Source organism: Ascidiella aspersa, chromosome 1, assembly GCF_963924565.1.
Source record: "Ascidiella aspersa chromosome 1, kaAscAspe10.2, whole genome shotgun sequence".
NCBI lineage: Eukaryota > Metazoa > Chordata > Ascidiacea > Phlebobranchia > Ascidiidae > Ascidiella > Ascidiella aspersa.
Genome location: NC_139447.1, coordinates 410,859 through 555,037, shown reverse-complemented (window position 1 = coordinate 555,037; position 144,179 = coordinate 410,859). Strand labels below are relative to the sequence as shown.

The 144,179-nt window shown below is 35.3% G+C and overlaps 9 protein-coding genes and 1 pseudogene across 9 annotated transcripts; 5 read left to right on the top strand and 5 right to left on the bottom strand.

Moving 5' to 3' along the window:
- Window positions 1-36,259: 36,259 nt before the first annotated feature.
- On the top strand, window positions 36,260-46,619 carry LOC146166401 (calcium/calmodulin-dependent protein kinase type IV-like). Its single transcript, XM_083384479.1, has 10 exons — window positions 36,260-36,382; window positions 37,490-37,568; window positions 38,319-38,381; window positions 38,614-38,696; window positions 38,908-38,980; window positions 41,857-41,943; window positions 42,343-42,494; window positions 43,153-43,279; window positions 45,121-45,273; window positions 45,776-46,619. The coding sequence occupies exons 1-10, from the start codon at window positions 36,297-36,299 to the stop codon at window positions 45,863-45,865; spliced, it is 993 nt and encodes a 330-aa protein (XP_083240605.1). The 5' UTR covers window positions 36,260-36,296; the 3' UTR covers window positions 45,866-46,619.
- A 903-nt stretch (window positions 46,620-47,522) lies between these two features.
- Window positions 47,523-52,113, top strand: LOC146166400 (uncharacterized). The gene is made up of 9 exons (XM_083390729.1): window positions 47,523-47,588; window positions 48,194-48,356; window positions 48,461-48,497; window positions 48,658-48,822; window positions 49,231-49,344; window positions 49,715-49,925; window positions 50,368-50,552; window positions 51,431-51,545; window positions 51,931-52,113. The coding sequence occupies exons 1-9, from the start codon at window positions 47,523-47,525 to the stop codon at window positions 52,111-52,113; spliced, it is 1,239 nt and encodes a 412-aa protein (XP_083246855.1).
- An 803-nt stretch (window positions 52,114-52,916) lies between these two features.
- LOC146166399 (delta(3,5)-Delta(2,4)-dienoyl-CoA isomerase, mitochondrial-like) lies at window positions 52,917-58,611 on the bottom strand. The gene is made up of 7 exons (XM_083388803.1): window positions 58,492-58,611; window positions 57,051-57,178; window positions 56,530-56,654; window positions 55,832-55,945; window positions 55,173-55,315; window positions 54,405-54,555; window positions 52,917-53,063 (listed from the first exon to the last, which is right to left on the bottom strand). The coding sequence occupies exons 1-7, from the start codon at window positions 58,590-58,592 to the stop codon at window positions 52,959-52,961; spliced, it is 867 nt and encodes a 288-aa protein (XP_083244929.1). The 5' UTR covers window positions 58,593-58,611; the 3' UTR covers window positions 52,917-52,958.
- A 2,577-nt stretch (window positions 58,612-61,188) lies between these two features.
- On the bottom strand, window positions 61,189-73,400 carry LOC146166398 (nuclear RNA export factor 1-like). The gene is made up of 16 exons (XM_083383300.1): window positions 72,418-73,400; window positions 71,912-72,008; window positions 71,434-71,517; window positions 70,770-70,877; window positions 70,369-70,434; window positions 68,767-68,925; window positions 68,115-68,222; window positions 67,388-67,497; window positions 67,179-67,215; window positions 66,677-66,795; window positions 66,244-66,398; window positions 65,528-65,689; window positions 64,837-64,900; window positions 64,189-64,330; window positions 63,497-63,637; window positions 61,189-62,726 (listed from the first exon to the last, which is right to left on the bottom strand). The coding sequence occupies exons 1-16, from the start codon at window positions 72,447-72,449 to the stop codon at window positions 62,688-62,690; spliced, it is 1,623 nt and encodes a 540-aa protein (XP_083239426.1). The 5' UTR covers window positions 72,450-73,400; the 3' UTR covers window positions 61,189-62,687.
- Window positions 73,401-75,182: 1,782 nt separating this feature from the next.
- Window positions 75,183-75,620, bottom strand: LOC146166397 (NPC intracellular cholesterol transporter 2 pseudogene; annotated as a pseudogene).
- Window positions 75,621-80,122: 4,502 nt separating this feature from the next.
- LOC146166396 (phosphoserine phosphatase-like) lies at window positions 80,123-84,241 on the top strand. The gene is made up of 6 exons (XM_083382122.1): window positions 80,123-80,315; window positions 81,192-81,326; window positions 81,734-81,879; window positions 82,237-82,333; window positions 82,727-82,778; window positions 83,166-84,241. The coding sequence occupies exons 1-6, from the start codon at window positions 80,176-80,178 to the stop codon at window positions 83,268-83,270; spliced, it is 675 nt and encodes a 224-aa protein (XP_083238248.1). The 5' UTR covers window positions 80,123-80,175; the 3' UTR covers window positions 83,271-84,241.
- Window positions 83,990-91,575, bottom strand: LOC146166395 (uncharacterized). Its single transcript, XM_083382099.1, has 11 exons — window positions 91,460-91,575; window positions 90,841-90,995; window positions 90,313-90,411; window positions 89,917-90,037; window positions 89,248-89,402; window positions 88,542-88,755; window positions 88,057-88,182; window positions 87,554-87,667; window positions 86,515-86,599; window positions 86,013-86,140; window positions 83,990-85,682 (listed from the first exon to the last, which is right to left on the bottom strand). Exons 1-11 carry the CDS (start codon window positions 91,489-91,491, stop codon window positions 85,460-85,462), a joined length of 1,452 nt encoding a protein of 483 aa, XP_083238225.1. The 5' UTR covers window positions 91,492-91,575; the 3' UTR covers window positions 83,990-85,459.
- Window positions 91,576-91,806: 231 nt separating this feature from the next.
- LOC146166394 (uncharacterized) lies at window positions 91,807-94,731 on the bottom strand. Its single transcript, XM_083382110.1, has 6 exons — window positions 94,623-94,731; window positions 94,139-94,364; window positions 93,724-93,888; window positions 93,209-93,329; window positions 92,758-92,912; window positions 91,807-91,949 (listed from the first exon to the last, which is right to left on the bottom strand). The coding sequence occupies exons 1-6, from the start codon at window positions 94,677-94,679 to the stop codon at window positions 91,831-91,833; spliced, it is 843 nt and encodes a 280-aa protein (XP_083238236.1). The 5' UTR covers window positions 94,680-94,731; the 3' UTR covers window positions 91,807-91,830.
- Window positions 94,732-104,933: 10,202 nt separating this feature from the next.
- Window positions 104,934-125,536, top strand: LOC146166393 (sperm-specific sodium:proton exchanger-like). Its single transcript, XM_083392223.1, has 30 exons — window positions 104,934-105,096; window positions 105,559-105,698; window positions 106,595-106,707; window positions 106,947-107,143; window positions 108,199-108,327; window positions 108,976-109,145; window positions 109,522-109,613; window positions 110,042-110,182; window positions 110,590-110,733; window positions 110,999-111,069; window positions 111,159-111,187; window positions 111,301-111,382; window positions 111,926-112,146; window positions 116,024-116,098; window positions 116,338-116,435; window positions 116,998-117,117; window positions 117,414-117,570; window positions 118,070-118,120; window positions 118,446-118,591; window positions 118,968-119,099; window positions 119,426-119,577; window positions 120,252-120,359; window positions 120,782-120,919; window positions 121,573-121,700; window positions 121,908-121,999; window positions 122,110-122,221; window positions 123,164-123,292; window positions 124,264-124,452; window positions 124,858-124,957; window positions 125,439-125,536. Exons 1-30 carry the CDS (start codon window positions 104,934-104,936, stop codon window positions 125,534-125,536), a joined length of 3,717 nt encoding a protein of 1,238 aa, XP_083248349.1.
- Window positions 125,537-126,286: 750 nt separating this feature from the next.
- On the top strand, window positions 126,287-130,065 carry LOC146166392 (uncharacterized). Its single transcript, XM_083389385.1, has 6 exons — window positions 126,287-126,684; window positions 127,020-127,245; window positions 127,518-127,681; window positions 128,137-128,259; window positions 128,766-129,010; window positions 129,840-130,065. The coding sequence occupies exons 1-6, from the start codon at window positions 126,399-126,401 to the stop codon at window positions 129,927-129,929; spliced, it is 1,134 nt and encodes a 377-aa protein (XP_083245511.1). The 5' UTR covers window positions 126,287-126,398; the 3' UTR covers window positions 129,930-130,065.
- The last annotated feature ends 14,114 nt before the right edge of the window (window positions 130,066-144,179 follow it).

Sequence of the window (144,179 nt, the reverse complement as noted above, 5' to 3'; positions counted from 1 at the left end):
ATTACATGAAAAAATACATTGATAGAGAAATGGTGTAAGGAACCAATATCCAGAATAATAATTGGATATTAAAGTAGTTGGTCGTCTTAATAAAGTTTCCTTTGATATTGAATCAAACAAATATGGATAAACAGGGTCTTTGCAAATAAGGAAAACATAGCAAACGTTCACCTGCTGTTTTTTTTGGAGCATAATGGTTGGAGGTTGCAAAGCCCACACAGAAGTAGGTATCATTTTGAACGTTTCGAATAACTCTTTATTCATTTTCAACATCTGATGAGATGTTCTTCTGTATGGGCTTTGATTTTCTTATATGCTGTTTCATTGTTTTGAAACAGCAGGACAAAGCGGAAAGCAATTGAACCCAGACCTTAAGTAAGTGTCCTTAAGAAAATGTGACTGAAATATATAACCAACTTTAAACAAATGTTCCAAGCACCAAAATTCTCTGGTCGGTGCCGACTTTTCGCTGGGCGCAATAAGCAATGGTATAGACCAGTGGCGGGAAACATATGGACCACTGGTCAAATCCAGCCGCCAACGCAAATCATCCGACCCGCGACTTAATTTACAAACTGCGTACCAGGCTCTTCCTCATATTTTTTTGGCTATTTCAACTATGAAAAGTAAATATATGCGCTTTGCGTAAACCTTGTTCCTCCGATCAGTGTAACATGTAATAGTTAAAATTCCATTACCAAGCGATTTTACGGCACTTAGTCTCTGACGTGACATTGTTTTGTGTGACGTCACTGTAATCATTGTATGACGTCATTGCGTACGTGGCATTGAAACATGTTCCAGATTGGAACGTGTCATTGGAACATGTGCCAGATGCTGTTTTGTTACTTATTAACCTTGCTTAAGGATGCGAATGTGGTTTGCGATGTGAGAGGTTAACTCGCTCAGTAAGGACGATATAACAAATAGCTGCTTATAAAAAATATATGAAAATACCATTTACAAGCTTAACAGAGTATTTTAAATCAATGTATATTCACTAATGGGTGTGGGTGTCCTGGTTAATAAACAGATTAGTAAATAAATTGTAAAAATGTGCAAAATGTGGAAATTAAGTTCAACAATACAATTAGGACTAAACCTAAATCTTGCAATGTTTTAAGAATTCTATGAAAGAACAACTCAATGTATAATCACTACTGGGTGTATGTGTATACGAGGGATCCGGGTAAATTGCGTCTCTATATTATATTTGAATAATTAACTAGGAAAATTTCTCGCCAGTTGATGCTGTTTAAAGCTAAATAAGTATTTATTATATCTAGTTTTTCATTTTTCATTTTTTTGTTCACATAATATTTCAATTATGTTCCTATTTACCTTCGTTAATCTTTACAAAAGTTCAACTATTTTTTGTAATATGTTTGTCAACATCCCTTATATTTTGTGTTTCACCAACATTATTGCTCTTTCCCAAACCGTTCCGCTTAATTGCCTTTATCATTTGATCGTTTCTTCATATCCTGTATGTTTTCTCCTGTGGGTCCAAAAGAATTTGACAAGTTTAATTGTTTTTATTTTTTTTTACTTGTTTATTTTTCTAATTTTCAATTTTGTTGCCAAATCTTATTTTTTCTCGTTTATCCGCCGAAACACTCGGCGACACCGCCCACAAATCCGACCAATCACTATCCAGCAATCACGATGACGTATTTAGAACAGTTTGAACTTTGGCGCTCTCTAGCAGAATCGGAAAAGGTTTTGTAAAAAATCCAAATGTTATGTTCATTCGTTCATATTTTTATCTGGTTAATTTATTACAAAGAATAATAAAGAAGCCAGACATGATGAGATTGATTTAAAAGTTAAACATCAGATATCGGCCACAATGCGATCATACACTTACATTCTTACAATTATAAACAAAGTAATAATATTAATTAAATCAATAATTCCATAAATCTGGTCTGATTAATTCAAACAACAACAATTCAATTATGACGTCACTGCTTCTTTGTTCCAACAATGACCTGCTTGATTTCGAGGTCCCCTTTTATTTCCAAATATTTGACCTTGAAGAGAGGAACGCGATGCTCGAACTCGGCGCAAGGTCGATCGTTGAACGCCAGCTGTCCAGTGTGACGTCATAAACAAAGTTTAAATTAAAATTGATAACTCAGTTCGGAGCAAAACCAAAATAGGATTAATAACTAATAATCGTAATAACGTACAAAATCGGAATTCGACCTGAATGGTCAGAATCAGGCTTAAACAGCATTTTACCTAACCCCGAACCCCACCCCTAAGTATATTACTAACTCCCTCAGTAATTTCAACACTAACCCATTTTCTAACCCCACTAATTACCCACCAAAAATCCCAAACAGGACCAAATTCCGGTTCCAAAACAGCGGCGCCCTAACAGCGCCATTCAGACTACAGCGTCCAAACGTAGTCACCAAAAGAGCCGATCGTCCCATACCCTCCACCCACAGGTTCGGGTGTTATTTTGGCCATTACGATATTTCTAGCAGGTTTATGTTTTATGCTAACGATTATAGATCTTATTCCTCCGTAGATATTACCGCGAGTTTGGTTTTAATTTGTCGTTAATCTTAAAACCATGGTATTAAATATAGTTCTGGTTTAGATAATATTGCTTTGTGGTTTTATTGTGCTGCCTGCTGAACCAGCACTGCGGGAAAACATCGGAGGTCGGTGAAAGTTAATGAAAAGAGTCGCCGACTTGAAAGGTTTGGAAGCCTCAGGCACCCGCTAGTGCCAGCCAGTATAACATTTAATGACGTCACTTGGTATTGGATCGCGATACTTTTGACGATATTATCGGATATCGATATTTGGTTGAAACGACAAGTATTGGAGATCCTGAGTTGGGTTCAACCTTCAAATGCAAGTTGGATTCTTACAGCTGTTCGTTCAACCCAACATATAAACCTGGTGCTTTACCGCTGAGCATTTATCGTGTAAGCCAGTTGTTGTTAACCTTTCATGAGTCGTAGCCTCCTACACGGGCTTTTAACACTTTGTGTCCCCTTGCTCACGAATTAAAGAAAAAATGCTTCACATGACTTAACAAGGGTGGTATTTAAAGTTAAAAACTATAAATTGCAGTTAAATATCTAAAAAATTAAATAAAATATGCTTGTGGCCCCTAATAATTTCAACCCTAACCTAACTTACTGGTCGATCACCCCTGAATTATTACAAGGAATGTACAAAAGTTTTGTGAATAACTTGCTCACCCCTGTAATATTATAACGAATGCACAAGAGTTGTTTGAATAACTTGCTAACCTCAAACTTGTCATATTTGACGATAAAACTCGCCCTGAAGGGGATTCCCCGCTGGATCGGCATCCCTGATGACGTCACTCTTTCCTCATTGTTCCATCGACCGGAAATGCAGTTGTTACGAACAATAGCTTTCTCGTCGATTCGAATACCGGTGTGGAAGGCCACGTCATCATTTGGATTAGGGCCAAGTTTGAAATTGACGTTGAACCTGAGTTTTGGTTTGAAACAAATCTTGATAAACGAAACAACAAAAAGCACCAGAAACATTAGAATGCGTGAAATATTGAAAAAAAAAACTAGAAAGTATAACGAAAAAACGTTTTGGCCATATTTAAAGATTCGGAAAAATGTGTATTTCGTAAAATATTCGTGTCATTTAGCGACAACAGTGGCCTGAATATTACGATATGATCTCCAGTGTATACTGTTAACGTGTTGGTTACAACCTCATAAAAATCGGCCGCCATTTTGTGTTTTAGGTCAACCTACGTTAGCTAATGTCAACCAAAAAATTAAAATTAAAAATGCTTTGTTTTTATCTAATTAGCCTTTTCAGCAACCGCTTATACTGATGCTTAGCATAACGAACTTAATTATAAGCTAGTATTCAAAACTTTTCCCAATTTTTAAACCCAACAATTTGTGCAACTATCAAAATTGTGGATGTTTAAAGCAGGGCTGCGGATTCGGACTTGGGACTCGAGTAAGACCACTTAAAACTACCCGGGGCCGACGTGCGCATGCGCAGTAAATTTTAAAACTGATATGGCCGCCAACTGTAAATTGTAAAGGTGCAATAGCATATGGTTGAATATTTTCTAACAAATTGTTGTGGACGGATGAAATATATGACAACCCTTTTAGCGGATATCCACTGTATTTAGTTTCGAAAAGGTGAAATATAGGCTGTAGTCTAACCAGGACTCGGAAGTTGGACTCTGGTTATTTTTAACCGACTTGGCAGCCATGGTTTAAAGCAGCGTTTCTTAACCTTTTTTAGAACTCGTACCCTTTGAGTTGTCATGCAATTTTCTCGTACCCTGTCTACAATGGTCGACGAAACTAAATAAAATTGTTATAACCGGAATTAAATTCAATGTATTTATAACTTACGTGTTGAATTCATGCATTAAAACAGTCTTGTAAGTTCAACAATATTTACAACACACAAACAATCAGTCAATTTACTAATGGCGTTTGTGTTGTTGCTTTTTGTAAATTACGTATTCTTCACAAATATGCCTAAATAGCGCATGATTTCACACTGCATGTCGTACCCCCTGCTTTAGCGCTTCGTACCACCAAGGGGTTCATGTACCCCTGGTTAAGAACCCTTGGTTTAAAGAAGCATCAACTCACCTGTTTCCAGTCGCCGTCCCGACTATGGTGATCATCATTCCTGGTGAAAAGTTTTTTAAGCCCATCTCGAACGGACAAACCTTAAACAAGATCACACAAAGCACTCGAACCTTTCGCATAGTACTATTCGCAAGTATACGCATATAAAAAACATGTAGCCTTTTAAATGAGTTATTACAGCGCTTTCAAAAAATGTCAAGTCTTTTTTTTAGTTGTGTTTTAGTTTTTATTGTTTTTTATTTCACCATAAAGTTAGCTTTTTATAATTAGTGGATCTAATTAATAAAAAACGTTTTACGAACATGACAGTTAATATTAAAGTGTTAAAAAGAATAAATAGTAAAAAACGTGAAATTTGTGCCAGTAACTAGGTCCAGTATGCGCACATCTCAATGCATAAGGAGTTTAAAGCCTAAAAGGTCTAGTAAATCCAAATCAACTTGATAAATAGGTTTTACTTGTATCATGATAAAGTAATGCGTTGCCAGTCATAAAACTATCACCAGTATATGTCGATATTAATAAGATTTTTACCAGACAAAAAATCAGTAAAACGTAGATGCTTACCAAGTTCTTGAGTTCTTGAGCCATTTGGTTGAGTTAATATTCACTGAAAAAATAAATCAATTCTTATACTAAAAATATTTAACCCTGCATAAACAAGCATATTTATAAAAGTAATAAAGTATTATATTTTATGGATATCAAAAAGTAATTATTCATAAACTAGCTAAACAGATCATACCAAAACGTTCAGGTATTTATTCTGGATATTAGGCCAAAATCTGCGTTATCTTGAGTAGTTACGTTAGCTCGTGTCGTTACCTCACTAGTTTTTCATAAATTTTCATTTTGAGGCAGAAGTAACTACGTTGGAAATTATGGCTGAAATTCCTATGTTCCAAAGATTTGGTCGTCTAAAGATATTTTAGAAAGACTCTAAAATCAGATGATAAACGAATGTAAAACGTCAAACTTTCGTCGCCTTCGGTGCGTTTAATAAAACGGACATTTTTGAAAGGACAGTTTGGAATATTTCTTTTCTTGTTTATTGTCGGTCATATATTTTCGCAGGTGTGCCGCCAAATTATTTTAGCTCTGTTGGTGTGCCGCAAGTGAAAAAAGGTTGCGGAGCACTGGTATAGACCAGTGGCGGGCAACATATGGCCCGCTGGCCAAATCCGGCCGCCAACGCAAATCATCCGACCCGCGACCTAATTTACAAACTGTGCACGAGGCAATTCCTCATATTTTTTTAAATCTTGTTCCTCCACACAGTGTAACATGTAATAGTTAAAATACCATTACCAAGGGATTTTACAGCACTTAGTCTCTGACGTGGCATTGCGTACGTGACATTGGAACGGGAGTGCCATGTGCTATTTTGTTACTTATTAACTGTGCTTTAGGATGCGAATGTGGTTTGCGATGTGAGCGGTTAACTCGCTTAGTAAGGAGATATAACAAATGGCTACTTATAAAAATATATGAAAATACCATTTACAAGCTTAACAAAGTATTTTAAATCAATGTATATTCACTAATGGGTGTGGGTGTCCCGGTTAATAAATAGATTAGGAAATAAATTGTAAAAATAATGCAAAATGTGGAAATTAAGTTGAACAATACAATTAGAACTAAACTTTAATCTTGCAATGTTTTAAGAATTCTATGAAAGAACAACTCAATGTATAATCACTACTGGGTGTATGTGTACCCGAGCGACCCGGGTAAATTGCGTTTGTATATTATATTTAAAAAATGAATTTGGAAAATTTCTCGCCAGGTGAGGCTGTTAAAAGACCAATAAATAATCATTATCATATAAAGTCGGGTTGTTGCGAAAACCGACAGTATTATAAACATTGCGATTTAAAGTTTGAATAAACAAACAAATGCGGGGATATCTTGATGTCAAACATGACGTCAACATTTGGTTTATCTAAGTTGTCCACAAGTGCTGCTAAAGTAAACTTACTGAGCCAACTTGCTCGTAACCCTCGTTTGTTAAACATTAAAGCGAAAGTTTATTGCTACTTTTCTGATACATTCCGGGTCATAATTTCACTTGCTTTGAAGTAAAATATTTGCCAGCTTTCGCACAATCGTGATTCATTAAATAAAAATACATTCTTGAAGTATATTTATAGATTGTAGAAATGCGGCGAGTTATTAAAATGTGAAAATCTTTGGTAGTTGTTACCCCCAAAAATTTTACACCTTATAAAACAAAGAAATTGGCAAAAAACACAATCTTCGAATCAAACAAATAAAGAAGCCTGATAAACTAAAACTCGTTATCACAAATCGCAAACAAAGTAAAACATAGAAAAGGATCTAAACCGAAAATCGCGCTACAAACGTTTAACAAGGAACACCTTTCCAAACGTGAAGTATGTTGCAGCACGAAGTCAAGATTTAATACTAAAAATGCTTTAAAACCCTAAAACGAAGCTAACATAAAACTTTTTAAGCGCCCAACAAAAAGGACAAATAGCTTAAATCACCTTTATACCAGTCACAAAAACCAAAAAACAAGAAACAACCTAAAAAAATAAAAAAATAAAAACTTTAAACCACTAAAAATAAGCTTAAAACACCAAAATATCCCCAAACTTCCCAGAACCCTAAAAACGCTATGAACCACTTAACAAGCAGCAATTCTAAGCTCTACTGCACGAATTCACATCTGGCGTCAACCCCCCCAAACCTCCACAGCGATACTCTACTCTCCCCTCGTCACACATTAACCCTTCGTAAACCGCGACGCCACTCGAAAACGACAATGTAGGTTTTGTGACGTCACTGTGATTAGATGTGACGGAACAATCTAAAATGTTGCTGGAAAAGTGGAGGGAATTTAGAAAAGCAAGCTTTAAAAAGTAAAAATTAACATTTCAACAGAACGTCGTTTAAATTTATTTCCTGAATAGTTCTGCGCTAAAATATCAAACCTTTTATTTCAATCAAATAATTCTTGCTTTCTAAAAAAAAGGCTATGGTACTAAAGTTAGCAATTGTATTAAACTTAAAATTGCAAATTTTATCTTGGTGCGTTTTCTAAACTTTATAAGTTTTGTCGAACATTCCAAAGATTCTCTTTATTTTAAAGCAAGAATAAAAAAAAACGACAATTTTATTAATTATTTGATCGCATTCAAATGCACGAGAACAAATTTGCAAGTTAATTGTTATCAGACAATAAACTCATTAAACAACAATCGCGTGTTTGTGAGCTGAAAACACTTTTGTGACATCACAATGTACCGCACAACACAGCGGCGTAGCCAGCCCAAAATGTTTTTTTTTTGCGGGGGTCAAAAAGTTGGAATTTTTTGTTTAGCCCTCGTCATTGTACATTGTATTAACTGCCGTAACGAACACAAATAACAATGTTAGCAACTGACTGAGTTTTAGCGCAATACTCAAAAAACAGTCAAAGAGTAAAACTGTCTAAAAGTAGTAAAACTACATTATTGTATAGCCCGTAAAATATTAACTCAATCGTTTGTGACGTAACAGTACATGACAATTGAAGGTGTGGCATGCCGTAATCGACTGTTGTGGTACTGCTCATAAATGCTAAAAAATCAAATTATTAAGAGTAAAATATTTCTAAATATCGTGATTAAAATTTTATTCCAATTACTCCATATTTTGGTTTTAAGCCAGTTCTCTTCAACTGGGACCACGGTGCACTTTGCGAAACATATGCTTTTGAACCATTAATGCACAAATAATTTTCAAAGTTTAACTTAGATTCTACTCACTGTAAAGAGCGCTGCGTGTACCAAAAGTAACAGGAAAGGTGCAATTAAACAAATTGCGAAGGCCAAAGGTATTAAACCTATTAAAACTACTTTACCGCGAATCAAACAGTAATCTAACATGATAAAATGATAAAACAAGTAGTACAATAGTTTCCGAACAATGACCGGTTTGGTTCTGGTTCGGCATGGGTAATGAGTTGTTTAGGAAAATATAATCACAAACAGAACTCCATGACGACACGAATGGGCTTTCCCACTCAACATGCGACAAAAAAATCATTAAAGGTGATATATTTCGATTTTTTAATTTTTAGTAATTTTGTAGTTTATTAAAATCTGACCAAGATGGATTCCTTATGGCTTTTTACCTAGGTTTAAAATAAACAGGGTGCATGAGTTCAGCACAGCATCTTTAGAGGTGCACCAGGGCAAAAAAGTTGAAGAACACTGGTTTAAATTATTTTAACTTTTTTTTTAACAAATCCGGCGCAAACCAGTTTGAAGTAAAACCAGGACGGATTTTCCTACGGAAAGGACACTTTTTAATCTTTTTTCGATTAAATATTACATCATTAAAAGCTCAAAAAGCAGCAAACTTCATTCACTAATGTTTTGATTCATAATTTCACAATTTTCCAGAAATGCGAAATTTTGTCATAATCTTTGTTGCTGAGTAATTTTCCTTATAAGTGATACTCCCATGTGTTTAATTTCTGTTAATAGGGAATTATTTTGATCCATTTTAAAAGCACCAATAAAATTGTTTAACTTTGAATATTCTCAGTTTACTGAACTGGTAATTTTTAAATATTGTAAAATTTAAATAGAACAATCATAGAACCTCTTCAATAAATACAAAGCACTTAAGCTTATTTACTTTATACATTCATTTATTTACAACTATAGCAACTCCAACGAAACGCTAAATGTACACAAGGGTCAGCAAATCAAACTCAGCAAGAACTGACAAGCCGCAACAAACTTACAATGTGTTATAAAAACGTTTGCAATTTATTATAATAATTCTAATTCAGTGACTAATAAAAGTCTAACTATATTCAAGAAGGGAAAATCTTCGTTAAACGGGGTGAATGAGTTTGTTTGGATTCAATTGGCAAAAAACTTAAATTTAAAAGGGGACGTGACGTATTAGGTTCACAAAAATGTGAACATTGCTCTATAAAGTGGTTTTAATCTTGAAATACGATTTTGGCAAAACAAAAATGTGTGACGTCAATTGCCCCAGCACATATTTATGGCTGCACAGAAATCATGTAAAAATGTTAAATTGGAAGGTTACGTTACAATATTCATATATTGTCATTTTGTAAAGACGTTAAAATTACATTTTTGTAAATTTTCACAACACAATGATCCATGGCCACAAAAAAAACGATGTAAAAATATTTGTTAACCAAAACATATGTACATTGGTTCGTGCGCTCTACTCAAACAAACAACGTAAGCGTTTCACAAACTACATAACAGTAGGTGATTGTGCGCAAACAAACAACCCATTGATGACGCACAATAGAAGGGAGTTCCCACCCAGGACATCCCCTCCCGCTTTGGTTGAATTTGACTGAATTTGGTGAAATTAAAAACAAGAAAGTCGTTACGCCATTTTGCCCCGAAACTGTGGCTATCCGAAACCAAATGACGTCATTGCTTAAACAAGCAAAATATATAAAACTAAAGTTTCAAACGTGTTTGTTTAGGTTATTATTCCAAAATTTTGGCCGAAAGTTTAGTTACATCCAGTTGTTTCACTGTTTTCTTGGAAATTTACCTTTTAAGGAAAAATACGCTCTGTTAACCGAAAAAAAGCCACAGAGGTAAGTTTTTTAAACTCCTATTTTACCGCAAATATTAATCGAAAATATTTCACAAATCGAAATATTTCATGCCAATAAAACCATAACACATAATAAAAAGATAAAACATTAAAAAGAACGAAGAGAACTTGCAACAAAATGGCGGATTGAACATTCACGCGAAACTAGTTTTCGTTCCAAACACAAACCAATATAAAGATACTTGTGTGGAACGCGAGCAACGTTTGTGCGCCAACAAAGTGTTGAGAAAAGGCCTTTGTGACGTCACTAAACATAGGGTTTCTCGCCGTCTATCAACTTACCATTGTTTTGTCATGTGGGAAGGTTTAGGCGTTTCCCAAAAGTACATTTTAAAAATACAGGAGTAAAGATGTACAATAAAGAACTCATTGATTAAAAACATCAAATAATAACAAAAACGTAATCATTGAAATTTACAAAAACGATTATTATCAATAAAAAGTTGTATGTTATAAAACAAAATTATAGAAACAAAAAACAACAATAAACTTTAATTTAAAGCAGACACAAAATTTTTAGTGGAAGGTTCTAGGACTGGAAAGATAAACAAAGCGACAAACAATGAGCGGAAGATTAAAAAAAACATTTATAGATTCGTAGAAATATTATTACATATTAAAACATGATTTGTTGAAGGTTTTGAGCAAGTTTGCTAAAGAAAGCAAATTTATTAATTATGAATCCAAATTTTAATGCTAACAGCAACCGTTGTTGGTATTCAACACATTTATGAACTATATGTAACGACAGTAATTGTTTTACTTATACACATTGGTGAGGTTTGTTATGCATATCTCAATAACGTTTGATCGTAGTTCAGCGCTTGGAAAGTCAGTAGCTTGTTTCAAGGCTTCGATGGCAAGCTCGAAATATTTAGCAGCTACTTTATTAGATGACATATTGCGATATATCCCTCCGATGCTATTCAATATGAAGCCATACACCCAATATTTGGCAACATCTTTGCCGTAAGTTTTCTCCATAAGGTCACGAGCTTTGGATGATGTCAACAAGCTGGAATCGTATTCTTCAACCAATTTGTAACTAACCCCGATATAATGCAAACACCACGATTGTTGGTTAATTTGTTCTTTCGCTTCAATTTTGTTCATGTTTTGAACCAATTGTAGCAAGTCACGCATCACTGGGATTACGTAATCGCATGTGATTGGTTTAATCACAGCTTCGTTTTTTACAGACAAAGCTCCCAATGATGCGTAAATGCCAAACATACATTTATTTATTCCTTCGGCAGCATTAAGTGAATTTTCACGCGAGTAAAAAATGGCGGAAATTTCGTAAAACAAAATGGCCTCGTATTTATTTCCCTTGGCAAAAATTTTGTCAGCGAGTAATTTAATGTCGCCTCCTGACGCCACAAAATTGTTTTCGATTAATTTAAGCATTTTGTTTTTAACAACACCGACTTGATCAAACTTGTGAATTTTCATGTAAAGTTTGTAATACTGAAAGTAGCCCATCATTAACATCAGTGTTTCGTCCAAAACTAGATCCAATGAAGTTTTCTTGATGTGGTCAGTTTTCACGATTTCCAAAAAATCTAAAAGAATAATAAAACTAAATAAAATAATTTTTATACCAAAAATAATGAGCTTGCACCGCTGTTGAAAATATTGGTAAAAAATAGTATTTTGTGTAAAGTTTGGATTAGGGGATCGCTAAGTTTCAAAATAACCAATAAACCTATTTTTTGATAAAACTAATGCCGAGCTGTAGCAATTGAAGATTTTGTTTAATGTTCCTTAAAATAAGGAAGTCGAACCGGAACTTTATGAACCGGTTTTAAGTCATTTTTTTTTCGAACGTGACTGAACGACGAGAACCGTTTTTTTGTAAGATTTTAAGGAGCCGAACCAGAACTGAACCAAATAATTTAAAAAAACGTGAACCTTAACCGAACCCGAACCTGTAAACAAAAGCGGTTTACTTGACAAATTTTATGTTGACTAATTTTAGTACAAAAACATGAATATTGTTTAAATAAAACGTTGACCTTTATTTTGCAGATATTTCAATAATAAGTTGCTGTTTTTTTTAATACGTCAAGTAACTTAAATCATTAAATGACAGTTCAAAGATTATTCTTTACATTTATTGACTCACACCTGTAGATTGAACGCAACTTATTATATTGTGTCCGAACCGTAACTTATGAACATGAACCGGAAAAGTCATACGGTTCGACTCCCTGCTTAAATTACAGTTTATGAAGGGCTTGGTTCTCCGACTGACGTGTAGTTTATGCGATATTAATATGATTCGCAGTCTAACCCATTACGGCTCTATGTATTTTTTGAGTATTTTTAAGGTGTTGAATATTTTGTAATGCATAAAATTTTTACAATATTGTAAATTTATATTACTAATTTACGTCAAGCACTTACTTTCAATGGTTTCAAAAACATTTAAGTAAAAACTTCCACTCACCATAAACTGATTCGATGTCTTTAATTTCCTGTTTTCTCTTTTCTACAAAAATAAGTTTTTATGTGATTTTATTGTTTCATTAACTACAGTAACTTAAGCTCTAATAAAAATATGAAAAACTTTTGATGACAATGTGAGAAGCAAATAATGTAACAACATTTAGAGACCCGCGTACTCCAGTCAATGCTTTAATGCCTTTAATATTAATTAGTTGTGGACTTGACTGTTGAGGCACTGAGGTTGTGCAAGTAACACTCATGCGAAACATTCGCGAAAAGCTTGTTGTGTCATTTGAATTTTTACTGCTTAGTTTTCCGGCCTTCTTAATTTCCGCTCAGCGGTTTAACTTATTAATGTTGCGACTCTTTTTGGTAGAAGTTGTAAAACCGCACAACTTTAAACTTTCTGGATTCAAATATGACGAAGTACATTCTTTGAAATCACTTCCTTTCAATGTTGATTTTACGGATTAAACCAACAATCTTGACTATTTAAAATTATTTGTGCGATTCCAGCTTTCCTTCTTTACTCATTAGCTATTGAACCAGTTCATCGTAATAATTTCTAGCGCTTAACAACCTATATTGATGCTTTAAACCAGTGATTCTTAACCTTTTTTCTACCGCACCCCCTTTGGCAATTGCCCTGTTACTTGCGCCCCCTTAAATCTTTATAATTTGTCTTTTTTCGATAACTTATCAGTGAGGCAACATTAAAATACAGAAGTTGACTCTTAAAATTATTTATGTTTTAGGCAAAAATAGGTCGAGTCCCATATATTGGTTTTCACCGACCTGATTTTGTACAAGTTGTAAAGGCATTGACTGTACAGTTGTAAGGTGTATGGAAAGCAAGTAAAATATCGCCCAAAGCGCAAAATTTAAACTTGCGTTAATGGTGTTTTAAAAATGTAATGACAATACAATGGCCATACTGCAAATAACATTCAAAATTCGCGCAAAAAAGTGTGCGCTTACCGACGCTAACAAATTGTGATATTCGAATTACAGATTCGCGCGAAGCGGAGAGAATTAGGGTTGCATGGTTCCCAACCTCGGGCACAACTTTCTCCATATCACACCACACTGTTCTCACTAAACATAGCTCAAATCGGCCGTAATAACTAACAAATATTGTCCAAAAAGAGAAACTACATTAAAACATAAGTAGACTAGCAGTTCGCAAATGAACTGTTTATCTTCAGTTACTAATCTACACATGTTTAATTTTGATTTAAAGTGTATAGGAAAACAAAAAGAAACATGGAACCACTAAAATCGTTATAAAAAGTTAAATAATGGAGTAGAGCTCCCCCTAAGAATTGTTCGGCGCCCCCAGAGAGGGGGGGCATGTCTCCTCGGTTAAGAACCACTGCTTTAAACAATGTACTTTTACCTTGGTGTGGCCTATGAGAAGCTGCTGGTGATGTTTCGGATAAATGAGTAGGTGTATCACGAGATGAAGTTGTAGGCGTATCACGAGATGAGAAAGCCTGTGCCCCCTCATGCTGGAACTCTTCTTCCGAAAATCGAATTTCTTTCCATAAATAAAAGCATTCTGTTTTGCAGCTATAAGGATTTGCACTTCTGCATTGCCCAAAAAATGCCTCTGGTGAGGTTCGAACCCACGACCTCCGGTCAAGCCGGGACCGTCGCTCTACCATATGAGCTATCAGGCTCAGAGAAGAGCAAGTCGAGAAACAATCATAGCACCGTTGCCTGCTACATCCTGTTCGTAAAACTACACTGTGGTGAGGTTTGAACTCATGACCTTGGTCATACGGGGATCAACGAAACCTTGAACCGTTATATTTGGACAGTGTTACTTCCGAAATTGCTGGTTCCAGTTTGTTTAATAGTTGAAATATATGAAACATGCATTGAAAAGCACGGTGGTCATTCTACTATATAAATTGCAAACAATTATAGTGTGTGCGCAATAATCACACACTGACTATACAAACAAATTCACAAATGAATATTGCCTTTTTCAAACGTACGTCGCTACGTCGCTCAAATAAGAAATATGAAACATTTTTAAGAGATGGGACGCTATTTTACTACTGGTTCTTTTACTAAAACGTACATCGCCAACAGCAGACACCTCTCCAGGGTAGTTTCAAGTAAAAATAAATTACTTGTTTTCACTACATTAACTATATTTAGTGTATTTGAAACTTACTCTGCTTGGTTGTCACAGTTTCCTTTGTCGTCATTTCAACATATCTTCGAGATTTCTGGAGGTTTTTCTGCATTAAACAGAAATGTGAATTGAGAATATATTGAGGATTTAGTGCAGGCCAACCTGTCCAAGGTGGCTGACTGACTGTAATTTATTTAATACGGACGGGAAAATAAATTTGTTTTTATATAGATAGTTGACCTTAATAGCATGAAATTTTTGAGAAAAAAATGATATGACGGGTTTCAAGAAAAAAACGAAAACTATATCTTTGGTAAACTCTCAGTTCATTGTCCGTGAACACCAGTGGTAAAAATCATTGCATTATATCCAGGTAGATAAAAACAAAACACAATTATTGTGGTCGTTTAAAACCTTCAAATTGCAAGTTTCACGTCTTAACAATTTCCGTGTAAAAATAGTAGTTTAGATTTATTGAAAGTCTTACTTTCTGTAAGCAAGTGACAACCACTGTTACATTTTTAATAAATTACCTCGTATATGATTCCATTAATGGACGCTTCTTTCATTTCTTCATCTGCCTTTTTCTTCAGGCTTTCCAAATCACCCAGGCCTACTTTTGCGTTTTCAGGTTGAAGCAGAACGATTTTAGTGAAGGCAACTTGAGGATCGTTATAAGCTTTTCCATATTTTCGTAATGCGATGTTGAATTGCCTCAATAGAATTCCTTCTTCGTAGAATTGTCGAATTGTTTCGGCGGTTTGTTGATTCTCAGCGATTAAAGTTATTTCCAGACAACCAGCTTCAACTTTTTCGATGAAAGCTTCACCAAGTCCTTCTACCACACGAGTTACGGCCCCTAGGAAAGCAGGAGTGTTGGCAAGTTTGTAAAAAAGGTAACCTGCTGCAGCAGCAGCCACTACTCTAGGAGCAGCATCTGCAACTGCCCCAATCACCCCAGGCGCTGCAGCAACAGCCACTACTTTAGGAGCCGCATCTGCAACTGCTCCAACCACAGCAGGGGCGTTTTCAAGTCTTATAACGAACCTCTCCGCTTCTATTTCCAACTCCAGTGCGTTTCTGTTTCGTGCGTCATCTCCAGGTTGATTAACCACAGCCATGATATTTAAATACGATGCAAAAAATTTACTAAAATATTATTAAAGCAAAATATAATTTCATAGTTAATCTTTTAGTGGTTTGTCCATTTTATGTGAATAATAATAAGTAAAACCCTCCTGGATTTGTTCAATTATACTAAAAACCACTAAGAATTGTTTCTACCTTTAAACGTAGCTGCTATTTTAAATGAAAACTTCACAAGCGGAATTAAAACTGAACAACTCAAACTTAAAAGTTAAATAAATCGAAGCAACGCGAGGCCTAGATAACCGACTTTGTTAAAAACGCACATACCTCAAGTTGCCTAACACATCCCACACAATCGCGAAACAACACAGCACAACTGAAGGTTCGCCGACACAAGCCTGCACAGACAAAAGCCGAACGAACTTGCCGTTTATATGCAGGCGCTAAGGCGTGACAGTTCATTCAGTTTGCCCCAACCCTACCGCCGTGCTTTTATAAAGGTTCCTTGCGGTTATGCGAAACTGAAGCGAATCAAAAGTTAAGGACTTCCAAGCTAGACGTTTTGCGCTTGAGAGTTTGCAACAAATGTTACATCCGCAATATTACCTTGTTCGTTTCTAAATTTATAATTTAAATTAGGGGTGAAGTTCCGCCGTATTTGACAGACAATGAGTGAAGTATTAGTAAACTCTGTGACATAATACGAACTTATACGCAGAAAACGATCTTCTATTTTTTAGCACTAAAACTTTTAACCGCACCACAAGGACGGAACTAAGTACCCTGACTTTCTCGCGAAGGGTAAAGTTCCAGGCGAGACGCTTTTGTGCCAACAATGGCTGGTGTCTGGTGAACAGTAACTTGACGCCACGCTTACAACGAACCACAGTAAATAATATTCTACCCTGTCTGTGTAGTTATGTCCAACCAACAACGTTTTAATCCCAGTTCCGCTACAAGTAATGTGCAATGATATTAATTATCTCCCGTTTTGGTTAGTTTTCCTAAACCTACAGAAACTGAAAAGGTAAATTTTCTTTTTTGTCCAACTTACAAATTGATTGAATATTAATAAAACTACTATTTTAACATTCTATCGCGCAACATTGGAAACTCCAAAATGACTTTCCGACTTAGCCAACGACAAATCAAGAGCAGGGCGCATAATTAGGCAGTTGTTCTCTATTGACGGCTCGTTATAGACAGACTACCCTGATTTGTTGGTCATATGACCTTTATTGGTGCGAGCCACAATGGAATAATATTTATTGCGAATAAACAAACGAGTACAGGTTTATTTAAGATAATCTTCGATAATTTTAACTCCGCAAACGTTCGCAATCGACTCCACGTGCGAACATAGTGTGACTGCTGGATGGTTTGGCTCCCCCATAGTGGTATTGTGACTGCTGGCATACCTCATACCAGATGCCTACAGAGGCGTAGCCAGGAAAATCAAAAAGAAGAGGACCCGAATTTTCAACTTAGGGAATTCCCTTATTTTCAGTCTGACGTATTGAATAATGACGTCAAAAAATAGTGACTGTAATGGCGTCGTAAATAGAAAAAATAACCAGAAACAGGTAATACCATTCTGCCAGGCGCCAGCTGCAAACCGCTTAGTGTGCAATCGTCAGCTTCTGGCGAAAACTAAACCAAGACCGCGAAATATGTGTACTCAATTGTGGTAGAATCATGTTTAGATTATCAGCAGCGCAGTTTCTTAACTTTCATGTACGGGACCACGCTAAAAAGCAAGCACGTCTTTCGCCGCCTGCATTACTAAACGAAGATCGTTTTTTAAGTGTTATTTTGCCACGATTAGCGCAACATCTGCGCCGACCTGTGTGCCAAGTCAGCTACAGTACAAGCTGCGGTTTAGGGAATTGTGTCAAATACACACTAAACACGAGGTCCTAGAATACGCTTATAGAGAATAATTTTGCGTTAACTATCGCCATTTAAAAATGGAGACTTTAAAACGCGCTCGACAGTCACCATTATATCACCTTTCAAGAATCTGCTTCAGTTAAAAAATGCCGTTGTTTTATAAACACCGGTTATTAGCGCCAAAAGCGAACAGCAAAGAACATCAGCTGCGCCTAACTGAACGTTTTTAGCGAGAAAAACAAAAACTTAGGTTTGTCAATTGTCAAATCCACACTTTGTCCTTAACGAATAACGAAAGGGAAAAATAACCTGCGTTTACGGTCGACCAAACAGAGGTAAAAAACGTTGTTTACGTTCGATTAAGACTTAAGACGGCTAACCTAATTGCATTAAAAACATTGCCGCTTAGGACGTTGAGTAAAACCCTAACCAAAACGAACAAAAAACGATAATATCACTTGCAAAAAAATGTGAAGGCTATGCCAAAATAACAAACTTTGTCAAAAACGCACATACGAAGCAAGTTGCCCAAAAACCTAATCGCGCAACAGCAACACAGCGCAACTGAAGGTTCCCCAAGGTAAGCCTATATACAGTCAAAAGCCGAACGAACTTGCCCTCTATTTGCAGGCGTTAAGGCGTGACAGTTCATTCAGTTTGCCCCAACCCCACCGCCGTGCTTCTATGAAGGTTCCTTGCGGTTATGCGCCATTGAAGCGAATTAAAAGTTAAGGAATTCCAAGCTAGACGTTTTGCGCTTGAGAATGTGCAACAAATTTACACCCGCAATATTACCTTGTTCGTATATATAATTTAAATTAGGGGTGAAGGTACAATAATGATTCACCGGAATGCATTTAGATTTCAGATATGACGTCACAAAGTTACGTCATAACGGGGTATTTAAATAAGATAACCTTAGGAGATTATTTTTCGCTGTGGTACACAAATATGCAACTGAAAAGTATTAATACATTTATTCAGAATATTATATTAATTTTTTTTTAGGCAACAATGCTATTACCAAACCCCGAACTGTTTTAACCTACTTTGCCAGAAAGTTAAACCAATCTCAAGTTTGTTGGAAAGTGAAAAACAAATTGATACAAACGTTCGGCGTTTTTCAGTTGTTTGTGTTTATACAATGAAGTTAGTATTATGTTAAGCTGAAACCAAGAACAAGAGAAATATTGCTGAATGTCGGTTGCGTCGGCAAAGATTACGCAACATTTATTAAATTACATCTCTGCAAATTACTGCAGGAACAGCCAACTGTCACCGTCGAAGTACCAGTGGTAAGCCGGCAATATTTGTGCCGCATATTCACCTTAAACTACAAAGAGTGCTCAGTAGACAAAAGGTTTGTAGGACACAGACAGGCAATATATAACATATAAACTTACCTATAACAAATAGAAAAAAAACATCGTTGTTGCATGATTTTTTTGTGTGTATACTCACGACCATACAGAAAGAACGCCAGATTATATGACTGCTGATTAACAATTCATCAAAGGTCACCTTCTTATATCTTAAAACATTTATGGTTAATGCGAAAACAGGCTAGCGTTTGTAATGTTAGGCAATTCAAAATTTAACCAATTTAAGCAATCCAAAATCCGACGTATTTGACAGACAATGAGTGAAGTATTAGTAAACTCTGTGACATAATACGAACTTATACGCAGAAAACGATCTTCTATTTTTTAGCACTAAAACTTTTAACCGCACCACAAGGACGGAACTAAGTACCCTGACTTTCTCGCGAAGAGCAACAAGTTCCAGGCGAGACGCTTTTGTGCCAACAATGGCTGGTGTCTGGTGAACAGTAACTTGACGCCACGCTTACAACGAACCACAGTAAATAATATTCTACCCTGTCTGTGTAGTTATGTCCAACCAACAACGTTTTAACCCTAGTTCCGTAATGTGCAATTATATTAATTATCTCCCGTTTTGGTTAGTTTTTCTAAATCTACGGAATTACAATGGTAATTTTTGTTTGTCCTTTTTAATAATTTGATTAAATAATATTAAAACTACCATTTTAGCATCTTATCGCGCCAGATTCGAATTCTTAGCCTACTCCAAAATGACTTTACGACCTGGTGGGAATCTAACTCGGGGCCAAGAATCGACCTATTCCACTTTCAGACAACTACAAACTCATTAGGCTAACGCCATATTAAGAGCAGGGCGCACTTTTAGGCAGTTATTCTATATTGACGGCTTGCTATAGACAGACTTCCCAGGTTTGTTGGCAATGGGACCTTTGTAGGTGCGAGCCACAATGAGGGAAATATTTATTAGGAATAAACAAACGTTGAATCGGTATTTACCGTTTACTTAATCTTCGATAATTTTAACTCCGTAAACGTACGCAATCGACTCCACGTATGAACATAGTGTGACTGCTAGTTTGGTTGGTTCCCCCATGTAGTGGTGTTGTGACTGCTGGTACACCTTATACTAGATGTCGATAAATAGTTTTGTGTGGCATTACGCCAGGGGTTCCCAACCTGTGGTACGCGTTCCACTAGTAAATACGCGACGGTTTTCAGGTGGTACGCGAGTAGCTTACGTTTTTTTACAAAAACCTGGATTCACAACTTTATATTTTGTTTATCTGGTTTTGTTTCCAAAAAATTACGATCTTAAACATACAGGCCATGTCAATTGTCGACAAGGAGCACATTTGCTTTGTAAAGCCGTACAACGCTGTTGGACAGTGGGCGTTATTCACATAATTGCTTGCTAGATATAAACTACGGCTTATAGCCTATAGGCATAGCTTCATTTACAAATAGCGTTAAATAATGCTATAGTTGTAAGCTAAAAATACATTAAAATAAGATTCCAGCAAATTAGTTGTTCTGCAAGAAGTGGTACGCGTGGCAGCACAGATCGTCCAAGTGGTACGAGATCGTTAAATGGTTGGGAACCCCTATCACGCCAATAACACGAAACACGAAACAAGAAATTCTTAGCCTCGAGCAAAGCGCGTTCAGCATTATGCTGACAGCTTGAATAACACGCATAGGCTGGCGTGTTGGCGTTACAACCGGCCATGCTGTTGACCAAAATATAGTAATTTCAGCCATTTTTGCGATCCCATGCGTTTCATTCTACATTGAAAGGTAAGTTTGTCCAAAAATAGTATGTCAACAACTTTTCAACGATAAAGCAAACTTAAGACCGAAAAAAACAATAAGGCCGAAAAAAATTACTTGCAGTTTAAAGAAGGACTTTTCAAATTGGAGGATGTAAGTAGGACAGGGCTGCCAAACATTTTTATGAAATAAATTTAAAGACTTTTCAAAAAGGTTAATTTTTGGATCAATCAACATGTTTTAAATACAATTTGAAAACAAAACAGCATGATTGCCGTAGTAAACACAAAACAATGAACAGAATAGCCTAGGCAAACAGATTAAATCTTTCCGAAACAAATATGTTTGCTTTAAAGCACAATGGCTGGGGTTGTAATTCAACGTAGAATAAATATCAAAGCCCATGCAGAAGTATAGGAAGCATTTTGTAAACGTTTGAATAAACTTAAGATAATGGCTGGACGTTGTATAGATGTAGAATGAATATCTTTTCAAATTGATTATGCATTGGATTTTCGAAAGTCTTAAATGAAATTTCTCTATTAGTTTGGTATCGGATCGGCACCGATACGATATTATCGGTCATCCCTAGATCTAGGGATTGGATCCCGTAATATTATTTGACGAAAAGTGACGATATCAAAACTATCGTGCAAAAGCATGCGACAGAAATAAAGCCTGGGTACATTGAAGGCCGACAAAAGACCATTGCAAAAATATCTTAAAAGCCGAACTAAATAAAAACAAGTTTTTAACAATAAAGAAAATTTTGGGCAATAACACCGAAAAAACCTTTGAATGTTTCAAAATACCAAGGCTGTAAAAAAAGCATCCTAACTTGGCGGCAAAAATATCCTAAAAGCCCAACTTAATAAAAACAACCTGTTCACGACCACATTATTGTTATGGTAATAACAATTAGCAATTTAAATGAATCGTATGCATTTTATGAATATGCGAAAATATTTTTAAGGTGTTTGTTTTTTCGTCCTAACAATGAGGTTACTATGATGTTAAGCTGAAACAACGAATATTAGTTTCCATTTATGAAACGTAAACCAAGAGAAAGGCAAAATATCGTTGAATGTCGCTTGCGTCGGCAAACATTCAGCAACGTTTATCAAAAACATTCTAATCTGTACAAATTACAGTTACCGTTGGGAAAGTACCAGTGGTGAGCCGGCAATATTTGTGCGGCGATATCCACTTTAAACTACAAAGAGTGCTCAGTAGACAAAAGGTTTGTAGGACACAGACAGGGCTTTCGCAATATATAACATATAAACTTACCTATAACAAATAGAAAAAAACATCGTTGTCGCATGATTTTTTTTGTGTGTATACTCACGACCATACAGAAAGAACGCCAGATTATATGACTGCTGATTAACAAACGTTTTAACCCTAGTTCCGCTACAAGTAATGTGCATTGATATTAATTATCTCCCGTTTTGGTTAGTTTTCCTAAATCTACAGAAACTGAAAAGGTAAATTTTCTTTTTTGTCCTTCTTACAAATTGATTGAATATTAATAAAACTACCATTTTAACATTCTATCGCGCCACATTGGAAACTCCAAAATGACTTTCCGACTTAGCCAACGACAAATCAAGAGCAGGGCGCATAATTAGGCAGTTGTTCTCTATTGACGGCTCGTTATAGACAGACTACCCTGATTTGTTGGTCATATGACCTTTATTGGTGTCAGCCACAATGGAATAATATTTATTGCGAATAAACAAACGAGTACAGGTTTATTTAAGATAATCTTTGATAATTTTAACTCCGCAAACGTACGCAATCGACTCCACGTGCGAACATAGTGTGACTGCTGGATGGTTTGGCTCCCCCATAGTGGTATTGTGACTGCTGGTATACCTCATACCAGATGCCTACAGAGGCGTATCCAGAAAAATCAAAAAGAAGAGGACCCGAATTTTCAACTTAGGGAATTCCCTTATTTTCAGTCTGACGTATTGAATAATGACGTCAAAAAATAGTGATTGTAATGGCGTCGTAAATAGAAAAAATAACCAGAAACAGGCAATACCATTCTGCCAAGCGCCAGCTGCAAACCGCTTAGTGTGCAATCGTCAGCTTCTGGCGAAAACTAAACCAAGACCGCGAAATGTGTGTACTCAATTGTGGTAGAATCATGTTTAGATTATCAGCAGCGCAGTTTCTTAAGTTTCATGTACGGGACCATGCTAAAAAGCAAGCACGTCTTTCGTCACCTGCAATACTTAACGAAGAACGTTTTCCCGGGTGTTATTATGCCACGATTAGCGCGACATCTGCGCCGACCTGTGTGCCAAGTCAGCTACAATACAAGCTGCGGTTAAGGGAATTGTGTCAAATACACACTAAACACGAGGTCCTAGAATACGCTTATAGAGAATAATTTCAAGAATCTGCTTCAGTTAAAAAATGCCGTTGTTTCACAAACACCGGTTATTAGCGCCAATAGCGAACAGCAAAGAACATCAGCTGCGCCTAAATGAACGTTTTTAGCGAGAAAAAACAAAAACTTAGGTTTGTCAATTGTCAAATCCACACTTTGTCCTTAACGAATAACGGAAGAGAAAAAATAACCTGCGTTTACGGTCGACCAAACAGGAGGCAAAAAACGTTGTTTACGTTCGATTAAGACTTAAGACGGCTAACCTAATTGCATTAAAAACATTGCCGCTTAGGACGTTGAGTAAAACCCTAACCAAAACGAACAAAAAACGATAATATCACTTGCAAAAAAATTTGAAGGCTATGCCAAAAACGCACATACGAAGCAAGTTGCCCAAAAACCTAATCGCGCAACAGCAACACAGCGCAACTGAAGGTTCCTCAAGGCAAGCCTATATACCAGCGTTTCTCAACCGGTGCGCCATGGAAGGCTGCTAGGTGCGCCGCAAGCGTTAGTAAAAAACTTATCGAAATAAGTAAATTAATCGGAATAAGACTTTAATAGACAAAATAACGTTTTTAGTTTCAAAGGCTGGAAGTCCCTTTAAAGATATGCAACTATAAAACCCATATAATAAAAAATGCAGGCAATTTAAGAGAAATATTGGTACACCTCAAAAATTTCGCGATCGCTTCGCTCGCAAGGTGCGCCGCCACGTTTTTATACGTTTCTAGGTGCGCCCCCAAGTATAAAAGGTTAAGAAACACTGCTATATACAGTCAAAAGCCGAACGAACTTGCCCTCTATTTGCAGGCGTTAAGGCGTGACAGTTCCATTCAGTTTACCCCAACCCCACCGCCGTGCTTTTATAAAGGTTCCTTGTGGTTATGCGAAACTGAAGCGAATCAAAAGTTAAGGACTTCCAAGCTAGACGTTTTGCGCTTAAGAAAGTGCAACAAATTTACATCCGCAATATTACCTGGTTCGTTTCTAAATATATAATTTAAACCAGGGGTTAAACTATAATGATGCTTCACCGAAACTCATTTGGATTTCATATAAGACGTCACAAAGTTACGTCATAACGGGTTATTTAAATAAGGTGCCCTTAGGAGATTATTTTTCGGTGTGGTGCACAAATAGGCAACTGAAATATAAGTGTTAATACACTATATTGAAAAAATCATTCTTACGTTTTGGCAATAAAGCTATTACCAGACCCAGAACTGTTTCAACTTACCTTCCACAGATTTAAACCAAAACCCAGTTTATTGGGGTGGTGCTTGTGCTGCGTCCTAACCAAGAACAAGACAAAATATTGCTGAATGTCGCTTGCGCCGGCAAACATTGCGCGATGTTGATCAATAAAAATTACATCTCTGCAAATTACTGCAATAACCAACTGTCATCGTCGAGAAAGTACCAGCGGTAAGCCAGCGTTACTTGTGCCGCAATATCCACTTTAAACTACATAGAGTGCTCAGTCGACAAAAGGTTTCTAGGGATCAGACATCGCTTTCGCAATATATAACATATAAATTTAACTACAACAAATAGAAAACTATCGATGTGGCATGATTTTTGTGTATGTATACTTACGCCAGATCATATGACTGCTGAATAACAATTTATCATAGGCCACCTTTTCTTGTGTCTTAAAGCATTTATGATAAATACGAAAACAGGCTACCGTTTCTAATGTTAGGCAATTCAAACAATAACCAATTTAATCAATTCAAATGCCGTATTTGACAACAACCACTTTACCCTTACTTTCAACGTGAGCTCGTTGGCCACATCCACCCATTGCTAACCCCAAGTATTATTAACCACCCCGTGTTATTAAAACATTTAAGTCGTGAGTATTAAATCTTTAGTTTGTTTCTTTTGATTTTAACGGCTTTGGTAACTCGTTTCGTTACTGGAAAAAAGTGGTAAGATTCTGAACAAGCCCCAAGTTTTTTTAATTGTATTCGTGCTAAAGATGGCTGATGTAAAGTTTAAAAGTTTAATAGCAGACCAGCCTCTGCTTTCAAATGTAGATAACAAGTAATTATTTTTTACCGCAAGCTGTCGCTAAAGCGCAGTACAGCAGACTGGTGTGCAGTAATGCGTGACGAGTATCGTAGCAACGAGAAGCTTAATGTTTATCTGTGCTTTGTCACTCTGTGCTTCTGTTTGATTAAACCAAACTACTTCCGAGTTTTGCAAAACTAAAATACCTGTCTCCACTTCGACAGTAACTACAGCGCCACAAGAACTACAATACTAGATGCTACAACTCGGAATAAATATCCCGAAGTACTTTCCGGTTAGATGCGCCTTAATATTAAACAACAACAAGCCTGTTCAAAAAATTAAAAATCAAAAAGGGCCTGATGTTAGACGAGCGCCTCAATCACCTGGTATCGGACGACCGATCCGATATTATCGGACACTTGAATTTAAATCTAAGTTTCATGCAAAACCCGTGCTCTCATCCAGCTTAAGCAAACGCACAAGTCACGTGATTATATTGCCAGTTGCACGCGCCCGACGCGTGATCACGTGACGTCACTAATATGACGTCACTAAGACCGTGTTGTTTCCTGGCTGGCGATTTAAGGTTCCAGCATTTCAAGAAATGCTTTAAATTTTCGATGTTTTCTTACGAGGCGTAGGCGGGACTTGAACCCCGTACCTTTGGAACTTGCTCCTGCTTGGTCAGCGAGTTTGTCAATAATGTCACTGCTTTATTCGTGGTTAGTTTTTGCCGACGATGGTTACCGATCAAAGTGTGATTTTCTTTATAAGTGGCAAAAATAACACACATGTGCAATTTCTGCTAATGGGGAATAATTTTGATCCATTTTAAAAGTATCACCACATTTGTTCAACTTTAAATATTCTGTGTTTACTGAACTGGTAATTTTTAAATATTGTAAAGTTTCAATAGAACAACCATAAAACCTCTTCCATATAAATACAAAGCACTAAGGTTTATTTACTTATACAACTCCAACGAAACGGTGAATATACGCAAGGTCAGCAAATCACACTCAGCAAGGACTGACGGACCGCAACAAACTTACAATGTGTTATAAAAACGTTTGCAGTTTATTATAATAATTCTAATTCAGTGAGGGGCCGAGGATTTTTTGCAACTAGTAAAATCTGACTATATTCAGAAAGGGAAAGTATTCGTCAAAAGGAGCAATCCGTTTGTTTTTTTAAGGAACTGACAAAAAAAAGTTTAGAAGGAGACGTGAACCTATTAGGTTTACGAAAAAAGATTTAGCAAAACAAATATTTGTGACGTCAATTACCCACAGCACAGATTTATAGCTGCACCGAAATCATGTAAATATGTTAAATTGGAAGGTTGCGTTACAAAAGTCATATATTGTCATATTTGTAGTCATATTGTAAAGCAAAATCGCATTTTTGAAAATTTTGAGTACACAATATTATAATAATTTTAATTGAGTGACGCGGCAAGTATTTTTTGCAAGTAGTAAAATCTGACTACATTCAAAAGGCTGAATTCGTTTGTTTGGATTCAATTGGCAAAAAAATTAAATTTATAAGGAGACGTGACGTATTAGGTTCACAAAAATGTGAACATTGCTCTATAAAGTGGAAGTTGATCTTAAATTACGATTTTTGCAAAAACAAATATTTGTGACAACAATTAGCCCCAGCACAGATTTATAGCTGCACAGACACTTAAAAATGTTAAATTGGAAAGTTGCGTTACAATAATTAAGTCATATAGTCATTTTGTAAAGTCGTTAAAACGGCATTTTTGAAAAGTTTGAGTCCACAATGATCCATGGTCACAAAGAAACCAATGTAAAAATATTTGTTAACCAAAACATATGTACATTGGTTCGTGCGCTCTACTCAAACAAACAACGTAAGCGTTTCACAAACTACATAAATGTAGGTGATTGTGAGCAAACAAACAACCGATTGATGACGCACAATAGAAGGGGGCTTCCCATCAGGGCTCCCCCTCCCACATTGACAAAAAATCGACTGAATTTGGTGAAATTAAAAAAAGAAAGTCATTACGTCATTTTGTCCAAAACTGTCGCCATCCGAAACCAATGACGTCATTGCTTAGCTTAAACAAGCAAAATTATGAAACTAAAGTTTCAAACATGTTTGTTTTAGCTTATTATTCCAAAATTTTGGTCTAAAAGTTTAGTTACATCGAGTGGTTCATTGTTTTTTGTAAAATTCACCTTCAAGATAAAAAAACGTTACATTTTAACACACATCGAAATATTTCCTGCCAAAAAATCACAACAAATATTAAAAAGATTTTGCGGCGTGTGTTTTTTACCAACTATAAAATGGCCTTTAAATAAAACATCTGCAACACTTAGCCAACCTAAATGAAAAAGCGAATTTTCAACAAAATGGCGGATTGAACATTCACGCGAAACGGGATTTGGTTTCAAACTTAACAACCTACCATTGTTTTGTCACCAAGGCGTGGGTTAAGATGTTAGTGGATGGGTTTAGGCATTTCTAAAAACACGTTTTTGAAAAACAAAAGTCAAGCCGTACAATAAAGAATACATTGATTAAAATCATTAAATAATTAAAAAACCTAATCATTGAAATTTTTAAGTGAATTACCAATAAAAAGTCGTATGTAATAAAACACAATTATAGAAAAACAAATTCATTGAAAAAATAAAACGAGACACCATATCAATGGAGGATATTGCGCACTTGCATAAAACTATAAAGTCAATATGTTGTAAAAATATAACGAAACTATAATTCCATTGTAATTGTAAGAAAACGACAATGAACTTTAACAAAAACTTTTAGTGGAAGGTTCTAGGACTGGAAAGATAAACAAAGCAAAAAACAATGAGCGGAAGATTAAAAACATTTATAGATACGTAGAAATATTATTACAAATTAAAACATGATTTGTTGAAGGTTTTGAGTAAGTTTGTTAAAGAAAGCAAATTTATTAATTATAAATCCAAATTGTAATGCTAACAGCAACCGTTGTTGGTATTCAACATATTTATGAACTATATGTAACATACAGTAATTGTTTTACTTAGACACATTACTGAGGTTTCTTTTGCACAACCCAATAAAGTTCCATTTTCGTTCAGCGCTTGGAAAGTCAGTGGCTTGTTTCGCGGCTTCAATGGCAAGCTCGTAATATTTAGCAGCTTTTTTACCAACTGACATTTTGTCATGTGCAGCTCCGGTGTGGTTCAAGATGAAGCAATACAATTGATGTTTGGAAACATCTTTGCCGTAAGTTTTCTCCATAAGAACACGCGCTTCCAATAATGTCGATAAGCTGGAATCGTATTCTTCAGCCAATCCATAACTAACCCCGATATACAACACACACCACAATTGTTCTTTAACTCGCCTATTCGCTACAATTTTGTGCATGTTTTGAACCAATTGTAGCAAGTCACGCATCACTGGGATTACGTAATCGCACGTGATTGGTTTAATCCCAGCTTTGTTTTCAACTGACAAAGCTTCCAATGATTTGTTTATGCCAAACATACATCTACTTATTCCAATGGCAGCATTAGGTGATTTTTTACGCGAGTAAAAAATGGCGGAAATTTCGTAAAACAAAATGGCCTCGAGATGATTTCCCTTCTTAGTAATTTTGTCAGCGAGTGATTCAATGTCGACTCCCGATGACATAAAATTGTTTTCGATTAATTTAAGCATTTTGTTTTTAATAACACCGACTTGATCAAACTTGTGATTTTTCATGAAAAGTTCGTAATATTGAAAGTAGCCCATCATTAGCATCAGTGTTTCGTCCAAAACTTGATCCGGTGAAGTTTTTTTGTACTTTCCAGTTTTCACGATTTCCAAAAAATCTATAAAAATAATAAAAAAAAATTAAATATTTATTTTTCCAAAAGTTTTTAATAAGCCAATATCACTGTCATTAATATTTTGAAAATGGAAAATATGATACGTTCTGTTGATGAAATAATGCATAAACTTATATTGTAAGTCATATCACTCATGTACGTGAAGCACTTACTTTTAATCGTTTCAATAATAGTTAATTAGAAAATAATTCTACTCACGAAAAACTGATTCGATGTCTTCAATTTTCAGTCTCGTTTCTACCAAAATAAGATTTTTGTCATTTTTTAAGATTTTATTGTTTCATTAACTACAGTAACTTAAGCTGTAATAGAAATATAAAAAAAGTTTTGTTGACAATGTGAAAAGCAAATAAATTTGTGGCAACTTTTAGAGACCCGCGTATTCCTGTCAATGCTTTAATGCCTTTAATAATAATTAGTTGTGAACTTAACTGTTGAGGCACTGAGATTGTGCAAGTAAGACTCATGCGAAACAATCGCAAAAAGTTTTTTTGTGTCGTTTGAATTTTTACTGCTTAGTTTCCCGTCCTTCTTAATTTCCGCTCAGCGGTTTAACTGATTAATGTCAAAGCTCGTTTTGTTAGATGTTGTAAAACTTCACAAATCTAAACTTTTTGGATTCAAATAGGATGAAATCGCGTTAAATTGTTACCTAGGTTACCAGAGTTAATTGTTACCTAGGTTACCAGTTTACACAGCTCATAAAATTAATTCTAGAACTTAAAAACCCAATTCATATGCTTTAAACCAGTGGTTCTTAACTCGTTTTAAACCGCGCCCAACTTTGGTAATTGGCCTGCACCTTACGCACCACTCTAGCATTAAATAATTAATTATCATACTAAAGCAATTTTTTTTTCGATTACATTATCAGTGAGACAAAATGAATTACATATCAGTGAGACAACATAAATTACATATCAGTGAGACAACATAAATTACATATCAGTGAGACAACATAAATTACATTATCAGTGAGACAAAATAAAAATAGGAAATTTTACTCTAAACAAATATTTGTGCTTATTTGGTTTGCATTGGGCTTTAATATAGGAGACCTGGTGCATTGGGCACAAAAAATAGCTCGTGCCCCATATATTGGTTTTCATCGAGCTGATTTTGACAATCATGTTGTAAAGGCATTGACTGTACAGTTGTAAGGCCGCACAGAAACCACGCCAAAATGTCGGCCGGATCCCGAAATATGAACATTGCGTTCATCGCGTTAAAAAGGTGGGACGAAACACAAAGCAATGCCTATACTGCAAATAACATTAAAAATTCGCGCAAAAAAGTCTGAAACAAATAACAGGTTCACGCGAAGCGTCAAAAAATTTCGCAGTTTACTTTTTAAAGTTATCCAAACGCAGTTTGTACAGAGGGTGGTCAACCCCCTGTGCACAGCTTAGATCTCCATCAATCATATTATGCTTTTCTAAAAAAACGCAGCCCAATCGGTCGAAATAAGTAACAAATATTGTGTAGGCCAAAAGTTCGCGAATCGCAAAATCGTAAACAATCGTAAAAAGTTAAACATCGAAAAAAGCTCGCGCCCCTTAAGAATTGGTTAGCGGCTCCCCCAGTTAGGAACTACTGGTTAAAACAATGTACTTTTACCTTGTTGTAATGTATAAGAAGGTGCTCGTGACATTTCGTAAAAATCTGCATCACGAGATAAATGACTAGGTGTATCACGAGGTGAAGTTGTATCACGAGATGAAGTTGTATCACGAGATGAAGTTGTAGGCGTATCACGAGATGAAGTTGTATCACGAGATGAAGTTGTATCACGAGGTGAAGTTGTATCACGAGATGAAGTTGTATCACGAGATGAAGTTGTATCACGAGGTGAAGTTGTATCACGAGATGAAGTTGTATCACGAGATGAAGTTGTATCACGAGGTGAAGTTGTATCACGAGATGAAGTTGTATCACGAGATGAAGTTGTAGGCGTATCACGAGATGAGAAAGCCTGTGCCCTCTCATGCTGAAACTCTTCTTCCGAAAACCGAATTTCTTTCCCTAAATGAAAAAACGTTCTGTTTTGCAGCATTACGGATTAGCACTTCTGTATCCAAAAAAAGCCTGAAGTGAGGTTTGAACTCACAACCTCGGTCATACCGGGACCGTCGCTCTACCAACTGAGCTACGCAGGCTCAGAGGGAAGCAAGTCGAGAAACAACCATAGCACCGTTGCCTGCTGCATCCTGTTTGTGAAATTAGCCGGTGGTGAGGTTCGAACTCACGACCTCGGTCATAACGGGACCAGCGAACCCATGATACGAGCCAATATCTCTAGCAGCCAGTGATACTTTAGAACGGTGGTTCTTAAACTTTTTGAGACACGCCCCCCTTTTACAATTTTAACCAAACTGGCGACCCACCTTGTTTAAAAATCAAAAAACATAAAACATAACAGTAATTTATTTCCAGGTAACTTGCATCAATGCAAAGGATGTAACTGTTTTTAACTTAGCCTAACCTGCGTTGCCGTATTTTGAAACGCGGATTTTTTGAAAAATTTACCGCGGTTGCAGTGGCAACTCCAGATAAGGGACTTAAACTCGGAAATAACGTCGAAAAGATATTTCAAAACATGACGTATATTTTATATTAAAAGATTGGAAACGATGGTGTGCTGCGTAAAAAAATTTCTTTGTATATAGTTTAAGTTGCCCAAGTGTTTTTGTATGAAACTGAGATATATGTGCCAGGGTTATGAACTAAACATTCTACTTTCCATTCAAATTCTACCATTTCTGAAGCATGGATATTTCACTCGTGGATTTACATTTTCTCTTGGAAGTAAATTTAAGATTATAACAAACTACGCTTGAACTTTTAAAAGAGATCATGTTTATTATAGCAATTCGGCTAATAAACAGCAGCTTGGCCAGAAAAAAAATTTGTGTAGCTAAAATTAGACTTTAAACAAGTAAGTTTCCACAGTAGGTTTAGCGGTAGCCAAAAAATGTTTACCTGCAACTCCATATTTACTAAAAGAAAAAAATATAATCTCGCTTGTTTAAGGTTTGCCAACATTTAACTTGCAGTACAAAAATAAAAATATTGGTAAAAGTTTCTAACTGAGCCTAATAGAACAGAACGCAATACGCAAAAAATCTTCAAAAGCGAAAACAAAATGATTAAAAAGCCATAAACTTGGTAGTGTGTGACGTAACAATGAACAGTATTTTCAAACAATGAACAGTATTGGTACTTCCCAGTCACTCTCTGTGAATATTTGAGCTAATTATTTAACAGTACAAAAAAAATACAAATATCGTTTTTAATCGCATGCGTGCGAGCGGCACACACCATGTTTTCCTCGAATGGCCGATCAGAGCGGGTAACTTAATCACGTGATTAATGCGTTAGCATAAAGTTTTTGTGGAATCATCTCCTCACAAAACGAAAATACTAACCTTAAAATCAACAGGAATATTCTACACGACAGAAAAAAACTAATGTGTGATAACTCGATGTTGTCCATTCTATGATCACCATAAAGTTTAGTCATAATCATACAGAGTTTGTAAATTTTTCGCGCCCCCTTGTGAACCTCACACGCCCCCCAAGGGGGGCGCGCCCCCCAGTTTAAGAACCACTGCTTTAGAAATTGCTGGTTCAGTTTTTTAACTAGATGTATATTAGTTTCAATTAAAAATTAACTAGGCGGTTTGGTTAGTTTGACTTTGTTAAATGGATTTGAAACTTACTCTGCCTGATCACGGTTTTCTCTGTCGTCTGGATTTCAACATATCTTCCAGATTTGTGGCGGTTTCTCTGCATTAAACAGAAATATAAATTGAGAATATATTGTGGATAGTGCAGGCCAACTTGTTAAAGGTGGCTGACTGAGTGTAAGTAATTACAGCTAGGAAAAAATTGTTTTTAAATAGATATGTTACCTTAATGCTGACCTGGGCAGCATACGGCCCGCCAAGCAGTTTAATCCGGCCCGCGGCTTTTTTTCCTTAAAATACACAGGCTAAGCGAAAACAACGAACAGTTTTGACATTTTGTCTGTCGTAAACACTGTTTCCAGGGACGGATCTAGTCATGTAATCGCCAAATTCGATTTTTCGCTTGTTTTAAATACTAAAACGAGAATTGTTTTCGCGCTTCGCGCGAATCTCTTCTGTCTTTCTCGTATATTTTCGGCAACTTTTTTTTCACCCGGCCCGCTACAACATTTTAAGTTTCTCATGCGGCTAAAAATAATTGCCCACCCCTGCCTTAATGGCACAAAATTTCAAGAAAATAAATATATGATTCCTTTAAGAAATAACGAAAACTATATCTTTGGTAAACTCTTAGTTTAGTGGTAAACACTATTGCTTTTTATCTCGGTAGATAACAACAAAGCACCATAATTATTGTGGTCATTTAAAATATTTAAATTGAAAAATATATTTTACATTGAGGTTTATTGAAATTCTTACTTTCATATATTTATGATATACATGTGTTACATTTTAAATTACCGCGGATTTGATTCCATTAATGGACGCGTCTTTCATTTCTTCATCTGCCTTTTTCTTCAGGCTTTCCAAATCACCCAGGCCTACTTTTGCGTTTCCAGGTTGAGCAAGAACGATTTTAGTGAAGGCAACTTGAGGATCGTTATAAGCTTTTCCATATTTGCGCAATGCGATGTTAAATTGCTGCAAAAGAGTTTCTGCTTTGTAGAATTGTCGAATTGTTTCGGCGGTTTGTTGATTCTCAGCGATTAAAGTTATTTCCAGCGAACCAGCTCGAATTTTTTCGATGAAAGCTTCACCAAGTCCTTCAACCACACGAGTCACGGCCCCAAGGAAAGCAGGAGTGTTGGCAAGTTTGTAAACAAGGTAACCTGCTGCAGCAGCAGCCAATACTCTAGGAGCTGCATCTGCAGCTGCCCCAATTACTTGAACCGTTGCATCTGTAGCTGCTCTCATTACATCCACTGCCGCGTTTCCAACTTGTTCAACCACAGCAGGGGCGTTGTCAAGTCTTATAACGAACCTCTCGGGGTCTATTTCCAACTCCAGTAGGTTTAGGTTTCGTTCGTCATCACCAGGTTGATTAACCCCAGCCATTATTATTTTAACCGTTTCTTTAAATAAAAACGAAAAGGCAAAAAAATAAACTGACAATGAGTGAAGTATTAGTAAACTATATGATATAATACGAAATTACAATTACACGCAGAAAACGATCTTCTAATTTTTAGCACTAAAACTTTTAACCGCACCACAAGGACGGAATTAAGTATACTGAATTTCTCGCGAAGGGCAGCAAGTTCCAGGCGAGACGCTTTTGTGACAACAATGTCAGGTGTCTGGTGAACAGTAACTTGACGCCACGCGTACAACGAACCACGGTATATAATATTAGACCCTGTCTGTGTAGTTAAGGCTAACCAACAACGTTTTAACATCAGTTCTGCTACGAGTAGGCTATTGTGCAATTTTAAAATTGTTTCACGCGTTTGTTGGTTTTTCTAAATCTACGAAAATACAATGATAATTTTTGTTTGTCCTTCTTAATAATTTGATTTAATAATATTAAAACTACCATTTTAGCATCCTATGATGCCACAGTCGAATTCATAGCCTGCTCCAAAATGACTTTCCGACCTGGTGAGAATCGAACTCGGGGCCAAGAATCGACCTATTCCATTTGTAAGGTTCAGACAACTATAAACTCATAAGGCCAACGCCAAATTAAGAGCAGGACGCATTATTAGGCCGTTATTCTCTATTGACGGCTCGTTATTGAAAGACTTTCCTGGTTTGTGTTAAGATTCTGGACAAGCGTCAATTGACAAATTTTTTTTTTTTTTTAATGTCAATTTTTTTTATTTTTTTTCGTGCTAAAGATGCCCGATGTAAAGTTTAATAGTTTAATAGAAGACCAGCCTCTGCTTTCAAATGTAGATAACAAGTAATTATTAGTAAACCGCAAGCTGTCGCTAAAGCGCTGTACAGCAGACTAATGTGCAGTGATGCGTGACGAGTATCGCAGCAACGAGAAGCTTAATGTTCCACAATTTGTTCATTTCGCTTTAGAGAGCTTAAGGCTCCACAGTGTTGCTAAACACAGCTGTTACTTGCACTAATGAATAAGACTTACAAAATATATTTAGTTGTGTTGTTTTAACTTCGTTTAATTTAGGTTTTGAACAAATGTAATTAGTTTTGTCTCTTATATTAAATTTGCTTTAATATTAGAGATCTTTCAAAGGTGAATGGTTTTATTTTAGGTGGCTATATATCTATTTTTCATGAGCCGAGATTTAGCAATAAAAGTTATAGCCTAAAAAGTCTGTAAGGAGTCTGAACAGAAATTTAAAGATTATAATGTTTTTGCTTCAATTCTGTACACGGGTGGATCTTTTTTGAATTTTGAAGTCCTTCAGAGTTAACACTTGTGACCTACAAGGATATGTGGCAATGTAATCAACAAAACTTTAAAACTTTAGATTGTACTAAAACGGTGATTGGAGTGAATTAATTACTGATCAAAGGTTAAAAACTTGAACTTAAGCATAAGTTTCACATTACTAGCATGGTTTTAAAAATCGAAGGTTTTAAAAGGCAATATAAATAAGCTTTCTTCTACTAAAGCATATTTTACCTTCAGAAAAAAATGTTATTTTTTAAATATTATTTCATTATCTTAATAAATTCATTCCATGTTGAACTGATGGCTCTGCTTTTATTTAAATCTGATATAATACTGTTGGACTATAATACATATAATCTAATTTCTATTATACATAGAATCCGATGATTTGCAATAATAACTTTTGTGGCAATTTTTGACTGATGGAAAGATTTGCAAATAATCCATGTCACGGATTTGTTGAAATACGTGTTGTTAGTATTGGCTGTTGTTATAGCTAATCCATAAAAACTTCATTTTTTGCACAATCAATAATACAAAACCAAAAATGGATTTTAATTTTGTTCTTTTTTACTTATAAATATAAACTTGACTTCGGGATGAAACAATATTTTATCAAAGCCCCATTAGACAAATATTATTGTTTCAGGTTAAATTTATAATTAGGAAAACCTTGACATAAACATGAATAAAAAATCACCAGCCTGGTTTGGTTATTCCCAAAAGATTCCTGTAAATGAGCTTTATGATGTCAAACAAGAAATTGGCAGGTAAACATAATTTTGTTGTTTTATTTAATGTATTTTCATCTGTTGATAAAGGATATACCACCAGTACATTTTCAATGCTTACCATTTCTGGTTGGTTACTACACATTTTATTTTAGTTTAATGCAATCTGAATTTGTATCAAATTGTTTTTTAGCTTAAAAACAGGAATTTATTTTACCACAATATACGTACATGGGAATGCAGTTAACATAGGTTCTGCTGCCTAACCTTTAGATAACATCATTTAAGGTAATTTAAACAAATCAATTTAAAATCACAAACTGTCAAATGATTACAAAATTTAAATCAATCTAATTTATCAAATATTTATAAGCTTTCAATTCCAAACACTCATTAATAATTAACATATTGAATTATTTGTAGAAGTGTAACTAAATAAATTGTTTGGATTAGATAGTTATGATATGAGTGATTAAACTTATTATGTGTTAAGAGAAATATTTATGTAATCACATGTTGCTGTACAAATATGAATTTGTGGGTGTTTATTACATTTGATGTTGTGTTTTTTCACACATGTCATATCTTCGAAGACAAACGAATGTTATCTGCCCAAATATTGATTTTGTCTTTTTGTGTCTGACTCAGGTGAACAGAATATGCAGCGTTGATATGAATATTGATTTTTATAAAAACATTTTGTGATTAAATACAGTACATTTACTGTATTAATAAAAAATGCCTTTTAAAATCACTACAGCTTCTTACAAATGAAGTCTGTCTTACTACTCACAATAATTAAAGGCATGAGTATTCTCTTATTTAGAGTACGCTTAGAAAAGGCAGGCTAGCAAAATAACTTAAATTGTAATATACTTTATACAGCCTTCAGAATAAAACAATTTTTATTTTTATTTTTTTTTATCTGTTTAATATTTCTATAGTTGATATTACATCTTTGTTGTGTATTGACTCATTCAAATTTAAAATTTTTTCTACAATTATGCAAATTAGGTGGTAAGGCTATTGTTTACTATAGATTTCATGATAATTGATTTATTTAAATAATTTATACTTGTAGCCCCCCTGTGTTATTTTCTCACGCTTTGTTAATTGTTTGTTAAACAATGCATACATTGTTTCAAGGGGAGCAAGCGCCGTGGTTTACCACATCGAACAGAAAGGAACGGGAAAATCTTTCGCCATGAAAAAAATCACAAAAAAGGTTTAGTGACATGTTAAAAACTTTTTTATAATAAAAAACTTAAACAAACATTTATTACATGTTTTTTATGTATTTTGTACATTATTGTCTTAATTTTCTATTTTTGCGATTTTATAATTTAACTTCTCATTATTTTACATTGATGATGGTATCAAGTGTGTTCCTGAAATATTTGAATAAAAAAAGTTAATGTTATTGATTGTTCTGACTAATATATTTTTATTGAAATTGTTTCCGTAACCTTAGTATTGTGATCTAACACTTATTTTTGACAAAAGCCTGAAAGTTTTATGCTTCATATTTTTTGTTGGGCGTAAAAATACTATGTAGAAAAAGTTGTAGATTGCTTTTTACTCCAACAAAACGGAATTTTTACAGCAGAATGTTGATGTAAAACAGACTGCCTCATAACTTTGCTGACAGCAGCAAACATTAACTCCCAAAGATTTCCAGGCCCAACTTACAATACCTTGTTTTTATGGCTATAGTTTGTGTGTTGTCAATGCCTAATATGTTTAACTCAAGGCCTGGAATAAAAGAAATGTAGTCTTATTAGCTCTAAATTGCAACCCCGTTTTGAATTAAAAAAAAACATACTGTAAAAGAACACAAAATTTTGTCACTTTCTTATATTTTTATTTTTTATGTTTTAACCTTTAAATGACACTTAAGTGCTTATTTTTGTTCTTTTTTGTTTAAAATTATTCTAATTTTTTTCTTTTGTTTATTGCTATATTTTTATATATATAGGTACAGAAAAAACTTGCACAAACTGAAATTGGAATTCTTCTGACACTTACTCATCAAAACATCGTAAGTGGAAACTGAAAATAAGGATTTTTTTATCTCTCTCCGAAAACTTTTCTCACGAATATATTTTGTACAATTTAATTAAAAACTAAAAGTCAGTTTCACATTTTTTATTTCATCTTATTTTATGATTTGATAATATTTAAAAAGTGATTTTAGGGATGTAAAAAATAAAATATTCTACTTTAAACCAGAGAAAAAAATATTTCTTAAAACCCACTTTTGTTTTTTTCAGATTAAATTAAAAGACATCTATGAATCAGACACAGAAATCAACCTCATTCTTGAATACGTCAATGGTGGAGAATTATTTGACAGGTTAATCATTTTGTTTTATTTTAAGATAAATGATTGGATTCTACCTTCAGGTGGTATTTTAATTCAGATACTGTATCCGTGTAGCCTTTATCTAAAACATTAAACTTAAATTACACTATTTAACATATTGCTTTATTAATATGGCCAGTTGTTTAAAAATGTTTTTTGAAATTCAAGGCATTCCACCAAACGTGATTTAATGTTGTTCCAGGATTGTTGAAAAGGGTTTCTATAGTGAGAGGGATGCAGCAATGGCGGTCAGACAGATCTTGGAAGCCGTTGCAGTAAGTCGGAATAAGTTTCGCAGCCTTTCAATATTAAAAAAAAATTGTACAATCAAAATAGAAGTTGTAAAACAATTTTTAAATCAATTGTTATAAGCAAAATGTGCATTTAAACAAATTTTACATTGTTCATTTAGGTTTTCAAAAGGAAAAAACAACATTTTGTATTTAATGGTATTTCTTTAAACCCAATCAATATAAACTGAGCAAACTAAATTTAAGTAAAGGCGTGCAATAAACTCAGAAATCATTGAAATTAAAATCCTGATTCGATTTCAAGGTTAAACCCTCGGCCAAAAATACCGACTAAAAGTTGTTTACTTAAATCAGCAGTTCTACTTTATCATTTCAGTGCAGTTTCACCTGGCAATTAGGTTTTATAAAAAAAACTGATTAATTATTTTGTGTCACTAATATAAACGCTGTTATAAAACTTATATTTGTCCGTGTTTTCTACATTCGACAGACACGGTCTTATTTTGCCCACCAAATTTCACCAAATTCACAATTATGAGGTTGCTGGAACCCAGAGTTAATTTATTTCTGATTATTATCACATCGGTTCCCATTAAACAATTTAGTTAAAAACCTTTTATAGCTTATGTAGGTGATTTGATGTCCAATTTTAGGCTTTAAACTTGCTTTAATCTTTAAATAATGTGCTCTAATCCGCGACTAACAACGCCACGTGTGTTTAAAATCTAATGCTGTTGTGCAATGTGCAGCGGTTGGTGATTAAGGTGGTGGCCTTTATACAATAAAGTATAAGCCAGATGAAAACTATCGGCAACCTTAGTCGCAACATTTCATGTTTAAAAGGGCAAGGGTCTCGTTAAACCAGCAAAACGTTCAGCTGGGTCTAACAAGCGTTGCGGAATTTACCGGACAGCCCTCATTAATATTTCATTGGCTTGTTTTCATGCCTTCTCTCATTATCAAACAATTCGGCCCGGTTATGAATAATGCACGGTCTTGGTGCACGCTCGTCCCAAGCCATAACAAAAACCCCATCAATCAATCCACAATGCCAACAGCTACTGGTGCTGGCGCGTGTGGGAACGGCGTTACCCTTTTAGCCACTCAGATAATGTTTAGTTGAGTTGCCTTGAATAACTTCTCAACAGAGCAAATATTTGTTATATTGAACATGACGTTTTAAGGTTAAGTTAGCTGTACTGAATGAAATACAATCCACAGCCACTGAGGTTGGCACGTGTTGGAACAGCGTAACACGGTTTAGGAAAAAAAAACTTTTTTTAATTTTAAAGTTTAAACGACCTTTAAACTTATTAAGTCTTGGATAAAATATTTATAAGTTTTCTCGCAAAGATTAATATGGCCATCTCCAAAAATTATTCCATTTGGGCCCCGGTAAGATCTACTTTCGCCCCTGGCTCGGCGCAGTGACTGTAGGACAATGTGTTAATTGTTACCTAACACTGTGCGATTGTGGGGCGTTACGTCACTAATTAACTGAGACCCCCCGCACAATTTCGATGCTTACGCCCGTCTTCTCCTTGATAAGCTTAAACGGCTATAGCCACGATTTAACAGAGATTCATGCAATATAATGCTTGATCGAGTGCTAATTTTTCTGTGTATCTTTTGTACATTTGTTGATTCCACGGTATTTGTGGTACCTGCAAACATTCTTAATGTTCTCGATCAAAAGGTTCAACTTTCGACGAAACTTTGTCGAACTAGGGCCCGAGAATTTAATCTAAAAACGCTTGAAGAATGTTTGGATTTCATTACCACGTTGTTCACTCCTAAACCACAAGAAAACCGTAAAATCGTGTGATGCAAGACGCCGTCTTACAATATTATACGCTAATTTAAAAATAACTGATTTTTCCCAAATAAAAGTTTCCCAAAAATCATTAAAACTGAATAAACTCATTTTTCAGTTTGTGGTAGACGTTTCATAAAAGAATGCTACACTTTCATGTGTTGATGAACTTTTGTTGTGATAGTTGGAGCACAACACCATTGTTAACATTCCAAACTCTTTATTCCAGAACGTAATCTGCAGAGAAGGAAAACACAATGCCCCTATTATCCCGTAATAATAGGCTGTTATTGTTGGCTTAAGTGGTTTAGAATTGAGTTTAAGATTAACAGCTTTAAAGTATTACGTTTTGCAAACTTTACCGAGATCTTTGGGAAATTTAATCCATTCTCGGCAAACAATCCCAGCCAAGAGCTTTCAGGAAAGCGTTAAATTAAAGCCGCAAGAAAAACGGTGTAATTATATTGAGAGGCCATTAGGCAAGTGAGGTAATGCATTCGGATTGATTAAACCTTCGGCCAATTCTAGGCTCTCAATAATATGGATTAGGCCTCAATCAATAGAAACCGGTCTGACCTCCAGTTTTCAAAATATTTTGACTTACAAAATTTAAAACCACAGCACTTAGGGCAAGTATCAATTTATTACTTTCTAGATTCCTATTTATTTTTTTTACAACATTTAGGGTTCTAAGGGTTAAGTTTTGGTTGTTTTTTCGGGGTGGTGGGTACAACTTCTTTGCTTTTCATCCCATATTGATTTTTTCTAAATGGTCTTGTCTGTAATTATTTACAAAGAGGATGTTATATTTCTATTAATTTAGGTATATTGGGATAACAGCGGTTTATTTTGCAAATTTTGGGGGGAAAGTTTTGACAATGAAGCAATCGTTAAAGTATTACATTGTTTTACATAGTAAGCTTTTAAATAGTAAAATTGGACAAAAAATAATGTCTAAACCAAAGTAGTTTTTTGAGTGTTTTTGTTTAAGTCGTTTTGTATGACGTAAGCTCAATAAAACCACACGATGTTCCGCAAACAATCCACTTGTATGACGTCATTATACACAAAGCTCTTATCTTTTTAGTATCTCCATTCGATGAACGTTGTACACAGAGACCTCAAACCTGAAAATCTCCTCTATTCTGACGACACAGAAAAAGCAGTACTTAAGGTAAGTGACGTCATATTAACCTATTGTTAGGGATATTTTAAAAACAATCAAATTCAAACGAAAGTTGGCTTTACGTTACGTCACCAGAGGTTTGTGACGTATTTCAAGGATAGATACGTCACAAGTGACGTAATAGCATTCGTAGAGAACTTATAATTAAGTTAATAATATTCTTTTTAAAGCAATTATTTTTTAACTTTGCTTTTTAACCAGTATTCTTTTCAAAAAAACTTATTTTGAATAAAGATCTTTTTATTTGTAAATAACGCAATTTTGTTGTGCAAATTACTTTTGTCATTTTGATCATTCTTATGCAAATATAATTTGTATAAATACCGTATTTTTATAAAAATTTGTTTTGCAATTACCACAAGTTTAATTTGTAAAAACAACTTCCAGGTGGCCGACTTTGGACTTTCCCGCATCAACGACAAGGAAAGTATGCGAACTGTGTGTGGGACTCCTGGTTATGTTGCCCCCGAGATATTGCTGGGGAAGGAGTACAGCTCTAAAGTCGACATCTGGGCTGTTGGGGTCATCGCATACATACTGTGAGTGCTGGGTACTGTGATACCTATTGGTGGGGGATGTTCGATAATATTGGATCGAAGCATATACCCGATACCAAGTGGTACCGGTTCTCATCCGATACTAGGCTGGTATCGACGTCTATTCGATACCAATTAATGTAGGAGTTTCAGTAATGATTTTTTATTACCTAAAACAGCGATTTTACGTTGGAAAGTAAATTTATCGTTAACTAGTTGCTACAACTGAAGGTACCTGCACTTTCTAACGCTAAAGCACATGTTGTGCCGTTGACCTGGAAAATTACCTCTAAATCTTTTGATTTCATCTATTTTTTGTGTTTAAGCAGAATAATGACGTCATATTGTACCGGGTAGGATCGCGAGACTCGTTGTCAAATATCTGCCGGGTATTGGTCGATTGAAAATGCCAAGTGTTGGACATTCCTACTATAACGGACAACGGTTTATGATTTTATTGGTAATTCAACTGATAGCTGGGCAGGAGTGGATTAGGGGGGCGCCGTTGCCATGCCCCCAAAAATTACTCTATTTTTGGCTTATTCTAATTACGTAAATGCAGAAATTTCGCGCCTAAATTTGTTTCTAGTAAATCTTACCCTATTTTTGTAAATCAATTATTTGTTGAAAATTAGGTTGTTTTTGTTGGTATTCCTTGCAGTTTGTGTGGGTTCGAGCCCTTCTACGACGAGCGAGGCGACCAGGCGATGTTCCAGCGAATACTAAAGTGCGATTACGAGTTCATGTCGCCATTCTGGGACACAATCTCTCGCAATGCAAAGGACCTGGTGAGAACACAAATACTTTTACCCATTCATTGTGGCAACTGCCAAGGGCGTTATTACTGTTTAGGTATTTCATATTGTAGTAACTGTTCTAAGCATGTGTATATATATAAAGACCTTCTGAAGTTGTACTCTTCGAACAACACTATTAATTTAAGTGTTTACAGCTGTTGGTGAGTCAGAAGAGCTATATCGTAGGTTCCCAGCTCATTTCTAATGCTCATCCGTGCCGAGATACTGTTTTAGAATCTGATTTTTCCTTTATTAGTGAGCCTCCCACAATCCTTTCATTAGAGCGCAATAAGCCAAATTATATTTCCTACATTTTGTATTTGTTTATGTGCATTAAGTTCCGTTTTTTGTTACATTATATTGAATTACTTCAATACGAAAATTTTAGTAGGGATGCCGCAATCTATTTATTATTTCTTAGGGGTGTCGCAAGTTACAAAAGGCTGGGAACCGCTAACTATAAGCTATGTTATATATGTGCGTATAAAATATAAATCAGGTTGACCAGGTTCTCGTTAAGGTTATTTTGCAAAATGTAAAAGTGTTTCAAAATTTCATCACGGAACGATCTTTTAAATGTGAAATGATGCGGTGTCGGTTTGTTTGTTAAACCGAAATCAAATTAAACAACGAAATAATCGTAGATGTCGAGTAGAATCTGTTGTAAAGCTCTGGCATGTAAAGCAGGTCGTAAAGGGAAGCAAAATGACGTCCAGAAAACTGGCGACTGGGCTACATTTCCCAGTATATACTTAAACAAGGTTACGTGTGAGAATTAAAAGAGAAGGGAAACGAAAAAGGCAAAAATAAACAATAACAAACAAAAGAGATACGATAACTAAGGAGGCAGGAGGGATAACTTAAGGTATTGGATTGACATGGGATTGGGACGATTAAACTTGGTATCCCAGCTTAAAGGAATTGTCATTTATTAACTTATATAGTTTTACTTCGCTGTTCACCTGTATACTGTTCTAATACAGTCCGCTTGAAGCGTACAATTTTTAACACATGATCTAACACAGACGCTTCAAAGCCCCGAATTATCCTAATACGAACGCTACAAGCGTTGAAAACAAATCGAATCGGGTGGGTTTAGTTTGGTTTCATTTTCGCAAAATCTGTAAATATAAATTTTATCAAACGTGGAAAAAATCTGGTTCTTTGTGTTGCTTTAATTTTCTGCGCCTACGAATTTGTTTTTCTGTTGGTCGTTGTCAATGAAAGCTATCAACACAAATCGATGCGAGGCTTAATTGTTCTTGTGTCGCTCTAAAACCAACAACACATTCGTTTCTGGTTTTGCTTGGTATACAGTGTTCTTAAACAAATATTGTACGATGTTAGATCTTTCTTACAATAACCCAGTTGCATTTTGATTAAACTTTTGTCACATTTGTAAAAAAACAATTGTAGTTACTATTTTACTTGGCACAATAAAAAACACTTTAAAATTAAGTAAATTGAATGGTATTCCATTTAAAATAATTTAAATATTAAATGAAAGGATTGACCTGGTTTTAAATAGCTTTAAGTAGCTTTCACTCGAAAAAATAATTTTTAAATTTATAAGTTTTATATAGTCGTTGCATTTAATCAAAACATATTTCATTTTACTTAAATATATTCCATTTTTATAAGCAACTTGGTTTGTGCAATCGCGTTACGGTGACTCAGTTCAAAATATATTTGAAAAGAATGATTAAAATAAAATCAATATATTTAAAATTTGAATCTTTAAATATAATCGACATTTTTTAAATAATTCTTTATTTAACTTAGGCGATTAAATTTAAATTGCATGTTTTTACCAGCGACTTCACTTTTTCCAGGTCAGCAAGTTACTGGTTTTGGACCCTAAGAAGCGCCTCACTGCTTCTGAAGCCCTCAAGCACCCCTGGGTCCAGGGCAAGGCCACCAACTTTGTACACATGGACACAACCGTCGACAAACTAAAGAAGTTCAACGCGAGGAGAAAAGTGAAGGTAACCGACTTGAAGTTGAACTGGTTGTAAATAAATATCCACCGAATAAAAAGTTCCAGGGGTTGAATTTAATCCGATTCACAATATTTTGCCGAACAAATGACGTCATTACTATGACCAAAGAAATAAAATTGATGAAAATAGATAAAAGGCTGGTTCACATTGATGCTTTTCTCGGACTGAATATACCAAACTTTCCTGTCTAACAAACAATATTTTGGTTTTCTGACACTAAATAACATTAAACCTACACTCAAACAAACAAAACAGATAAAATTAAAACATTGAAACCGTATGTTTTCAGGTGATTAGTCCCAAATTAGCATTAGCATTAAGTAGTTATCTCCGGTTGTTTGAATGTAGAAAATACTGGTTTAAATCGCAAGCCTAAGCTGAAATTCCTTGAAAACGATTTGAGCCTCATTTTTTTTACATACGACACTTCAGCACTGATGAAACACCCTTCATACTATTCAAGTCAAACCTCTGTGTTTATTTCCAGGCGGTGTTCCAGCTAGTTTCAGCTTCCACCAGACTAAACCGCCCTTCCTCTGGCAGCAATTCGTCCGTAAACGGCGATGACGTCGCTTAAACGTCATTAATGACGTCAGAACAAAAACTCTTGTGTCAAATTATTTCTTTCGGTCCTTTGCTGTATTTGGAAAGCTAAGGGAAGGACATTCTATTATCTTTGTGACGTAATAATATGGTACTTTGTTTTATCGATGCACTCCCCGCAAACATCGTGTTAATTTTTTTTTTAAGCTTTTTAAGCTGTTTGAAAATCATTAAATATTCAAAGGCACATTTTCGTTAATATACCCAACATTTATAAATTTAGCCGACTTTCCTCACTTCATTTTTTAAGCTTTATTTGTAAAGAGTCTATCATGACTATCAGTTTTACATCCGGTATTATATTGGTTTTAGAAAGTGTCTGACTTCGTATTTTAAATCGTTTGTTTTAACTATTTTGTGAAATCGATTCATTCTAGCGTCATGTCTTTTTTGTTTCGTTTTTTTATCTAAACAAACCACGCTAATCAATGTTGATAAAATTGAATATAAAGAAACCGTGAATATTGATTTCTTTTGATTACAAAGATAAGGTTGTGTTTGGATAAGTGAGATTTTTGTCCTCGCCATCTGATTTCAAAATATACTTTGTTTTATTTTTTCTTGCCTGTTCACGTGATAATTCCACATCGTTATCTGTTTATTTGATTTCCTGTAAATCCCATATAATCTCGTTACGATTTTAATTTGTTTATATGTGTAAGTATGCATTTTATCGTTGAATTCAAGTTGTACCGGTATTATTACAACTGTATCGTTTCAATAAAGAAATTTATTACAAAATGTCTATTTTATAGGCAATGCTGGACCAGTAAATCTTAACCTTCCATGAGTAATAGCACCCTGTGATTAAATCTCAACAATTTTGAAACCTTGTTTACATTTGGAAATATGTATCACGGAACGGAACAAGAGATACATCTAATGTCGTAAAAAACCTACTATTAACCGTTAAACATTTAAACTAGTATATGCTTGGATACTTGTTCGTGGAGCCCAGGTTTTGATGGCGCTGGTTACCCCTATTTTAAGGCTAGACCAATGGTTCTCAAACTTTTTTCTTTCGTTGTCCAGTTACCTTGCACAAAAATTGTGTTGCCCAATATTTTTTGTATGAAAGGAAAAAATATAAAATAGGTTACAACAAGCAACAGCAGGACAAATTACAAAACAGATATTAAAATGTGCATTAGTAATACTTTCTGCTGAACAATACGGTACATATCGTTTACATTCCTTCTCATTTCCTTCCCAAGCTATTATTCTTGTAAAATCAAGAACAATGACGCAAATGAAACTATTTTTTTAATAAATTAGGCTTGTTGTTTAGGCTAATTGGCTTACCTCAAAATGTTTTCATGGTCCACTGGTTGAGAACCGCTGGGTTAGACAACAAATTATAACAAAAAAAGGGATTTACGTTTAATGCAAAGCTGCCAAACTCCTTAGATTACATGTTTAAGCTGCATATTATGAAACTATTTATTTATCAATTTTATAAATAATTTTTATTAAAGTTGCTTTGTTTTTAACAAACAGCCTTGAACCATAGAAGCGTAGCAAAATGTTTACGATTTCTATGGTAACGTTGAGATGCGGTTTTTTTAAAAACTTTATTTTTCTAAACTTGTTGATTTGAAAAGATTTGTTTTACATTTTGTTTTGTTGAAAAAATGTCTAAATCCGGACAACTGAGAAGCGAAAATCAAAAGTTGCTGCAAAAACTGAAACAATCTCAGGTCCGTGTTTAAAATGTAATTAGCATAACTCGTTTTTAAAAATGATAAGAAGAGACAGTTTTTTTTTCATAACACTGCGTTTTGTAAAATTTAAGATTTAGATAGGACAATAAAAGGCACTGGTCTAGAATCCTACCACAGTTCTAAAATCAACGCACAAAATTTGAGTTAGCATGCGGGTTGGCGTTTGGGTGTGGGTGGGTCAAGTATTATTATATTCCAAATTTAATAATAATACCTGACTTACCTTAACCCAAACGCTAACCTGTACCCTAACCCAAATGGTGTTTCGTTGTGGTAGGATTCTAGACCAGCGCCCAATAAAATATAACAAAATATCGTAAAATAAGGTTTAGTTTATAAAATTTGAAAAAGTGTTGTTGATTTGCCTCAAGGTTAGTTCAGTCTGTATTTTGTGGCAGGTGCACACCTGAATTGTTATATTGCGCAAATTTTGGAAAAGCTAAATTGTGGTAAGATTTCCAAGCAAAGGTGTCCCAAAAACATAATTGCACACCTCAAAATTTAGTTCTGCTCACCCGAGACCTTGGTGTGGAATGCCATGACATGCAGACTGGAGGTTAGGGATCTCCATTTATTTTTAGGTTGAGATATCGCGCCTAATAGTGGCTGCCAAGCATTCAGATCCCCGAATCTTGGAACGAGCGCCGCTGACATCGACGGTAGCGAACAGAAATGGGGGAGACGCACTTCTGCGGTCAGAGAGGCTTCTTACGCAAGCGCGAAGAGCCGCAGCCAAATCACCAGGTTTAAAAACTTATATTATTTGTATTAAAGCTTATTTTAAGGTAACTTTTTATCTCTGTTATGACTAGCCAATATTATTTTAGAATATTTTTTTTTATTTTAAGGTATTTTAAAGAAGAAACAGAAACCAAAAAGAGTCAGGTTTGTAAAAATTGTCATAAAACAACTTATTCATTGTTTTCAACCGTTTTTTAATCTTATTAAGACTATTTATTTAAAACAACATTTCCATGTAGGTAAATTTTAACCAATGTCCTGGCTTAATTTTGTTTTAAACTTTATGAACTGTGTTCATATTTAGATTGCCAACACCGATTCTTAGAAGTCCTGCACAAGACAATCCAACTTCCCCGAAATACGAAGTAATCTCACAATTTTTAAAGCAACAGTCAGATAAAGGGAAGAACTTAACTTTTAGCGACACACCAAGAGACCAACCCATGCTGGCAGACCCTGGCAATTCAAGGTGAGTGTGCATTTCCACTTGCCAATATGCCACTCAAACGACTCACGCTTACACTTGGCGACGGATGAGTGCAAATACAAACCCTGTCATAAAGTTAAACTACATAACTGTATGAATGTTATTCTTATGTATAACAATATTTTATGCACAAACCCTCTTATAAGAAATATATCCCCCTAAATAACTTTCTTTATTAACTCCCTGTATATTTATAACATACTGATGCTATGTTGACTTTATAATCTTTATATGAATAGCTGGGTTCATTAAACCTTTCAAATGTAATTGTTTTTATAATTTATGTTTAACCTATTGTTACACCGGAAGCCTTCAAAGGGGCAGAGCACTACTACACAAGTGTGTACAACTCCAAAGTAACTTAAAGTTATAATTTGAATTGTCGTTCAGACCATTTCGTGCCAGAGAAACAACAAAAGAGCCAAAATCAATTCTGGTGAAAACTCCACTACAAAATACCAGAAAGAAAACGAATAATGAGGACCATGACAAATCTGATATCAAGTAAGGTTTCAGTAAAATAATAATTTGTTGGAATACCAAATGTTTTATTTATTACTTCAACCAATTATTATTTAGTATGTGACAAAAAGTAGTTTAAAAAAATATACTTTTCTTGGCCTTTAAAAGTATAGTCATGTTAAATTACCAAGTGTTTAAGTCATGTTAGTGAAAATTGCTGCAGGAGTGTTTCAATTCTGATGCTGATTCATAAAAAAAATCATAATTAAAAAAAACAAACAGAAACACATTATAACAATGATTTCAGGCTAGTTCCTTACCCTGTTTTAAACGAAATCATTATGTTTACCCACTCATCATTCAACATTGGACAGTAAAAGTTGTTTTAGTGATCTAATTAAATTCCTCGCAGCAACGAAGCTCCCCTCCTTGGTTATGATTGGATCGCAGGAATGATGGACAATAACGACCCGACAAGTGAACAAACGGATTCCTTCATCGAGGAAATGAAGGAATTCCGCAAACTCAACCGATCCGATTGCCAGAGTAAGAGGGCTTGGAACGATCGCTTACGAACTCCAAAAACTCTGTTGCAGGATAATTCACCAATCACTAGACTTCAGGTGTTTAACGACTACAAGTTTTTTTAATTGATTATTACCCTAATGTTTTTGTTTAGCTTCTTATTGTGAGTAAGTATGGTATATTTAAAAAGTTTTCTTAAAATAAATCACCCTTTTTCTTTAAAGTTGCTGCTTGTTTTCATATCAAGGTATAGGCATGCTTAAACGTTGGGTATAGTGCAAAGAAACTTTTGAAGTTTTGTAGAAAATTTAAATAAAACATTGGTATGTACAAATTTAGGTAAGATTTTCTATCTGAACCCTTGTAGAATAAAATATATTCTCAATGAATAAATTTTTTTCAGTAAAAATTAAAAAAAAATTAAATAAATAACCAAAAAAATTCGTTAAAAAAATGAATAAATATTTTTTATTTATTTCATATTTAATTATAAAAATTATCGTCCCAAAGTTTATATTTTTATTTTCATTTGGTCTACAGCGACACCACGTGTCCAGTCCAGATCCCAGCGACACGCGCGACCCTCGCATCATCAACTACACAATAAACAAGCGGCTCTTCCCGGTTCCGGTCGACCCCAATGATGCCGGCTCCCCTGGAACCGAGGGGAATCCCCGGTACATCAGGGTGTCCATCCCAAAATGTTCATTGATATCTCCCTATAGGTAAGTTAGGTTATTTAAATTGTGGCTCAAGAAAAAAATAAAAACCCAGATATACAGGTTTATGTGATGTTATTCTACAACAATTTATAATAGTTTAGTTTAAACCAGTGTTTCCCAACAATTTTATGTCAGGGTGCACCTATGGACCTCTTAAAATGTGATAGTGCACCTGGAAAACGCTATTTTGGGTGACCGAAAATGTGATAGTGCACCTGGAAAACGCTATTTTGGGTGACCGCTACAGGCATTTTTTTCAATGGCCTATATATAAAAAGATATAGATGTATATAAAAAGATTAAAAAAAAAAGTATAAAAAGATATAGATTTTATATTTTAGAATACTTTTCGATTTGCGTGCAGCACACCTGGCAACCCCCTGTTGAAAAGCACTGCTTTAAACTATTGTAAATAAATTTGACTTTAGTATGCATATTGCACTTATTTATGTCTCCAATTCCTTTAAGTACATTTGTCATTGACATGACACTGTGGCTGACAGCCTGACATTCACCGATTTATGCTGATGGCAATTTGAATTTTTACACACTCACTTACTTTTATGAGATTTAATGCTGACATTATTTAAATCAATGCTGTTTCTACCAGGCATAGTAAATTTAAAATAGGTTCGCTGGCATATATTAACATTTGTCATTTTATTTTGCGTCTTGTTGACTATGTGTGTCAGTCCCTGACGAAGGCTTGCCGTATAGTAAGCCGAAACGTTGACCAATTTTAAATATGTATATATAAGAGTGATTTACAGAGGTTTTAGGTTTTTTAACCAACCCTACAATGCCACACAATGGTGAAGGCCGTCTTACATAGGATGAGTTGCAATTATGTTGCCATGAAAAGTAACGGTTGTTTGTTGCAGGTACAAGCCCCGAGCAGGTGTTACCAATGGAGAGGGGGCTGACACCCTATCGTTACCCCACCACTGCGCCCCGGGGTGGCAGAATACTGTGCCAAAAAGAGCAGTAAAAAAACAGGTGAGAAGAATTGCATGAAATTGTGTGCCAATATAAACGTGGTTTATCTGCCATAGTTAGAGTAATCTGTTCAGTTTTTCGGTAAGCTTGTTTATAAATTTCAAGGGTCAGGAGTTCAAATCTTACCCTAACATCAGTTTCTGAGGGATGGCTTAAAGCATCATACTCATAATTTTCTAAACTTTATAATTTAGACAAAATTATACTCCTAAATTTAATAATATTTATAATTTAAATTTTTATGTTGGTAGACTTTTTGATTTTATTAAAATGTTTTGCAATATTTGTCATATCAAATTCACACAGAGATCTTATTTTTGTTAACCCTGAGACCCTTAAATGATGCATTTTCTCCTGGTTATAAAAGCGACATTATTTCCATCAGGATGATGTTTGCCTCGATCTTCGCGCTTCGCTGCACCCAACTGAGAACCTGGCGAACCTGCGCCTGAAGTCGGGTCAGAGCGACCTCCGGGGTGGAATAAAAGCAAGCGATTACTCGGAGAGCTTCCTCGATAGATCTTACTCGATTCAGTACAGGCTCAAAAAACTGAGGAACGAGTTGTAGTGGAATATCCAGCAACGACATCAATACTGTTCTACAGCAATTTAACACGAGTATCAAGTTTTTCTGGAAATGCTAATTTTTAAATTGCGCAAAGATTGCTTTAAATCAGGGGTTCCTGAGCTTTTTTAAGGAATCCCCCAAAATATTTTGGTTTGTATGAACATGATAGTTATGACGTCATAAAACAGGTAACAGACACTTTTTGTTTCCGGTTCAAATAATGCAAAGAAATACATTTAATGAGGCGCCAACAGGTTTATTTACTTGATATCTTTTCTTTCAAAAAAATTCGTTTTATTTTTTTAAATTATACACTAATACTTTAAATATGCCTTCATGGACCCCCTAATACTAGTCTTATGATGACTTACTGATGATAATCTTCCTTATTTTATTGTTTTGTAGACACTCTATATAGAGCATATATTCTTGAAACGCAATTTTGTGATGTTTTATTGTTTTTATGATGTCGTTTAGCACTTTTGGAATACGAAAATAAATAATTAAAAAACCTACCCATAAACTGATTTTATAGAAGGTGAATTGTCGATTAAATTATAAGACGTACACAGTCGTAGCCACCAAAAGTATATATAACAAGCTAAAATAGTTGTTCTACTCCCACTGATAGTACTTAAACAAAATTTTGCTTCATTTTCATGACACAATACAAAGGTCAACAAACCAGAGTAAACTCTGCCATAAACACGTCTTCAGGCAAAAATGCTGCAATTATCTACATGTTAAATAACAATTTTCGAACTTAAAACAATAAACTCTTTATTTGTCGGAAGACGAATTTGCATATTTCTCTTGCACAAGCATTGAGCTTGTCGCCATGGTGATTAGAGCTTGGAGAACTCCACATCGGCTGGAGTTTTCTTCATCATTAACGCTTGAGCGGATTTGAGGAGGTCTTCAGTTTGTAACATCGACATGTTCCAAGATTTCTGTGACAAGAAAATCACATTTGAACATTTTAATAGGGGCTCAATGGTAAGCATTGATTGGGAAAACTATATTTCAGCTTTAAATTAGGAATAAAACGGTGCTACTTTCAAACATTTTTGGGAGTAGGATTTTCAAGTCCAAGTCAACTTACTATCCCCAAAATATAGATAAACCATTAAAATTAGCAAACTCGTTTGATTATTATTTCTAAGTAAACTAAAAAAAAAACAGAAAAACAACATCTATCAATCTAATTGTATTAAGTGCAAGTACGAGACAAATAGCTCAATTCTATAAAATAATGGTAAATAAATCAAAACACCAATTTTTAACCAAAGTTTGTTTACTCAAGTCAAGTCATTTTACTAGAGTGACTTCAAGTAAGATTTTTTTTCTGCATTTAGGTCAAGTCATTGCCAATGGCTGAAGTCATTACAATTGTGACTTGCCTGGGACTTGACTTGTATGTTTTTGCAAAATACTTGACTTGCACCTAGTTTAATATACAAATGATTTAACTGGGACTTAAGCCATTTCAAAATGACTTGTTTACAACACTGGAAAGTTTTTCACATTAAGCACAATAGTTGTGCGTTCAACTAATTTAGTAGGGATGGCGCAATATATTTATTTTCCTGTGTATAATCCTTCAAAGGTTTGAATTAAGTGGTATAGGCCAGTACTCTTCAACAGGTGTGCACAATGCACCCTTGGAATGCACCAAAATATACATTAGTACTAAAAGGTATACAAGAGTGCATGACAAACATTTAATAAACCATTAATATTTGACATTGACTGCTGTTTAATGACATGCAATAGTACTCGCAAGCAGCCTGCAGCCATAATCGAACTCTCACCGACAGTGTGTAAAACTTTGGCAGCTTCGCTCGGTTTAATTGACATAATGATATTGATATGCATAATGATTTTTCAGATCGCTTTTTACCTCAATTTACCTTTTAAGCAAAGAGGGTGCATGAGTTCGTCACAACAACTTCAGGGGTTTACCAGACCAAAAAAAAAGCACTGGTATAGGCTATGTATTTATAATTGGAACTTTTATTGTCGAACAGAACCCACAATAAAACAAAAGTTACAACTGAAAATTAATTAAATAATATATCAGCAATACAGGGCCGGATTAGCTGTGTTCATTGTAGAACATTCCATATTTGTAATATTGTTAAGTTGGAGAAATACAAAACTAAATGTCAAATAATTTTGTATTAAAAGACACCTTTCAACAACTTACAATCTCGCACAAAATGCCATTTATTAGATGTTTGGCAGCACTATTCTTTAGATGTTATTAAAATTTGAAAGCATTGCATAGTTACCATATACTGAAGTCCTTCAGCCACAGAATGATCTCTTGAGTAGTTGAGATGAACTTTTGTGCTCTGAACTGCCACCGGGCTTTTGCTCGCAATAAGTGAAGCGAGTTCCAACGCACATGACAACAACTCATCCTTATCCTTGTACACTTTGCTAAAAGTTGAAGTTAGAAAACATGGTTCATCTTTTTCTGAATACAATGTTTACCAAGTGACTTGTGTTTTAATTGCTTTAATTTCATATTTAGCAGTTTAATCTTAAATAAAAATATATTGTTTTAAAATGCATGGCTGGTTTTGTGTTTAAAAAGAATAAATCTTTCCACTATCCTAAATGGTAAACATGCCATTTGATTAAACAGCTAAAAACTATTTTTAACTTAAAATATTAGACACAATTATGTTTTATACAGCTTTTTTAAATACTTTAATCGAAAAACTTACCTATAGTCTGTGGGAAATCAAATTCTTATGAGAACAAATTGCAGATGAAATGTAATTTTGGTGCGTCGATAATATTCTAGTTTAGATTTTTCAGTAAATTTAATTCTAATACAATTTAGAAAACTAGTACGATTTGGTTGTAATCAACTAGAAAAACTGAAATGCTCTAATTTTAATTTACTTTTAACAACAACAGAACTTACACAGAAATTGAAAAACAATTGATTTAATTAATTGTATGCTTTAACCTTAAAAGATTGACAGCCAATGGTTGAAAATTATATTTCAATACAAAGCAACTAAAACAAGATTCCCAGCTTTACGAACCTGACAAGTCCGCATTCCTTTGCTTCATCTGCCAGCATCTTACGAGCGGTGTAAGCCAGCTCACGAACCAAACTGTCGCTCCCGATAACCTTCGGCATTCTCTGCAGGGTTCCCATGTCAGCAGCCAACCCAACATCAATTTCCTGGTGGTTGGAACGATAACTTGCTACTTATCTTTGTCAGAGTCACTTAAATAGTAGGTTTGGTTTGTGCTGCAAAATACATCTTTATGACTATAACCACCAAAATCAAATTAACTGAAGATAATACAAGTTTGTATTGAAACATTTTAATCAAGATGAAGTCGATCTACTCAACCTTTTCGACTTTGAGATTCATTCTCAACCACAAAAATATTTGCAGAACCTGTAAATATTCCCACCCTGGTAACTAGTTTTAGGTTTAGGTTTGTTTTTTTTTTGCCCTGTCTCATTTTAATTAATTATTAGTTAAAGCAAGAAATTGAAAAACAAAAAAAATATAAAGTTTTAAAACGCCAACCAACATGTCTAAAAAGTAGGACGGAAATAAACCAGATTTCCAATTATGCCAAGACATTTACAGAACAACTACCCGGCTATTTTATATTTTAAAGTTGTGTTCTGAAGCCCAGCCTAGCCCTCTACTTGTGTATATTAGTTAGAATCTTGAATTGTCACCTTAATGGAGAACTTTGCATCTTCTGTGCAGATCCTGATGTCACAAGCTGTGATGACGTCCATTCCACCTCCAATACAAGCTCCGTGGATCGCTGCAATCACTGGCTTCGGGCACTAAACAGTAACATAATAAATAAGTAAGAATGGAAAAAAGTTAAGTAAATACATTGATTTAAACTGTCAGTGAACACAAATGTAAAAACATACCAAGCATCATCACAACATTTATACAAGAATTATCAGTAGGAAATAAATTGAAAAAGTTTGGCATATAATTTTATTAAAACTGTCAGTGAAAACAAATCTAAAAGCATACCAAATACATCATGAAAAAACTTTTAAACTTGTACTATATTGTTAGAAATCTTTGTTTAACAAAACAAACATTTTAGAGTGAAACTTTTTAAATAACTGAAATTTAGCTACAGACTTAAAATTCAAGAACTTTAACTTAAACCATCGTACAAATATTTATCAATTCATAAGTTTAATGGTAAAAATAACCGCCCAAATAGCTGTAAAAAGCAATATGCTTTATTGTTTTTACGTCTATTTGTCCGTTATTTTCACCATTAAACTTATGAACAGATCCGTATATAGTGTTCCAAAGTTATCAATTCATTTTAAGAAAAATGCCTAAATTTTAAATGTTGGTTTGTGCATTCCATATTGTTCCAATATTATGCATTTATTCTAACCTTCTCAATCACTGAGCAACTTTCTTGAGCTAAAGTAATAAACTTCTGAAGTTTGAACGCTTTCCTTGCCACATCAAGGTCGTTTGGAGGTTGTAAGCTTGTGGCAGCTTCCATCAGGTCAAGTCCTGGTAAAAAACGACCAAAAAGTTTACGTAAAGCAGATATGTTCGTTGTCAAATGACCTAAATATTGTTCATCTAGGTCAGTGGTTCTCAACCTTTGGTATACATATGCACAAAAAGGCTTTGTAAGTGATGTGGAGAGTTTTGGAAAATAAGCAAGTATATAATATCATTAAGGCTGAAATAAGTTACTTTTGCTTGATTTATTAAATCAACCTTCAATCTACAAACAGCGCCCTGAGCAAGGTTTTTTTGGTTTTACTACCTTTATTAAATCTAAACAAAATGGGTGATTTTAAAGCCAGGTGTAGAGACAAATAAAATCGGTACACGGTCATGAAAGCTGGAGAATCACAGATCCAGACATTAATACATTTTATTTAATAGTTATTGATTTACCAGCTGTGAAGATTCGTCCCCTCCCAGACAAAACAATGCTTCTGACGTCTTCATCAGTTGCAGCCTCGTTGAAGCAAGTGATCATTTCTTGCCACATTGCTCCCGTCATCGAGTTTAAATTAGCTTCCCTGTAAGAAATTGTGGAAGGAAAAGGTTAATGGAACTTTTACACATATGTATAATTTAAACACAAGAAATAATGCTTTTTTCTTTAGTGGATTATTATCAAAAGTATACAACGTAATATGTGCAAAGCAAAGTTCCATTTAACATTACCATAGCCAAACTTATACTCATGGTTGGATTCATTTTTCCACTAGCTACAATTAAATGTTTTTATGGTGGATTATTTAAATCAAGGGTCTCAAACTCAAATTGCTCTGAGGGCCAAATGAGGACGTGCAAAATGCCCAAGGGCCGCAATTTACAATGAAATGTCAACCAACAAGAACAAAATAAAAGATAAACACAAGTAGGCTGATGATTTAGGCTAGTTTTTTGTTTGTTCTGGCTATAACTGGCAGCGTTTTTCATGGACAAGGACCTCGATATTGGGCTTCAACTTGTCAGCAGAAACCAATCTTAGAGTTGCTTGTAGAAGTGGACTGCCTAATATTGGCCAGGAAACCTCTTTGTTTGCAAAATGCTGGTTTTAGTTGTCTCTGTCTCTTACTTTGCCCTGGTAAGCATCATATTTATCGCGGTGCATTGTTTCGAAGTGCCGACACATGTTTTACTGTACTCCTTCATCACAGTTATTTTTTGCTGGCAAATAAGGCAATGACTAGTATCTCTGACCGCGGTGACAAAATATAACTCCTCCTACTTTTATCTTAAAAAACTTCGTTTTCGTCTGTGATTTCGCTCATTTTCGAAGCAGAAAAAAGGTTAATTCAATAGTAGGCTAGCCTACACCTCGACAATCAATTTGAACATTATGACCATTTTGACTAACACCTGACCGGCGCAGTTTCCAACGTTATTGTGACAACTTTACATGTGTGAATAGGCAATGTGACGTAATAGCAGATCTTTCACCGCATAAATGTTAACGTTTAATGGAGAATGGATGGTGAAGTTTAATGATTAGTTTCAGTTTTTTTGGGCATTTTTAGAGGGAATTTTAACTTTTCAAAACTGAAAAAAGATATGTGGCACTTGGGTATTGTCAAATACTTGAAAATCCAAAATTTCGACACGGGCCGCACAAAATGTTCTCGCGGGCCGCATGCGGCCCGTGTTTGAGACCCTTGATTTAAATGGTACAACAAAATGTTATAAGCCACTAGTTATTTTTGAAGTAACTCGAAAAAAATTATACGATCTCAAGTTTATCTTTTTTTATTCTTGTACTGCTCTTTATATAAATAATCTTTTATCTATAAAGAGATAATAACAGTAATTTGATATAAATTTACACTTTATTTTTTACACTTCAAACCTGTTAAATTCAACATGAAGGACATTATTTTTCGGCTTTGAAACAGCAAGACTTTCAAATTTGTAGGACTCTGTAGTTGCTGACATTCTTGCAACAGACATTTGAACAACAGAAGCTTTAAAATAATAAAAAATAAATAATGTAAACACAAACAATAGTGTACACTTTATTTTCAACACTGCTTCAGCTGTAACTTGTAAATATTTTAATTATTTGAAGGAAGGGGCTATTTACCCGAACTCCAAAGTAGTTCAAAGCGACATATACTCCCTAACGGGTGCAAGCGTAAAAGAGCAATCCTGTCAAATAGCCAATTCCATGTTTGTTTATTGGAACTTGAGTTATATTTCATTTAATTAAACACATCATATTGATTATTTAGAACAATTCTACTAACATAACTTTTATGAAACAAAGTAAATTTTCAACTAGACTTACCAAAGAACATTAGTTTTCGGTAAAATTGAAACCTATGTGTGTGTCAAATAAAATCAGTGATAACTAGGGCCATTTTTATTTTTTTTAACTTTATTTTTATCAAATTTTAACTTTATTTTAACCTAACAAAATTGCTTGTTTGTAGAGGCTACAGTTATTCCTTGAATTGATGCCAGTTACCCAAACATAATATTTTGTCGATTTTAGACCCAAACGTAATATTTTGTCGCAAAGTCAAGTGGTTTTGTGGATTTAAAAAAATTATTCTCAAGAAACACAAAAACTTTGTCAAAAGCCACAATTTGACAAATTATGACTTTATTAAAAAATTTTAACTTTATTTTAACCTATAAACTTCTTACAAACAGTACACTTGGTGTTCAAAACAACTTTATTCTTTAATTCGTGGACAGACAAGGTCCTTAAAATTTTTTAACTTTATGGACTTTTGCGGGCCCTAGTGATAACTGAATACACACAAAAATGTTTTGCAACAGATAAAAACATGCTAAAATTTAATTACTTCGCTTTTAAACAAATATTGTCTTACCTCTTTGAATAGCACGGGTAGCACAACGAAACATATTGAAAGATTTACTAAAAATTTACAAACTAGAAAAATCTTTGGAATATTTACATTCGCGGATCAAAGCTCATCTTGTTACACATGAGCGATTGATACGCATGACTAACAACATAGAATAGTTAATTCTAAGAGTTTTTGTTGGTTGTTTAAAATACATTTTTGAGATTTTTTTAAAACAGACTTGGTTAAATAGTTTTGATAAAAACTTTTACAGGTGCTTGGTTTTAGTAAAAACGTTACTTTTGTAGCGCTTGCGCTCCATATTGTTACCGGCTTGAAACCCCGGCCAACCAAATGAAGCAGGCTGGCCGGTTGTGACGTCGTCACACCAGCCTCTGTGAATTCATCAAATTGACAGTTTATTGCCTGATCGTGTTTTCGTCGTTTGTCCGAGTTTCCTCTTTTTCGATGCGTCGCCGAACCGCATTGTCACGATATTTAATTACCGCCAGCTGGAATGCTGTATATAAGGGATTTCATTTTATACCAAAAATGGCAGTCTTGCATACTGTTCATTACGGAGTCCAGATCGCGTACGTTACGGAGGTAAATATTGTATGTATGTATCGTAAGTACCTGTGTAAGTACTGATGGTCGTTTGTTTAATTGCAATAAATATTCTATCATTGTGCTTAAACCCACACTTTCCACAAGGCCATCCAGTAGCATTCATGTATTTAGACCAGGGGTTCTTAAACTGCCGGGTCCATGGACAGTGGACGCCTTGGGGGTACGTGAACTAGTTTAAGGCGGTCTACGAAGGCCTGATTGAAATATGAGTATATATTTCGGAAGTAATCAATTTTTTAAAGAATTTAGTTAAAAACGAAACGGTTTCGCACTAAATGATTTAGACTCCATTGCACTTTTACGGTTTTTTTTGTTTTTTTTCTTTAAAATCAGTAGATTTCTAAAGTCTATTTGTATATCTTGCTTCGCCGATGCAAAAAAAATTCAACAAACACTGATTTAGACTAATGTTTCAGTTGTACATTTTGAATAATAACCAGTATTTCTAAGAAAACCTGTTTTATACTGACGTAACTTTGTGACGTCATCTCTGAAAAAATTTATGCGAAAGAAAAGTTTAACGTTTAAGGTAAAAAATTATTCTAACTTTACACCTGGTTAAAATGAATTTAGACTGGTCATTTGATTCCAACTTTTCGATCTAGGATTCAAAGCGTAATCTTTCGCAGCTAGACAAAAATTGATTTTCCTTAAGTAATTAGAAACCATTCAAATTTAAGTTAACCGTTGCTATATTGAAAAAAAATCATTGATTTACCTGACCATTTACGGTAAAGGGTAAAATATTTTATTGAATATAGTTTGTTTTAATCCAATATATTTACGTTATCTTGATTTTCCACAGTTGTTAAATGTGACAATGTTGTTTAACAAATGAGACAATCCCATTAAATGGTTTTGTTTTCATGAAACAGAAATGTTTTCACTAAATAAGTATTTACCAATGTGTTATAGTTTATGCGTAATTTGTGTAAATAATAAAAAAACACCCCATAAAACAACAAATTTATCGTAAACATTTAAGTCGTTCTAACAAACTAGGTTCGTAAAATTTTAAATGGTCTCATTTGCATCCTTATCGGATTCACAAACAAGTTAGTATTAATGTGATTTTGACAACAATTCACAATTTTGGAAACTTTTTTAACGAAAGGTTTATTTACAGGTAAAAAAACACAATAATTACACTTGTTACAAAAAGTTCAAGAAGCGATAAATTTCGGAGACCTTTTTTTTGTTTTTTTGCCTAAAAAAAATTGCATTCAGTCTTTGAAATCAGTATTTAAAACAAATCCATTAATTCAAACATCCAAAATTACAAATCAGTTCGTCCTCTACATCCACAAAATATCGATCGTACATAGTGGAACACGTGGTACAAACATTAGTACGTCATATTCAATATTACGTCATATTTCTTAACTAAAAATTGAAGTTTTTTAACCACCGATTGAATAAACCATGATTTTGATTTTTTTTTTTTCATAAAATCAGTTTTTTTTTTAATTACAAATTTGTGTCAGTTTTCCTCAAGGTCGTGGTGAATTGTTACGTAATAAAATTGCAGGCCTTTTATAAGAGGTGACGTCAGGACGTGTATTACGTCACAAAGCTCCATTAACGTTACGGCCTTACATCAACGATAGGCAAGTTTGAGTTTGACGCGAAAAAATAAAATCAACGAAAAAACACAAAAAAGCGAATAAAGTTTGCCTTCACCTTCACCCAACCATGAAATGCCGGGGAATCACCGCCCAAATAACCCCCCAACCTAACCCACCCGTTCAACCACTCCTAACCTCCCAAGCAACCCCCTAAACCCAACCCACAAGAACATTCCACACTTGAAGCTCTCTACCGCTCCACGTGGTTCATCCCACAGCAAAACACTTGCCACCAGTGGCGCACCTGAGCACTCTACGATGCTCAATTCGCAATCGACCAACCGGAACGACTGCTCAAGTCACATGACTCATAACGTGACGTACCATCACGTGATGTCAAACTTTGTGACATCATTATGCCATCGTGATGTCATCTCCACCCGAGCTCAACAGCTCCACCCAGCGGTGACCTTGGCGCCCACAGAGGTCATAAAAGTGAAAGCAAAACTTTAAACGCTTCGAAGCAAAAATAAACGAAATAAAAAATGGCGCTCGGGAACATTTGACGTCACAACAACACAATAGGCTACTGTGACGTCATAACACACGCGGAATAATAAACACAATAAAAACGCGGCGGAAAAGAATGGAAAAGTTCGGTGGCAGAGATTTAAACTGCATTTTGCATGTTGTTGATTTTGGGAGTTTTCTTGAATTGTAAATTTAAAATCTTTTTGAAAAGTTCCATTCTTTTAAATTTAACAATTACAGAAAAACAACAAAATAATTTTGGAATAGGCTTTTATGTAAAGTTTCTATCAGAGCCAAATGTTTCCTTTTGAAATGTAAAAACTTGTTTACCGCTGATTACGTCATCAAACATACATTGGACATCTGTGAATTTCTGTCAAAAATTTCAGCTAATCTTTATTCTTCTTCTCTTATATTGTTTATGTTTTTGTTATTGATTTTGTAAATTTGTAAGTTTTTCTGTTTTTGTTAAAATTTCTTCTTTCTTCTTTCTTCTTCTTTTATCTTCATTTTACAAAAGCTTCAGGTGGAATCTTTCCTTGTTGCTGTAAAATAAAAATGTTACAGTACTAATTACATTATTAAAATTAGGTGTAAAAAAAAAAAAGTAAAAAAAAAAAAAAGTCGAGGCAGAATAAAAATCAGTTTTGCGCAAATAGTTTAGATATAATTGAATTACAACTAAGGTTTAAAGATTTACTTTTATATTAACAGGACTGAAACAAGCTTTTGCCATTATTACATTATATAAAGGTTTATTTTCAAGTGTGGTATTTTTGTCCACGAATGAAATTATGTTTATTTTGTTCCTTCATGGTTTTGAATATATTCAATTATTTTCGAATAACATGCAAGCGCAAAAAGTTGAATACTTGGAAGGCTTTAATCAAAATGCAGGCTGACAAAAGCTGTTGAAGAAATGCAAATAAAACCAAGTCTCAAAGTACAACAAATAGTACAAATGTCGTGGTCACACAATTAAAATTAGTTAATTGCATTTTAACCACACTTTTTTTTCAACACATAACTTGAAGCTGGGCAAAATAAATTCAAATGTATTAAATAAAATGCCTTGGAAAAAACAGTGGAAAAAACAGTTTTTCCGAATACTTTTCAAAACACAATTCAATTCATAGACAAAGATTTAAAGAACTTTGTGGAAACCCTTTTGTAAACTCGACTTATCAGCTTAACACACAAAACTAAAAACAAGTGGCAAGAAAACATGCTTAAACTGACTCCACAAGATGCTGTTACACTGATAGTAAAATATCGACAACGACGTTATAAGCAAAGCGCTTAAATTGACTCGTACCTGGAGCTGGATGAAAATCTGCCCAGCTTTTGCATAATCCCACCCGTTCTCCTCCAGGCATCGTTGTGAGAATAGCGGGTTCATGTTCGATTCTTTGGCGAAAGCTTGGATCATTTCGCTCGCGTTTGGCGGAGAAACGACCTTCAAGTAAGTGGCAAGGTCAAATATCAGGTTGGTGGGAAATTCGAATTTTTTAGAAAATAAATGTTTAGCTTTAAAGACAACTTTAGCAAGTGATGAATGTATACTAAACTAACAACACAGCTAAACAATCCCATATATTTGGAGAATTACGATCAAATGACGTCACTAGCATGGTAAAATAAACAAAACTGGTCAAATTAAATTTTGCAAACTTTTTAAATTTTAAATTTTAAATTTTCCCCTCGATTATTGATTTACGAACAAAACAAGTTTCCAAGCGGGATATGAAATAGGATTGTATATACCACGAACCACGATAAAATAGTATTGACACGCCCATTAATATTAGTCGTTCCACAGTTCCTCTATGTTTAATAACTTATAAAGATGGAGGCTTCAATAGACTAACCGAAAGCAGTTCGTCAATTAAGGATTTCCTGCAAGCAAAGCAAGGCTAGAAAACAACTAACACACTGTGAGCTTTCAGCGACTAATAAATACGAGCTTGTGTCCTTTGTGAAGCCACCAATACCACTATATTAACTTACAGTGTTGGATGGGGTGGGTGCTACAGGTGGGGCGACGGGGGCCGTTGGGGCGGGTTTAGGGGGCGCTTTGTAGATCTTTGCAGCTTGTAGTTCAGGTTGGGTGACGTTGCGAATCAGAAATTGCTCGTTGATGATTTGTAAGCTAAACAACAACTTGTGTAAAGTAAGGCTGGACAACGTCTTGTTTTCCATAAATGTTAAACATATATTTTTACCAGATTCATTGCAATAAGTGAGAAACGAAAATAAAACTATTAAAGAGACTGGAGATCGGTTGAGATTTTGCTTTTAATGTGGCCAAAGGGCTTAAAAATTACACTTTTTGTGATAAATTTTGAATAAAAAAAATAATAATAATAAAAAATATTTATTGACCAAATTCATTGAAACTATTGCAGGAATGAAAATCAAGAACGTATCAAAAAAAAGGTCATGGACAGTATAAAAGCTGTCTGCTTTTAAGTTTAAAACTTTTTTAATCAAATAATACTAAAAACTTTTTTTCAGTTAACAAGAAATTGTGTCGTTCTGTATTTTAAAGCAAATAAATAGCACCGATGTTTAAATTAACTCTTTTGCCTTATGTTAGGGTAAATACAAGTTGTTCAACAGTTACTTATAGAACTTCTACAGAAAAACCTTATTTACCTTCCCCCGTTGACTTGGCACAGAAAGCTTCTGTTGAATCCTCGGAAATAAGACTGCTGGCCTCCTACAACAACACAAATAAAACTTAAACCTCCAAACAATGTAATGTCACCTCCAAGCATTTCAAACTCAAATCAAATGGCCACCCAATTTGGGGTCGCGACCCATGGTTGAGAAACACTGCTCTAAAAAAGATATTTCATATCTTTTTGGTTAATTTTTTTCGGAGTGTCCTTAGATTTTTCTAGTATTCTATCGTTTTGTTTATGCTGTGAAATTGCACTAAAGGAAATAATAACGGTTAAACAGATGCACAGAAGTTTGGCATCTTGTAATGTTTACAAGTTTGAATCCCACAGTTGCCCAATTAACTTATCGATTAAATATTTCCGAAAAATACCCAAACAATGTTGGAAGCAGCTTACTATTTTATGACGTCACAAAGTCACTTCAAACATTTAAACGTGATGTCATAAAAAAGTAACTTTGAAAACCACACAAGTCTGCTCGTTTTGTTAAAAGCTTTGGGTTGAAATAAAAGTTTTAACAAACATTTTAAGATTCGCGCAAAAAACTTTATTTACGAGCAAAAATACTCCCCTGGATTCACCACTGGCCCTGACCCCTGACCCCTGACCCCTGACCCCTGACCCCTGACCCCTGTGCTATTCAATGTTATCCACCAACTAACCTTCCTTGAAAGTCCCGCGTACGTTGAACTGGATGACGGAGTCGGTTACGAGGGGCACATCAATGCACAGCAACCCCAGGTGGGTCGTCGTCTGGGGTAACTTCGACAACTTCTCCATAATAGAGCTCCGTGACGTAACAATGCTCGAGTGTTTGGCTTCAGCTGCAAGCAATGAATAGTGTGAACTTTGTGGGGAAAAATAAAAAGTTAATACAAGCATAGAGGAAAGTTACCTTAAAAAGGCCTAACAACAATATTTCCAATATAATAAATAAATTAAATAAGTTTTACACAAAAAGCTATTTGGCTTCCGTCCTCCCTGTGAAAGCAACTGCATGACACTACCATCTATTAAAAAAACTAGACCATTATAAAATAAACTTTTTAAATTTTAATTAACGTTTACAAACAAGGACGAGCAGTCCTAAAAACTGTTTAAATAAAAAAAAATAACCCAAAATAAAAAGAAATTAGCCAAAATACAAAATTAAAAATGTTGTACAGATCTATAATAGTGTAGTTTAAAGTAAAAAAAAAGTCCAACGTGTAATAACCATGTTACGCACCTGTCAAAAATCTATAATTTATTAAATCGTTCAAGTCCAAAGACACTGTGCATACTATGGTAGTATGGCATGTTGCGCCGTGCAACTTATAAATGCTACAAAGATAAATTTTATTAAATGAAACTATAAACTTTTCAACCACGAACTCACAAGATCGTTTCATTTTGTGAAGGTTTCTAGTGTGAGCCATGTATCGGCTTAGGGGAGGCCCCCTGGGTGATGACGGCATGCTCATTGTGAATATCGCCTCCTGGTGGTAGGCCTCCGAAAGCATTTCGCGAGAATCGTCAAAACAGGTAAAGTACCTAAATCGTAAATTGTTAAACAGGTAAAGTCGCTAAAAAGCGGAGAATAGTAAAAAAGGTAAAGTACCTAAAGAGGCAAAAAAAGAAAAAAACAAGGAAAGTAGATAAAAAAGTAAAAACAGGTAAAAGTACCTAAAAAGGTAAAAAAACTTGAAACAGCTATGAAAGTACCTAAAACTTTATCAGGTAAAGTTCCTAATAAAAATCTTGCTTGCAAATTTCAAGGAATTGCAACTGTGTTTTTATTTATTTTGTTTAATAAACAGGTATTTCCTCACGTTTCTACGAATCTCATGATAACCTCGACTCCATGCTCAGGAACAAAGTTGTCGTTGGGTGCCGGAAGTTTTTCATCCTGGACGTCAAACTTAACGGGAGGGGGCAGCGTTTGGCCGTCCTACAACATACAAATTTAAGTTGAACTATTTAAAGTATGCATGTCATGTAACAAAATATAAGTAAAAAAAATATATATTATATATATATTGTAAAGTAATTATATTGGCATAAAAAAGGAAATGTTTTTGTCGTATTTCAAATGTTATATTATCATCCATCACTAAAGTATAAAACAAACTGTATTTCAGCTTTAAGTTTGTAGACAGAGAATTTTACAGGTTAGGTTTCTTTATTTTAAACCAACTTTTGCAAAGAATCACAGCATATTAACACAAACAAAACATGTTCTAATATATTTTGTTCAGCAACTGCAAGTTTATATTCATGATTATACCCACATTTAAAAATTTGGTATAAAATAAGTACAACACAACTACTTACAAGAACTTCAATGTTTGGAAAGATTTCGCGGACATCACTAAAAAGCAAAAATAAAATTAAAAATGAGAGTTTCATTTTCCAGCACAATACAGATTAGATTTAGTCTACCAAAGTTGGTCGTACTTAATTATGTATTTATTTTCATTGCAGAAATAGCAGATTTAAGTTCACTTTAGAAAAACAGTTTGCTGGCCAAAATAATGTTTTACCCGATATAGTCTCCTTGTGATTTGTAAATCCTGCAAAGGGGGTTTTGGTCGAGCGTTAATTCCGTGAGGTCCCAAGATTTTATCCGTTCCAATTCCCTCACATATTTCAACTGAAATGAAAATATTTACAAATATCCAGTTGAGTGTTAATTGCAATACATTACATACACAACACTGCAGCATGCACCAAGAACAGAGACTAGTAAGCTATATGGTGCTTGGCGATGCTGGCTAACACTAATTATTACAGGATTATAGCAATTGATGTACAAGCAAATTGAATTAATAAAAATAGTAAGTTTTATGAAGGTCTGCTTGTATGTACCGTCTTTACAACGCTTTTAAAATTAGCAAGTTAATTATAATGCTTCTAAAGTAACATTTAGTGGGCTTAAAGAACAACTTTTATTCAAACATTGTTTTGTGATAACAAGCTTTAGTCATTTGGTTGCAAATAAAATTAAACCTGGCAAAAACTTTCAGAACATTTAGTAATTTTAATAAAAATCGGAACATAAATTTAATAAAATCATCATTTTGCTGTTTGCCCTATGTTAAATATTCCCTTTATAATACATAGTAGAAACAGTGAAATGTCCATTTAATTGAATATTATGGCTTTGGTATTTTTACCGACAATAATGATTGTTCCAAATCAATACTACAAAAATAAAGAAAATCTGGTAATTTTTTTTTTTTATGTTTTTTGTTTATCAGTGGAACTTACTGAGTTTCTTGCGAGGTTGAGTTTCTTGAGGTCAGGTGTTTTGTGGACGAGATGCATCAGTGCTCCGAACAACGTTATGTTGCTTCGTGATAAATCAAGCGACACAAGCTGCAACAAAATATGAACATTATAGCGATGTTAACGGCATTTATTGTGATGTGGTGGGTTTGCGTGGCAAGTTACAAAATAACTTAAATTGAAAGAACACATGCAGGGTAAGACACAGTAAAGAAAAATAGTTTTAGCACTTTTGAGAAATGTAGAATAAAAATTAACGTACTTTAAATTTTCAAATGTTTTTCTATAAATTTAAGACAACAAATAAATGATCAAAACTCTAAAACATTGATTATAATCTGGGGTTGGTATGTTCACTTAATTGAAGAGTCATTTGAATAAGTATTGCCAATACAAATACCACATCGACCTTTGCAAAACTAATTTTATACAGACAGTATCGTGTGAATGAAAATACACATGAATATTCCTATTCAGCTAGACAAGACTAGAAAAATGTCAATTTGACCTTGGCTGCTGTGTAGAATAAGTAAAAAAAAAGCTGGATTAGCCATTTTAAAGCATAGTTTTCAAGATATTAGTATAGTTATCACAAGTATTTGACAAAAATCTTTGCTAAAATAAACAGACTCACGGTGGAAATGTGTTCGGATATAATCTTAGTGACGACTGCCATGTGAGAAGGAATGCATATCTTAAGGTAGATCTTCTTGCTGGTGAGTTCTTGGTCCATAGCAAGGTTGGAGCAATCGAGATGACGTTTTGTGGCGTCATATCGGTTGCTTAAAACTTCCTGTAGTTAGAAGGAAATAATTTCAGTCACGATTATTGTACGATGACACCAAGTAATGCCAAATAAGCAGTTAATGTTGGAAAATAACTGTTAAAAACTTAATTTATTTGCTAAATTCCACTTTTTTACTGTATGTTGTTGTAGGTGGGACATTAAAATGGCTTAAACTGTGGAATAAGTATTTTCTTTAATAAATATTGTTTTACAATACAGTTGTATTTTTGAATTGAACATTTATTTAAAAACAAAACAAAAAATATTGTAATTCAGTTTAAATAGAATATGCTAAGTTAAAATTGCAAGGTATTTCAACTGTCAGCACTAGCATTATGACATCACACTGGAGTCAAAGCACAACACAATGGGCTGATTGTGGCGTGACAATTGGGAGTTACTGAACAGGAAATCATGAAAGGACCAAAGGTTGAAAAACAAGTTAAACACAGACTCAGCATAAATGTTACAAGACAACCAGTCAAAGTGGTCTATCACACATGCAACGATGAAATGAAAGTTTACACCTCTGTTCAAAAGGAATACAATCAGTTTTAACTTCACATTATAAGGCTTTACAATGTAGTAGAGTAATTTTTCAGAAAAAAAATAGAAAAAACAAAATGTAAAAGTTTTATGAATAAACCAATGTGGTTTGGCTGTAACTCTAACATTTTTTTTATTACCCAGAATTATGAGTCATGTTTACTGTTAGTTTTAAAAGTTAGTTGTTCCTATAGTTAAAATTGGTTGGTAAAATACGAACAAAACACAAAGGCTTTTTATGGTTTGCAGTGACTTCTCCCAATAACATTGAATTCAGGTTCTACTTTTAGTCACACATATTATACTTGGACATGCGCTTAACAATATGAGTAAGGAGTGTAATGTTTACAATGGGCTTGTCTGTTTTGTTTGCTTCAGGGTGAAGCTTTTGTTGGTCACTGATGGAAAACCTAAGTTCTAAGCAGGAACTATTCTTCTGGCGCTTTTCTCCTTAAAAACGAATCTCAAAGCAAAGTGCATCAACATAATCTTGAAAGACCTAGCGATATACACTTCTATCATCATCACATAATCTTCTTTATAAAGATGATATCCATTTACTTCAACTATTTGGCTTGTTAGTCATTTTCAAGCTACATTACAGATTGTGCGTAGTGTGCTTTACTTGTTATTTTAAAGGAAAACTGGCTTGCAACATTTAACTTTACATTTAATTTTTCATAGAAGACTGTAACCGTAACATCCCCCTCAATAATTCCTGATCCAATAGAAATATACTTTCTATTTAAGCAGCAACTGTAAGGATTTATACACCTTTACAGAAAATAGCTGCAATCTCTTAAAATTTCGTAGAAAAACTCCAATTTAATAACTAAACGTTTTATGCCAAAAACATATGCAAAACATTTGTGACTAAAGATGCAATTAAGTATTTGTATATACCTTAATTTTGTCAATTTGATCTTCTGAAATTGGAGCAAAGTTCACAGGCTTGGCAATAATCACAATCTGGAATTGTAAAATATTACAATAAAAATACTATACCCATAAATACAAACTAAAATATGTATTGATTTTATTATTACTTTAGCAATACAATTATACTTGACCGAATTTGTATTAAACAAATATGAATTAATCACAAATTAACAAATTTAGGAAATATGCTGAAAACTACAGCTATTGTTAATTGATTACAATTTTCAATTATTTAGTTAATCTATTAAAATCAGTAAAATACAACTAAATTTTTTTTAAAGTTCCAGAAATAGTAATAAATAACTTAGTATAATTTATGTCAATTGTCTATCCAGTTAGGCCTAAAGAATTATATAAGTACGAACCGAACTGCTGTTGTCGGGAAATGTTAACTTTTTGCTCGAACTTCTTATCGCTTCAACAGCCGCTCTGTCCTTGAGGAAAAAACATGTGCTGTTTCCGTCCTCGTGGTACTGTAGGCAAGGATAAATTCAAGTTTAGATAAAATAATTTTAAGATAGTTCAATGTATGTTGAAGTGGTCAAATAATTTCAAAATACAAAAAGATAGTTTCCAAACATCTCTAAAGCATAATTTATTTGCAATTTTTCTTATATTTAAGCCACAAATGATAAAAAGGGAATAAATTTTACTAAAAAGTGAGTGTTACGTGTTTATCAACACTTAAACACCCAAATTAATTAATTGCCATAAGCCAAATCTTAGAGTTCATTAAGTTATTTTACGATGTGATAAATAGGGCTTTAGATTACGCGTTTCAGCTTTCGTTTGCCAAATGTTGAAGGTACTTTGTTCATGGAATTTGATTCAAGAAAATTTAAAAAAAAAAAATTTTGTTTGTTTTTAATTTATGATGACATCAATTCTGTAAAGCTAATTTAAAACCTTACACAAACATTACCCAAAATATAAAATTCGTAATCTAACAATAGAAATAAGCCACTAAAACCAATAATAAACCACATCTTGGAGTAGTTAAAGTCCACTCAAACCAATAGTCAGTTCTACCTGCACAGGATGGTACTGAATGAGGTTGATCGCTTGTAATTCCTGATGAAGCCAGTTGGCGTCAAGATTTATTCCGTTAAGAATCTTGAAATAATAAAAAACAATTTGAATACAACATTAACATCCAAAGATAATAAAGAGGGCATATTTATTTTCCTAGACTAAACAAACAATGTCCAAGCATAAGACAATATGATCTATTCATAACTCTCATCGGAAAACATCCCTACACTGTAGTCTCTTAAGGATTTTGTAATGAAAACAGATACAAAGAAAAGAAAACGATTTTCTAACAGTCAACAAAAACCTATAAATCTATATTACAGTTAATACTTAGGAAATTATTTGATTAAATATATATATAATATAATAAGCAATTCTAAAGGTTTCACATAATTTAAAGCAAGATTTTGTCTTCCACTTAACACAAGACTCGTTTCACAAGTGTTTAAGTTACGGAATATTAAAGTGAACTTACAGTTATCTGGTACCAATTATCCCTTTGTTGGTGAGGTTGACGTTTCTGTGGTCGTTGACCAACTCTGGATTTTACGTCAGGTCTAGCGTAAGGATTACTGCAAATATATAAGTTACAATTAGGGAAGTCTTATAAAATCGTGCCGATCAAAATCCAAATTAATATGGGAATTTCAGGCATTATTTGTAATTCAACCCAGCAATTTTTGTCTTTAAAGTTAAAAAATGAAAATAAAATACTATTTAGGATAACGACAAAAGTTAATCAAACTTCTCAACTTTAAAGCAAATTTTTGCCTAATAACCTGGAAAATACCACATTTAAAATATTTTATTTCATCTATTTGCTTGTTTGAGCAAAGTAATGACATTATTTGGAATAGGATCGAAAAAATTAAAACAAATGATAAGTCTTGGTTAAACCTTTTTTTAAGGTGTAAAACAAAGAAAACTTGCTAAATAAGTAAACACAAGTTGTTAAACGACAAAAGCAGCAAAGCCACTCACAATCTTCCACTAGGTGGAGCCGAGCCGTCCATGTTAACGTCTCCATCTTCATCTTCGTGAACTCGAGCCGATGGAGGTGGACTCTCATCTCGGTTGCCATAGCGACGACCTCCTCTGCGACCTCCACCGCCACGCCTGTCGAGGAATGAGTTCCAACGACCGCAACACGCAGTCGACAAAAGGGTTTAAAATTAAGCGGATTTTTTTATTTTCGATGGGTGTGACATTAAGGTCTAAGTAAATAAAAATTTATTTTCAATAAAGAAAGTTATGGGTTTGGGACCTAATTAGCGTTCAACGATTTGAAGTTTTTATAAAACAACTTTTTATTGAGGGTTTTTTTGGAAGGGATATCGTCTGTCTTGTTTGATTTTGTTATTTTCTTTGTTATACAAGTTTAAAAAGAATACAATTGTTTTTTGTTTTTAGTGACTTTGGTATGGGTTTTGAGATTTGTAGTTTAAATTGTAACAGAGAAGTTAGGTAATGATCTTTATATTTTTATTTAACAAAATGTTATTTTTGTTTTTGCATAAAACGGAGCATAATTCATATAAAGTGGTTTTCTTGTTCATCCTACTTAACATTGCTTTTCTATTAAACGTTTGGGTCAAGTTTAGAGGATTTTTATTGTATGATTTGTAGACAGGATTAACCAATTTATTGTTTCTATCACTATTCAAACCTTTTTAAATTTGAGTTGGGTTGTCACAATTTTTCCTTTAATATTTAATACAAGCTTTTGTGTTTGGGTCCAACCAGACATATTCTGTGTTTATAAACAACTCCAACCTAGCACATAGGTGTTTAAATAAAGCATTTTGGTTTTTGCCAAAAAAAAAAACTTCTGTTGACACATTTTAAGCAAATTATCAGAAAGTGATTTCTGAAAAGAATTTAAAAATATTCTGAATATTTCACCAAAAAAATGTTTGGCAAGTCCTACATGGAATTGTTAATGTTACTCACAAACAAATGTCAACTCACCCAGCTACCCAGCTATTATTGTACCCTCTCCCCCGGCCCTGGTACCCCCGGCCCCGTGAGCCCCTGTAATTGTTCCCCCTGTATCCCCCGCCCCCTCTATTGTTGTTGTCATAATAGCCATTGTTGCCCCCTCTCCCCCGACCCCTTCTTGGTGGCCCCGATCGGTCGTCATGCTGAGAATAGTTGTCGGCGAAGTCGGTTTCTAGAAAATAAAAACTCTGTTACGATTCGGACAGGATAATTAAATTAAGCGAGAGGTTGTCAAACTGTGCTTTGCGAGCCCTTGTGCGTTGTTTTAATTTTCATTACGTTCACGTAGTGATTGCGCGTCGTATCTACTGCAAATGGATTAAATGATTTTTATCAACAAACTAATAGACAGATTAGATTAAATTTTAGAGTCAAATCTGATTGCAATTCCAAATCTTTTTATAGAACAACACACAAAAAAAAATTGAGGATTATAACCAACGCTTAGCAGTTGCATTACTTGCCTCATCGATCACATAATAATATCAGATGAGTTTATTAATGTTTTCAAAATAAAACTGCATAGTACAATTTTGCGATGAGGTTAAAGTGAAGCATAATATGTCTAAATGTTTTACTCTGGTCTCTTTAAAATAAACACTTTCCATAAATTCGTGCAAGTTTCAATGGATTACAATGTATTGATGGATATAACACTGGTCCAATAAAATAAACGAATATCACAGTTAAGTGTTAAAAAGAAGGTAAGTTAATTTCAGGGAAATTTATTCCATTATAATTTTGTAATTGTTAAGTTGCTTGCCAGACTGCTATCTTTAAAAAAATGTTATTCATACCCAGTGTTTAAAACAGGCTCTCAAAATACAATTGCACCTACAGCAGAGAAAGAACCGATAGTACTAAGAAATAGTTGTGGACCCTATACTTTTTTAACAGCCACTAAACAATACGGGGCTTGCCAAAACAACATTATAACAAAAAATTCACAAAACATTTCAAAAACTTATAAAAAAAAAGGTATTCAAAGACGGATTGAATTGCATAAAAATTTTTGAACAAAATTCAAAAACAAAACAGTACAAATGCTATGGTTCACATAATTAAAAATGTTTTTTTAAAGGCACTTTCAAAGCGTATAAATTAAGCTGGACATAAAAAATACTCAAAGAAAAAACACATCGGGTTTTTTAAAGACTTTTCAATACAGCAATTATATGAAGGATTTTGTGGTAAACCCTGTAAATATTCACAAAAACTTACCTTTTCTGTTGTTTCCCCGTCCTTTGCCACGATAAGACATATTTTCACTTTGTAATTTTAACAGCAAAACTATTCGTCTACATTATATATATACACAAATTGGTTTTAGCATAAGTTATAAACATAAAAAGCAATATGAAGCAACAAGTGAAATCACACAAAAACAATTTACTAATATTAGTTCTGCATTGATTCGTACCAAACATAATTTCAACTTTTAAACCTGCTTCTGAAAATACAGATAATACAAAATACAAAAGCAATTTATACAATTTTGTTTGATTTTTAAATTAAAGTAAGTACCAAGATACATTATGTCTTTAAAAATAATCTAATATCTAAACAATATTATTTACTATTTGTCTATTTCAAATAAAAATTGTCTTACAAGGGATTTATAAGTACAATTGTTTTTGCGGAGGCGAATTACGAAAATACAATTGAATACATGGAAGCTAAACTATAAATACAATTTTATGTGAAAAAGGTGACAACATACAATTACTCAGACACAAATATGTGGAAAATCACCAAAACAAAAATTTTCCTGAACTCACTATTTCAACTGGCATTTCAAAGCAGATAACGTCAACATTCGACGTCAAAATTTCCCATTCTACAATCACCTTTACGGAAGGATAGAGCCAGGATATTGGGAGTGTAGCATGGTATTCGTATTCCTTCCCAACCTTTAGTGGGCAATCCAGTCCACAACCGCTGCAAGCGTTCTCATTGGCAAGCGGGAATGGTACTTTAACACCATGAATAATTCCGTGCACTTTCACATTTGCCTCTGTTATAACTTTGTTTGGGGTGAATTTGGCGATAATCGTGTAGTTTTTTCCTTTTTCCAGTTGACATGCTTTAGGATTATCGCATGGATCGACCAAGATGTCGTTGATTTTTCCAGCTGTTGAACCACAATCTTTAATTTTTGGCTCACTCGGTTTTGATATAACACCCATTGCCAAAATAAGAACCCCAATTACAACGAAAAATTTCATCTTTGCAACAATTATAGATATACACCTAAAATGGAACTAAATTTCTATAAAACAAGAAACGAAAAATAAAACTTTTTGATTTACAACTACTGACACATATCTGCAATCTGTTGGAATCATTTGCCAGATCAGAAACGTCATATATTACATGGGGAGGTTTAAAGTAGGTTTCGGAAAATGCTAATATTACGCCTGTGTAACACACTGCTGCCCATGGATCTGCAAAGTACAATACGATTTATTGCAAAAGTTGTGGAATGTTCTTCGATAGTTGAAGTTTAGTAAACAAGAATTCTAGCACAATTATTAAATCAACGCACAATATTTGGGTTAGGGTGCCAGTTAGCGTTTGGGTGTGGGTGGGTTAAATGTTATTATATTCATTATTTAATAATAATACTTGACCCACCCTAACCCAAATAATGTGCATTGTGGTAGGATTCTAGACCAGCGCCCTAAAAACATATGACTAGAGTAGGGTTCCTCTCCGGGAATGTTTCGACGGGAGATTACCGGGATTTCCCGCGAATTAACAATCCTGAATCACGGGAATTTTTTTTTTAAATCCCGGGTATTCGGCAACATAGCAAAACTTAAAAAATATTGTCGTTTTTGACAAATATAAAAAAATAGGCCGCTTCTTTACTTCTGCACGTAGAAAGTTATGCAAAAAAAACGGTCTACAAATACCGCATACCATAACGCAGATTATTTGAGTTGGGGGTGCTCTTAGCGTTTGAATGAGGTGGGTCATGTCGTATTATTAATAATAAATATAATTACACTTCACCCACCCTCACCCAAACGCTAACTCGCACCCTAACTCAAATAATGTGCGTTATGGTATTCAGAATTTTTTTTTGTTTTTTTGCATAAATTTTTATGTGCAGAAGTCAAGGAGCGCAAAAAATAGTACAAACCATGATATCGTCATTGCCTGTTGCTTTATTTGAGCTTAGCAGCAAAAAAAATTAATTGAATTTATTCTACCAATAAAATGCGCCTTGCATACGCTTCTTGAAATTAAAACAAATAAGGGTACTCACTTTAATACAAGAAGGTCTTGTAAGATTGCAGAAGCAATACTACAGAACATAAATGGGCGCTGGTCTAGAATCCTACCACAGTTCTAAAATCAACGCACAAAATTTGAGTTATGATGCGGGTTAGCGTTTGGGTGTGGGTGGGTCAAGTAATATTATATTCCTAATTTAATAATAATACTTGACCCACCTTAACCCAAACGCTAACCTGTGCCCTAACCCAAATGTTGTTTCGTTGTGGTAGGATTCTAGACCAGCGCCCATAAATGAGATCAATGAAATGTTCGAAGCCAATATAAAATAATTTTCAAACGTCATAATGACGTAATTTTAGGTATAATTTTTTCGTCAGGAATCCCGGGAAGTTTCATTTTTCAATCTTGTTTCCCGGGAGTGAACAAAATCCGAGAAAAAGAGGAACCCTAGACTCGAGAGTTATTTAGGCGTTGGTCTAGAATCCTACAACTTTTTTACAGCAAAAAAAGTTGTCAAAAATGAAATTGCGAGAAGATATAAACATTGGATAACAAATATAATAATAATACTTCACCCACCTAAATCCAAACGCTAACTCGCACCCTAACCCAAATAATGTCAATAGCAACATAAATCCCCGGACAAAAATGGGGTAGGATTCTAGACCAGAGCCTAAATAATTCTTGAGTTATTAAGTTCTAAGCAACACAATCTTTGTGTAAATATTTTGATAGAAGTTTAGTTTAAAGAAACAATTTCAACAAAAAAAAACTAACTCTCCTTCATCACGCCATCGTCAGTCAAGCGTAACAAAAATGTTAAATTACGTAATAGAAACATAGAATGCTAAACAATAGGTTTTCAAAAATAGGTTTCCAAAAGCACTCAAAATGTAAAAAATTAGCTTGGTCGGGCATGTTCTGAATGATAACCATATATTAAATTTCGTTGATTATAAAACAGCGCTTATAGGATTTTTTTAAGTATGTGAAACCTGCGAAGGCTCTCTTTCTATTCGGATGTTATATTATCTTTAATGTATGAATTTTATTCATTACCCTGTTAATAATGTAATGGGGAGAAATCAGTAAACTGTACTAGCGCTGATCAATCGTTGAAGTTTTTAAGGTATTTTACTAAGATTGATCAATTTGCATTGGGCAAAAAAATGTTCAAGCTGTAGCAATGGCCGAACGTTGTTGTGAATTTGCGTTCGTAAAATCCCCTGTAGCGAGACCTGCGCGAACTTGGCGCACTGGAATAGGTTTTGGGCAATATCTCCGAAAGTTGTGACGATACAGAGTTGAAATTTTTACACAGTCCTTGTATTGATTACATCTTTCCAGCATTCACACTTTTAGCAAAAAATATTGAAAAAAAAAAATTAATATTCGAAAATATGAATATTAATATTCAGCGATATTAACCCTTAACTGTTGAGCCAACAAGTTCAAATTTCAACGATATAAACTAGGAGGCACCACCAGCGAGGTTGTACCTCTGTCTTGAGGTAACTTTATCTGGCCCCGCCCAAACTGTAATGTTTGCCTAATTTAACTACTTAACTAAAAAAAAGTTTTTTTCTTTCAATCTTAATTTGTTAGTATGTATGAGTACATTGTACTACACCACTCCAAATTTAAACTTTAATAAAAATAAGCGACCCGTATATTGTTTTTAAGGTTACTTTTTATGACGTCACGTTAGATTTTATTTTGTGACGACACGCTATTTCGTAACTTTGTGACGTCAACGGTAAACAAAATGTCATGTTGGTTTTAAATGTTTTTTTAATTTACCCTGTCATACAATTAAATAATACGAATGTTATGCAATTAAAAAATACAAATGCCCTTCAGCTAAAAGTTTAGTAGCAGTAGCCGTAGTTTTTCATTTTTAAGGTTGAAGGAAGGGAATTCACCTTTTGTACAGATTTGTCTTTTCTAAATTACGTGTATGCGCATGTTTATATCTACGGTAGTTTTGAAAACTACCTCAGGCATACCAAGAGCTAGCCAACCTACAAAATCTCGCCCTATCTCATCCTACAATTTCAAAGGCAAAATAAACATATTTATTCAGCACCTAGAAAAAAAATATTTTACAACCACACTAATACAGGTCCATATTTTAGGAATATCAAAAAAAAAATTAAAAATTTAAAAAAATATTAATATTGAATATTAATATTCGCCGAATATTAAAATATAAAAACATTTGCCAACCGTTTAACCAACAAATTAGGGTAGACCTTTAACACACCTTTCCAACGATGCTACACACGATGCCACTGATATGAGGGATAAGGGTTTAAATCGACGATAACCGATATTTATATTCATAAATAACCATGCAATATAATCGCCATTTTTGCTCCCAGTAGCATCCCCTTAAAATGAAGTGAAATTTTCACTTGCCAACCAAAAAATGGCGATTATATCGCATGGTTATTTATGAATATAAATATCGGTTATCGTCGATTTAAACCCTTATCCCCCATATCAGTGGCATCGTGTGTAGCATCGTTGGAAAGGTGTGTTAAAGGTCTACCCTAATTTGTTGGTTAAACGGTTGGCAAATGTTTTTATATTTTAATATTCGGCGAATATTAATATTTTTTTAAATTTTTAATTTTTTTTTTGATATTCCTAAAATATAGACCTGTATTAGTGTGGTTGTAAAATATTTTTTTTCTAGGTGCTGAATAAATATGTTTATTTTGCCTTTGAAATTGTAGGATGAGATAGGGCGAGATTTTGTAGGTTGGCTAGCTCTTGGTCTCAGGCATTACTATTAACAGCACATGAAACAAGAAACTAATTTGATGTTTTATTCACATTTTAAATATATTTAAAGCATTATTTGAAAGGCAACAAAGGAGGCGGGCAGAATCCTACCACATTTTCGCCCAAGGTTTATATTGTTAACATTATTTGTGTTAAGGTGCAAGTCAGGAGGGCGCTCTTTCACTTATGTACGTGAAAAGTTATGCAAAAAACAAAACAAAATAATACCGCATACCACAACGCATATCGTTTGGGTGAGGGTGAGTCAGTAATATTATGTTTATTATTAATAATAACTTTACCCACCCTCAACCAAACGCTAACCCTAACCCAAACAATATGTGTTGTGGTAAGCGGCATTTGAAGAATTTTTTTTTTGTCAATTTTCACGTACATTAGTGAAAGAGTGCCTCAGGAGTTTAGTGTGATATGTACACTGGGATTGATATGCCGAATAATGACTCCTAAAATCTTAAATTTTCCACCAAAACGTTCTGCATTTTATGCTTAAGAATGAGTAATTTTTCACGCAGATAAGGTATGGGCGTTTCACTCCTAATATATTTTGCTGAAAGTAAATGTGTGTTCAGTGCATTCAATAGCACTTCACGCCAAAACCTGTGCCATGTTTCACGTTGCAATCAACTTTTCAGTTTAGTTTATTATTGTTAGTTGCACATTATCGTTTTGTGTGGTTGAACTAAATGCCCCATGATGAATAGGGAAGCAGTGATTGAAGTATTCAGGAACGCTGATGCAGTTTGCCTCGATGTGGACAGCACCGTTTGTCAAGATGAAGGAATTGATTCTCTCGCAACTTTCTGCAACTGTGGGGAAAAAGTCAAAGAGTGGTAAGATTTTATCAAAAACAATTTTTATGCTGTTTACAATAGGGATGTTTTATATTGATAGAATATCTGCGCTGGTCTAGAATCCAACCACGTTTTTTTATTAACAAACAAATTTTTAAAATTGTAATTTCAAGATGATATAAATATTGGAGAATAAATATAGTAACTATACTTGACCTACCCAACCCAAACTCGCACCTTAATCCAAATAATGTTAGCAATGCTATCAACCACAAGTCGAAAGATTATTTTAAGTCCACACGAGTTTGGCTTATTTCCCAGCACAGCGTATGAATAATTATTAAATCGGTGCACATTATTTGGGTTAGGCTGTTTCAATTTTAGCAAGTGGTTCAATACTGTACCCAATAAGAAAAAAAAAATAATATTGTGGGATTTAAGGCACCGTCAAAATATCTAGACAATTTTGTTTTTTTCTGCATTTTTTACAAAACAAATTTGATTAAATATTTTTTTAACCAAAGTTTGACATGTAGCTAAAGTTGGAGTTAAACTTTAATTTAACCCTTATGAAAAACATTTTTTTTTTAATATTTATAAATTTTAACAACAATAGTTAAAATAATATCCATCTTTTATACTGCATAGCCCAACAACATTTTTTTTCTGTCATTGTATTTTGTTTTTATTTTTGACAATATAACCTTCAAATTTATAATTTCTTTATAGTTTTGTGTTTTTTATTCAAAAATTTTACATTTTTTATTTGTTTGAACATTACTCTGAAATATAACCTAAAAAAAGTTATCGCTAATTATGACAACCTCTACTACATTTAACTTTCATGACATCTTTATAAATAATAATTACATTTAAAATTGCCTGTTTAAAAACTTTATTGCAATGCAACTTCAGGACCAACCAAGCAATGGGGGGCAGTGTAACATTTCAAGAATCGTTCAAAGCACGTTTGGAGATTTTAAACCCACATCGCGAAACTATCGAGAAGTTTTTATCGAGCCACCCCCCTCAGCTCACCCCTGGGGTAAAGTAAGAATAACATCGTAACCAACATTTTCTGGCTGTTTATTACAAACACTCTTGGTCAAAGTATTTAAATATTTCCTTTGAATTTATTTTATGTGTAGCTCAAGTTTTGTGTTTGTATTCAAAAAATATCAAGCAATATAGTTTTAAATCTTAAAACCTGTACATTTTCTTTAAAACTTCTTTAAATATTAATTTATTTAAAAAAAATATGTGACTACTTTATTTTTATTTTGCCAACCAAAAAAGGTTTTAATATTACTTCTTTAACTGCTTATGTTAAGTGTAAATATGGTGTACTTATAATTTCTAAAATCACATGAATTAGTTAATAATATCTTAAAAAAGAATTTAGTAAAAGGAATATTAGTTAGTATTTTTTCAAATAAATCTTTTGTCGTCATGTTTAGAGATTTGGTATTTAAGTTGAAATCCAGAGGTTGTTCAGTTTTTCTTGTTTCTGGTGGAATGCGGGAATTAATCGAACCCGTCGCAAAACTACTTGGAATTGATTCTAAAGACATTTTTGCAAACCGACTAAAGTATTTTTTCACGGGTAACGAATGTTAATAATTTTTATTGTTTAAGTATCCTGTGCAAATTAGTAAAAAGTTTCTTTATTTTTGTGAATTTTGTTTTTTGGATGCCACATAACATGCTTTCCTGACCCACAATTAAGTCCAAAACAATTAAATATTTGTTTTATTTTAACAAACATTTTACAGAAAAAATTACATTCATATTTAACTTATCAGCCAACTATTTTCATTTTATAATGCTATAGTAAAAAATAAAACATTTTGTGATTAAACTTTATGACATGTTGATTTAAGTAAGGTTATTTGGCAGATAAATATAACTTGTGAAATCATGATTCAATTTTATTTTTAGACCTAATTATTTTTTTTTTTAGGCGAGTACGCAGGTTTTGACGAAACATGTCCCACTTCCCGGTCTGGGGGAAAACCCGCTGTTGTTGAGCTGCTCAAGAAAAATCACGGTTTTAAGAAGTAAGCGCTTACACTAGAGGGCGCTATGCATTATAAATTACCACTCTGGTTATTATTTACTCACTGGTTCAACACTTTAATACACGAAGCAATTTAAAAAGTTTTAATTGTCAGATAAAAAAAAACTTTAGGGCATATATGTTTTTAAAATTATTATAAACAATAACTAATCGTAATAAGAATACCAAAGCTCAAGTAGGTATAATTTTGAACGTTTCGAATAACTCTGTATTCATTTTCAACATAGGGAGAAGGTACAGTGCCGTTCAAAATGCTGCCTACTTCTGTATGGGCTTTGATATTTTTATTACGTCTTACTAACACCTCCAATATGCTCCAAAATGACTAATCTGTTTTGTATCACCTTATAAACTTTAAAGCTTGTTTGTTTAGTTTGGTTATGATTGGTGACGGAGCAACTGACATGGAGGCGTCACCCCCTGCTGTGAGTATTAGTAATCATTATTTATATGTGTTTGTAACTTCCGCCGAACATAAACAGAGAGGTTGTCGAACGGTTTAAGTGACCCTTATATAATTTATTCATCTCCTTTGTCTGTATAACGAATAACTTTTAATTCTGTTTCATTCCAAACTCTTATTTCATAAAAAAAATTAAATTTGCAATAATTCTAAAATAAAATGTTGCTATCAATTTTTAGTGTTTAAAAATATTTGTATTTTTAGTGCTATCGATTTAATTAACTGTAAATTGGATAAATAAGTTATATAATTGTAATTTGCATCATTAAAATCATTATTTACCATGCCTTTCAATTATAAAGTTCTTGCCTATTAACACAGAAATAAATATCGAAACACTTTTTTTCAGGATGCTTTCATCGGGTTTGGAGGAAATGTGAAACGAGCGATTGTCGAGCAGAATTCAAAGCTGTTTGTTTCATCTTTTAAAGAACTTCTTGATTTACTTGCTTAACGTTTATCTTAGAGATCATAAGAAAGTGTTTCGCCAAATCTTTATTTAGGTTAATTTATGGGTGCTAGGAATGTTCAAATTTTGTCTTCTAAAATTCATTATATTTTTGGTAAGCTGATGGATTTTAACTATGAATGTTAGTAGCCGGATCCCGATATTATTTTTTAGTACATTAGAGTTCTTAAACTAAGGTTCGCTGGGTTAAAAATAGTTTAAAAACCCCTGGATTACTGTCTGCATATCTTAAAAAATTGTTGTGTCACTAAAGTTTGTATAGGGTATATATAAGAATACAAAAAAATTAAAGGTAAATATTTAGTTAAAATGTATTCCATGCTCTGGATTCGTTATTAAAGCATAAAAACCCATTTTTTAGAATACCTTCCGATTCTACTCTAAACATGCCCAACATTAACTATAAAATAAAGTTAGCTCAACCAGGTAACTTATTAATAGACAGAAATCGCTCGTTGGTGTAAACCAAGTGTAAAAAAATCCCCATACTTTTCAATCTCGTACTTTTTTTAAATTCCGCTCGATGTTTTTACAATTAGTGTGTAAAGGGATAGCTCTCGAATGATCAAACATGTTGCTTGTTATTTGTACCGAATGATTTTAATATTTTTAAATAACCACCCGCTGTTGTTTTAAGGCTTAAAAAATGTCCCTTTGTTTCTACAACTTGAGTTGTTTTCAAATCGTTTTGGCCTCAACTTTTTTAATTTAAATTTTAATGTTTGTTTCGACCTGATTGTTGGTTGATTTGTTTCGATTATGTTGAGTTCCAAGTAATTTTGTTGCAAATTTAGGAAATTTTGAGTAATGCAAAAAAGTTTGGTTGTTATGAATTTTATTTGAAATCTACAAAGTTCGTAAAGGCAATAAATAGCACAAACAACATTTTTGAAAATATTTGGAAAAATAAATAGTAAAACTCACAATTGCAAAAAAATTAAATTTACCTCAATGCGTCGAACTAAAAGTTCTTGTTTAACAAAAAACAAGGTTTGGCAAGATTGGTGACAATTTTCTTCCACAGTGGTAAAAAGAACATTTCTTTCAAGGACACAGTAAATTTCGTTTTGTTTTTATACGAAGGAACTCCAATAAGTTTGCGAAACACATAAAAAGCGTCACAGCTTCACACAAAACGTAAGGAACTTGTTTTTAAACATTCATTTCATACAAGTTAATTACCTGAAAGATTCCTGGAACTTCAAAGTGGAAAAACAAACAAAATTAATTTGGGGCCTATGAACAATTAAAATAAAAAAAAACAGCGCATTCCAAAAACTCATTACAATAGTTCAGACGTCAGAATTAAGCATGCCAATATGAAATCTTAATACCAGGGATGAGGGGTCGGGACTCGAGTAAGAACTTGTAAAACTATACCAGAATCCGACATACGCATGCGCAGTACCAAATTTTAAAACTGAAATGGCCGCCAAATAAAAATTGTAAAGGTGGAATAGCTTCTGGCGGAATATTTTCCAACCATGTATTTTAAGTGAATGAATTATAGAATATCCCTATAAGTCGATTGCTGAATATCCACGTTATTTTAGTGTCCACGTTATATTTTATGTAAACTGGTGAAATACAGGCTGTAGAGTCCGGGCCGGACACGGGATTCGACAAAATTGCGCATTTGGCCGGAGTCGGGTTATTATTAACCGACTCCGCAGCCGTGGTCAATACCACAGAACACAACGTTATAGGTTCCTCATACAACGACCCAATCGTTTCTTTAGAAATCCTAACTTTCAACAATCGGAATATTAAAACTTGAAACATTTATAATATCACTTATAATATGACATTATTTGTGACGTCACAACCAGAGAGCCGATATCTAGTGTCAGTATCGGTAATTGTACGATACGGGAGTGGTATCGGTGCCGATCCGATACCATGTTTATCAGCGTTTTCTACTTAAAACCTAAAATCTTAAAAATAGATTTCAAAATACAAGGTAAATCAACTTCCCAAAGTATCGGTTGAACATCTTGGAAATCATCAGCTTTTTACAATTTGTCCAGATTTGCTTATTTGACCGTTATAATGACGCCATTCGCTATGTCTGTTTTCAAAGTACCTGGCCACAACACTTGGTAATCACGTCATGACGTCACACTTCTAACAAACTCCCTCGTATACAAACGCTAGATGGCGCTATACAGCTCATTTCACGATCGCATTTCCGTTTCCGCAAATCGTCGCAGCTCTTCCACGAAGAACTTTTCCGTTTCCGTAATTGAGCCCCACCTCGCCGGCCAGATGTTCAACTGAGACAATCCGCTCTTTATGACGTAACTAAGAAAATCGCCTAGTTGACCTTTGACCCACTTATAGTCGACTTTAGGGCGGTGCTTGGAGCTGTCAATCATCGAGCCGAGCCCAATTTGAAGTCTTTGACAAATGTAAAAAATATTCGTTCTTAAATTTAAGAAAATAAATTTATTACAAGCGCAAGTTTCGTTATCATAACTATAATCGAACGATATTTTACGTTTTAAACGAAAAATGTTAAAAAAAGAAAAATCCACAAAAGAGTTTAAAAAAAAGTTTTTGATTTTTTGTATTTTTACGCAACGAGAATAATAAAAGCAACTATCAAGAAGCGACAGGTTGAGAAGGCCACAGATATGCTCGGGGTGTTTTATCGACATAATTACAAATGTTTACTGATAACAAAATAGTAAAGCTGTCTTACTCCTAGCGGATTAATAAGCGTCTTACCGCTGGGTGGCGATATGGCGCTTCATGTTGTCCACGTTTATTTTATTTCTTGTGATGTTACTTCCGTAATACGTATTTCCCATTGATGCGAACATTTCAACATCGAGGTCGGCGTACACGTCATAATACTACAAACAATATCGATTGTTTAAACAATAAATTCAATTTTAATTTACAATTTTTATGTATCAAAATTTTAATTAACCGAAATGCTTAGACCCTAAGACTTTAACTTATTATTTCTGTTCGTTACATAAAATATAAAAGTCATTTTGCCAATTCACCATTAAATTTTGAGTGTCTTCTTTATTAAGCTTAAGGTAGCCCATTAGACTAGCGTGATTATAAATGTTACTTTGTTTCTTATAACCTTTAAATTAAGCCTGTAAAACATATTTATAGTAAATTACGACGGCAACAGTTAACATAAAGTATATAGGCCTATTACAAATTATGAAACAAATATTTAAATAAACTTATGATTGACTTAAACGATATTTACCTTTAGAATTCCCCAGTCCGACAACATAAACCCGACTTTTAAGTTCTTAGATTTCATCTTTTTATTTAATTCTTCAAGAAAATTTCTAGAAATAGAAAAATGGTAAAAATATTTCCACAACCAATTAAATGTAAACTAAAATGATAATTTTTTCACATGTTTACCTAGGGTTGCCAATTTTGTCAATGGAAAATAAAGGACAAAAAATAATATGCATATGTTTTATATATATATATATATATATATATCCTTTTTAACAAAATATTTAAACATAACCATTATGGTTGCGTTACATAACTTAAAAGTAACAAAAACACGTATTTTCCTTTTTAACAATTTCAAAAATGGTAATTATGAGTTTATGACATGCATGAAATAACACAAATAAGAAATACATTATAGAATGTTCATTTATTCGTAGTATATTTGGAACTATTATTTTTTTAAATTATATTTTTTCTGAGATTTTGCTGTCTTACGTAGCACAGAATCTTGTTTGATCTTCTCTGAAAATTCTTGACATGTGTTCGCGAAATTGAAATATATAAAAAGCTCATTTTTAATTAGACAATTTTTTTCTAGTCTTTTATGCTGGCATTATCTTTTAGCTGTTTACTCTCAGTAACATAATAAAGGATGGAAGAAGTCTTATTGTCTTAAGCGCAACTCAAATTTGACTATACTGTTTGGCAGCGATAAAGAAACGCTCTAAACAGAACCTAGAAATTAGATTCCAATGGCACTGCCGCACAACGCGACAAACCACACACCACAGCTGCTACCTGTCAACTGGATCGGATCTTTACGCTTTAGTAACGATTTCATCTGCTTCGGTAGCTAGTAAGGCATTTTCACATACATGATACATGCTCTTGATTTTTAATAGATATTCTAAATAATAACGTTTTTGAATGAAATCTAGTACAAAAGATCAAAATAAAGGACATTTGGCGTCCTTTATGAATGTCAAACAGGACAAGGACAAAAAAGGAAAAGACTGTCCTTTGTAATAAAGGACGGTTGGCAACCCTATGTTTACCTGTAAATAATTGTGTGATTTTGTGTGTAATCTTCTGTTGGTTCGTAATCTATTATGACGCCATCAATTCCAGACAATAGAGCTTTGTTCACAATATCGTCTATCGTGTTTGTCCTGAAACAATTGTAACTGTGTAAGTATTATGACGACACCCACTATTAATCCCTTTAAGATTGTTTCTAAAATTGTCCGATAATATCGGATCGGAGCCGATACCCGTCCGATACTATGGCGGTATTGATTACGTCACGATATATATTTATATATGTTTTCAGTAATGGTTTGTAATTTAGAGCGTATTTTACCTTAAAAGATAAATATCTACTGTTTTTCCCCAAATTAAACTTTTGACTAATTTTCTGAATAACGTAAACTTTGCAAATCTATTTTATCAATCTTAGTAACTTGTAACTATATCGACAAAAGTAGCATAAAACCCCAAAATATGATGTTAAATATATGAACGACGTCGGAAATATCACACCGCACATCCCATTGTTCACCTGTTTGTTGTTGCGGCTCCGTTAGTGATCATGGAATCATATGAAGCGTGAACGTGAGGCATGACCGTGATACCAGGGAACGTTTCCTTGTAAGCATCAGCAAGCAACTTCATGAAATCCAGCGATCTGAATGAATTGTGACGTCATTTAGCTAATCGGACGTCATATATAGATGATGTAACAGAGTTTTAAACGAGCGTTAGAATCTGCTGGTGTTTGTATTTTTGTTGTGAATGTTTGTTTTTTATTTCCTGAGGGTTAAGTACTCTCTGTTTTTACATTTTTGGATAAAATAATCTGTTTAGTGAGTCTTAGTGTCAAAATCGCTAAATTTCTGGTAAAATCAACCGATACTTAAAATGTCAGTTTGGCAGTTGTTGCATCAAATTCACACGTTACCCTAACTTTTTAGTCAAAATCCGGTGCATTTCAATACTTCTTTCGTTTTTTCGGGGTAAAATTTATACATTTATTGAAACACCAACCTCGTGTGTTTGACGAAAGTCCGGTTCATTGCATGAGTAATGTTGAAGAAACCACAGCAGGGGTAAACAGAACGGACAGAACCCAGCATGCCGTGCGGGGGATTTCCCTCGCTGGAGAGCAACTGCTCAAGGTCATATACGTCAGAGGGGTCAACCCTCACCCACCAGTTCACCCATCGGGGGGTTCTACGGGGGGGTGCAGCCCCTAGATCCGCTGCGTAAATATAATACTTTAAAAATACAAAACGAAATAACTTAATGCTAGAAAAGATAAACTGCGGTTATTTTTAGGTGTATGCCGCTATTGTTGAGTGGAACATTTTTTTTATACTTTTAGGGTAATTATACCTAGTTTTGGAGGCAGAAAAATACATTTCAACAGCATTTTTTCTCAATTTAATAGTTTGTTCGTTCTGATATTAGTTAGTAATAAGTAGTTCTTGTGTTCCAAGAATAAGTTTTACAAGTTAGAATACAGCTTCTAAAACCATTCAACAGACAAAAGGAACAACAACTCTTAATTTCGTCGATCCTGATGTTATTCCAGGTTGCATTATTTATTTTGTATATATACTAAGTATTCGAACTCAAGTGTGATAAAGTTTTTCATGAAATTATTATAAAAATAAATTAAACAATGTTGGCTTTATGTTAATTATTCAAATATTATCGAGTATCGTTCACGATCCGATATTATCGTACTCACCTGGTTTGTTGACGCAATAAGCGCCACTTATGACGCGGTTGGGTTCGTGGGGATTCCCCGAGTAAGTGACCCCCACATTTCCGCCCCCACATCGGGGATTCTTTACTTGCATTATGAGCGAAGAATGGAGGTCGCGCAGCCAACCGTATTGGCACCTGTGTGACGTCATAATAACTTGTTTCAAACGTAAACAACTACTAGTAGGGTTGCGATGGAAAGACATTCTATTTTATATTTCTATCCTTATGACGAAGTCAATAATTTTTTGTAACACTTTTAATTAATGTCACACTTTCAACTTTCCTTCCTTTTTAAAAAAGTATTTACCATGAAAAGACGTTGACGTTGTCTTTAATGATGTAAATTTATAAGAGTTATCTCAAAGTTTTAAACTATAACACACTAAATTCGTGCGTTGCTATGGAAACGGACCCGTTTTTGTTGTTTTCCACCCTATTGATGACGTAATATTGTGCGAATAATGAGTTTTACGTAATTTTTTTTTTTTTGTATCAGACACTTTACTTCGAAAATTGTTCAAACCTATTTTATTTTTCAAACATCCATGTTTTGAAAAATTTGTTTCCCTCGGAAAATACGTCATTGTAAATTATATTAATATGATTTGTTTGAAACTTTTAACCAACAACATCAAAGTTTGCTTCTTACTTTTCAAATCCATCTTTGTAAGCTTGTTCCATATCTTGTTTCAGCGCAAGAATCGCCTTTATTGCGTCACAAGCCTTCACCGCTTCGTAGTAGGTGAAGTCCCCGGATATTAACTCGAAACCTTTTGAAAATAAACCGATGAAATAAAATAATACTGTTTAAATTAATTAGCCTGATGACACTAAGGTTTTATGTAGTTGTTCGGAATATATATATTTTCGTAAAATGGCATTACTATAGTCAATAAAAACCTTAAATCAAAGGAAATAGACATAAATTGTTACCAACGAAACATAAATATAGAACAGATAGTGGTAAGTAAGGTTTGCAAAATATTTAAGTAAAATAATGAAGTAAGATTAATACCCAGGTGTGTTCAGCAGACCGTAACCCCACCTGTAAATCGCTGAGTCACGCGTTTTGTAAGTGCTGAGTTAGGTGACGTCACGTCTGGTTGATACGCTTCAGTGGAGGCGACTTGGTGGCTTGTTTGAACTAAAAGTTGCAGTAATAAAATAGTTACAACAACAGAGTAACTAAATTAATGGAGCTGGTTTGGCCGAGGTCGTGAGTTCGCGTTTCACGACAGAATTTTATTTTTTCTAATCATATTTGTAATTTGTAAACCGATTTCGGTTTGTTTTCCCAAAGTATTATTATATTAAAAATAATTTTAAAGCCCCACGATTGAATTCAATTAAAATAAGTTGATAGAATAGCTTCGTAGATCTAAGTTTGTATCGAAAAGAACGGAGCTTAGAAGTTGTTTCTCACAGCACGTCGTTCGGTTTTATGTTATCACTGTTTTTAATTATCTTGACTTGTTGGAATCGTATAACATCGATTTTCTTAATGTAGCTTAAATATGTTAAGGGCTTTAATTAATGTCGAGTATCGTTCACGATCCGATATTATCGTACTCACCTGGTTTGTTGACGCAATAAGCGCCACTTATGACGCGGTTGGGTTCGTGGGGATTCCCCGAGTAAGTGACCCCCACCTTTCCGCCCCCACATCGGGGATTCCCCACTTGCATTATGAGCGAAGAATGGAGGTCGCGCAGCCAACCGTACTGACACCTGTGACGTCATAATACCTTGTTTCAAATGTAAACAACTAACGTTAATATTAGAGTTGTTTACGAGGCAATATGACGTAGTTCTAGTTTAAATTAACTTCTCACTTTCAACTTTCCTTCCTTTTAAAAAAAGTATTTACCAGGAAAAGACGTTGACGTTGTCTTTAATGATGTAAATTTATAAGAGTTATCTCAAAGTTTTAAACTATAACACACTAAATTCGTGCGTTCTATGGAAACGGACCCGTTTTTGTTGATTTCCGTCCTATTGATGACGTAGTATTGTGTGAATAATGAGTTTTACGTAATTTTTTTTATCAAACACCTCACTTCGAAAATCATTTAGACACACGAGAAAGAATTTTTGTTTAAAAGTTGTTTCCCTCGGAAAATATGTCATTGTAAATAATATTAAAATGATTTGTTTAAAACTTTTAACCAACAACATCAAAGTTTGCTTCTTACTTTTCGAATCCATCTTTGTAAGCTTGTTCCATATCTTGTTTCAGCGCAAGAATCGCCTTTATTGCGTCACAAGCCTTTACCGCTTCGTAGTAAGTGAAGTCCCCAGATATTAACTCGAAGCCTTAAAATAGAAACCGGCGAAATAAAATGTGTGCAACACTTTACTAAAAATGAATTCACCTGTTGAATTTATGGTTTATGTAGTGATCTGGAATATATATATATTGTCGTAAAATCGCATTACTAGTCGTTAAATCTCCTAAATTAAACGAAGATATACATAAATTGTTACCAGCGAAATTAAAATAACAAACAGATAACTGCTGCAAAATATTTAGTAAAATAAGGGAGTATGGTTAAAAATCAGGAGTTTAGTGGACCGTAGCCCAACCTGTATAGCGCTGAGTCACGCTCTTGGTAAGTGCTGTGTCAGGTGACGTCATATCTGGTTGATACGCTTGAGTGGAGGCGACCTGGTGGCTTGTGGGAGCTAAAATGTTGGAAGTAATAAATAATTGTTTACGTTTTAAGAGAAACAACCGAATACTGCCGAGGTCGTGAGTTCGAATCTCCCTGAAAGGTTACATTCCACTAGCCTTGCTTGCAAATTAATCTCTGCCCCAAGGAAATTAATTTCGTTTAGGATGCATTATTGTGCACTTGGGTAAATTTAGTTCATTGTCAACATGCCACACCTATCATACTGACATTTGTTTATTTTCACCTAAATTGGTAAACATTCATAGTTTCAGCCATTGTGTCTTTTTGAGATGTTATGGATGTAGTGTGATAAATGGTACTAACAGAATATAGCAAACATTGGCGCATGGTTATTTCTCGACTTGCTCCCCTCTAAGCCTGTGTAGCTCAGTGGGTAGAGGGACGGTCCCGGTAAAACCGAGGTCGTGAGTTCGAACCTTACCACAGGCTGTTTTTCCTAGCCTGCCTTGCTTCCATCATTGATAGACAGATACGACGAGTCTGCGATGACTTTTCGGTGAACTATTGTGACAAAGTTTACGATGTTTCGCGACTGCAAAACTGATTTAAGCCTTAGTTTGGACCAATCTGGAATGATTTAACAAATGTAAGCGCTTAGCTTGTCAAAACACAATAAATAAATTATTTCGTTAATAACAACAAGTTTATTGGCATTTTGTAAAACTTTATCATCTCAGTTTTTATCAAAATCCATATTCTTTTTTCATTGCATCTTAAATTTTATCTTTGTTTAGTGTCGTATACTATATCAATGATATCACCGAGTATCGTTCACGATCCGATATTATCGTACTCACCTGGTTTGTTGACGCAATAAGCGCCACTTATGACGTGGGTAGGTTCGTGGGGATTCCCCGAGTAAGTAACCCCCACATTTCCGCCCCCACATCGGGGATTCCCCACTTGCATTATGAGCGAAGAATGGAGGTCGCGCAGCCAACCGTACTGACACCTGTGTGACGTCATAATAACTTGTTTCAAGTGTAAACACTACATGTTTTAAATTTTTAAGATAAAATAAATTGTATGTTTTTTTGTAGTTTTTCAATGACGTAATATTACGTAAATAACTGTTTTCATCGCAAATTTAGTTCAGGTGTTTTTAGAAAAACATCACATTATTAATAAATTTTGTTTTAAAACGATTTTTTAAAAACATTCTTATTTTAAGATAATTGTTTATTAGGTAGAGGTGCTTTTGTATGTAATTGTGACGTTCAACAACAACACCGAAGTTTGCCTTCTTACTTTTCGAATCCATCTTTGTAAGCTTGTTCCATATCTTGTTTCAGCGCAAGAATCGCCTTTATTGCGTCACAAGCCTTCACCGCTTCGTAGTAGGTGAAGTCCCCAGATATTAACTCGAAACCTTAAAATATAAAAAAACTCGTGTAAAAAAATATTTAAGCTACAGTTATTCGTTAAGCTATTCTAAACCTAATAAAAGGTCTTAAGACTGTTTATTTATTAAAATTTAAGAAAGGATTTTATGTTTTATAATAAATAAATAGTTTGGATACGAAGACTAGAACCTTTCTTTACATTTTATTGTCGGCGGGAGATCCTTACTTTTCTAAAGTGTTTAAGCTAATCAAAGTTGTAAGATTTTAACGCTAAACAAGTTTCGCCATGGAATGACGTCACCAGTCTTGAAAATACAAAAATTAAATTCCTGTAAATTAATCTCAACAAAAAAACGTCGAAACAAAACTAAAAGCTGCTACAGAACTGCGTGTTCAGTAGACCGTAACGTGGGTCGCCACCTGTAAACTGCTGAGTCACGCTCTGTGTGGGCGCTGAGTCAGAAGACGTTACGTCTGGTTGATACGCTTGAGTGGAGGCGCCTCCCTGGTCTGTGGACGTATTTGGAAATGCGACGCCGGTGGTTCCTGACGTAACAGTCGGGGGAAGCCCCGTTGAAGTCGTGACTGTCCCAAATAAAATTTGGAAAAGTTTACATTTGTGTCTGAGTGCTTTTAGGTATTGTATGTAGCGTATATCTTTGGAAATATAAAGTTGTATTTTATATTTACTTTCTTTTTAATGCTTCATATTTTTTTTTAAGGTCAGAGGTCGTTTTTTTGTCTTTAATGATGTTTCGATTATCGCGCATTTTCCAGGTTTTAGGAAAAACAAACTTATAAACGATCGCTATTTTCGTTTTGTTTTGTTTCATACCTGCATTTGTGTAACTAGACTCTGGGGTCGTGGATTGTTGTTGATTTGTGCGAAAATGGACGACTGCAAAGTACAGGATTAAACTGATCGCCAGTAGCAGTGACAATAAGGCGAGGGCGGAAAAAAATCGGATTTTTAATAAATTCCTTCTTCGTTTCGATGATTGGATTTGACGCTCCGCTGATCCGTTGTAGGATTTTTTTTTTGGCAACATTTCGATAAAAACCTTAAAAAATAAAATTATCTTGGAGGATAAGGGTTGAAGTTAGACGTAGTAACAAACTCAAAGCTCATTAAACCTTTGATATTTCTATCGTCTCAATAAAATTACGATACAAGAAAATGTCTAACTTATTTTCCAAATTTGTATATTGCCTTAGAAGTATGACGCAAGTATTTAAAAAATAAAATGAACGAAAAACACAGGGATTTCCAATGATTTGTGATAAAAACAAAGGAAGCCGTAGATTCGATTTAAACTCACCTCATTTTCTTCGCTTTTATTTGAATTATCCGCAGTTATTGCTGGCTTGTTTGTCATTTTATCGCGTTTCCACAATTTATGCAATCTTCAACTTATCACTAACAAACTCCCTTAAAGGCAAAATATGAAACTCGTGAAATTAGCTCTTTGTTCATAACCAACAGAAAACGTATTCAATTAATTGCCAGGAAAATATATGCGCGTTGTTTCGTATCGTTACATCATGTTTTTCGCGGGCCTCTGCTTGCAAACAATGTCAAACCTTGAACTAACTTGCTTTTTAAAAACAGTAAACCCAATGATAAATGGTTTAACATTTTTTAATATTTATTATTTAAAATTTAGAAATTAACTGAACTAAAAACTTAAGCCGTTTAAATTCTATTTCTAAACTATACACTTGATTTTACCAAACTGTCGCAAAATGCCAAAGCAATCACGCCTAAAAAGTTACATTTCTACATAAAAATTTGTAATTTTTTAGCACTTACAACAACGAAAGTCCTTAACTAAAACGACAGACTTAAATCTCTTGCCCAAAGCAAAGCAGTTCGTCGATCTCCACATAGACACAAATGTACAAGCCTCAGCTTAACAAGCGAAACTTTTATTAAAATTGCTCGTCGCCAAATTTGTCCAACCGCAACCTTATGAAAAAAAAACTTCCGCGTTCCAACAAAATAACCTGGCCATCACATTCTCCCCACGCGTTACTTGTCGGGGTCTGTGACGTAATAAAGAGCAGCATTGTGAGTCACAGTGATACTCGAGGTTTGGGCTCAGACAGTCTGGAGTTAATCGTGAAACTCGATCGTTCGAATCTGACACAAAAGCCGCGGAAAGACTCCATCTGGAAAAGTGGGTCTTAAACACTGTTTTTTTAATACAAATTCACCCACTAATTAAGGTATTTGACGTATTTAAGGCAAAATTTCAGCAGTGGTTCGAGATGTGTGTTGTATTAAAACCTAATTCAGCATTTTGAAAGTTGACTTAATAGTTTTGAAAATTGACTTTTTTGATTAATTAATTTTATGTTATTGATATTATGAATAGGTAAACATTTTTTCGTTTTCGCTGTTTCAGCTTTACGGGCGAATGTTTTAACTTAACACGAGGACGATTTATTTATTTTATATAAAAACGGAAAACTCGCAAACTCACTCAACAAAATAATCTTACTATAATTATATAACGCAGACAACTTCAAGCCTATAGTTAACTTCACGCCACACAACACACGTCTATCGCTATATAGCAGGAATTGTACGGACTTGATAGCAATCAATGGCACCACCTACATACACCAAACCCACGCATAATACAAACTCTCATGTTTACATGCAGTGGCATTCTAAAGTGTTTTAAAGTAACGAAACGCTCTCAGATTTCTATAAAGTTATTTCAAAATACAACTTACTTGTGTAACTACAACAGATTATTAGCAGTTAGTCTTTATTAGCAGGTCGTAGCGTTTTTTCGTTTTCTTTACAATCACCTAAGTCAAACCGAAAAATGCTGTTTACATGTTTGTAATCCTAGCGCTGCTCAGTCCACGTCGATTTGGTGAAACTGCTTCAAGCTAAATTTATTTTTAACTTATCCACGAACAATTTATAATTGAAACGCGAAACCTTAAATCAAGCAACCATAAACCGTTATTATAACACCATAAGTAAGCCTTCATTCTCACAAACACTTTCAACTTTTTTAACCCACCCTCCTTTGATGTGCCCTGCTACGTCACAAAGGCGTTTGTTAGCGAATACACGAGCGGTCTTTGAATGACGCAATGTTTGATTTAAACGTCATTGGACAGCGCGACTAATTGAAGCGACTTGGATCGAATCTGCCAGATTATCCAGCCGCAGAATGGACAAACGTATAATGTAACCTGTGACCTGAAGTAATTAGGAGCCTTAACATGAGGTAAAATTCGAACATGTTTTAAGTTGTTAACAAACCGGAGATGCCAATTAGAGATGGTATACAACTTATAAGCCATTGATTTATGAATAGCTTTTGCTGTAGGCTTATTGCCTAATATAAAATCTTGAGTTAATTTTGATGCCCATTTAAAAACGCTGTACCTTTGTGGTAACATTAACAACATTTACGAATAATACAAATAACAAAATTCGTCTGGGTAACATTTTTATGGTTAATTTTTTTTTCTTTTTTCCAATTGTTGGACTAACTTGGATGTGGTTATTGACTGTTTGTTGTCCGTTAGGATTTTAAAATCCACCATTTTTTATTTGCGTGTGTTTAAAACTTAAGGAATCAAGTTTTCAAAAATATCAGTTTTAAATTCCAGGGTTAAAGCAACGTATAATGGCTGCGCCCAAATGATATTCAGTACGCTCATAGTGAATTGTCGTACAAACTTTCACGAAAACCTAGATTTACGATCTATAAAAACGCGATAAGCAACCAAACTTTAATTAAATATCGCCATCTGTATTACATTGCTATATATACAGCGACTTAAAATAATATTTGTCCACCCCTTAAGCACACAAGGGTGTTCAAGTGATACTTGAAGCACTTTAGCAACTGTTACTAGTTATACAAGGACAAACGTGCTTTAAGGGTAACACCCTGCTAGCCCCAAGTATGACCTGTATAGTAGAAAACCGTAGTAGATGCTATAGGCAAATTAAATATGGTTAATTGATCGGTGAATATGTGAATACCAGGAAGTAAACCATCGACTTTGTTTTAGAAGTATCAAAATTATTAAAAGGCTGGCTTGGCTGTTATTGTCATCGCTTGGCAACTTTTTAAAACAAATAGTTGAGGTTTCATTTTAACAAAAGATGAAACTAGTTTTGAATGATTTTTTTTTTAGCTAAATTCGAGATAGTTTTTATAATTGTGTATTTTTACTAGAAATGCGGCAAAAATGTTTGTGCGTCTTATTTAGGCTACGCCTTCTACCAACCTATTCATTTAGTTCTGTATAAGCAAGCTATTTCTGTTTTTATAAACCCATAAACCTCTTTTATCAGCGACTATATTTAAACGCAACCGCCTAATGCTGTTGGTGGATTGCAACCAAACGCTTGTTAAAACCACTTACATATACATTTACAAAATATGCGTCACAACTTTTGAAAATTGTCAAAACTGGAGCAATAATTTACACAAAAGGCTAAACAACGCTAAGAAATTAACGACTTATTCTTTACAAAACACGACCATAAAGCAAAATCAGACCGAGATAAAAATTACGTGTTTCCTATGTTTTAGCCGCTCTGAAGTAAATTGTCGGATTTAGGATTGTATTGTCCCATTCAATAATAATTAACAAATTGCTAAAAACAGCCTTGCAATAAAAGCTTGACTCTGCTGATTAAACATAACCAAATGACGAAGTTTTACACATATTTCGCAATATTACCAGTAGAACGCCTAAATCCCTTCAGCCATGTTATTTACTTACATCAGTCACGATAAAGTGTCTGCTATAAAACAGATTTATTTTCCTTTGGCGAGATTTTCTTTGCGTAATACGCTTTAACCTCGCGTCTACGTAAGGCACTTTGAAAGTCATTTTCTCTGCTGTAGAACATGAGATGTTATTACACATCCCGCCTACAGGCTTAACTATGCTCAGCTGCACAAACCGAAAGCCGCGATAAAACGACACGATAAGAGTTCCACTGAAAGTAATAGCGCGTTGTTGTAGAATTGTAACAAAGAGAACGCTCCACTTCTATTGTTAAACAACAAAGTGTGTATTCGAATCTTGTTCCTTATTATGAAGTTTAGGGATGTGGGAGGTATGGGAACGGAGTTGTCCAATATGTTGTTTATGAGCACTGTCATTTAAAATTGCCTAGATATGGCGTATCAGGCAAATAACTGGCAGGATCTAACTTTGCTTCATTATAGTTGCTATGTGCTACATGAATAAGGTCTGAAAGGAGAAAGGTGCCATTTAAACGAATAGTTTTTTTATAGATCCTTGGTGATTGCTGGGCGTATAGTTCAACCGTTTCGGTTTTTGTTGCTCTTACTTTTTATCGACTAAACATACTCACAACCGGTTTTCCAATTCTTTCTTCAATTTGTTAAGCAGGTTTAGTCTGGCTATCCCAACTATTATCGTAGTTTTGTTTTTTGTTGTTATAAGTTTCGTAATTTAGAAATTATAGTAACCCCCAAAACATGGATTTAAGCCCAAAGCCAAAAACCAACCCCGATCATTTGCGTTAAATTGACCTTGTCCGTTTCGTGATTCATGCTAAGTGTTGAGCACATTCCATAAATGTGTTGGCTTTTGGCTGAAAGGTTATGCTTCGCTGCTCTTCAATCCCTAGAAATGAGACGTTCAAATACAATTTGGGAATCAACTGATTGACGTTTTTTACTTGACTCTCTTCAAAAATATATTTTTCTACATTGTTTTGTTTACATTTTGAGGTTTTTGAACGCGTAAATTAATGATTTAATGGATTTTTATATTCTATAAAACCAAAGGGCATAAAATCTGTAATATAAGTCGATATACAGATCTTCTGGTAAATATATTTCTGCACTAAAGTTCAGAAAATCTGTATTAGTTTGACATTGTGGCTGTCAGCAACATTTTATTTGAGTCAGTAATGTTGCTAAAACAAATATTGTTCACTGAGTGACCTCACTTAATGTTCAAGTTTATTATCGCTAAAGTGACGTAATTGTTCACGCTTCGTTGCGCACTGAAACCATCGATCAGTCAAGCGTAAAGAAAGTATATTGTTTAAAGAAAACATTTCAATATTCTCGATATCGCATTAAAACGTAACGGCCAAATATTTTAGCCAAACGCGTGTGTTTTTTTATTTTTTCTGACTGAAGCTATACTCAACATCATAACTCTAGTTTAATATACATAACAACTTTCCTTGAAACATATAAACAACACAATTAAAAGAAAATGTAACTTTACTGAAGATAAAATTCTATCCTTTGAGAGATTAAACACGTTTTTATAAGTTGCTGACCTTATTAAAGTTAGACAAACTTTAGTATTTACCCCAACATACCGCCTTGAAAAACTTTTGCCTCCACTTTACATCTCAGCCTCACCTTAATGTGGACTCCACAAGCATTGGGCTGGAACGTACTTAACCATAGCCTTGCCTGTTGTGCGCTTTCAACGCTAAACCACTTAAGACCAATATTGACATTCGTCTTTTGTCGCCAGCCTCGCGGAATATTAGCTGAGCGCTTATTCACAGAGATGTAGCGGTGAAAAATACCCAGGGTATCAGTAAATATATTTTTTAAACTCGAATACGAATAAAAACTAGCAAACTTATGGATAATGTTTATTACTGGTAAGGCCCATTGCTTTTTTCGTCAGTTGATAGTAATCAGGGGAAAAACAAGCACAGTCAGTATATAAGGGTGACTGCGGGCTTAAAAAATGAAAAAAAAACTAAAGTACCAAATAAATTACTTTTTAAAATCATAAAACGTGTAGTTTTGCTAAAAACTCCTGTTTAGCATTCAGCTTGGTTTCAGATTTTTCACTTGGAGCAATAACTCTCATCTTATTTTTAAACGAATAAAACAAAAAACATGGAACATTTCACGTTTATTACGACACAAAGCCTCCACCGACGCGATGGAAACTGATGACGTCATCAAGGTATATTTCGCAACGACGAAACAAATTGCTGACGTCATTGTCGGACAAACAGAGCCACAATGCGCATAGAAACGTCACAATGACCAACCCGTGGAAGACAAAGGCGATCGCGAAGCTCGAGCCCAACCTAAGTATCTTCACACCGGTTGGCGTTGGATTTACGCGGGTTATGACGTCACTGGTGGCTCTACGACGCCAACTAGTGGAAGCGTGAAGTTTTCTGGCTCTAAATAATTAAAATTAGGTTTCAGATTTTGCAGAATGTTTTTTATTTTTTTAAACAGCAGGACAAAGATATCATAAAATTTATTACAGTATTTTTTAGTTAAAAAATTGAATTCACTAATTTTCAAGTGATCCAATTATTTGGCAGATACGAGTTGTGCAGCTGTACAGTACCGAAGTTATTTTGTCAAAGTTTATCTTAATTTAGGACTGAGCACAATTGAATCCTGGGGCGGAACATGTACAACCAATAATATTGGAATGGCTCCCAAACTATTAGCAGCATGTGCTGGGTATGGGTCAGAGTAAAAATCGCGGCCTGAAGCATTTTAAGTGGATTCGCTCCAACACAACTATGGTGTAAACAAGCTTAGACAACGTTAAACAACAATAAAACTTTTTTTTTAATTTTTTAAAAACACTTTTAAAATATTGAACAACTGTTTGGTCTTTAGGTTATTAATAAATTACAAAAACTTACACAAAATTGCTTCGAGAAGATTCCTGGCACACATCGCTCTCTTCTGCCACCGTAAGGTCGTGTGCTTCCGCTACACCGTGGGAAATTTCGTTGATTACTTCCGGTTCGGAATCGTCGCTCTCTTCTGACACCGTGCGGTCGTCCTTTATTCCGACAAATATATCACATTAGATTCTTAAACTTTAGATAGTTTAAGCTTGACTTGTCCGGCTCTAACTTTTTAACTCATTTCAATTCTGTTTACAAGATATTACCTGAAAATTCCTGTCTTCCGATTGGCTGATGTTCATAAATGACGCTTTCTGATTGGTCAGATGTTTGTTGGATTCTTCAAAATAAAAACCTTCGTTACGTTCCACATCAGGGGAATCCCGGGTTGCCAGGCTGCCCTGTGATTGGTCGGTTTCTCGCGCCAGATCCTCGCAAGCTTTGCGGAGCAACCGCTGAACCATGACCTGTATGAACTCGCTGATTGGCTGCTCGAGTTTGGGCGAGGCGGGATATTCAAACCTTTTGATTAGTCGCATCATGGATGGACTCCGTTGCGCCGCTGGTGGTGAGTTGCGACGAACTGGAGATTTTGGTGAATTGGTTCTGGTTTGCTTGAAATCAGTTTGGTTTGCTGTGTTCACAATAATACAAGGTTTCTCGTGAAATGCTTTACAAGCGTCGTCCTCGTGATCTGGTTGAGATTCTTGCACGATTGCAAGCTCGTCAGGGCAGTATTTTTGTTGCGGGGATTTGATTAGGCCGCTTGCTTCTCGTAAGTTGGTAAAAATTTTCTCCTGTTTAATCATTAGATCTGTCGTCGTACTTTCTTGTTCGTTGCTGGGATTGTTTCGTTTGCTTCTAAGTTCATTTGTTTCGTTTGCTTCTAAGTTACCTGGTAACTCCAGCGATGTTGGGCGACCTTCTGGTTGAAAATCGAGTTCTTTTGGTTGCTCTGTTGTAACTTCGGGCTCAGGTAACGCAATAGCTGAAGGATTTGCGCTAACCCGTGGATCTTTTAAGCAACTTTTCACATGTTTATTGTGAATTCGCTCAGCATTTTGTGTAGATTCCTTCTCACAACCAATACTTTCATTCACAGAACTCTCACACAGTTGGTGGCAGAGTTCAGCTTCCTGCGAGCAAGGTTGTGTGAGTTGGTCAGTTGATTCAACGTCGGCCTCAGGTGTGTCCACATTTACCTGCGGTTCATTTGTGCAGATATTCGCCTCTTGTTGGAAGATTATTTCCGGTTCAGCTGGGTCTCGTGCTTCTGTTACTTGCTCAGCAGATTGTGATGCTTCATATTGTACAACTGGTAGTTTTTGTTCGTCTATTTTCGTTTCTTGACAAACAGTATTTATTAACGGGCTTTGTATCGCTACTTCTGGCTTTCCAGCGTGAGTTTCTGCTGGTTGGGGGTATTTCTTCTTTGCTGCTTCTTTCCTTTTTGATTTGCCGGTCTTAGTTTGAGGGGATTCAATCTCCTTTTTTAGATCTTTGATTTCCAGCAACGCACTCGCAATGTTCAGATGCTGTCCTTGGTTCGTTGGCTTAGACTTTGGAATTTTCAGTTTCTTCTCAGCACAACCCCAAACTCGGGAGTTGTCACCGTTGTTCGTCATCAATCGAACTTCCGCCAACGCTCTAAGCCGCTCTTCCAATAAATCCTTGTCGGCAGAATCTCCAGCCTTCTTCTCTTTTCCCAAGGAAGAAAGAACCTTTAGCGTTTCCAGATTTATTTCTGGAGGTGAAATCGGTTCTTTCACGAGAAACTTTGTTGCAACTCTTGCGCCACCTTGTGGGGTTTGACAACATTTGATCTGCTCGCCTCCCCCACCTAGTGACGAAGTTTTGTGGACTTTACTTTTGCTTATGGCTGACTTTTTAGCTTTTTTGTTTCCAGATTTCATCAAGGCGTTTCCATCGCCCGCCAGATGTCGCACATGAGAAACCTCCTTGAACTCGTGACCTTGGTTGACCTTGGGCGATAATTTGCGGGGCGAGTTGGTCGGAGTGACGTCATCGTCATACGTCACTTCCGTCTTTTCATTGTGACGTGGTTTGCAGCTCTCCCCAGCCCCAACTAGTGGTCGTCTAGATTCGATGAAAATATTTCTTGATTTGTGATTCTTCGTTCGTTTCTTGCTCGAAGCCAGCAAATCTAAAAAATATAATTTTGATAAATATTTGAGTTTTTTTTTAAATGTTGAAATACAGCCTAAAAGTTCAAACGTTTAAATCCTAACCAATAGGTTTAATCAAACTTAAAGGCAATATTAGACAATAAAATTGAGCGATTTATCCAAATGTTTGCACATAAAACAAATTACTTGCTATGAGTTGCGTTTTTCTCATTTTTTAGTTCAGTTATTGCTCATAATCGTACGAGTTTTATAATTCCAATAGTTTGACGTTTTATGTTTTACGACAAGGACGTGATTGAAATTGACTTGCTCTAATTATGACTTGACTGGGACTTGACTTGTTAATTATTCGAAAAGACTTTATTTGGACTTAAGTCATTTTACAAATGACTTGACTGGGACTTAAGTCATTTAAAAATAACTTATTTACAACACTGGTCTTATTCTACATGGCATTTCTTTTGTTGGTTAGCTGAACATGAACACAAAATTGCTTCTGACCTTGAAGTGACCTTGGTGCGGTCAAACCCGACGAAAACTCACACCGGTTCAAGTTGTCGCCGTCGCTATGGTAACTTTTGCCACTCGGTGTCGCAACAGAGTCGTTGGTTTCACTTTGAGCAAAATATCGGAACTGGTGTTGTTGTAGTCTAGCCCCACCCAGTGGTGGTTCTCCGGCTGCTTTATTGTCCGGTAGGTGTCGCGAGAGTGACTTAGCTCGTTTGTGAGATTTGGCTTGAAAATCACTTCTCGGATTTTTTGTTGTTTTTGAAGTAATTTCCTTAGCTCTAAAAACGTATAGATATTTTAATTTGTTGCTAAGCTAGGATTTTAAATAATTTCTACATTGATAAAAAATTGTTTTTTGTGACAGCTAAAGAATACAATGTTCTTATAAGTGATTTTTTCAATAGTTTATGCACATTCATGAAACTTTTTCTTACATTTTGTTCTTTAATGGTTGTTTTGGCACTTAAAATACAGAAATATTTGTGGTTAGGACTATTTACGATGCAACTTTTAGCAAGTCAGCTCTAATGGATTACACTTGGTACAGTCAGGACGTTGTTTAAACAAATTTACCGAAGCAGTCCAGACTGAAGGCATACAGGCATTAGAGAAAATGCAAACATTCGTAATACAAAGTTAGTATAGGCCTAATAGAATAATTAAAAAAGTGAAATCCGGTTAAAAAATAGAACATTACACTGTAGCCCAGTTGGCTACCAGCAAAAAACCTACCGTTTTGTCGAAGGTTGCTCTAGCGATTTGCTTCTCATATGAAAGAAAGGTTTTTGATGAAGAACCGCAGACATGTTCATACGTTTCTTAATCGAAGTTATATCATCGCCAACTTTATCCAAAATTCCGCGAACTTTCTATTATCAGAGATATTTAAAACAAAAATTAGAAAGTTATAATTGCTTTGTACGTTATTAAAATATAGCGCAACTAACGCAGCCTACCTTAATATTGCTGACAACGTCAGTGAAACGTTGTTTTCCACTATCCTCCATTTTTCGGCTGAATAACTAGCACTTCTCATCTTAAAATAGCAAAATATTTACAATATTTGTTTATATTTATTGTCCGTAGTTAAGGTTATTGTTGGCACACAAAATGATTGTTTTGTAACAATGGAAATACAAACCAGCTGTTTTTAAACAAGAAAAACTTAAAGTTATTTTGAAGTTTCGCAGCAGTTTAGTTAGCATTTAGCTTTCTGGGCTGTTATTTAATTTATACTTTAGGCAGGTATGATTCAAAGTTAGTTAGTTCGCCCAAAACCTTTGGGCTGTAAAGCAGATAAGATCCAACGCCGCTTCATAATGGGGCTGCTCGATAACATTACTGAAGCGACAATTAACGCAACCCTGAATGAAAGTAATGCCACTAACAACGCAAGTTTAGTGTCTCATGGAAGTGAAGGAGGACATAATGAAACCCCTCCATACCACATCGTATTTATCTTTGGAAGCTGTGGTCTCGGTGGTAAGTTTATTTATGCTAAATTAAAATAGTTGGAAGTCGTGTGTTTTAATCTTATGTGAAACGCGTATTTTTCCTAAATTTGAAAGCTGCAATGTAGGTAACACTGTTGAAAAAGCAACTTGTATTTTTATCTTGACAGTTACTTTCATCTGATGAAGCACAGTTGTGCGAAAGCTTTAGATTATGTCTTCATCAGAAAAACCTGACTTAATTACATGTTAAAATGTTTTTACGTTAAAGTTAAAGGTCTAAAATGAATTGCTATAAACTGTAATGGAATTAAAAAAGGTTTGCACTAAACAGGTTTTCAAAATTTAAGTTTAATAAAAAAATTTTGATGTTCTTAGGTGAAAACGTTAGTTTTGACATCTTTCTCAAGTTAACTATTTCAGTCAAATTTACATTTGTGTATAAATAAAACTATGTTAAATAATTTCAACCAATGAGAGTTCGTTATTTCAGCTGTTCTGCGCATCCTACTGCGCAAGTGGGCAAACTTCGTAAGCGATTGGAAATGGGGGAGCTTGTTAAAACTCCCCTACACTGTGTTCCTGCTAATCATCGGAATGGTACTGGGAGCCATTGGAATGCATTATCCAGACGTAAGTGACGAAGTTATTCTCTTGTTACTTTGTTTTGGTGTAATTTTTTTTCCGTTTTATATTGTTATTTTTGGTAATGCTCTTGTTTTATTTTTGGCTCTGGTTTCTGGCGCTGGCCTAGAATCCTACCACTGCACATAATATTCGGGTTAGGGTGTGGGTCAGCGTTTGGGTTAGGTTGGGTCAAGTATTATTATTAAATAATGAATGTAATAATACCCACCCACACTAAAACATGAACTCTCATCCTAATCCAAATATTGTGCATTAATTTAATAATTGTAGTAGGATTATAGACCAGCGCCAAAAATACTAACAATGTTTGGATTGGTGTTGGAGTTCAGGTTCGGGGTGGTCAAGTATTATTGTTATATTTATTTATTTCTTGCAATTTTATTTTTTTAAATGGTCGTTTTCTTACGATAAAAAAGTGTTAGGATTCTAGACAAGCGCCTAAAAGTAGAATATTGTATTTTCAATATTTCAAAAGGCTTTTAACAAATCAAAATGTGTCAGATATTTTCAAACTATATTTGCTTGTACAATATCCACTGGCAAACCTAATGTGACCTCAATACTTAAAGCATGGCAGAAAATCATATATGAACTAGAAATGTATTTTATGATTATTGGCCTCCATTAAAGTCTTTAAAATATTAAAATTATATCACACTACTTTGTGTACCCATTTCAAATTCTGTTTGGTTTTCACAGTTTTAAAGGTCATTTGATCTGTACGACAATAATTTATGACCAGAAAAATTAGGTTATGTTAAGATAACTTCCCCTTTTGAAGAACATTTCGATTACAATGATTTAAATACACAATATACGCTTTTATTACCAAATCAGTTAAACTTAACTACTTACCACTATAATGTTGTTATATGCTGCAGCAAGTAGAGCCCTACCTCATGAGCAAGATGGACCCGGAACTGTTCCTGCACATCTTCCTTCCTGTTGTTATCTTTGAGTCGGCTTACGTCATTGACATCCACGTCTTTTGGAGGTAAGGTATCAAAAATACTCTATTTTATTGTTAATTCAGTCAGGTAAAATCTTCCACACATAAGTTTATAAAGAAAGTGAAAGCCAACTTGTTTTGGAACTAGAAAACTGTATTGGTACGTACTTAGATGGAGATTAATAAATTTTGTTAATTTTTACATTATATATAGCCTACATATGTTTTTATGTTAGAAATAATTGATAAGTATTAGCTCTTGCCTGTAACTTGTGTTTCTACAGGTCGATCGGCCATGTGAGCATGCTGTCTGTCCCCGGCTTGCTTCTAGCAACAGTGCTCACTGCAGCTCTGTCCCTGGTTGTACCGGAGATCGGGAACATCACCGACTGGACGGCCAAGATCTACATCGCGCTTATATTCGGAGCCATCATAAGTGCGACTGATCCAGTGGCTGTCGTTGCATTGCTCAAAGATCTCGGTCAGTAGAAAAGTTTAAATCATAATGAGAAGCTCCTATGCTAATTATATATTTCTTTAAAACCTACCCACAAGCACAGCATTAACTTCTGCTCAAGTGTTGACGAAGGAAACCGATTACCACAAGCGAGGTTTTCTCGAGTCGTGGAACTTCCATTCACGCGCCAGCACCATGAACGTAAAAACTGACGTTCTAATGCCGATAAGCTATCTTACTTGTCGATTTATAAGGAATCTGTTTTGCACGATACGTCAGTATCCTGATGAAGACGTTCTGTATAGCACGTCGAAACGTCGATCTATTATATAATATTGCTGGAAGAGCAACTCCGTTTTCTTTATTAGTATTATGCCTTATAACAACAGTTTATACTAAGTTAAGCTTTGGCTGTCATTAGCTTCAGATAGTGGGGAATTAAAGTATATTTAAAGTTTTTCACTTATATATTGTTATTGCCAAGCATTGCATGTATAAACAAAAATAGTAATGCCAGAAGAACGATTTTTAAGTCAGAAGTTAATAAATCTCTAATATAGATAAACAGGTCAAAACTAAAGTTATTATATTTGATTGAGTATTTTAGCCAGTGCTTCCCAAAATGTTTTGGCTCGCGGCACATTTTTAACAGAACTACAATGGAGTAATTTTACAATCGCCCTTAACACACAACAAACTATATGTAAATGACTTGATATGAATAATTTGTAATAGATAGTTCGTATTTAAGTCAAAATGCTTGTGTGTATGCCTATTGATAATACAAATAACTTATTTTCCAAAATTGCAAAAAGTTTTGCGGCACATTGACAATCTCTCGAGGCACACTAGGGTACCGCGGCACTCAGTTTGGAAATCACTGATTTTAGCATACACCTATGACACACTTCACTCTTGAAGACTTTTTTTGCTTTTTTAAAACCACCATGATTTTCCTACAACCAGCATACAGAATTTAGATATATTTTTGGTTTCAAACATGCAATTAAATACATCAATTAGCTAGCTTGCACGGTAGTCAAAAATTATTTCAACAGCGATATGATTGTATTGTTCAGGAAACCAGAAATACCTTGGCACTATTATCGAGGGTGAGGCACTTCTAAACGACGGAGCTGCCATCGTTGTTTTCAAGATATTCCTTGAACTACTCAAGTCCATGACGCCATACTTTGAAAGCCAGACAGGTGGGTGTTGCAGTCTTGGCCTCTATTTCAAATTACACTGGTATTATAAAACATTTAGTTTATCAGTTAATAAAAAAAATAATAAGTGCCCCAAAACAATCTGCTTTTATACAACCTCTGATACTTACAAGCATTTCACATCACACAGATTTGTACTTATATGTTTTTTAATTATTGCTGCCAACAATTTAGTTGAAATCCATGCCACCCCAGTTTGTTTATGCCAGTTCCAGTATGTTACATTAGGCATGTTTGTAAAATAAAATGATCCTGGAACACCTATATAGTTATTTTTTTAAAGTAAGTGCACTTTTGGTCAAAAAGTGATTTTGATTTAATCAAAAACAAATTTTTATGTTCTTGTGTTTAAAACAGTGTTTTTCAACCTCTTTAAGCGACGTACCAATGGGTGACTTTTAATTGTTGCTGCATAGCACATGATTTCAAAATAAACTTATTGGTTTAAATTTACCTATGTTTATTAAAGCCTAAAAAATTCATGAAAAACCTCCAGTGCTAATCAATGCTTATTTAAACTAGTTAGGAAGGGTTATTGTGTAAAATGTTCAGGATTGTATTGGAGCAAGAACTTTATTTTACCCGACCCCACTTTGTAACCCCTGATTTAACGAGTCTGTTTTGTTGCAGCGTTGACCACCTTCCAACTCGTGATCCAACAATCGCTACTAGGTCCTGTGATTGGTTGGATGATGGCTCGTGTGGGGAGCTTCATTCTCCTGCAGATCTACAACGATGCACTGGCCGAGATCACGTGCACACTAAGCTTCACCTACATCACATTCTATGTCGGCGAAGTGGTGAGCGAATAAACTTGGTTGGCGAATTTCGTTTCTTTGATATTATTATAAATAAGGCTATGGTTTATTTTATTTGAATATTTTTGTAATTAAACTTGAATCATCAGATATATATTTATTTGAAAATTAGTTATTTATTCACCTAAAGTCTTGTTCGATCTGCTTTACAAATTGTCACATCTTATTCATTCACGTTTTTTATAATTAAATTTAACACTTTTTGGATCTGTGGTTTTACTTAAATAAACTTTAAAAGACACATGATTAACATTTTTTATGCTGAGAAAAGTAATAATAAAGCTGTATGACCAATACCGACCTACTGATGGAACCACAAACTCTCACCTTGCTTATATCGTTGCTTGTCTCGTTGTAGTGCAACACTTCAGGCGTGCTTGCTGTTGTAACGTTCGGACTTGCACTAGACAGAGCTTCCATTACTCCACAAGTCGACCATTTCCTACACAGGTAAGCACTTCGTATGCAAACGTACAACAAGCTAGTGGTATCTAGATTACTAAGTGAACAGTTTGAAATACCGGTATCTTGTTGCTTTGTTGTTATAAAAGTTCAAAAGAATTGAATATACTTGAGTGCCAGGCTTTGTATCAATTGTAAAGTTGTTCTTCCGGCAATTTTTTTTTAATAAATGTATCAATGTTTTGAGAAGCTATAGGCTACAGGAAATCTTGTTCAGGGAAATCACATTGCAACTGGGTGAAACGTGACACTGTGGATATGCCATTAAAGCATCAATGTTATTTTTGGAGTAGCGTCTTTTATTATTGTCAAATTACCTCCATGAATCACCAAACTACCTTTCGCGATAGCGAGCCACAGTTAAGGGCCACTGACGTACTTTCCTTGCATCTCAACCCATGTTTGTTTGCGCACAGGTTCTGGGAGATGCTCGCCTACCTCGCCAACACACTCATATTCGTGATTGTGGGCATCACGATCACAAAGAACATGGAGCACATCACGATATACGACATCGGCTACATGCTCATTATATACCTTGGAATCACAGTTATAAGGTGTGTCAGTTGGTTGGCAGGTACTATACCTTTTCACCCTAAATAAATCATTAAAATGTAACATAAAAAAAAAATTAAAGATTTCGTTTTTAATTGTGTTTATATTCATTAGAAGCAATTTTGTTTTGCAAATCAAATCACTTTTAGGGTTTTTGTGTTCTAATTTATTTTGCCAGGATAATAACCATTCTGTGATTAGTTTTTCTGGCAACATCAATAAACATTTATTTATCCTCAAAAAGTTGAAATAAATTGTGTGTTTATTACCAATACAAATATTTTCGCTAAACTGAATAATACGTCTATGCATACAAACCTAATTTACCAAATATTTTAGTATTAACCGAATTGTAACCCAATCAACATAAAAACATCCACCCACAATTTACCCGCACATTACAACGCAGAGGTCTCAGCATCTTCTGCTTCTTCCCAGCGATGAAGCGACTCGGCATCGAGTTGTCATGGCGACACGTGCTGGTGATGACGTGGGGAGGGCTGAGGGGGGCGGTCGGACTCGCGCTCGCCATTTACCTCAACCACTATGTCGAGTGAGATGGTGTTTATGTTGGTTTCACTTCGCATAACTAACTATTTTATAAACCTATTGTTAAACATTAATCTTTCAAGGTATTTGTTGATTTTCTTACGATCTTTTCGATCTTACGTTTGATAAATTTGTTTTTAATAATGTTGTTAATCAATGTACTTTACCCTTTTAATAAAAATATCAACCACACATTAAAAGTGCAATATTCACAGAACTGGTAATTGCAACAGAATTTATATTTTAATTTTTCGCCTCACTTTGTTTAGAGTTTTGTCGCCAACAACCTCTCGTGAAATGGATGAACTCTACAGCAGTTCGGTTTACAACCCAGTTAAAGGTAAATATTAGTTCTAAAATATTCAAGAAGCCATTGTTTGTTGCAATATATATAATGTTTTTATTTTACCTGAGTTGCATTATTTTCAGATATCAACTTTGAAAACATTTTTCAAAAGGTATGTTTTATAATATGTTCTTTCAAAGGTTTCTTTTAACCTGTTTTGCTTCAACTGGATTTGTATTAGCTTGCTTTTAACATTTATTCTCGTTTTTCCCCTTATTCCACCAGATCTTGATTCACACTGGCGGCATAGTGGTGCTGACTCTTGTGATCAACGCTAGCACAATAGAAGCCGTGCTCACTAAACTTGGTAAGTCACACGCACAACATGTGATTGTGCCATGCATTCGTAATGCACAAGTTGTTACGGCCTCTAACTTTAATGTGACTCTCCTTTACATTCATGGACTTTTACTAGTTAATTGTAACGATTTATGGTGCCAACTGTTTCATAATAATAGCGTTAATTAGCCAGGTATCTTTGTGAAAATTGTTTAACTCCTATTTCTTCAAATTAAAAGTGCTTGGATAACTGAAACATAAAACAATTTTTTGAAAGCTGCTTTCATTGTCATAAAATTAAAAAAGTCGCTCGCCTTAATTTTAAACTTCCATACGATAACCCAGGCATGTTGAGGCTTTACTGTTTTTGAAAAGCGACCAGTTTGTTTTTATATATTTAAATAATAAGAATATTTAGATCGTTAAATTTTGTGCGATTAAGTGCAAAATAAAAAATGTTGGCCAGTCACGAATTTCATGTTTTAATATATCGGTTTAATTATTTCTGCTGCTGTAAAATATCACAATCATTTAAACCCGATCCAAACTAATGATTTGTGACGTGACAAAGGCATGCTTGACATCACAAACGCGCAGCAGATGACGATGATGAACGCAGTGAACCGTATCCAGTGCGACTTGCACCGTTCACTTGCGGTTCTCAAGTACGACCGCTTCCTCGCTGATGCCAAGTGGTCCATGGTGGAAGACCTCACCGTGGTCGACTACCCTTACAAGGATAAACCTCAGGTTAGTCTTTATATAGACAACAATGCTGATGGGAATGATCAGGTGGATCTGCCTTTTCGTGATTTTAATTTGTTTTTCCTTGCCTTTCTATATTTGTGACTCTTTTTGTATGCGCATCTTACCGAAATCAGTCAGCCTAATCAGAATTATATTGCAAGCAAGGCCAGTCTAGAAAATCAACTTATTTTTGGTGAGGTTCGAACCAACGACCTCAGTCATACCGTATGAGTTCAGCCATTACGACTCCAGAAGGGCTTGATCACAGAACACGCATTGTCTATATGTACATTTCAGTTTATTTGGTGTGCATATAATTTTGTTAATACTTTATTCCGATTGTCGGTGCTGATATACTTATTTTACGTTGACCATGGATAGTATGGACTAGCCTACGTGATATTTACCATGGGTAAGTTATCGAAACGAGAAGAAATGTGATTGAAAAAGAAGCTATTTTTTAAATAATAATGTGCCTGATAGTGACAGTTTAATCATTTGATGTAACTTGCTCTAGTCTATTTATTATTTTATTCCGACTTTGTTTAATCATTTCATTAGAATAAACATATTAAAACATTCCAGCTGATCTCCACTCAAACTGCCCAGTCAAAAAGTTGAACAAAAGGCCTGACAATCCCAAACTTAAGCAAAAAGTTTTTCACTTTATTTTATATCTTTGTCGATGCAGAGTTCACCCAACCATGACGGGCTGGATCTAAACGATGACGGATACAAGCACACAACTTTACAGGTTTGTTTAAATACAAGCACACAACTTTAGAGGTTTGTTTAAATACAAGCACACAACTTTGCAGGTTTATTTAAATACAAGCACACAACTTTAGAGGTTTGTTTAAATACAAGCACACAACTTTAGAGGTTTGTTTAAATACAAGCACACAACTTTATTGTTTAAATACAAGCACACAACTTTGCAGGTTTATTTAAATACAAGCACACAACTTTACAGGTGTGTTTAAGTACAAGCACACAACTTTACAGGTGTGTTTAAATACAAGCACACAACTTTACTGGTTTGTTTAAATACAAGCACACAACTTTACAGGTTTGTTTAAATACAAGCACACAACTTTACAGGTGTGTTTAAGTACAAGCACACAACTTTAGAGGTTTGTTTAAATACAAGCACACAACTTTAGAGGTTTGTTTAATTACAAGCACACAACTTTACAGGTGTGTTTAAGTACAAGCTCACAACTTTGCAGGTTTATTTAAATACAAGCACACAACTTTGCAGGTTTATTTAAATACAAGCACACAACTTTAGAGGTTTGTTTAAATACAAGCACACAACTTTAGAGGTTTGTTTAAATACAAGCACACAACTTTACAGGTGTGTTTAAGTACAAGCACACAACTTTGCAGGTTTGTTTAAATACAAGCACACAACTTTGCTGGTTTATTTAAATACAAGCACACAACTTTAGAGGTTTGTTTAAATACAAGCACACAACTTTAGAGGTTTGTTTAAATACAAGCACACAACTTTACAGGTGTGTTTAAATACAAGCACACAACTTTACTGGTTTGTTTAAATACAAGCACACAACTTTAGAGGTTTGTTTAAATACAAGCACACAACTTTACAGGTGTGTTTAAGTACAAGCACACAACTTTGCAGGTTTATTTAAATACAAGCACACAACTTTAGAGGTTTGTTTAAATACAAGCACACAACTTTACAGGTGTGTTTAAATACAAGCACACAACTTTATTGTTTAAATACAAGCACACAACTTTGCAGGTTTATTTAAATACAAGCACACAACTTTACAGGTGTGTTTAAGTACAAGCACACAACTTTACAGGTGTGTTTAAATACAAGCACACAACTTTACTGGTTTGTTTAAATACAAGCACACAACTTTACAGGTTTGTTTAAATACTAGCACACAACTTTACAGGTGTGTTTAAGTACAAGCACACAACTTTAGAGGTTTGTTTAAATACAAGCACACAACTTTAGAGGTTTGTTTAATTACAAGCACACAACTTTACAGGTGTGTTTAAGTACAAGCTCACAACTTTGCAGGTTTATTTAAATACAAGCACACAACTTTAGAGGTTTGTTTAAATACAAGCACACAACTTTAGAGGTTTGTTTAAATACAAGCACACAACTTTACAGGTGTGTTTAAGTACAAGCACACAACTTTGCAGGTTTGTTTAAATACAAGCACACAACTTTGCAGGTTTATTTAAATACAAGCACACAACTTTAGAGGTTTGTTTAAATACAAGCACACAACTTTAGAGGTTTGTTTAAATACAAGCACACAACTTTACAGGTGTGTTTAAATACAAGCACACAACTTTACTGGTTTGTTTAAATACAAGCACACAACTTTACAGGTTTGTTTAAATACAAGCACACAACTTTACAGGTGTGTTTAAGTACAAGCACACAACTTTGCAGGTTTATTTAAATACAAGCACACAACTTTACAGGTTTGTTTAAATACAAGCACACAACTTTGCAGGTTTATTTAAATACAAGCACACAACTTTACAGGTGTGTTTAAGTACAAGCACACAACTTTACAGGTTTATTTAAATACAAGCACACAACTTTAGAGGTTTGTTTAAATACAAGCACACAACTTTAGAGGTTTGTTTAAATACAAGCACACAACTTTGCAGGTTTGTTTAAATACAAGCACACAACTTTAGAGGTTTGTTTAAATACAAGCACACAACTTTACAGGTGTGTTTAAATACAAGCACACAACTTTACAGGTGTGTTTAAATACAAGCACACAACTTTAGAGGTTCGTTTAAATACAAGCACACAACTTTACAGGTTTATTTAAATACAAGCACACAACTTTACAGGTTTGTTTAAATACAAGCACACAACTTTACAGGTGTGTTTGAATGCAAGCACAAAACTTTGCAGGTTACTTTAAATACAAGCACACAACTTTAGAGGTTTGTTTAAATACAAGCACACAACTTTAGAGGTTTGTTTAAATACAAGCACACCACTTTACAGGTGTGTTTAAATACAAGCACACAACTTTGCAGGTTTATTTAAATACAAGCACACAACTTTAGAGGTTTGTTTAAATACAAGCACACAACTTTACAGGTGTGTTTAAATACAAGCACACCACTTTAGAGGTTTGTTTAAATACAAGCACACAACTTTACAGGTGTGTTTAAATACAAGCACACAACTTTACTGGTTTGTTTAAATACAAGCACACAACTTTACAGGTTTGTTTAAATACAAGCACACAACTTTACAGGTGTGTTTAAGTACAAGCACACAACTTTGCAGGTTTATTTAAATACAATCACACAACTTTACAGGTTTATTTAAATACAAGCACACAACTTTACAGGTGTGTTTAAGTACAAGCACACAACTTTACAGGTTTATTTAAATACAAGCACACAACTTTAGAGGTTTGTTTAAATACAAGCACACAACTTTGCAACATTCGATTGCCCCAAAAGCAGGGGTTCTTAAACTGGGGTCTGTGAACCTATTGGGGTACGTGGGATTGTTTAGTGGGTCCATAAAGGCAAAATTCAAATATTGAGTTATTATTTAAAAAATTGAATTCTTTTTTTCAAAGAAAATAGAACAATTTAAAAAAACGCGTTACGCCTTTTTTGTGAATGTATTTAGACTCCAATTTTCAATTTTTGACTGAAAACAGAAAATTTCTTAAGTTTACTTGTATATGACGTCATCTCTGAAAATTCTTGCCGATAACTGGTTTACGCGAACCTCAACATTTTGTTAGGCTAGGGGTCCGTGTTGAAAAAATAAGAATTGTGAATGACCATTTTGTAACTTCAAACAAAATCGAGCAAACTAGGTTTTGGTAATTGTCAAAGCGCAATCTTTTGTGTGAATTTGTGCTTTCTCAACAATATTGTTTCGTGGCAGATCTTCAACTCCCAAGATGAGACTTACAAGGATTTGTTCGAAGAAGCCAGGTTGAGGATGATTAAAGCACTCAAGGTACAACAACCATGCTACAACTACACCCTTGCCAAAAACGCATAACTATGTTTGTACAGATAAATAACAATATTTCGAATTAGTATGTTGATTCCAGCAGAAAACACGTTTAAAATATATTTATGTCTTCAGTCGCATGTTAAACAAACGTCATCTATTAAACCAAGCTTGTTTCCTAATAGCTAAGTTGATTTTGAAGACGTGCAATGTTTGAAGTGCGTTGCTCTGTTGTGTTGTAGATGTCTTACGGCAAGCAATACAGCAACGGGATGCTGACCGACCAAGAGGCAAGAGTGCTCATATCAGCGGCCGACACCGCAGCTGACAAACCGGGAGCGTGAGTGTTATACCATATACCTTCAAGTACAACCAAACTATGACAGCTTGCGTATGCTTCACCAGGTCAAAGTGTATTTGGATTACCTAAATAAGGCGGTTTATCAGGATTTCATTGTCCAAACGGGAGACTTGCTGCTAACCATTGAGCGACGCATTTCATCGTTTTTCGATATATTGCCACGTACACTTATATTGTGCCAACCATATAGAAAACCGCTTTTTAGGCTAGGTGAGATTCGAACTCACAACCTTGGTCATAGCAGGGGTCGCTATTTCAAATTGTTCCGAGAATCATACCGGTACCTATTATTTATTTTAACCAGGTCTGCGGGGTCGGTTTGTTTTTTCGGGAATCGGGCTCGGAGTTATTTTTTTGGCCTGAGTCCCGGGAGTCCTACCCTGGTTATTTTTAGCCGACTCTGCAGCCCTGAATGTAACTATCGAACAATTGACAAGACATCTGATAAGCCCCGAGTTTAGGGTCCAAGCAGGACGCCCCAGTGTTGTTGTCGCTTCCCGGTGAGTTGTTGTTGAATGCCCCAGCTTTAAACCTCCTACAGGTTCGTCAACGTTGACACGATCAGTAAGAACTGGAAGGTTACCGGGATACTTCCTTACGCCAAAGCAAAGCTCGAGGACTGGATGTACAGCAAGAAGACATTCAACCTTAAGCCGCCGAGGTAAAGTATTTGGGGCTCACTTAAATAAACACAACTTTGCTATCAAATGACAAAAATGCTGTGCGTTTGCATTTAAACATAGATTAAAATTTGATTTGCTGTGTTGTTCTAAGCTTAAATTAACTTTTTCATTAGGGTTTTGTTTTCAAGACTTTTTATAAAGAAAACACAAAAAACAATGTTATTCCAAATTGACTTCCCCGAAGCATAACATTTGCAAGACATCGGCAAAACTGCAACTATCCCTTAGAGCCCGAAGTTTGGCGGAAACCCGACTAACGTTCACTTCCACTTAGGAACCGTCAGCTTCGCAAGATCTACCGTCTTGTGATCAGCAACAAGTTCGAGATCGTGATGCAATGCATCATCATCCTCAACATCGTACCTATCGTGCTCGACTTTGTCGTCGATGAGAGCTGGGACAACCCGGAAGCCTGGTTTCTATGGCTACAGGTGACGTCATGTAACATGGTTTCCATGGCTACAGGTGACGTAATGTACCGTGGTTTCCATGGCTACAGGTGACGTAATGTACCGTGGTTTCCATGGCTACAGGTGACGTAATGTTCCATAGCTTGACTTGAAATGCTCATTGCAACAGCAGAATCTTGACCGTTGATGGTCCCTTTTATATTATGTGCCATATGTAGCATTACCTTAACTATATTTGTTGTCACGTACGAATTCAAGTTACGATTCAAGCTGAAAAATGTTACGCGAACAGATTGAGTATTTTGTCTGGTGATTGCGATTTTGGAATCCTGGCTGCATGAGCCGATATTTAGGATGAAAATGCCAATGTGCCATACAGAAACTGCCTTATAAACTCTAATTTATCACGACTATACTAGTACGTGTATAGAGGGCTATATTATCATATTTGTGTAAGATCTTGTGTTTACTAGCTTTTGTTTGAACACGTTCACAACTTTAACCTAACCTTATTGCACAGATCATCAACATCGTGTTTATCGTGATTTACTGCGTCGAGCTTGGACTGAAGGTAAGTTATGTGGGAACGCACAGTTTAACGACTGTTTCTTGAAATGCTGTTTACCGTAATTGGACCAAATATAAAAGGCGGATTTTTTAATGTGGAATGTTTTGCAATTGGATTATAATTCTTGGCAATACTTTCTAAAACTATTATTCTTTCATATTTTAGTTAGTGATCGATATGGACGTTTTCCCTTTAAAGAATTCTACCGGACCAAACTTTTTCTTTGGTTACTGCTTTATCAATTTAAAACCAGCCTATTCAAAATGTTAACATCACGATTTATGTTGCAACCCCATCACAGCTTAGTAACCACTCCACGCTTGTGCAGTTGGCAGGTTTGGGCAAGAAGCAGTTCATATCGAGTCGTTGGAACCAGTTTGACATCCTCATCCTCGTCATCAGTTTCGTCGAAGTTATTCTCGACTTCTCCCTGGTGCAAAGCAGCGGTTCCACGAGCATCGCAAAAACCGTAAAGTAAGTGCACAAGTAAATAACCTTAAAACACACAAATAGTAACTGTCAAACTGAATCTAAAACCATTTTGGTTGACTCTTAATTGTTCCTCTAATGAATTTGTGACTTAAAGCTTAAAATGTTTTATTTTTCATTTTTTGTTGAAGATACGAATGAATCGCAAACAAATCAAAAAGTAATAACATTAATTGTTATTTTGAGGTTATTGTGGCGACATTTAAGCAATCTTTATACAAATGTCCTTAAAAAATCACAATTAAAAACACGTAGCTTATTTAATACCGTGTAGCATGGAAGATATAGGCATCCCTGTAATAAAAACCCATGTGCATTTTAAACGTACACATTCCAACAACGGCATTGTTGTGTCACACAGGACAACAAAGGTGATAAAGTTCGGCAAAGTGACGAAGGCCATTCGAACACTGAGAGCGACGAGGTTGCTGAGGTTGTCCAAGACAATAATGCCAAAGACCGTGGACTTCATCAACAAACTCATCAATAAAAGGTTTGTTGCATGCAAGGGTAGTTACAAGTTAGTACAAACCCTTGGTAGGTTGCGATTGACGATGCATTGCACAACATATAACGTGCTATCGGATGTATTTCCGGTGTAACATCACCACTGCATTACAAAGAATAGCCAGATCATTAGGAGGACATATATGTATTTAACAACTAATAAGTCTATATAAAAAAAGATATAGTCACAGTAATTAAGCAGTGAATGAGCTGGTCTTACTCGCACGACAATCTTTATTAGACCAACTGGTTTCGGTGCATTTTCGTCAGGTGTAGAAGCGATTGTACTTACCGCTTGTTCCTTGTGCCCAGGTTGAGCTTTGGTTACAACGTTGGCAAGGGATTCGTTACAGCTGAGGAAGAAGTTAACAAACTGATCGTTAGCATCAGCGAGAACAGAAGGATACAAAGGAAGCTGATGGACGCCTCCGACACCAACAGACTCATCGTCACCAGGGAGATGGGTGGGTTTGGAGATATACACCACATATATAAAACCCCTGTGTATGTGTAGGCTTGCTACAGCGCGAAGGTTAACCCCTGTGTATTGTAGGCTTGCTACAGCGCGAAGGTTAACCCCTGTGCATTGTAGGCTTGCTACAGCACCAAGTTTAACCCTATGTGTGTGTAGGCTTGCTACAGCGCCAAGTTTAACCCCTGTGCATTGTAGGCTTGCTACAGCGCCAAGTTTAACCCCTGTGCATTATAGGCTTGCTACAGCGCCAAGTTTAACCCCTGTGCATTGTAGGCTTGCTACAGCGCCAAGTTTAACCCCTGTGCATTGTAGGCTTGCTACAGCGCCAAGTTTAACCCCTATGTATTGTAGGCTTGCTACAGCGCCAAGTTTAACCCCTGTCCATTGTAGGCTTGCTACAGCGCCAAGTTTAACCCCTGTGCATTGTAGGCTTGCTACAGCGCCAAGTTTAACCCCTGTGCATTGTAGGCTTGCTACAGCGCCAAGTTTAACCCCTGTGCATTGTAGGCTTGCTACAGCGCCAAGTTTAACCCCTGTGCATTGTAGGCTTGCTACAGCGCCAAGTTTAACCCCTGTGCATTGTAGGCTTGCTACAGCGCCAAGTTTAACCCCTGTGTATTGTAGGCTTGCTACAGCGCCAAGTTTAACCCCTGTGCATTGTAGGCTTGCTACAGCGCGACCATCCTGGCATCGCGATCAGTGTAAAGACGAGGAACGCGATCCGAACCATCCTGAACCACTCAAGGGACACCATCCACCAGCTTTGCGCAGGTCCCTTACTTAGTTTATAATACACTTTGTCGGTTTCGTTTAAAGTACAGCTTATTGCCGTTCCGACTCGGATCAATCCTATTATGTTTGGTATAAATATGTTTTTCGATTTTTAAAGCTTTCATAGCTTGATGACATGTATTTGGTAAATTCCTCATATTAATACCAGTTCTTGTAAATGTGGCCTACTCATTATTGTTGGTGTATCACATGTAAGGTATATCTAGCAATACACAGGAGTTAAGCCATATGTGTTATTGTGAAAGGAACGTGGTGATATATGCCCGTGAGTAAGGTGTAGCTTTTTGCGGTTGAGCAACCAACAAATGCTGATCTCTAGCAGAGTATAGAAGGCATAAATGCAGTGTTTACCTTCAACATCCCGCTTTGTGACACTATAAAGTTGTGTTGTTACGTCACAGGGGGAGTGTTGGACGAGACGGAGAGCCACTTGTTGGAGCGGGGAGTTGAGGTTCGTCAGAAGAGGCTTTCCACCTTCCCATCAACCGTGGCTCCCTTACCTCCTGAAGATCTGCTCGAGAACGTGTTCTGGGTGCAAGGTTGGTGGCATCAGTCTGGCCTCGACTTTAAGCTTTCTATAAACTGTTGCTACGAGCGTTGGACGTCATGCAACCTGAGAACGACAACCTAATCAAGTCTAAGAAACGTTGAAGAAGAAATATAATTACCAGAGGAGCTGTTTTTCATTAAACATTAAGCAAAGTTACAGCGGTACTATAAATGCGGTTACCTAATGTTTTAATTTTGCCAGTAAACAGGCATAGTTTGCAAGAATGTCGGCTCACTTGCCGTTTGAAAAACAATTGTTTTATCAGCCCAACATATTAGTTCTAACTTTGCCAAACGATTGCTTGAGTGCGGAGTCGAACCCACAACCTTCGGATTTCGCACATCAAACTTTTTTTAAATTGAAGTTTGTTTTCCTCTGCACATGCGATCCTAATCTTCCTGCTCGAGAAAGCGCCAGTTTGGTTGAAACACGTCGCTTCTGGCGCCTTCCTGCTTTTAAGTTTCATTCACTACTTTAAAACTTGAACCATACTCCCCAAAACCTGCCCAATTATACTTTAAAGCAAAACTATACATTCGACCAGCACAGCCGGGAAAGCATGAGCAGTCTATTGTTAATATGAGATCCGAAATTTACCCCCAGCAATGTCGCGTGCCAGTTTGTCACGGTTTGTCTCCCCAGAAAACCCGGAGCTGCTCGAGTTCGTGAAGGCCCACTCTGTGTGCATGGATTACGACTATGGTGACGTCATCATGCAGGAGGATGACGTAGTTGACGGGATACACATCATCGTTTACGGGATGATAAAGGTATATGTATGACAGTATGTATAATGTGTGCTCTATACTTACTTGTGCCGGCGGTTTTTGAAATCATATATTACAATAATTTGCTTAGATCAACCGGGAGTGGAGTTTAGTTGCAATAAACTGGCAGCTTTACGTTTGTGCTTGTGTACTTGTACTTACTGATGTATATGTTTAGTTACATGGCCGCTCACTGATCTACTTGTTTAGTTACACGGGGTACTTCACGGTCACATCCAACACCTTACTCTAGAAACTTCCAACCTGAGGATCAACGAGGAGTTACAAGACGACCCTGAAAGGTTGGAACTACTTGAGTGCTCACTTAAAAAGTGCTTTTAATTGTTTAACCATTTATTACTAAAGTATAGACATGTGACCTGGCAGTAATGTTAATTGTTTCTCCTTAAAGCAGTGAACCGGAACAGGAGGACTTCCTCGGATCTGGAAATATCATCGGTGAGATCGGACTCCTCACGAGCACTCATAGATCGTGCACCATCACTTGTGAGACCGCAGTGCAGGTGAGACATCACATGAGTGTTGTGTGAATGTAGTTTCATGAGTGCACCATCACTTGTGAGACCGCAGTGCAGGTGAGACATCACAAGAGTGTTGTGTGAATGTAGTTTCATGAGTCCACCATCACTTGTGAGACCGCAGTGCAGGTGAGACATCACACGAGTGTTGTGTGAATGTAGTTTCATGAGTGCACCATCACTTGTGAGACCGCAGTGCAGGTGAGACATCACAAGAGTGTTGTGTGAATGTAGTTTCATGAGTCCACCATCACTTGTGAGACCGCAGTGCAGGTGAGACATCACAAGAGTGTTGTGTGAATGTAGTTTCATGAGTGCACCATCACTTGTGAGACCGCAGTGCAGGTGAGACATCACAAGAGTGTTGTGTTAATGTAGTTTCATGAGTGCACCATCACTTGTGAGACCGCAGTGCAGGTGAGACATCACAAGAGTGTTGTGTGAATGTAGTTTCATGAGTCCACCATCACTTGTGAGACCGCAGTGCAGGTGAGACATCACAAGAGTGTTGTGTGAATGTAGTTTCATGAGTGCACCATCACTTGTGAGACCGCAGTGCAGGTGAGACATCACATGAGTGTTGTGTGAATGTAGTTTCATGAGTGCACCATCACTTGTGAGACCGCAGTGCAGGCCGCAGTGCAGGTGAGACATCACAAGAGTGTTGTGTGAATGTAGTTTCATGAGTGCACCATCACTTGTGAGACCGCAGTGCAGGTGAGACAGTGCTGTTGAAATTGGTGGTTTTATATTCATTTATAATACTTGGTAGCCGGGTAAATAGGCTCTTTCTTTTTAAAACTTACATATTTAACATTTAAAAAACTTCATCTGTCATTTGAACTGGTTATTGCGCATTAAATTTTACATGCACCATACATGCCAAGTATAATGACGAGATTGCTTTGAAACAAATGTTTGTTGCAGACTTACTTTCTCTCCACTGAGGACATGGAATCAGCTTTCGTGAAGTTCAAGGACCTCAAGATGAAGATGTGGAAGGTTGTGGCGATCAGGATCTCAGCTCCACTCTACCTGGAACACCTCGAGTATCAGGTGAGCGTGAAGCAACCCACTGTGGCTCGGTCAACTCTCAACAGTCAGTTGTCGGGTTCGTTTTGTTTGAGCCGCTTTACAAGGTGCAATTCAGTCCGCGTAACAAAGATTTATAGTTTCTCTTTTTTGGTCTCTATCTAAAGGTGCTTTGACTTGGGAACGAAGCGTAATAACTTGTATTTCTTCGCCTGTGTGTTTTTCATAGGTTGGGTGTCACCTCATATCACTGCTTTGGGAAGGTTTTTGGAATAGAAGAAGCTTTTCACTGATTTTAAATATCATTTTTTGCGCAGTATAACTAAATTTTCCCAATATTAGCTCGATGTAAAGTTGGCGCATACTATTCAAGTGAAAATCTTACCAACACTTGTATCAAAATGACCCCCCACTTTTTCCTAACCCATATTTTCATCCCTTACCCATGTTTTTTTCCCCTACAAACCCATTTGATTTAAGAGAACACAACAACTTCGATGTTTGTACCCCTGAATAATTATTAAACCCTAACGATTTAACTGATATAACCTCAGCCCCAAAGTGTCTCCCCACAAAAACTTATCGCTAAATAAAATTTACTCTAAATTAATATTATTTCCCTACAAACTTATCTCTACAAACCCTAAAAGCATCGTGTCTAAGCCCTACCCCCACCATTTTCACCCCTAAGCCCTACATTTGCACCCCTAAACCCATATTTCTCCCCTAACTTCCATTTTCACCCCTAACCCCACGTTTTCACCTCTAACTCCCTATTTTTACCTCTAACCCCTCATTTTCACCATTAACCCCCTTATTTTCACCCCTAACCCCACCATTTTCACCCCTAACCCCTCATTTTCACCATTAACCCCCCTATTTTCACCCCTAACCCGCCATTTTCACCCTTAACCACCCCATTTTCATCCCTAATCCCACCTTTTTCACCCCTAACCATATATTTTCACTCCTAACCCCATATTTTTTTCCACCAGGCTTTCGGCATCGAACAAATCCACCTACACATGTCTCGGGGTCACGTGATCGAGCTCAACCAATCACGAGGGGTCTTTTTTTTCACTGACGCAATATTGGAGGTGACGGTGGTTCACGGTTCCGTGGATCCCCCTGCCCCACACAAACCCATAAAAGCCCCTTACCTGCTACTGCCAGAGTTCGACGAGGTAAGCAATCCAACGTCATGAGCGGGAATCGAACTCGCGACCTTTGAAACTTGCAACTGCCTACCATTGGTGGAGCAATGCTAGCTTGATTCTGGAATCTATTTCCTCCTATTGTATATATTGCAGAATGTTGTTTTAAACAAGGCTTTACCACGAAGCAGGATATATTCCGCAATAAAAAAATATCATCTTATTTGCCTATTTTACTTACAATTTACTATTTTACAATTCGCACCGATCAGTTTTAACCATTTCTATATGAACAAAACAGTTTTTTTAAAGGAGACAAACTACTCTTAAGGTCATTGGGAAAACAAGAAGATTTAAGTGAACAACTCTTACTAGCAACAGATATGTCCCAGGAAGCCACCAGCTTGATGCACTAACCTCACTTTATTTCCGCAGCTTCGTCTCAGCAAAGGTTGTGAGTTCGCCATTCTTCTGGTGATTCACCGCGAAGAGATCACCCTGGAGACCGTACCCAGTGCTGTTGCTATGGGACACCGTTAGTTATGCTTCCATATCTTTATCAATATAGGCTTTTACTTTTATCGTTAATCGAAGTGAAACAAAGCCAAGTATTGTTTTTTTTTTACTTTGCTCGAGAAATAAGCTCATTATAGATATAGAGCATAGATAGACTTGTTTTAGGTAAACCCTAGATTAGGATTTCTTAAACTGGGGTCCGTGGACTAGTTTCAGGGATTCCATGAATACCAAAATGAACGTATAATGAAAAAAAAATAAATAAAAAATAAAAAAGTTAATTTACCGAAAACAGCTGGTTTCTTGAGTCTACTTGTTTTTTTACGCCAAAAATGTCTGCCGACGGGTGTCCGCGTTAAAAATAGCTATCATTTTACAAAGAAAAAAACAAATACCCAATATAATTACCCATTAACCGCTTACATATCCCCCCCCCCTCCCCCCTAGTTGGGTCTTGTGTTACCCGAGTAACCCCTAATAATCGGTTAATCCCCTTGTAGGAGGTTCCCGACTTCCCTCCATCGCCCGAATATCGTTTCCCAGCCACCAACAAACCTCCAGGAAGATTTCAAGAGTTGCTCCTATCGAGGAGGAGTGAGAGAAATAGTGGGAGCAGAGGAGAAGGTGAGAGCAAGTTGATCTCTCACACTTCTGCCAATAAAAATAGCAAGTATCAAAGTTTTGTGAAGATGTGACGAAGTTTGCGATAAGTACAAAATTTAGTTTAAGGTCCAGATTATTTAAGCACGTTGCGCTTTTTCTTTTATACCGACCGTATCGAGCCGGTAGCCTCTTAAAACTCTCTACAATACTGTAATAGAAAATCCCACGCTAAATTTATTATTAGAATAAGAATTATATATATTTTTTTTTTAGAATAAGAATTATATTTTTTTGGGGCTATATCAAAAAATCCATTGGAAACCTCAAAGCACAGTTCAAATGTTTTAATACTACGTAATAGTTAGATTTTTTTTGCGAAGCTTTTGTTTAAACGTGTTTGTTGTCCAACTAACAATTGAGAATCTTGCTTGGTACAAAAATGTCTTCAAACAAATCATAAGTGGTTTTTATTTGACAGATTGAGAAGAACTAGAGAACACCGTATGACGTCACAGTCATTGTGTATTGTTCAATTTATAAACGCCTATTGTTTTTCAACAATACGACACCATTCTTGCACTTGTTACTAACTACTGTGAGCAAATAATAAAGATCGCGCAATAAGAGCATCGTGATGCGTAACGCCGCTGGCAGTTGAACACTCGCACAATATTCCGTGACGCGCCTTCGGCCAAATGCGAAAAACTAAAGCTTCGACGCTTATTGGCTTGGAGCGCCAGTTAAGGTTAGGCGGGCAGTTGGCAGACAAGATGTGACTACCTCGGTGAAGCTGTGTGGGTTTCAGATAGTTCAGCCGCTTGAGGTTTTGGAATTTAAGTTTAATTTCGTTTTTTTTTATGTTAATTAAAAGTGCTAAAACATTTAATTTGGTCGTGAGATTACCAGCGGTGGGTTTTGAGCTCTTGTGCTTGGAGACTTGTAATCTGACTTACATAATGTTGCTTGGCTGGTTTTTGTTGGTGTGCGTGTGTATGTGCATCGCCCCCACTAGGGGAACCCCCTTTGGGGCCCCACCCGTGGCATGTGGGAATATGTTTCCCCAGCATGGACCCCGACCCCAACCCAACAACCTGGGTTATTCTGTGCAAGCGTCGGACTTCGTTCCTGGGGAGAGAATGGCTGGTGAGTAGAAAATTATTGTCCTAAGGTTTCTGTTCTTTTTTTATTTAGATTAGAAAGAATGTAAACATAAGGTTTGTTGAAAGTTAAACTAATTTTTTATTAGAATTTTTGAATTCTTAAATTTTTTAAAACAGATTTATTGAAAAAACATCTTATTTTTTATTTAGACTTAGACGTTGTGTATAACTTATTCCAAAGAAAACTAAACATAAAAAAAGTTTTTAACAATTTTAAAAAAATTAAATTTTTATGTAATTTAATGATATATTTGGTAAAATTGATCAAGAACCACTCCTTACAACTGAAATAACACTGATGCCATGTTTTACAAACAGTCACAGTGTCTGGCTCCAGCGGGTTCAAAGGTATTTTCGTTCAAGTTCGCGACTTCACGCAGGAATCTGTTGGAAGTTGGGAGGTTTCCCCGGGCTTCAAAACCATCACCTGCTTCGACAACCCAAACTCTGCACTAACCCACTCGAACAGCGCCCCTAAGCCTAACTCGGTCGCTTTTACATGGAACTCTCCGCCCGTTTGTGCTGGCGAGGATTACATGGTCAGGTGGGCCATAATACGAATGATACATAAAATATAACCAACTAAATGTCGTAAAATAAACGTTTTAACAAATTCAACATGAGTTTTAAAACTTTTTTTTTTGTGTTTTATAAATATTTTTTGACACAAGATTTCTTTTTTTATAAAGAATCTGACCGACAGCGAAAATATCAAATTAGAATTAGTAATATTTCAGTCTGTTAAGTAATTTTTATTTATTTAAGCAAACTTTTACTTCAGCGGTTTGTGTAAAAGTGTCAGTTTGTATTTTACAGGGTCACTGTGGTGCGGAGTTACCCGAATTTCCAGACAAACATCATGGCCACCATAAAGTGTGGTTCCAGGCCGGTTGAACCCTCCCCAATGATGCCCCAGCCCCCGGTTAGTACGCCTGGCCTGGCGGGATGTAAATACACTCAATATAACGCAAAGTCCGCAGGTAGATATGAAATTGTTTTGTTTTTTAATTTTAAAACATGATTATGGAGGTTACTACCTCAAAGTACAAATTTTATTGGGATTTCATGAATCTTTATGAAAATGCAGAACTAACTTGTTTCTACAAGCTAAAATGTTTGAGACTAATATAATATAATATATATCAGAAAATTAATTAGGTTTCTGTTCTTGCTTTAATAACCTCTTCTAAAATGCAAACATAGCGATTTTATCATTTTTTAATCTTAAAACCACTTGTATGTGAGGTTATATTATACATAACTTGCTTCTTTCTAAAAACTTTCTGCTTGTTTTATAAATCGACAGATAAAACAAACATTTAAGTCACTTCCAATAAAACTTAAAACAAATTCAATTACTAAATAGACTTTTTAAATTAAGATGCTTTTTAAACATTTATGCACCACAAAGCTAACTTATGACGTCACAATCCAGATTATTACAAAACAAGCTTCGAGGGTTCGACTGGAAACTGGGTGAATTCAAAGGACAGCCCCTGGAAGCTATTAAGCGGGGAAACCCCGTCAAAGTTCACCGGACCCACAAGCGCTCAAGAAGGTGGGTACCAACCGACGTTTATGGTCGGAATAATTTAAATAATAGGATTGCTTTAAGGTGTTTCATGAGGTGAGTTTAGACAACTCATGTGCACTGGACATCTGGAATAATATTTTTCCAGCGATGTTATCAGCAAGTTGATGTTCCCCGGGGCCTCGTGGTTATGTAACGTCGCCTATGATAAGATCTTCAGCGGTTCTTGCAGATGCCCAGGGGCAGAGTAGCGTTGATACAATATCCATGAAACCGGGTCGTTTAAAGCGATTTTATTTAGAAATTTTGCCAAGTCATCGTGATGTTTTTATTTTGGCTGACAAATAGCAGCAAAACACTCTTTACTCTGCGTAAGTAGTTTAATCTAGTGTCAGTTTATTGTTATTCAAATTGTCAAACGCTGTTTATTTGACCTCTACTACCACACCATGTGACCTTGACTATATTTTGTGACCTCTACTACCACCATTTGACCTTGAATATCTCCAGTAACACCTATTTATTATTTCCAGGCAACTATTACGCCTACTTTGAAGCGAGCAGTCCGGCGCAACCAGGGGACAAAGCTATTCTTCATATTGATGACGTCATAGGCTGCTATTGTTTCCACTTCTACTTCAACTTTGACGTCTCGAGTAGAGGTCACGTGTTCTCCGCGTGGTACGGCAGTGACGTCATGTTCCGCATGGATACTCCAGCCAATGGCACTGCTTGGATGAACAAGTACTTCCAGATAGATTCTGATCAGGCCAAAAGGGTAAAAAAATATTCTCTTTAAAAGCTTTTTTAATAATTTTTGTTTAACAGATAACACAATGTACGAAAAATAATTTCATGTTTGGACTTTCGAAATACTACTGCTTGTATAAACACATCATTATGAATGCCCGATATTTCAGACAAAAAAGTCCCGCTTTTTGATCGCATACCAAATGACGTCATCACTGTGCTTACAATAGATGAAGTTGTTAAGTTCAAAGTTTTTTTTATATTATCTGCACAAATTTACTTTGGCATCAGCTAGTTTAGTTGCATAGCTATTAACCCACTTTTACGAATTGACCTTTCAAGGTACAACATCTTCGTTTAATCGTAAAACACGACTAAAGTTTTTTATATTAGTGTGGTGTCAGATCTGAACCGATACCGCCCAAGTATCGGACGATAGCCGATACTACTACTTGGTATCGGGCGTCGGCTCCGATCCGCTATTATCGAACGAACGTCGGCATCATTAAAACAAATTATTTTGAAATACACAAATGTTGACAACAAAGTTTTCGCAAAATAATCTAGCAAAGCTAGCAATTCAGGTCAGACACATTAACCAGATCTCATTCTTATACTGTTGCGTTTGTTTTTATTCAGATATACTGACGATGCCTTAGTTGGCGAAATATATATATATCTTTTTAAGATCTGGTTAATGTGTCTGACCTGAATTGCTAGCTTTGCTAGATTATTTTGCTGTTACTGATCAGGAATTAAGGTCGACATTTATCTTGCAAGGGTCAAGGTGATTTCTATTATTCACATATTCAGTGCAACAACAAAGTTTTCGTTTCTTCTTCTGTTCTCCGACTCAGATCCAATTGATGGCAACACGTGGCAGAGACTGGGTGGGCGATTCAGCTGTCGACAACGTATACGTCACTCCGGGCATGTGCAAGGTGTAACACTCCTGTATGACGTCACAATCATCATTATGGTGTCATCTCCAGTTATTGTAACGCACATTTAGTGGACTAACAACTTGTTGTTTTGTGATCATTTGGAGAAAATAAAGCGGCAAAAACATCTGTTATAACGTTAGTTGGTTGTGTGTTGGTTTTTGAAAGGGTTTCAGATTAAACACGAAAGGTTTCCGAGATTTTTTGCTTCGGCACCCAGCTTAAAAATTAGTTGTGACACCTTTCTAATATTTTCGCTGAGTGGTGTACTGTGATGTCACAATAAACTAAATCCAAACAGCACACCAGACATCAACTATGTAATTTGGAGGCAATTCCAATTTATTTAACTTAAATCGTACACGAAAACTTGTTAGACTAATTTAATGTCCCTCGGCCCAGCCATAAGACCGAGATAAGAACAACATCAACGTTATAATAAAACACTTTCGGAATATTAGGTCAAAAGAAGACCTAATACCTAATAGTCGTAGTACCGTCTAAATCGAAAAAGATCGAAAACCGTCGGAATAAGACCTAAAAGGTCAGAATCAGGCTTAGACTACACTTTATTTAACCCCAAACCCAACCCCTAGGTACATCAATAACTCCCCTAATATTTTCAGACCCCGATCGTCCCATACCCCCTTCCTGCAGTTTTAGGCATCATTTTGGCCATTCAGGTGTTATTAGGATGAATTTAGGACGTATTCAGATTTACGTATTATTCATACTAGTAAGTTATTATTCTGTCGTTCATATTACTGCGTATTTCACTTTATTATGTCATTGGTGTTAATACTATGGTTTTATACATTTTTCTGTTTTACGTATTGTTGCTTTTTAGGTCTTATTGTGTGTTTCCGAAGCACCATATTTAAAATAGCGATAAAACCAAGCAAAACGAAGCTGAACTAAGCTTAGCTAACCATTTTATCTATTCGAAAACTGCAGGCTGAAAAAAAACTATGAAGTATAAAAAAACTTTTAAATGTTGTGAACAGAAATAAAATAAATACCTTGCCCAACGTTGCCTGAGTCACGGGTTAAAACCCACTTGGAAAGGTATCGGCCGGGCAAAATGTAGTAACAGTATCTTGCAGTTTCCAAGCAATGTGTTTTAACAACTGTTATTCAGAAGCGGACCTAGAAGATAAAAATTAGTTTGCTGTTTAAAATTAGGGCCCACATGACGTCACTCATCATCATGATAAAATATTTATTTAAACTGTTTAAATAACATTAATTTTACATAACTCGGTAAAATGTAATCGTTGATCTACTTCTTGGTGTTAAAATTTGCTGGTCGTTGGTTGCCTTAACTACTTCGGCCAGTTCAAAATCACCGAGAAAAACGCACAGGGAAAAACGCACGAGCAATTGTGACGTCAGACATGCATGGCGCGGTCAAACCTAACGCGAAAATAAGCGCGTCCTTACAGTGACGAAATAACCGACCACAATTCCAACGTTTTGTGGTTCAACTTTGTACCCTTACTCGACCAATGAACATTATTTGGCTCAATGATATTGTGTTTTGACAATTTTGTTATAATTTTTTACAAAGCATCGCTTCTTAACTTGTGCACTACGAAATGTTGCCAAGTGCGTCGCAGCCCGCAGGTAAATGGAAGAAATACTTTCAAAAACGTAGTTTTTTCTAATCATGTTTTTACATTTTCTCTCTGCTTAACTCATTAAGCAGACAGTAGGCCTACTAAAAAGTATGGAACTATTAGGCCTTAGGCCTACATATGTAATATAAAACAAGTAATTTAACAGAAATAGTGGTGTTCTGAAAAATCGTGTTTTAAAACCTTGAAAACAACAGTAAATTAAACGGCGAATCGTTTTTTTTTTCGATAGAAACACAAAAGATTTGTAAATGTTGCCAATAAATAAAGATGTGATTAATCGTATTCTGTATGTTTGGGTGAAGCAAACTGTTTTCTTTCTCCCAAGCGATGTTATGTAACTCACAACGCCCTCAATTTCTCGAACATTCCTTTGAGCGACGATCGCGGTCTGCATTATTGCGTCACAGGCACTTTGCCATCTTACTTAAATGTCGGGATGGATCCCTAATGCAGCCGCAATTTCCCACTCACCTTCTACTTTATGTGGTGCAAGTTATTTTCCCACACACAACCGCCCCAGGCGCATCACACCAACTCTACTTTATTGTTTCTTCGCCTTTTTTCGTCGTATAAAATCACAGCGGCAGATGCAGTGGTTTATTCGACCACAATCTCCGCAGATAGCTGAAGCCAGTTAAGGGAGGGAGCGATCTGTGTTGCAGATGGTTCAGTTATTTGGATGCTTTATGAACTAGCGCGGTAGCAGCAGATTTTTGTTAAATATATGGATTATAATTTTTAAAGAATCAATACGTGGTTTGATTTGGGTAACGAAAGCTAAAATACGAAATATAATTTGAAGTTTCAGTAAATGATCGAACCCGGTTTTAATTTAATGGGTCATCATTAAAGTTAGAATACGATCTGACAAGAAATAATAATTTTAGACAGAAACCTTATTGATTCGGAACATTGGATAAAATATGTATTTTTATCCAAATCACACAAATTGAAAGCACTTTTTAAAACCGCACCATTGGAGTTGCGAGATAATTCTAGGGCTGGTGTTGTTCAAACTTCTTCTTAGACTCGTTAAATCTCGATGTGGTGGTTTCAAATGTGTGAAAATACCTAAAACAACGAAATCATTAAAGGCACCGGTTACAATCAATCTGCCATTATTTTAGAAACCTACGTTTCTGCTTTACAAGCCCTCAAGGCAACACGATTGTAAAGCGATCTAATCAAGTTTTAATACAAAGCGTCAACGTCTGGTTTGATAAACGAGGGTTCAACTCTGTTGCGTCATAATCAGTTATCGCCCCACGCCATCACGTGACTCCTAATAACAGAAGAAAAATAATTAGCTCGAAAATTGAAAGTTAATAACCCTAATGGTTTCCAGCGGAAATTAACCTCATAATTAAAGAACGGATCTTATTTGGCTTAACAATGTTGTACAGCAGTAGCCTAGTAACTGGAGTTGCCAATAAAATCGAACAATACTCAAGGATTAAGGAGAAATCCAGGTAGTAATCGCTAGAGAGAGAGCTTCGGTGAGATTTCAATTTAGCTGCTTAGATCTGTTGATAAAGCGACGGTCCCTGTAAGGCCGAGGTCGTGAGTTCGAACCCGCAGTAAGCTGACTTTATCTGGCTTTCCTTACCAGAGCGAATTATTTCGTTTGTTTTCTGATACTTTTGCTATTACGTGATGTAATGCAAATAAACCAAGGACATTTATGCATGAAAGTTTGCGCAATGTGATTATAAAATCCCATTTATATGAGTGCTTCAAAGCGGTTTAAAATGTTAATTTAAGTTTAAAACTTAGGTAACTATTTTATTCCTAACTTAGAAATCTCTTTTTTACCAAACTCGCGGCTTTTTTTAAAATCAAAATAATTCCCATGGCGTAGGCCTACTATTAGGACCTTATGAAACATATAGCGTTACAATTACAAAGCGAAATGCATTTTGAGTCATCTTTGCCACTTACAAACGTACTTTTTGTAATTTTATTTATGCTTATGTAGAGTTGAACAGGTGATGATGTCGTACCTCGCGGTCTTATTAGGAGTGGGGTTTCTATGTTTCACCCACACGGGGGCTTACCCCACTGGACCCCCAGCTTCCACGTGTATATCGATGGACCCAGTGGGTCACCCCGGCCCCAGCAGTTCCCTGGGGTTCGGGATTGACGCGCAACCTATCTTCAGCCCCGGGGACACCGTCTCAGGTAAGGGGGTTCCCACCATTTGTTGGCGATGTGACGTTCTGATTAAAAAATGTTTTTTTTATTGCGAAGGGTTTTTAAAGGTATTTTTGTAGAATAGTTCCACATCTAAATTAGTGTTGTGTATTTGATGTGTTTAGAAAGTAATTATATAAATCTAACACCAATCAATTTTCTAGATTTAAAGCAAATTATAGTTTGTATTTTTTTGGGAAGTTAACACAGTGATTACAAACCTTTTTGAGTAGCCTATTTTTACATCGATTGCTTTTGCTACTTATTTCGCGAAACTGTAGTTCATATATTTTATTCCCTATTAAAAACCACAGGGCGTTCCTCATTTCAAAGAATCTAGACGTTGTTTCATTTTAAAGTGTTAACCGTGAAGTAAAAAAAATAACCAAATGTTAATGTTGAAAACTTAGGTACCAAAAAATACACAACAAGTTATTTTCTTTACAAACTTGCGACCTTTTTCTTCAACGTGATATTGCAAAAAGTGGTAAATAAGTAAAAAAATGTTGTCCTAATGATTTGTAAGCGGACATTTATCTCGCCCTCAGGCCAGAACGCCACTCCCCAATGATGGGAGGATATCAAGCGACGAAACGCGTCATTAAGTGATCGACTTACATTACCCGTAGTTGTCCGTCATACAATTTACTTTTCCAAAATAATCTGAACAAGAAATTGTTTCGACACACAAACGAAAAAAAAAAAATTGTTTATGATTTCAAGTTCTTGAACCATGATATACTAACGCAAACTTCGGGTATTGCTTATTTAATACTACATTAAAAAAGGGGTTTAGTTTTTATTATTATTTTTAAGGGCTGAATAATTGTAAGGCCTAAATATCGCTTAGCGGATATAAGTTCATGTTTAACGTTATTAATTTGAATATAGTTATCGCTTAGCGATGTTAGTGTAAATAACTATTTAAGAAAATTACAGTGAGCTTTATAAAAATGACATTTCAGACCCTGAGTCTGGGTCTAAAATTACAATAAATTTTTAGGTTAAAAAAGTGTTGAAAAGAAACATTTGTTCTCGGTTCTTTTTACCAATCATTAAGCACGAGCAACGCTGAAGTAATCGTTTCAAGGTTAACCCCTTCATGATGGTGTAATTAGCGAACGCGCCGACACTCAAACTAGTCCAACTGCAACTGTTAGAATCACAGCACAAAGTTACACTTTATAATCATAAATCAAAATCGTTCATCTGGTGTAAACTAAGTTTTAAACCTAACTATTCCTTCCACCCGCAGTAAGCATCACAGGGACGAGCCAGTTCAGGGGTTTGTTCTTGCAAGTCCGTGAGGGGGAAACAGGGACGGTTGCGGTGGGGAGCTTCGACCCCCCCAGCAAAGAGGGGTTAAAGTTGATGAGTTGCACCCCCGGGACCAACAACGCCATCTCACATTCCGATAATAACGACAAAAGCACCGGGGTCGTGTTCACTTGGAACTCCCCACAGGAGTGCAAAGATACCACCTACGTCATAAGGTGAGATTACCTACGTCATAATGTAAGTTGTTGCGTCGTAAAGAGAGCTCTTGTTTAATTGTGTGAAAGTGTAAGTTGTGTGCGGAAAAGCTTCAACTCTTCACGTTATCATATGTAATGCAAGTCAGGTAATTTACAATTGAAAAAAAACAAACTTTTACTCTTGGTAAAGCAAAACAACACTAAAACAAAATATGTACGATTGTTATGATTCATGAAACAGTCAAAAATATAATCAACATAAATTTAACGTACAAAGGTATTTAAAAACACGAAACTGAAAGCCAGGTAGCCTAGCACTGTCAGAAGACTAAGCGTATTGTTAAACTGACAAGCTTTAACACAAAAGTTTCACTTTCTTTGCAGTTGTTTAATAATCTTTGTAGAACCCGTTTTGTTCTTTTATTAATTAGAAAGTATATGCTTCTGTCGATTATATTGATTGAACTTGCTCACAATTCAACAAAACACATTAATTTACAGGGCCACTGTGGTTGAAATGTTCAGCCAGTTTCAGCGAAACCTCAAGTTCGAGATGGCTTGCCTCGCGTCTCCAGGGGCAACCTTACCCCCCATGAACCCCGGGAATGAAAGGGAACAACCGGTGGTCAACCCTCCCTCAGGTTTGCCGGGTGGGTTTAGCTTACCCCCTGGGTTTTCCCTCCCTGCTGGATTTCAACTACCCCCTGGATTCCAAATTCCACCTGGTTTTACCCTCCCCCCTGGATTTCAACTACCCCCTGGTTTTCAGTTACCCCCTGGATTTCAACTACCCCCTGGGTTCCAATTACCCCCAGGGTTTCAACTTCCTTCAGGAATTAGCTTGCCTGTGAACCTTAACACACAAGCCCCAATGACGTCAGAAGCCCCTCCCCCAGCACCAATGACGTCAGAAGCCCCTCCCCCAATGACGTCAGAAGCCCCACCTCCAGCCCCAATGACGTCAGAAGCACCACCCCCAGCTCCAATGACGTCAGAAGCCCCACCCCCAATGACGTCAGAAGCCCCACCTCCGGCCCCAATGACCACAGAAGCCCCAGCCCCAATGACGTCAGAAGCCCCACCTCCGGCTCCAATGACCTCAGAAGCCCCACCTCCAGCCCCAATGACGTCAGAAGCTCCACCTCCAGCGACCACAGAAGCCCCAATGACGTCAGAAGCCCCGCCCCAGGGTTTTTCTTTACCCCCTGGGTTCCAATTACCCCCTGGTTTTTCTTTACCCTCTGGGTTCCAATTACCCCCTGGATTTCAACTACCTCCTGGATTTCAAATCCCACCAGGTTTTACCCTCCCTCCTGGTTTCCAATTACCCCCTGGTTTCCAGCTCCCCAACGGAGTTAGTTTACCAACGGGTCAAAACACCCAAGCCCCAACCCAGATGTCCACAAAAGCCCCAATGACAACCGAACCCACACCTCCTGATACAAGTGAAACTATTCCCGCAAGTACTACGGTTCAGCCCCCAGCGCCGCCCACAACCCCTCCTGCCCCGCCCCCAACGACCACGCCCCCAGCCCCGCCCACAACCTCTGCTGACCCGCCCACAACGACCACGCCCCCAGCCCCAAGAGTTGTTGAACTTGGAGGATGTTCCAATTCTCGCTACAACTCCTTGCCTGCAGGTGAGTTACTTCTGGCGATTTAAACATCAAGCGCTTTTTCAACCACTCCTTAATAATTTTTGATTAACAGAGGGCGGCTAGATCTAGAAGCTGATGATTACAATTCGTTTAAAGCAGTGTTTTTTAGTATAATATGGGAAATGATCATGTGAATTACAATAAATGATGGGTCGGCTTTGAAAGTTTTTTTTAAATATTAGTAACCATTAGAAACCATTACTTGTTTGAATTTCAACACCGGTTTACATTGTTCAGGGGCGGTCGTATTATTTTACTAAAAGTTCTTGGATGAAACAGTATATATACCGACTTATGTGGTTGAAAACTTCTTTCAAATTACCAATATTCTAACTTGGATTACGATTAACTTCGAAAATCGCGACAATTTGTTTCAAAAATTTATAACTGACTCCATCTCATCTTGCCCTTGACGTTTCTAGGCTACTACGACACCAGCTTTGAATCTAACGAAGGACTTGGACGGTGGAAGAACGTCGGAACCGTGGGGTGGTCACTTGCGCGTGGACGCACGTGGTCCATGTTCACTGGACCGCAACGGGCATATGACGGTAGGGCAAGGTCACGAACTTTTAAAAAAGCTGGATATTGTGGATATATTTACTTAAGGTTGAGTGCAGATTAACAAGTGATATAAAAAACACCGCTTTTAATTAAAAAAGTGAATGTTAAAAAAGTACAACCAATCTAGGGAAGTTTTTAATGAAGTACAGATTTCAAAATATCATAATTTTCCCAATCAATTATTTTTGAACCGTACACGTTTATTTTAAAAGATCAAAACAGGGTTTATAAAATAGAGCGGCCCCGCTTTAACTTGCTATTAACGTCACTCCTTTTAACTAGAAATAAGGTAAATAATACTTTACTGGGTTCCGCTTGCAGAAAAAGATTTCAGTTTGCAAACCTTGGATTATTTCCCCAATCGTCAAGCCAAACCTTTCATATTAAAGCACTACTTTTAGCAAAGTGTAAAACAACATTTACCGAATGACTTCTCTAAAATATTCTGCCAGATCTAAACAAAACTAAACTATAACAAGCCTGCCTCATCAAATACTTCAGCTTTTACTATTTGAAAAAAGTAAGAAAAGTTTAACATCAATACAATATTCCAGTAAAACAATATGTATTGTAACGTCATAGTGGTTGTTTAGTGTGAATATAATAAAAAGGTAAAGTAATTCCAAAGTAAGATGCCCTGATTTGTTTTTAAATTGTTTGCCCTTTAGTGAAATGTGTATTAATTTAAATTAAAAATTTATATCTATGTTACATATATTCGGGGATATACGTATTTTCTACATATTTCAATTTAAAGAAATTTGCGCAGAACGTTTTTTTAACTTTGGTTAATGTGAAAGACAAGAATCAACTTTTAAAAAACATAGTTTTGCTGAATTTAATTTTAGCTGTAACCCCCTTATATCTTGTGCCCTAGGGCTTGTGCTTGTTTTTAGGCAAAGGCTGATCTGATCTCCGATATGTTGTGGCAGAAATAGAGGCAAATATTTTACCACCTATACCCGCGTGCCAACCAATTAATGTGTTTTTAAAAGCTTATATCGCTTAGGTGCAAGCAAGTTTGGTTTTCCTAATTTGTGGAACCTCCAAATAAATGTGGAGTGTAAAATAATTATCAGATGTCAGTTAAAGCTGCTTTGTTTGGCTTTTGAAATAAATATTAAGATTTAGAATTTAAATTATGTCTGTGTAAATGCACTTTTAACACACGAACAACGTTGTTTTAGAACTTGTTTGAGTTGAGTAAGCAGAAGATATTTAAAAAAATGAGAATCCGTTAATATTGCAATACCGGTGCGTGGTTTTTTAAGCTATGTGGGAATTTGGAAAACTAGGAAATTGTCACATAAGAATGCACATTTGTGCAACGTCGTTTAAATCGAAAATTATAATTGAACAAACTGTTAAACACACGAACTATTTACAAATTATTTTAAAATATAATTTCAGTATTAAACCAAGCATATGGGTTTGGAAATTTTCCAGTCAGCAACTCGTATATGGCCAAATTGGACGTTTCTGATTCTAAATTATATTTTTTGTATTTAATTGGAAAAAAATGTAAATTTGGAAATAAAACTTCAATGTTTCAGCGTAGACTGGGCGTTTCTGATTTTACATTATATTTGTTAAAAAACAACTTTTGAGTTTAGGTAAACTAAGTTAACTTCAGTGCTTTTACGTAAGTTGGGCGTTTCTGTGCTTGTTTGGCGTCCTGACAAGAATGCCGATAGTCGCCACAGATTGTTGCACAACTTGTCAGGCCGGTCAATATCATTCTCGGGGCAGTTTAAGGATTAGGGCCAAGACAGCCTGCCCTGTGGCGTGCTGTGCCTCGCAGCAATTTGCGCCATCAAAACAAACTAGGCTCGTTTAAAGCGCATTTATTTTATTAGTTTGTGATGCAAATAAAGCTGACAGAATGTTTGAAACTTTTAAACATAACTTCATTGCTTTAGAAAATTCAGACACATTTCGTTCTAACAGCACTTGGCTTAATATTCTGTTTTAACTCAAATTTACAAAATTTAGGCCTAACCCTTTTTTTGTGAACTCATTCTTAATTTACATTTTGTAAAATTCACAATATTAAGATTTTAGAGCGTCATTAGAAAATCAAAATTTATAAAATATATCTCTGACATAAGTTTACATTATTACAAAAATGCCCTCTTGACATAATACGGTATTTTATTCGTCGAGCAATTATTTAATTTTGTCGCGGAAAGAGCTTTTTGATAACATTTGAGATTTACAGACATTTCAAAAGCTTAATGATTTATGGCTCAATCAAATATAGTTTGTTATTCATAAGTTCTATTCCAGTTGATAATTGTTTATTTCACTATTAATGGCATACAGTAGTAGGTTGCCTTTTTTCAACTTTTTGTTCGCAGCTAAGTTGACATTTTAAAAATTTACAATCTACTGTTTGCGGCACAAGGATAAACCCACTTAGACTCACTTTTATCCCAACAAACATCGACCTTCAGTTTGTGTCGGTTTATCGGTAACTGGTCGATAATACCAAAATACGAGTTACGCAGATTTAAACTACAACTCCAGGTGTTTGTAGCTCTGTGGTCTACTTGGGGTATTGAACTTTTTTGTTATCAATGTCGCTCTATAATAAAAAAAAGTTTGTTATCATTTTTTTAAATGCGCAAACAGCCACTTTTATCAAACAGCACAAATCCATCAAATAATAATAACACCCTTTTGAGCCAAATCGTTAGCTATGTTTTTTTTATTTTTTTCGAAGTTATCACTAGTTAGATCTTTCAAACTGACAAATATTTGCAGAAGCAATTTTGCTTGGCGCTTGCCTTGAGCTAAAAAGCGTGTTTTGTTGCAATTTAACCTTGACCGCAATCTAGGAACCATTAGGTGACCTTGAATGCCAATGCAGTGACCTTGTCACGCAACAGAGTTATTCACGCCCACGTAATGACCTTGACCAACGAGCAAACTTTGACCTTGACTTCCGCAAAAACTTGACCTTGAAATCCGAGCAAGTTATGACCTTTTGACTTTGAATGTTCTCCAAAGCAACTGTTTATTGATGTTTATTGACCAGATGTTCTCAACCAAGGGTCCGTGGAATATATTTGGGGGTTCATAATTAAAAAGGCCTAAATAAAATATTAATTTAGAATTAAAAATGGGATGATTTTTCAAAGAAAAACGAATAATAGTAAAAACGCACGATCCATTCTCCTTATTGATTATATAATCGTGCTGCGAGCAACATCCGGTTATATATTATGCCTGGCAGCAATAGCTTATTTCACATTCTCCTTAATTGTATTTAGACTTGATTTAAGTTTCATATTCGCGCATGAATTCGATCGAAAATAGCAGGTTTCATTAATCTATTTGTTTTATGACGTCAATTTAACACGCCATCTTTGAAAACATACGCTATAACCCTGGGGCCTGGTCCACACAAACTAAAAATTATCGGTCCACAATAAGAAGTAAAAAAAAACTATATAAAATTTGTTGTCAGTGACTGTTCGTGCAAAATATTGTATCCAGATGCCTGAGTAAACACGTAAAAACATCAACTCAAAATTATCGATGAGGATTTTGCTAAAAAATATAAAGTTCTGAGGTGTACACACGCAATAAAATGTCGGGGACAACTTGTTAAATCTTTAAATGTGCCAAAATAGTGACTGTTATTAAACAATTTTCTTCACTTCCAGGCAACTATTACGCCTACTTAGAAGCGAGCAACCCTGCGCAACCAGGGGACAGGGCCGTGCTACAAAGTGATGACGTCAGAGGGTGCTATTGCTTCCACTTCTACTTCAACTTTGATGTCTCACGCAGAGAACACGCGTTCAAAGCGTGGTACGGTAGTGACGTCATGTTCCGCATGGATGAGCCAGCGCGAAATGACAATTGGATGAGAAAGTCGTTCCAGATAGATTCGGCCGTCCCGCAAAAGGTTGGTTAAGAGTTGAAAGTTGCGACAAATGTTTTGTGCTGATGTTTGTTCAACAGGTCAATGTTAGACCTTAGGGTTAAAGCTATGGTTTCCAACCTTTTTTAGCCTTCGTCGCCCTTTATTATGGATAAATAATGAGCGGCACCCTCACTAGGATATTTGCTAAGTGGTTAACTGTAATATCACAATTAAAAAACTTAAAACACGTCAATGAAAGAAACATTGTGTTTAATAACAACACATCAACTTTGTACAATGTAGGGAAACATTTTGATTGTTTGCACTCCAACATGTAAGCTCATTAACAGAGCAAATATTCGGCACATTTAAGCATTAATTCTCGGAAATTTGTTTCCACGGGATTTTATGAAACAATATATTACAATAGCGCCACCATGCGTAAGTATAAGTTACTTATTTTTGCGACATTCACTTTTTTATTTAGGTTTATTCTAATATACGATTAATTTAAAAAGACAAAAAAACAAAAAAAAAACATTATTCTTAATAAAGCAAAATCAGACATTTCGCTGAGTTTAAAGCAACTTCAAAGATAAAATGGCAACTAGGTTAAATATTACTAATAAACACTCGTTGGTCTGCAGATTCAAATAGTTGCCGAACGTGGACGGGATTGGATGGGAGACGCAGCTGTCGATAAATTCTACCTCGAACCTGGCATGTGCAAGAATTGAACAATGATCTGTGTGTGACGAAACAATCATCATTGTCGTTTTAGAATGGTTCCATTCACACTGACTTAAATGTTACTTGCTGGAAACCTCCAAGATACTTTGGCCAATGTTGGACAAAACGTTCTACATTTTATAATCCTTTAAGCATATCATACGTAAAAATTGTAGCTTTAAAATTATGGTTTGTTGGTATCAAAATATAACTAGTTCAAAATTATTTAAAAAATGCATCTGAATTTCGATAACGGATGACCTATTATTAACCATCGCCCAAACTAAAGTAAATAACTGTCACCCGCCTTACTTTTGTACCAAACAGTCAACATTTACCGTGTGTAAGTCATTATTAACAATGTGTCTACTGTACAACAACATCCTCACATTTGTATGAAATACTCGCTCAATAAATATTGTGCGTATTCATTTGCTTTTGGTTTTACGAAGTTGTGAACCAGATGTGGTTTATTTTTGCTGGAAATTCTTTCCATGCTGGAAATTCTAAGATTGAAAATGGCTACGTTCCCTGTTTTAACCGGGGCTGCGAAGTCGGTTTGAAAATACCCGAGTCTGACTCCAGCCTAGAAATTAAGTTGATTCACTTGTCCAACTTCAGTCAAATTTATCAACTTCGTTGAGACCGAGTCCGACTTCACAGGCCTAGTTTTAATATATATCGAGAAAATGTCTTTGGAGCACTACATACGGATCTGCTCATAAGTTGAATAACGGCCCAAATAGACATAAAAAGCGACATGCTTTATTGTTCAAACGTTTCGGCAAAATGCTCACGCCATCATCAGTGATATGAAGGCCACATCAGTTACACCCGTTTATATACACTTTAGTCGAAAAAAGGAATAGTAGAAAGGTGTGAAACAAGCGTCGCAAAAACGATAGATAAATAGAAAATGTCTCTTTAGACAAATACCTGAGTAAACACGTGAAAACCTAAACTCAATTAATATTGATAAGAATTTCGCTAAAATAATAATGTTCTAACTAAGGGGTACACACGCAGTAAGAGGTTGGGGACAATCCCAGTGTTACGTTAGACCAGCGTTTTCTGAACCCTCCCTTACTTCAGGGCGCACCTGGAGACATTTTGAAACTTGGCGGCGCAGCTGGCGGGCGAAGCGAGCGCGAAAGTTTTGGGTCTACCGGTATTTGACTTGAATTGATTGTAAGTTTTATTACATGCTTCATAGTACCTTATTAGACTCTAATCCATTTGTACTTACCTATATATATTCTAAATTAAATTAGTTAAGCGATTCTATTTTTGTAGTTGTTACTATATCTAATCTGTACACTCTTTTATCTTTAAACATACGTCATCTTACATAAATTGAACTGTTTTTACATAAAAAAGTGCTAATAGTTAACCTTTTATATACGAAATACAACATTAAACAAATTAAAGTTATGTGATTTATCTAATCGCTTTGTAAAAAACAGATGTTCGTAAAGCGTATTTGGAATAGGCTACAATTCGTTTGCAAGATATTTTTTACTTTAAAACTACAAAGCTTTTTAATTTGCACTTTTCTAGCTAGCCTTAAGCATATTTTGGATTTTATCTTATGTTTTTATTTAAAAAAAAAGTTTTAAAAGGATATTTGAAAAATACCCTTTTAAAAATTAAAATACACATACAGTTTCTATGTTATTGATTTGTGTTAAACGCGGTCAACCGTGAAGCTATTTATTTTACTTAAATATTAAAAATGAGACAAATAATTTAGACGAATCTATTCAGAAAGAATTAAGCAATTCTATAACGAATGCTTAACAGAAAATCATTAAAAGTTTTTACGTTTTAATCTCTCGCTGCATTCCCAAAAATACTATCGTCACGTGACTGCATCAGGGTGTGTGATTTGTGACGTAACAATATCGTCCGGCGGATGATAATTGTGAATGAAGAACTTAAAAGTTTTTACAATTAAGCTGGAAATTGTAGTTTTATTTCACCTTAATTATTACAAAATATTGAAAAAATAATAAAATTGCCTATTTGTTACTTTATAAACTTGGTTGGCGCAGGTCTAGAATCTTACAAGAATCTTGCTGGATTATTAAAGCGATGCACAATATTTAGATTAGGGTGTCAGTTATTGTTTGGTT

Coding starts and splice junctions, on each gene's coding strand:
- LOC146166399 (XM_083388803.1), bottom strand. CDS start 58,592: ATGTCTGTTGCAAGAATGTCAGCAACTACAGAGTCCTACAAATTTGAA. Junction 55,316..55,831: donor ATGCAAAGTTCTCCATTAAG/GTGACAATTCAA, acceptor TCCAACCACCAG/GAAATTGATGTTGGGTTGGC. Junction 53,064..54,404: donor CTGAAGGACTTCAGTATATG/GTAACTATGCAA, acceptor TTCTTGTCACAG/AAATCTTGGAACATGTCGAT.
- LOC146166392 (XM_083389385.1), top strand. CDS start 126,399: ATGTTAATTAAAAGTGCTAAAACATTTAATTTGGTCGTGAGATTACCA. Junction 126,685..127,019: donor TCCTGGGGAGAGAATGGCTG/GTGAGTAGAAAA, acceptor TTTTACAAACAG/TCACAGTGTCTGGCTCCAGC. Junction 128,260..128,765: donor ACCCACAAGCGCTCAAGAAG/GTGGGTACCAAC, acceptor TATTATTTCCAG/GCAACTATTACGCCTACTTT.
- LOC146166394 (XM_083382110.1), bottom strand. CDS start 94,679: ATGACAAACAAGCCAGCAATAACTGCGGATAATTCAAATAAAAGCGAA. Junction 93,330..93,723: donor CGTGACTCAGCAGTTTACAG/GTGGCGACCCAC, acceptor TTATATTTTAAG/GTTTCGAGTTAATATCTGGG. Junction 92,913..93,208: donor TACAAAGATGGATTCGAAAA/GTAAGAAGGCAA, acceptor GACGTCACACAG/GTGTCAGTACGGTTGGCTGC.
- LOC146166401 (XM_083384479.1), top strand. CDS start 36,297: ATGAATAAAAAATCACCAGCCTGGTTTGGTTATTCCCAAAAGATTCCT. Junction 41,944..42,342: donor CAGAAAAAGCAGTACTTAAG/GTAAGTGACGTC, acceptor AACAACTTCCAG/GTGGCCGACTTTGGACTTTC. Junction 42,495..43,152: donor GGGGTCATCGCATACATACT/GTGAGTGCTGGG, acceptor TATTCCTTGCAG/TTTGTGTGGGTTCGAGCCCT.
- LOC146166398 (XM_083383300.1), bottom strand. CDS start 72,449: ATGGACGGCTCGGCTCCACCTAGTGGAAGATT. Junction 72,009..72,417: donor GCTCCACCTAGTGGAAGATT/GTGAGTGGCTTT, acceptor ATATATTTGCAG/TAATCCTTACGCTAGACCTG. Junction 64,331..64,836: donor TGCCAAGTCAACGGGGGAAG/GTAAATAAGGTT, acceptor GTTGTTGTTTAG/CTTACAAATCATCAACGAGC.
- LOC146166396 (XM_083382122.1), top strand. CDS start 80,176: ATGATGAATAGGGAAGCAGTGATTGAAGTATTCAGGAACGCTGATGCA. Junction 81,327..81,733: donor CAGCTCACCCCTGGGGTAAA/GTAAGAATAACA, acceptor CGTCATGTTTAG/AGATTTGGTATTTAAGTTGA. Junction 82,779..83,165: donor TGGAGGCGTCACCCCCTGCT/GTGAGTATTAGT, acceptor ACTTTTTTTCAG/GATGCTTTCATCGGGTTTGG.
- LOC146166400 (XM_083390729.1), top strand. CDS start 47,523: ATGTCTAAATCCGGACAACTGAGAAGCGAAAATCAAAAGTTGCTGCAA. Junction 47,589..48,193: donor AAAAACTGAAACAATCTCAG/GTCCGTGTTTAA, acceptor ATTTATTTTTAG/GTTGAGATATCGCGCCTAAT. Junction 50,553..51,430: donor TCATTGATATCTCCCTATAG/GTAAGTTAGGTT, acceptor TGTTTGTTGCAG/GTACAAGCCCCGAGCAGGTG.
- LOC146166393 (XM_083392223.1), top strand. CDS start 104,934: ATGGGGCTGCTCGATAACATTACTGAAGCGACAATTAACGCAACCCTG. Junction 120,360..120,781: donor CATCCACCAGCTTTGCGCAG/GTCCCTTACTTA, acceptor GTTACGTCACAG/GGGGAGTGTTGGACGAGACG. Junction 122,222..123,163: donor CTTGTGAGACCGCAGTGCAG/GTGAGACATCAC, acceptor TGTTTGTTGCAG/ACTTACTTTCTCTCCACTGA.
- LOC146166395 (XM_083382099.1), bottom strand. CDS start 91,491: ATGGAACAAGCTTACAAAGATGGATTCGAAAA. Junction 86,141..86,514: donor CGGACTGGGGAATTCTAAAG/GTAAATATCGTT, acceptor TATTGTTTGTAG/TATTATGACGTGTACGCCGA. Junction 85,683..86,012: donor CGCCATATCGCCACCCAGCG/GTAAGACGCTTA, acceptor CATTTGTCAAAG/ACTTCAAATTGGGCTCGGCT.